Here is a 144,179-nt window from a genome sequence, read left to right as displayed (position 1 = left end):
TATGAATATAAATTATATATCTAAGGTATGTTTGGCAAAAATAGTTGTAGCTTGTATTTATAATTTTTATTTTAGCTTTAAGTTGTAGCTTTTAAGCAAAGTTGTTAGCCATAAACTTTATTTTTTAGAGGTCTTTGGTACGATAGTTTTAGCTGCAACTTTAAGAGGTATATATGTGGTTTTAATAATTAAACACTTCATCTAAACTATAAACTTCTTTACCATTACTTCAAATGTCGTTTCATTTTGGAGTTTTTTCTTTAAAATAAAAACTAAAGTTGGTTGTATCTAAACAAAACTTTTAGCATAAGTAGAGTTATATAAACATATAATTAATAATTAATAATTAATCTTTATACTAAATAAAAGATAATTATTTTTCAAAAGTATTTTTAAAAAAATTGTGATGTGTAGTCTACATTTTTTCTCAAAAGCTCTTTATTTTAATTATGATGTCATAAATAATTTACAATATTCTTAATTAAAAATAACTCACTAAATACTTATTTAAAGTTACTACCGTGGAATCCGCGGTCACACATAAGTATCTTTTATTACAAACAAAGAAATTTTTTTAATAATTATTATATTATTCAATTCATCATCTCCATATAGATTTATAACTAATAACAAAAATTACATGCATATTTTATAGTTTTATAATTTATTAAAACGCCTGGATTAAACCCGGATAAATTCGCTAGTTACATTATAGAAAACAATCCTATAGTTGCGCTTTTTTTATGAATTATAAAAATATTATATTAAGTTCAGTCTAACTTTATCTCTCTCTCCTGAAAAAGATGTTGTAATCTCACCCGGAAAAACAAGTCAAATGAGTTGCTGGAAACGAAGTCGTGGTCGGAAAAGCTGCTGTATATATATATGTTTGTGTAAGTATATATATATATACACTAGGTATTTAACCCGCACGATGTGCGGTAATTTTAAAATTGATTTATTAATTTGAATGGTGTAACTCTGCGATAAATATATTTTTTATTCTTTAAAAAAAGTTTTGAATTACTCGCGAATGCAGGTAAGTCTATCATAAGTTATCTTAACTCAATTCACGTTAAAGAGTCTTCACAAAATAGATTCCCCATTAAACTCTTTGATGAAAAACCCTCTATAATGTGCAATTATATTGACTAAAAATAATGACAATAAATTTAAATACTTATAAGATAATATATATATATATATATCGGTTTTAAAAAAGAAAGAAAATAGCAAAAATAAAATACATTATAAATAAATATTTAAGAAGCTTTGATATTTTAAATTCAAAACATAAATTCGAGGTGATCTCAAATCAGGTACTTAATATTGTTTCTATATTTGATGCATATAATTTTAGTAATGTATACGACATTTCAATTCAATTTTGGTATTATTATTATTTTTTTATTTTATTATTCAGATACATATATAAATATCAGATATAAATATTATATAAAAAGTTTAGAGATGACACATAAGATTGAGTCCTATGTGGCAATTTTATAAAATAACTTTAAATTTTTAGAAGCCTTATCATCGTTCGGATTCCTACTGTTTTAATAATTATATAGATATATTAATGTTTTTTTTTTGTTTACCTCGAAAATAACCCACCCAACGTTCACTTGCATCGGCCCAATGTGGCCGATTGAATGTGCCGATGAGCCAAGCCAATAGTTGCCGATACATATACTATAGTTTTGCCGATGAGCCGATTGTTGCCGATGGACTTGCCGATGCTTTTTGCCGACTACACCCTTGCCCTTTATATACCACCTAAGCACTAGAAAATAGAGATTTATATATATAAAGAGATATCTTAGGTTTATATCCATGTATAAAGGTAAAAGAAACTAACATACTATACTAAATAAATTGAATAATTATATATCTACTAATATCTAACTTTCACAAACAACATTGAGTAATCATTTAAACCGATACGCTTTGTGCGGGTAAAATATCTAGTATATATATATATCTACTAATATCTAACTTTCACAAACAACATTGAGTAATCATTTAAATCGATACGCTTCGTGCGGGTAAAATATCTAGTATATATATATATATGAGTGAGTTATTTTGAGAACTTAACAAAAAAAACTCAAGAACCATTCTGGACCACACATTTTTTCTCTATTTCTCTCTTTTCAATTAAATATGAAAATTCATCCAAATCATTCAAAATGTTTTACCTCACAAACCGATAATCGTTAGACGAAACAAAAAGCATGGGTAGTCTTAAAATTTCGTCATCTTTCATTAGAGATCTAACTCGATAAACTTTGGACGACTTTTTAATTTTCGTTTTTTTTACTTACACATAACTAACACATGTGTAGGTTGAACAAGAATTATGATTCGGAAGGGGCTTCGTCCTTAAGGATATTCATAAACCAAATCTGGTGGGGATGATAAGTCATTGAGGGTGATAGGTCATAGAGGGTGATAGGTCATTGGGGGTGACCGGTGATAGGTGATCTACCTAAAGGGCTCCGCCTTTAGCCGCTATGGCTCCACCATGGACTGACGGGATCCGCCCTTGTCCACCATGGCTGCACCATGGATTAACGGGTTCCGCCCTTAACCTTCATTGTTGTGTACATATGTTCATTTACTAATTTACATGTGAAAACAATGATCCTACACTAATTTACATGTGAAAACAATGATCCTACACATGTGTAGGTACACAAGTACAAGGGGAAAAAAACGAAAATTAAAAAGTCGTCAAAAGTATATCAAATTGGATCTCTAATGAAAGAGGACGAAATTTTAAGACTACCCATACTTTTTGTTTCGTCTAACGATTTACGGTTTTTGAGATAATACATTTTGAATGATTTGGATAAATTTTATTATTTAATTAAAGAGAGAGAAAGATAAGAGAAATATGTGGTCCAGAATGGTTCTTGAGTTTTTTTATCTCAAAAACCGTATATCGATAAATTATAAAAGTTGTATGGTTGTTCTTAGAATTTTAATGCTCTTTGAGATGTCATTCGATATACTTTTGACGAATTTTTTAATGTAAAGACGGAACCTGTACGACTAAGACATTTGGTTATATATTAAAATCCATTTAATCTTTGAGTAGAAATTTCTGACGTAAGGAACAAAATAGACTACTTAAAATAGTAAAACAAAGATGAGCATCTCATCACTTAAAAATAGCAAAGAATATCAGACGAGTATCCAACAAAGGAAATTTTGGCAGCATTTAGTCCTTAGAAATCACAAAGAATATATTAAACAAAGTATCCAACCAGGGAATAATTGGTGTTAATATATAAAAGAATCCATAATTGTAATTACAAAAATATTTAGAAGACTTTTATCCTATTTCCAGTCAAGTCAACTTTTTTTTTTTATTATCTTTTACTAACCATGACAGAAGTTAATTGATGGCTTATCTTTTCCATGTATACATACAGTCATACACATTAAGTATAGCATAGACACAACAAACTTTACATGCATGATGCATGACACAAATAACTTACTCGAACATTCAAAACTAACCTGTCAATTCTCGGACCAAATCGACTTTCAATCCCGAAAATAGTAGGCCGGACAAACCTCGATAAAGAACAATAAGAATGTGGTACTTTAATGATCTCATACAACAATCTAAAGAACCATAATGATCGATAGTCTATATCAGCAGACAAAGACACAACCAACAAACGGTAGCAGCAAAACGCACCAACAAGCACGACTGATAGGATGAAATATCATGAAATAATTGGAAAGATTACAACAGCATATAACCAGCAACCTTCGGTATAACATGTACCAGGCCCTGAATGAACTCAGTGACATGAAAAAATATATCAAACACAATATATCACCTTTGTTCTTTTTAGTACATATGACCCATATCCGCAACAACATAATTAACCGACAAATGAGAATCACCATTTAATTTGAAGCAACTTGACACAAACATTTCCTTTAACATTATATTAATTTTTTCTATTTTATTTTAATAAGTATATATGATTTATTATTTACTTTATGTAATATTGACATGAAAAACAACGTACTGTTATTTAAAAAATTAACGATAAATTGTTTAACAAAAAATTGTTTTTTACAATAAAAAGAATAATAACTCCTTAATTGTGTGGAAATGTTGAAATTTATGTAATATTTTCACCTGCATTATAACCCTCTTAACATTAATAATTAAACTACACCATTAATCATTTATCATTCAAAATATCTCAAGTAATCATTTCTATTAATTACTTTTTCATAAATAAGTTACACCACTCGACACCAACAGTCGCCCCCACTACAACATTTTCGCCGCGACGACCACCGTCACATTGCGTGGGGACCGTGCTAATATATATATATATATATGATATGGAAAAATATAAATTAGGACCATCAAGACTAAATCTCAACCATTCATTTTTCTCACCATCACCATCTCCGGCCACCACCATCACCATATCTGACCACCACCACCACCATCACCACCACCACCACCATCATCTCCGACCACCTCCATGATCCTCCGGCGACGGAGACCACCACCATCACGACCATCGTATCTGTTGTCTCTCTCTTCTCTTCTGGCCATGGCCACGGCACCGGCAACGGCAAGGGCGGAGCCCGTACAGTATCCAACCACCACCGTCTCTTGGATCGCCGCCCATCAAATCTATACGATTCCCATATGCGTCCAGTGACAACCCCTTTAGAACGGATAAAGGCAACACCCATAACGTATTCACCGGAAAGGGAAACTGATTCTCGCCGGAAATGTCGCAGGAGATGTCGCCACCATAGCAGGAGATGTCGCCGGATTATGGAAAACGGAATTTGAGATTTGGTCCTAATGGACCTAGTTTAAGAGATGGTCCTAAATTAACCCACCCCTGATATATGTGTGTGTGTGTGTGTGTGTGTGTGTGGTGGTTTTCCAGTAATAACACCCTTAAAATGATAATACAGTGAGAACACTTAAAAACATTCTTTTGATGCATTAAAAGTTCATAAAACCAAAATAATGTATAACTAATTATCATTATTTAAGTGTTTAACAACGCATAGATACATCAAAATCGAAAAAATCATGTTTTTTTGTTTTGTGCATCTATTTTTATGAATATGCATTCAAGATGGATGCACAAAACCAAAAACATGATTTTCTCGATTTTAACATATTAATGTGTTGTTAAATATTTAAATTATGATAATTAGCTATATACTATATTAATTTTTTGTACTTTTAATGAATCAAAATGAAAATGAAATTTTTAAGTGTTATAATTATGTTTTCATTTTAAGGGTGTTTATTTATGTTTAAGACTTTAAATAGTAAAACAAAAATGAGCATATCAACATCACTTGTCCAATTGGCACTTATATAAATTCAAGCATCCAACTTTCATATTTCACCGAGTCATATTTTCAGTATATCATCTAGCAAATACTCCTAGCTAGGCATGGCTGATTCCCAAACCTACTTCCTGCTCTTTATAGTATGGCTGATATCCATCATTTTGATCAGGTTTTTCTTTAAATCTAGTCATGTTAAAAAATCTAGTCATGCTAAATCTCCTCTCCCACCAAGCCCATTTGCTCTTCCCATCATTGGCCATCTCCACCTTATTGGTTCAATCCCTCATCAAACTTTTCAAAAGCTTTCCCTCCGATATGGACCGGTGTTTCGCCTGTTACTAGGTTCTGAGTCATGTATCGTCGTCAGTTCACCAGAAACCGCGAAAGAATTCCTTAAAACCCATGAAAATTTCTATGTAGATCGCCCGCAAAACACAGCTATAACTTACTTTAGTTATGGACTTCAAGACTTTTCGTTTGCCCCTTATGGACCGTATTGGAAGTTCATGAAGAAAGTAATCATGTCCGAGCTCTTAAACGTCGCAAAAGTAGACATGCGACGTAAAGTAAGGCAAAATGAGATTAATCAGTTTATGAATAATATTTCTCAACATGCGAAAGACGGGAAGGCGATGCAGTTGGATGTCGAGTTCACAAAGGTTGTTTACAACGTGATCGCGGATACTATTATGAGCAAAAGATGTTGGGAGGAGGCCGAGGCGAGGGAAATTAAGAATTTGCTTGCTGATATAACCGAGATAATTGGCAACTTCAACGTCTCAGACTACATATCGTTCTTTAAAAATGTTGACTTGCAAGGGTTCGGGAAAAGATTAAAGGATATTCGTAATAGATATGATATATTGGTCGAGAACATCTTGAAAGAGCATGAAGAGGAGAGAAAGATGAACACAAAGCTGGAAGTGAAAGACTTGCTCCATATATTACTCGACACGGCTGAAGATAAAAGCCAGAAGATACAGTTGACAAGAGAGAACATTAAAGCCTTCATTTTTGTAAGAATTATATATAACATGGCATTTCCTCCTTTGTATTAATTATTGGCTATATATGTGAAATAACTAATTTATCTATGTTGTGATTTCAGAATATAATAGCAGCAGGAATAGACACTACATCACTCACCACAGAATGGGCACTTTCAGAACTTATCAATCATCCAAAAGTATTGAAAAAAGCGAGAGAAGAAATCGATAGAGTTGTTGGCAAAGACAGACTTCTTCAAGAGTCGGACCTACCAAACCTTCCGTATCTCCAAGCAATTGCTAAGGAATCTTTACGGCTTCATCCAGGTGCAGCGATAATTCCAAGAAGAGCTACAGAAGATAGTACAGTGACAGGTTACCATATTCCAGCAAATTCTACTATTTTTGTCAACGCTTGGGCACTTGGTCGAGACCCAGAGTATTGGGACAACCCTCTTGAATTCATACCTGAGAGATTTGACGACAGCCAGGTGGACTTGAGAGGACAACATTTTGGCCTCTTGCCATTTGGGACCGGTAAAAGGATGTGTCCCGGGATGTCATTAGCATTGCAGTTGCTACCTGCAATGCTCGGTTCCATGATTCAATGTTTTGAGTGGAAGGCCGGGAAAGATGGAAATCTTACTAGTGTTGATATGGAAGAGGCTTCCGGAATCACACTTCCTAAAGCAAACCCGTTGGTTTGTGTACCAGTGGCTCGATTTGATCCTCTACCGTTTTAAATTTGCCTCGACACTCTGGGAGCTCCATGTGCCGACTATATGAATAAATAAAGAGTTTTGAAATTACGTTTATGTGTGAATTCTGTAGCATCAATGTACTAATATGTATGAATGTTTTAACTTCAAATTCTTCCCCAAAGTTATGCAGCAGAACTAAAGGCCCAATGTAACGCTATCTTTTGTGCAACCTGTGTTATTTTTACTTCTACTTCTACATGCAAATTTGCAAGAATTTGATAATTTTTAGATTATACAAAATATGAACAGGATCAAATCCACATATTGAATACTCTAAAGCCGGAATGGAGACATGCCAAGTAGAAGATAATTATATAATTTGATGTGACTCGAGAACATGGATCAAAATACAATAATAATACCGAACGTACAGTAGCAATTTAGAAATCAATGGATTAGAATATTTGTATTAACTAGAAGATGAATATTTAGAAGATACAATGCCAGTTGCATACATGATATATGGTACTCTAGCCAGTTTCAAGCGCAATCTCAAAGAAAATCTATACTAGTACTCTCGCCTGAAAATCCAAACCAAAACTAACTTTCACAGATTTACAGCAGGAAATTTTCCTGGATCTTTACCTACAACATGCTTCTTGTTACACAGCCTATACGGTTTTAACAACCCAATCATACGAAAAATCATTGTAGCTAGTGTGTTAACGAGCTTTGGCGAGGGTTCGACTAGACACACCATGCAACAACTTGACAAACCCAAGAAAACTGAGCTTTCCATCAGTGTGCCTTATCCAGTCATGCAATACAGAATGAACAGGAATCGACGGGCCAAGGCCAAGTTCCTACAAAAATAACAAAAGTGATTGGTAAACATTTATGAAAATAGAACCTCGATTTTGGATTATGAACTCTAGATTTTTTCAATGTTTGTAACTTGTAAGATGGTTCTTGAATAGGAAGTGAGGAGAATGAATATTTCACAGTTCACACACACACACACAAAAATTAGATCTACGTTCGGAAGAAGCAATTATAATTTGTCAAGAATACTTAACAGGGGCATTCTCAAGTTGGTCAAATTGAGTAGCATTCTAAAAGTAACTGCATTTAAATAAAACCAACTTTCATGTAATTTCTTTTCTTGTTACCAACACAAAACCATCAAAGGTACCCAACTTACAGAAGCCAGTTCTTCGATCATGATAGCCCTATTTCCGTCTTTGTCAAATATTTCATATGCACAACGTGCATGTTGTTCCCATCTATCAAGAGCCTCGAGCTGATGAACACTTATGGCAGCTGCACAAAACTCATCAAACTCCATTCTTCTGTATTGAAGTGCATTAAGCTGCATAGCGATGACGTTGTAATTACCCAAAAGTCCCAAGATGGTATATGTAATTATATAATGAATCTCCAGCAAGTTTATTAAAAATCATACCGATGTTAAAAAATCTTGGACACGCGACTCCTTCATTGCATCCGTGGCATGCTTCATCAAGGCCTGACCAAATTTTAAGAAGTCAAGATCGACAATAAAACAAAAAAGACTAGTTGTATTGTTAGTTACCAACCACTTTGATATTATCTATGCTTATGGATCCATTTTTGCTCGGTTCTAACAAAGAAAACTGCTCCTTCAAATAAACTAATTCATCTGCAGTCAACGTCTTCACTAAAGCCTGCAAATTAGAGTAGAAAAGAAAATGCATTTAAGTTACATTGTTAAAAACTTGAAATAAGTATCCGACGCTGTTGGAAATCATTGTGATAAATATCTTCTGCTCTCTTGTAAAATTAGCCAGCTTTTCTGTAAAATTATCCATTTATTGTTCTTCATCAATGAAACTAATGGTAGCTGCCATTTATATATGTCACAGTATTCTTCTACTATGTTTATTACCGAGATCCATTTTTGACATTCAACATAAACATTTTCATTTATAATATGCGTATATATAAGGCGAAGAAAGAAACCAGAAGATTTACAAACCTCAACAAACTCATCACCACTGATAGTACAAATATAGTGCTATTTTGTCTATTGGCGGTTTCGACCCGCTTACAAATGGGTCGATTTGGTTCTTTTTGATCTCATGCAGCCACGGCCCACGGGTTAAAACATTCATCAAAAAAGGAAATGGGTCAAATGGCCTGAACGGGCTTTAGACTCATTCTTTATGAAAACAAGCTTCTAGATCACTATATTTACATAATCACGGATGTAGATCATTAAAGAAAGAGACCAACACAATAACAATACTAAAAGCGGATCCATCTCAACCCAAACCTATTTTGATCCGTTAGTGTTACCCTATCCGCCTGACCCATATAGCATGTCACCTATAGCTTATGTCCCTTCATAATTTGAAACAAACAAACAAAATAAAAGATACGGAATACAGCAACGTATAAAGAACATACCCGTATAGCAGCTTTACGAAGAGCAGATGAACGCATATAACCCTTCATGTGTCTCAATATCGAGACATCAAGCGGTAGTTTCACGTCATTAGTACTTCTAATCCATGGATGACCTGAAAGATTACATTATAATCAATTCGATGATCAAAATTATCAATATGGGCTTCTAAGTAAATAAATAGGTAACCAAATTTAGTCCGAGTGCTGTTTTCAGCAACCAACTTGTTAAAGGCCAGAAAAACCATCCAAGTTTCATAACTTTTCATGAAAGAAAAGTATTTAAAAAATGGTTTCTCCGGTGCCACTGGATTGTATAAAAGAGTCAACATAGTCAAAAGTCATCAAAATCTGAGCCACCACATCACCATTAGACTGTTACCGGATAAGACTATCTTCTATTGAAGTTTTAAAAATTTTATTTTTTCAAAAGTTAGATCACTTTTCCAGCCTAAAAAAGTTGCTTAATTTTAGATCACTTTTCTGGCACTGTCAAATTTATAATAGTAATTACAACTCAGGGCTATACAATAAGCAGCGAGACACGTACTCAAAGCTTGAGCAGCTGTCATTCTTTTCCTGGGGTCCTTGTTCAATAAGCGTTTAACAAAATCTTTGGCCTCGGGAGATAGTGTCGGCCAAGGTACTTCTTCAAAACTTGGATGAGCTTTCAGAACTGCTCGAAAAATCCCAGATTCGGTCCGTGCCCAAAAGGGCCGACTACCACATAAAAGAATATAAGCTATTACACCAATACTCCACACATCCGCCTCTGTGCTATATGATCGATGGAGAACTTCAGGCGCCACATAGTATGCACTTCCAACTATGTCATTAAGCCTTTCGTCTACAATATAATTAACTTATGACGTTAAAAAAATGGAGATAATAGGAGGAATAAACTGTATATATATACACATACATAGTACTTATACATATATATATATACAAAGTACCTGGCTTTACGAAATCCGACAAGCCAAAATCTATGGCTTTTAGTTGTGAGTTTTCGTCTTTGGATTTAAATAAGAAATTCTGATTCATCAATGGGAATATGTAAAATGGTGATTTAGTAAAAGCACAATTATTTGATAACTTCTGCAACATGTATCAAAAATGTGACAAAGGCAGAGGCAGAGGATCTACAAGAATGAGTGAAATTGGAAAAAAGGATTAAAAGTTTCTTTATGGAAGAGCAAGATCTACTCTCTTTTTTTTTTCATATTGATATTAAAACATGTAAACACAACTACTAAGTGTAAAAATTTTACTAGGTGACCGCAACTGCTAGCCCCTTTAATGGACCATCACTGTGTTTTTTTGGTCAAAAAAGAAAAAATAATTTCAATGAAACAAATGTTGGCATCTATGTGACACATTTGACCAAGGGTCTAGATACACAGAACTTGCTAACTGAGATAAATACTCTAGCATGCACTTAACCATAGAGGACCAAAATCAATACAGATCAATTTATCTATAGCGATAATAATGAGCAAAACAACCACATACAACGCTTTAACTTATTTGATTATCTACCATAATCTTTTATTCTATTGTAAAGTTACCATGTGCCTGTTAATTATTTAGTTATTTTACTTTATAACATCGTTAAAAATTATAACAATCTTAATTTGGATTGACAATATTTACTCACCTCTGGTTTCAAGTCGCGATGCACCACACCTTGAAGATGACAAAATGCAACAACATTTAATATTTGTATCAAGACAAACTTAGCATCGTCTTCTGAGTATTTCCCGCCCCTTGAAAAACAAAATACCATTATAGCAATGTTATAAATCCTTGTAAATCATTTACATGGGAAAAATGTTATCAAAATAATACACATGATACCTTGAAAGTATTCTGTCCAAGAGCTCCCCTCCTTCACATAGCCTGTTAAATGTGTCACAACTTAATTATATTCACAAGAACAAAAAATAACCTATAATTAATCTTTAAGTTTACCACTTACTCCATTACAACATAGACGTTATCATGGTCTTCATATGAATCGTAAAACTTCACCAAGTTTTCATGTCCTGACAAACCTTTTAATATCTTTACCTCCCTTCTTACATCCTCAATTGCGATTGTTGTTGTCATCTGCGTGAAAAAGTTTTACCTTAGAATTGAGTCCTTAAAGAAGGTAATAGCATTTACAACTTATAACGAGACGTTGATAAGATCTATAAGAATCATGCAGCAAATCCAACTATGCAAGTTCGGGCTATCCATTCAATGTAGTCCATGAAAATGACAAGATTTCCTTTTCCAGGCCAAATTACCTATTCTTCAGTATCATTACTACAGCATTTAAAAGGTTCTTATGTCTCTTTCATTAGAAGGTGTTTCATCTTGTCATATTCGTAACAACTTCCTTCAAACTATTAGTCAAATCAAATATTAAAATCTTCACCAGACAAATGGGATGTATTTTCCTTATAAAAAACCAGACATTTAATTATGCAGCACTTAGTAATATGCTTTCTGGATTTCCTTTCAATAATGTTGTGACGTGACGAGTAACAACTATTTCTGATCTTCATTAGCCCTCCGTTATGGATTGGTTAAGTTTTAAACAAGGACATTTTCCACACTAATATTTGTTAAAAAGTTTTTGAAAATTCATATTTTTCTAAATCAGGGTGTTAACTTAAATGATGGTAGCTTGATAGCGTTTTCTATGCAGCGAGTTCTTTAACGTCAATACCACGAATAACATCATTCCAAATAGAAAGTGATAAGTACACAGCACAATTGTGTCATACACAAAAATATCAAACTTTACCTAGATGAACAGTATGCAAGTTACTGCATGTACATATTGCATATTGACAAATTTTGTTATGTATATGTCACCTTCCATTTCCAATATATCATCCAATTAATCCAAACTAAGCACCAATAATTCAATATGCATAATTACATATCAATCATACAAAACAATATCAGTACAAAAAAATAATAAAAATCAAACCTTTGACTTTGGAATAACTTTAACAGCAACATGTTGACCTTTAAATTCCCCTTTTTTAAACTTAGCTTTACAAGTATGCCCAAAATGCCCTCTTCCCACTTCTTCACCAATTTCATATTTACTCCCAAAATTCTTCAAAAAACCAAAACTTTTATCCAAACCCATATTGGTATTATTTCTTTCCCCCTCCTGTATCGCAGAACCCGCATTCGGCTTAACCGCCCCATTCCGCCTTGCCAAAGCCTTAATGTGCTTTGCAGGCGATGGTGGGCGTTTAAAAAACCTTCTGGGTGTTGCTGAATTTGACCCCCCAGGTGATGATTTCTTTGAAAAAAGATTGTGTGCTGGACTTGGACTGTAAAAAGTAAAAAAAGGTGATTTTTTTACTGTTTCATCTTTTTTAACAATATTTTCATCTGGGTCTGTTTCATTACTATTTTTGGCCGGAATATTTGACCTCCGGTGACCGGAAAGTTTGTTTTTTGAAGTGGGTTTGGAGCTACACACTCCCATTTAAAGTAGGTCAATTTGGAATTTGCAAAATTTTTATTAAAAATTGAAGCTTTTTATGAAAATCTTGATTCAAGAATTTGTGAAATTGTGTTGGAGATAGAGATATAAGGAGGATATAGTGGGGCGTGAGATCTCTAGATGGTATGATGATGATAAAAGGAATATGGTTTTGTGAGTTTAATATGAATTGACCAATGAGAAAGTAGAATTTAATAGGAATTTATTGATAGTTCTTTAGAGTTTGAACAACAATTTGGTCCAAACATGGATTAAGTTAGTATATTATTTTGAGTTTGAAAAAATAAAAAATAAAGAAAAAATGATGATGCTATTTATGAATGCGTACATAAGGCAATGGACAAAGAGAAGTGGAAAACAATTGCCTTTGCTTAACTTGATGTTTACTTGGAAAGTGAAATTACTTTTAGTATTATTGTTTTCTTTTTGAATTTATATGTTGAGTTGATACTCACTACTTAGCTTAGTATACATGGTAAATATCAATATATCATTTTAAACTACTGCATATAAATATATTAGACTGAACGGAGTGGAAATCAAAAGAAGCGAACACATACCATTCTATTATACCCTAGTTCACCCTTAACATCGTCCAGGCGAACTTGGTACCCACCAGTTCACTCCATTTTGTTTGACTAACTTACATTTTGTTTTGGAATGATATTAGTTTCTATGTTTTGGATGATAATTTTATGTAATGCATTTTACTTTTAGTTTATCTATTTATGGAAGTATTTAAATGGTAGAAAATAAAAGGGTACAACATACTAATTTATTAGATTTATATCTGTGTCAAATACACAAGTTGTTTATAACATTTTTAAATAAGTAAATTTAGATGTAAAAAATGTAAATAAAATCAAATTAAAAAAAAATATAATTATTGCATATATATTGTATTTTGAGAAATATTTATTCGAAAATTAAAAATTACTGAAAACTAAGAAACTAACCAAAATATTTGTGATCTGGGTCTAACACAATGTTTTTCTAAAACACATCGTGTTAAGTTTCAAATCACAGTGACACACACTGTGATTTGAACCTAACACAATGTGTTATTGTGTTAAGTTTCAAATCATAGTGTGCTTTGGTCAGTTTTCTGGTTTCACGCGCTATCAAAAACACACTGTGATTTGAAACTTAACACGATGTGTTTTAGAAAAACATTGTGTTAGGTTCAGATCATAATATGTTTTGGTTAGTTTTCTAGTTTTCATTAAATTTTAGTTTTAAAATAATTTTTCTCAAAATACTAAAACTAAAATTTAATGAAAACTATAAACTAACCAAAACATACTGTTATCTGAACCTAACACAATGTTTTTCTAAAACACATTGTATTAAGTTTCAAATCACAGTGTGCTTTTGATAGCGCGTGAAAACCTGAAAACTGACCAAAACACACTATGACTTGAAACTTAACACAATAACATTGTGTTAGGTTCAAATCACAGTGTGTGCCACTGTGATTTGAAACTTAACACGATGTGTTTTAGAAAAACATTGTATTAGGTTCAGATCACAGTATGTTTTGGTTAGTTTTCTAATTTTCATTAAATTTTAGTTTCAAATAAATATTTCTCAAAATACTATATATGCAATAATTATATTTTTTTAATTTGATTTTACTTAAATTTTTTACATATAAATATACATACTTAAAAATGTTATAAATAACTCTGACACGGATATAAATGTAATAGATTAGTATGTTGTACCCTTTCTAGTTTCTACCATTTAAATACTTTCATAAATAGATAATCTAAAAGTAAAACGCATTACATAAAGTTATCATCCAAAACATAGAAATTAACATCATTCCAAAACAATTTGTGATTTAGTCAAACAAACTGGAGTGAACCGGTGGGTTTGCTAGGTACCAAGTTCGTCTGGACGATGTTAAGGACGAACTAGAGCAGAATTGAATGGAATTCGTTTCTTTTTTTTCCCACTCCGCTCAGTAAAATATATATATTTATGTACGGTAGTTTTAAAATAATATATTGATATTAACTTATCCTTTTGAAAACCATAAACTTTGTCAATACCATATATACTAACCTAAGTAGGAGTATCAACTCAAACATATGCCCTCTTCTTCATCGACGTTTGAATGCCACAAGCCTCTTCCTCCTCGTCGATTTTCACTCTGTTCCTAGTTAAGAAGTGCATCAATGCCATATTTGATCCCTGTACTTTCAAGTTTTTCTTTTATTGTTTTAATATGTAATCAAACAACTTTCAAGTTCTTTATGTTTGGTCCTTACAACTTTCCACTTTCAAAAATTGTTATTTTTTATTTTTTTTATTTTAAATTGTGAAATTTTTTAAAACTAGTTATTTTAGAAAAACTGGTTTTGTTGTTATTGTAACATTTTCCTTTTATAAAAATAATATATTTGTTTTAAATAAAATTTTATTAATATTTGGGTTAAAATAAAATAGATTAAAAAAAAGTTTAGAAAGAGATGAGAAAGAGGTTTTAATGCTTGGGATAGTTCTTAGATTGACAAAAGCTGACATGGTGAGGAAAAGATTTAAAAACAAACCTGAGTAAGAGAGACCTAATAATAGAAGTTTATGAATTAAATATTTCACATGTCAATAGGATTTTAATTTGCTATCTCATCAACAAACGGAACTAGATCAATACCCGGTCGTTGACCGGGTCAACGCACTAACCCATATGACCTGAAGCCAACCCGCTAATCTACCAATTCATCAACTCATATGACGTGAAATCAATTAACCTATTCATTTAACCTGTGAACCCAATTTTTTTAGGTTGGCGGTTGGGTTGGGTTTGGGTTTACGGATTGACAGATTTAAATTGAGATTTCAAACTCGATATTGATATGAGGTTGGGTTCGTGTTGGATTTTATCAATTCGTTAACCGAACTCGTCAATCCCAATTAATTATTTTATAATTATACTTATACTTGTCTTAATTACTATTTTATATAAAGTTATTTACTCGTGCATTCAAATTTTAAATTGACGGTTGATAAAGTTAACCATCATCACCCTCATCCGTTTTCCCAAGTAAAAACTTATGAGCATCATTTTTAAATCTAAATTTAAATTTTTTCGTTATTTATCATTTTACGCATTGCACGGATACTATTCTAGTTTTTGAATAAAATCTTATAAATAACCCATTAAACACTTATTTTAAATTTCTAATTTTGATTGGAAATGTTCTATTATGTTTTATTAATGCAATAAGTATTTATATATAAATATTATATTAGTCAGTTTAATATTTTCAAACCAAGTTATAATGTATTAAATAACAAAAATTACATATATTTTTCTTTACATTTTGTTTTTATTTAAAATGTCCGGGTTAAACCCGGGTTGATTAGCTAGTATATTATTATATTAATATTTATATTATTTTGTAGAAAAAGTCTCATAATGTACACTTTTTTGTTTTCCATCAATAATTTACATTTTTAACCCTAAATACTTGATTTATATTAATTTTTAACCATCAACTTGAGATTTTTTTTTAAAATTTATAATCATTTAATTAGTTAAAAAAAATTCAACATATTAAATATTGTCTATAAAAAATTATTTCAAAACCTAATGACTTAGTAACAAATATTAAATTAGATTTTTATAAATAATAAATATTCATATTTAGTTTAATATTTAATATAAATACAATTTGAACTCTAAATACATATCACAAACATAATAGCAGATGACGATATACAACATCCTTATCCTAAACACAATAGGAATCACTGAACATGAGACGATCACAGAACAAAGCACGATTTATGACAGAGGGTTACTTGAATATTAAATCCAAATCAATATAAACCATTCAAGATTTATTAAATATCTTAATCAAAAAGGTACATCACTTTCTCCTTTTTTATATATTAGGTTTTAATTAGAATCAAATTTTCAATATGTTTTAATTGGATCTTATATAAACTCTTTTTTTCTTTTGGATACTTGAATATTAAATCCAAATCAATATAAACCCATTCAAGATTTATTATATATCTTAATTAAGGTACATCACTTTCTCCTTTTTTATATATTAGGTTTTAATTCGAATCAAATTTTCAATATGTTTTAATTTGATCTTATACAAACTATTTTTTTTTCTTTTGGATAACATAAATCTATCATGGAGATGCAATTTTTTTTGAACGCCAACTTGATGCACCTTTATTATCTATATTATATTTATTTATTTATAACTAATAATTGGTTTTTTAATTATGGATTAATGCATTATTGCCATAGGTAATCATCAAAGTTGACTTTTAGTTTTAATGGTAGAGGCTAACTTATTGGTTTATTTTTAATGGTCTAGATTAAAACATTATTTATTTTTTTCTCTTTGTAATGGTAGCCATATATATATATAATGTTAATGAATATTTTAGTTCATATATATATATATATGATGTATATAATAATATCCTTGAGTGAGTCTTGTCTTACTTTTAATTAATAGTTTATTATTGATATATTTGATGTGTTCACCTTGTTGATTTTAAAGATAAAAATATTTAAAATTTTGAACAATTTTATTAGTAAAGTTAAATGATTTTAATCATTAACTTAAAATCAAAAAGTTGAGATTTAAACATTATTTCTAAATCTGTTTTTTAATTCAAGGAACTTTACCTGTTAAAAATAATTTCTAACTCTAAAAGATATCACTTCTCATAATGGGTTGGCCTTTTTCCTTCACCATAACATCTTTATTCATTCATATTTTTTTCATCATATTTTTTGTGACTCTCGGTATCACTTCTACACCTTCTGACCTTCATCTTCAAAGTTAATCTCCTATTATAATCCACAATATTACGCTTTATACGTATACAGATTCTAACTTGAAAAACAACTTGACATTCAAGTTGTATTTTGTGACATAATGAAACCTAGTTATATAAATAATTGTCTACTCGTAAATTTTGACTCGACCTGAAAATATAATTTTTTGACTCGTGACTTAAAACTTGGACTTGACTCGTAAGAGTCGTAATATTTTTATATAAATATTATAATTAAACATCATTAAACATCATTGTCGTTGTTGACAATGCATTTTTTGAATCGAACTCCGGATTAGCCGAAACTTCACTACCTACCTTTCACAAATAGACATTGTTAGAGACAACACTCGATGAAATCCATGCAATTTTCTTCCTAAAATTTTCCCAAAAGCCGTATGAGAACCTTTAAATAAAACACAATTATATATTCTTCATATATATATGCATGATACAAAAGATTCAAGGAAGTCACAAAAAATATGGACCCAGAAATAATGAGTTCTCATGATCAAGATTACAAAAGAACAACAGCCAAAGCTAGAGAACTTTACGTACTTTCAGACAAGATAGAAGAGCTTCATAGAACTAAAGAAGAACTCAAACAAGCTAAGGATGAGGCCATGCAATCATGGTTGGATTCTCGGCCTTTAATTGATGAGCTCGAGAAGCTACAATCTGAGCTAGCCAATGCAAAACAACAATCCGAGAACATGGTACTTGTTACAAAGCTAGAATCCGAGCTCATGGCGCTTAATATGAGTATTAGAGTGAAGAAAGAAGAAGATCTCAAAGCAAGAACTAAAATCAATGAAATGACTCAAGTTTCGGAAAGTATAAGGGAAGAAATGGAAAAAACTAAACTTGAAGTAAATGAAGGGAAGAGAGCTAGATTGAAGATGAAAATGGAGATCAAGATGAGACGCCAAACCCTACGGACACTCAAGCTCACTCTACGAGCGGTTAGGTTAGAAGCCGAGGCCTATGGTGCATCTCTTGAAGTGGCACAAGAGCAAATTAAACGTGCCCAGATGGCGGACCATGGTGCAACTATTGAACTAACTCAAGAAGACTACTTTGCTTTAACTCGACGAGCCAAAGAAGAAGCGTCTTTGGCTGATTGGCGGGTGGTTGTAGCAACTGAACAAAGACTTGGAGCTGAGGAAAGCCGTGATATGGCTTTAAGAAAATTGAGTGATGCCACCCTAAATGAGAGGCCGGATAAAATCCAAAGGGATGAAGGCGATGTGCCTGGGATAGGAGTCCAGAGCTTCAGATCAAAAGCGCAGACTCCTTTCCCAAAATCTCGGGCCAAAGATATGGCTAAAAGAGAGCTAAAAGGTGATACAAATCAGAGACAAGTTGGTCAAAAGAAACGATCGATCTTTAAGGGAATAAAATCTTTCTTTGCTCGAAAGATGAAGTACTTGTTAGGATGAACACTGAATGTATGTATCGATATGCAATAATTTCTACCAGTATGATGGCGAGTATAGTAGCTCTATTGTTAATATCGGGTAAGGCATCTTTGCCACAAATGTTAATGGGTGGTTCAAGCCAAGACACCCCATATAGCCACAACTGTTGAGTGAGTCAGGTATGCCATACATTATGAATAGACAACGAATTGTGGGTGGTTTGGTTTGCCACTTATCAACTTTTTCCATAAATAAGGAATAACTTATAAATTTTCGACGTGTTCACTAGGAAATGTTGGATGTTTTGCTGAGTGTGTTATAAGAAAATGTTGCTCTAAATTGATCGAGATACTTACTATATATATATATATGTATGTATGTATATCAAGCATTCCTTCGGAATTTTTTTATTCTTCTTGATAAACAGATGAACATGTTTCATATTGAAAGTCCAAACTACTAAAAGTTACCCAGTTTCTAGTTTACAACATTGCATTTGTTTCTAACTTGGCCATTTTGCCCGGTAATTACACCCACGGTGCTTAACTTTATCATCGATGCACCAAAATCTTTAGCAAACAAGTAAGGAAACTTGCTATAGTTTATAACCATGGACGCGGTTCTGTTATCACTCATGAGAGCTTGATCCGAACCCAAAATCCCTGAATTGTTTACAAGCCTCTTGAAATAGATGTTGTCAAACTTTGTAGTTGTAACTGAATCCAGAGGGACCAGATTGGTATCAGAACTATCTTGATTTGGACACGCAGTTTGCAAACTGGCTGCAAGTGATGTGTCGAGCTGTGGATCAGGAGCCGCCGAACCATTGAAGTTAAATAGTCTTGGTTTGAACGTAAAGCATTGTGCAAAACCTATCGTGTGCGCACCTTTACATGAAAGAAAGTAAGAAACATACAAGTTTAGTAACTCATACATCAACGTTCGGTAGAAAGAAAAAAGTAGTCGAGAAATATAAATTTGACTACACAATTAAAATGTAGGATTAGCTTGTGATGATGAATATCTGCATGCAATTGTTTTCTTAGCGGCTTAGTGCAAAGAATCGTACGCCTTTAATATGCTTTAGTCCCATATTTGACTTGAACCCACGAACTTTTGGTTGTTGGGCCACCTTTCTACCGTTAGGTTGATGGCCCGTTGGGTTTTATCTGGAACTAAAATGATTACACTTTTCTTAATGTTCTGTAATTTGTTATTTACCTGATAGTGAAACTACATCTTTCAGATCCAGGCCTTTTGTAGTAAATTTTGAAATGATGTTCTCTAGAGATTCAAAAGGAGATGGGATATCTGTGTTTGCCGTAGTTATGTTTGCTGTTAGGCCATCACGACGTCCCATGGCTAGAGCGTAATAAGGTCCTCCTGCCTACAATAAATTAAGTACACGGCAAATTAGATAAGTTGAAATGACAAAGATTCTACGACACAGACTTATTAGCAGCGGTTTTTCTCTTTTGTGGTGGAATATATTGTTATGTGCTAACTTTAGTTTTTTGACTCCTAGCACATAAAACAAAGATCATACAAGGAAAACCGATTCTCTTGCTGCAAGTGTCAATATATCAGTACAAGAAACTGTTCCAGGACAGGCTTTCTCTAAGTTTGCCTTGATAGTGTCGATAACTTCAAACCCTCTTGCTGAATTTCTATTAGGGAATGCGTCCTTCTCGCTCCTAAAACTGCTACTCTCATCAAGTAACACCGACCCTTCACACCCCTATGCGCATAAGAAGAAGTTATTAAGTTTAAAATGCAACATTTTAGAAAACCATTGTCAAAAAACACACAAAACAAAGTTTATTACATTAGAAATGCAGTCATGAAAATGCAAGCGAAGAAGTGATGCACCAATTCTGGTATCATTGGCCATAGCAGACCAGATACCAAACCGAACGATTTTTGTCAAGTTAGGACAAGTGGAATCATAGAATTTGTAATCAAGTTGACCATATACGAATGGTTGAAAAACCAAGAAGCAAAACACAAAGATAGTATAATATTGCATCTCTGTAATGGTGCAAGAACTCGTTAGACTTAGTATTTTGATAGTAGCAGGATGAGTTTAAATAGATGGTTTTGGTCTAGTGGGTGTGCCACTATGAAAGAGTTTGGAACTAGTCGACATCAAGCTGAAATTTATCGCACTTTTTTGTTTGAAAACTGGGTTTAAGTTGCTAAGTGGAGTTAGTGCTCATTAAGTATGCAAAAAGAAGTTTGAAGTTCAAACCACTAGGATTACACTTGAAAGTGATATGGTTCTTATAGTGTAGGCATCTCCAATTCAATGAACTCGGGTATTATAATAAGAATGTTGTATCAAGTTGATAGAAGTTCCAGTAAGACGAACCAGGTCCCGATGGCTGCTCAAAGTTTCCATTATCGTATATGCAACTATGCATATAAATCATATATTCTATAAGAATTCATAGTATTATTTTATCAATGAGATAGAAGGACTTCAGTCAAGTAATTTTAGAAGAACTTTCGAGCTTCCAGGAACGTATTCATATAAGTACTCAAATCTAATGGTTGCCCAGTTAACTAAACGATATCCTTAATTTTATTTATTTAACTTTGCCAACAAAGTAGTTCAAATGATGCTACAAACAGCAGAAAAGCCACATCACCTCACCTCTCACATTTTTATAGGATTCTGGATGAAAATTTCCGAGCACCCCAATATGATAAAACTTGGGTGTCAATAAGGGCTGAAAACGACATATGTATCTTAATTTTCTTTTGTCTGAGCTTGTAACGTGTTAAAAGAGATACCCTTAAAATGAAGTGAATATCGACAATTAAGGTTACTGTGATCTTGAATGTTCTCATCGATTTTGTACCCAAACTAACAAAACGTTTAATCTCTGAATAATGTTGCAGTAACAAAAAAACACTGAACATGGAACTTAAAAAGACCATCAAGAACTTATGTTCAAGTAACATGTCAGCCGTTGGCCTTTCTGCAGGATTACTTACAACAAAAAAACCTAAAAAATCTTTGCCGTCTAGTGACATTGCTTCAGGTATTGAAGGAACCTCTTTCATGACCTTGAACATCGCCGCAGGCTACAGTACAAAGATTTTGAAATAGGAATCATGAATTTTGTAAGAGGTGGCAAGATGGGCAACTTGGATAATTTGGGTTGTAACAGGACATTTATTGTACAATACAGGCTGGATTGACCCACAAACACCCTTTTTTTTTCTTCCTGTTTTCAAAACATTGTTCGAAGCTACTGTGTTACTTAAACTGAGATTTAGAAGCTTTGATCCATTTGGGCCGTTCAACCCATTTGGCCTTTTGCAATGTTGGGCTTTTGCTTAATTTATATTTGATTCATTTGAGACGGTTATGACCCAAATCTAGCCCACATATAACTAATTAATAACGTGGTCAAAAAGGTAGTTTAGAAGTTTTATGTCAAACGTGTTAGTAACTCAAAAATTGATACTACTATACTATCTCAAATGTTCCAATTAAATAAACATATCAATAATCAATAATATCAAATATAAAAGTACTAAAATGAAACAAAGTATACCTTCTTTTTATCAAAAATGTAATACATATAATAATTCTACAACAAATCAAGAAGAAAAATATGAATAAGAAACACAAAATTTATGATGTAAGCAAAAAATATTATAAAATAACTATATTAGACGATACATTGAACATTTCTCGGAACAAATAAAAGAAAAACATGTAATATATAACGTAAATGTTATAGACATATAGTGATGCAGTTTCTCACAAAATAAAATGGCTCAAACACTAAAGATTAAATCAAAGATCATAATTGAGCTCAAAAGTTTTAAAAACACAAGTTCTTCGATAAAATATCAAAACTAAAAACTGCATCATATAGTACATACACGTCAAACACTATAAATAAAGTTATGTCAAATTGTGGATCATCGGACATGACTAAACATATACGAAATAAATAAATATTTTTATTTTGATTATCTTGGTAGTTGAAAGTTAACATGTAACGTTTATTAGTTTAATTTACGAGGAGATTTAGCATGTAAATATTAATTTAAGTCTTGATGATAGACTATTTTCGCTTGGTCAAATGTATGCACATGTGAGTGTGTGTGTCTTTCTTATTTATTTTTTATTTTATTTTATGGGGTTATTATTTATTGTCACCTCCAATCCATACTAATTAAATACACTCACATTGAGCATACGCTAATTATACTTTAATAGTCATATGTTTGCGCGATGCGGTGGTGATAGCAATAACGATGGGTGATAGTGGTGGTGGCGACGGGGGGTGGAGGTGGCGGTAGGGGTGATATAAAAAATGTATTGTAGTTGTTTTAAGAGTTAAAGGATATATATTGTAAATAATTCTATTAAATGTATTATAAGTATATCAGATGAAAATATTTAAATTAATGAATAAATGAGATGGATAATGTGAGTAAATCAATTTAAAAAAAAAAAATATAGGAGGGTCAAGTCAGTTAAAGATTAAGATATCAAGAAGGTGATATACTTTTAAATATTCTTTTATATTTTTTATTAACAGTAATTAGATAGCTTACCGATCATCTATACTCCCGACAAAAGGTAACCCACGATAGATAGAAAAAGCAAATGGTTCAACATATATAAAACCTTAAGTTTTTGTCACATATGGACTTCAACTCATAACATCTTCATTATTAAACTCATTTGGATCGAGAATCATTAATTATTTCTAAATATTAAGAGAACATTTTTGCCTTCAAATGCTCCCCAAAATTGTTCAACTTATTGTGCGCGACATATAGCATCCATCGTAACCGGCGTAGAGCATAGAGAAAACACCATTATATATGATATTTTGGTTATAGCCCAAAAAGTTAGGAGGTTGTCCCCAAACTATGTTTTGGATTACTTGAAACTAAGAGGAAAGAAAATTGTCATCTTGACTTTCTTAAAGATTAGTCAATATATTTTGTTTATAGCCCAAAAAGTTAGAAGAAAAACGTTTCGCTCTAATTGAAGGGTATATATTCGGGGAAATAAGGATGAAAATAACACCACCAAAAATATTAGTCAATTACGTACTACCCTGATATCTTGGCTTCTTCATTATTGAAGATGGAATTCATTTTTATACCTTCAAATCATGCTCATTGGATTAATATCACAGCAAAAGGTACAAGTTCAAGTATATGTCTATATACTCATTTATATACATTTTACAGTAATGCCCTCATGCATTGGCAAATGTTGGCAGTGTATTATTGGTGAGAAATGGTGACAGTTTAGAACCCCGCGGTTTCACGCGACATCTAATCTATATTTGCTTGCCGTGTAGATGTGAAAAGGGTTATCGCTTGCCTTATAGCTCACTAGTTTGTACTTTGTAATTTTGTATTTTATCTAACTTTTAGATTAATCAAGTTTTCAATTAGTATGATTTCAATTCCATCTACAGAGTATTCTAAATTATTTGTTTACTACTCTGTATAACTTAACTGACAAATATTATCAATAAAAAACGTAATAATGTATTATTTTTTAATCTTAAATCATAAAACGTGATTCATATTATTGTGATTCATATTATCATGCAGTACTACATTGAAAACACATCTCATCTGATGATATACGATCAAAATAATATATAAACATAGCACAAATAATCACTCGTACCAAAATTAAAGCACAAATAATCACTTATACCAAAATTTAAGCTTGTTTTCATGTGTTGTGCCTTATCAAAAAGGGCTTGCAACTGTTTTTATGCTATATGTATATAAAGGATGTTTGAAATTACGTTTTGAGGTTATTATTGAATTATTGCATTTGTAAAATACAAATAATCTAAAGAAATGTTTTGATAAAAAAGTGATTATTCAACAATGACAACGCAGTTTTGGAAAACATGTACTTACATGCTTTTTAAAAACGTTGTTTTGAAAACACATTTTTAATTAGGTATATTACAACCTAGCTGAAGGAACTTTTTATGTGAAATTTGGATTTGGGAAAACTTAGGTTCGACTTTAGGGGGCAAAGTCTTCATTTATATGTTGTTGTGCCTTTATGCGGACTATTAAAGGTTTTTTCTCTTACTTAGTATTGATTGAGGGGTCTTTTTAGCGTAGATACAAAACCCAATTAAGACAACATAATCTAGATTCTCCATTGTGATATTTAATTTGTACCTATTAAATAAATTTAAACTTCACAACGTAACTCACAAGTTATCAATCATATAGATTTTCCAATTTAGCTATTACGAGTAAAACTTTAAGGTAATTCAAATTTGAAATATCCACTTTAGTACTGTATTATCTGTGAGAGGCTAAGAGCTATAAGTAACTATTAAAGGAAAGAAGAATCCTCTTTAATGACGGATCAAAAGATAATTGTCGGGTACTTATTCTCATTAATTATAGCTCAATGGTTGAGTACCAGTTTTACATGTTGAAAGTTTCGAGTTCAAGACATGGGAAGGACATTTGAAGGAATTTCACAATAAAGTTTTCCAGTGAAGTAAGTTTTGGACTACCACTTTCAGCTTTACATGCACGTATCGTTAACCATCACTTTCAACTTTGTTCCCTAACTTTTAATATCTAACTTTAGGCCAAATTAGTAAAACTAAATCTAAAAACCCAAAATCTTATCAACATATATTAAATTATAAGTACTTGATGACATTATACGAGTACTATAAGTACTTGATGAAATTATACGGGTACTATAAGTACTTGATGATATTATACGGGTACTATATGTACTTGATGACATTTGAATGACATGAGAACATTTGAAGGACATTGATGGGCATGTTTGACATTAAAAAAACTTGCACGATACCTATTAATATCGTTATTACTTGTTCTTGTTTATTATGTTTATTCGAACTATATTGAGTAGTTCATTATGTGAATACAGGTGTTAAGGACATTGATATGATGGACTTAGTTAACATGGTGACATTATTGAGCTTGTATGATACTTTTGTTATCGTTTTTGTTGTTCTTGTTTATAACGTGTATTCTAACTATCTTTTGTAAGTTCATTACGTGATTACATGGTGTGATAAGGTTGTGCTATAAGCAAACCTCTAATGCATGCATTGTGCCTTTTAAGGGCTTATTGTAAGTGTTTTACTTTCCCTTTTTATCCTTAATCATATTGCTGATAGCTTGACATTAGATCCTTGTCGTTCATTCTTACGAATTCACTAACCTAGTGTTGACCTTGTTTAGTACACTTTTCAGGTAATCAAGTGATTCCAAGACGTAATAATTGATTGATGCTTGTGCTAGGACTTGGGCTTGGACTTACATGGATCCGGGATTCATTTTCCCCTTATTTTGCATTATGCATTTTGTTTCTGATTGTTGACGTTGGATTCACCGAATCCCTTTTATTCATATAGTTCATCTTTTTCGTAATATTCTTTGCCTAGCTTGAGGTATTACATTTTTGGACTAAAACTATAATACCTGAGCCCATAGGTTAGGAAGGAATCAATCCAAAGTCTCGTTGCCAATTAGAGTAGAGCCAAAGGCAGCTATCGCGATGAATTGTTATCAAACTTAGAGATGAAAGCTACAAGGGGAGGTCCACAATAGAAACGATTTCTGTAATTAACTCTTTAGTTTATGTTGACCAGCTGCTTGATAAAATATTACATTACATTACAATATCATTAAGTCTCATTGTTATGAACAGTGCCGCAGCAGTGCCACTACCACAGGGACTGTTCAGTTGGTTGATATTGCATCTATTATCACTATTCGGATTTTGTCATATCGGATATCATTTAAGGTGTTTTTTTCTGGTTTTCTTGGTTGTTTTTACAATTTTTTTGTTTTATGTTTTCAACTAATATTAGGCGTTGACACTCCGTCACGTGGCACTGCTGTGGTGGTTGATATTACATCCCGCATCACTATTCGAGTTCTGTCATATCGGATCTCATTAGGGTTTTTTCTCCTTCGGTTTTTAATGATTTTTTTCACATATTTTATGCTTTGTGTTCTCAAATTGAGTGCTAACACTGTTCTACTCGTAAATCTTATTTCTAATACATAAATAACCTCCATTTATAAACATTTCATATTGTCTTTAATAATAGTACGTTGAACCCATAATAACTTCTAGAGTTCAATAAATCAATCATCTATATATTATATACACTTATAGTATTTGCTAGTAATATTTTTTTTCTTCCGAAAGACTGTTTTAATCTCCACCATTTATTGGCAACGGTTGTGAGAATGATGCAATTTTAATATATTAAAACAAATTTCATTAAAAATGTGACTTGTATGTTTTAATCATATAGCTTTAGAAGTTATACTGTTTTCGACATAAATTAATTAATTAAAGTTGTGAAGGCATATTTATTCTTTTAAAAGTTTTTAAAGATTTATAGAAGATTATGAAAGTATAAATTTAAATGCTTTATAAAAGGTTTTTAGATATTGATATATATCCTCCCTAGACTAAAAATTTTAATTATTAAAGCAAGTGCATGTCTTTTAAAAAACTTATAATATAGACTGATTAAGAGGTGGAGCAACTTTGCAAGCAATGGTGAGAATTGAAGATCGAAGACATTACAAAAACATTTCCTACTTAACCGTTTTATTGAATATCCGATAAAAATTACAAATAGTCAAATGTTATGGCTTTAGTAATATACAAAGAAAGGTGCTTTTCATACACGCTAGATGCATGCACGTGTGATATGGCGGTGTGATGACCACGGCAACGACGAGTGGAGGATGGTGGTACCGACGGTGGGTAATGGCAGCAACGGTATTACCAGTATGATTATCTACAATCCCTTTTAAAGAATATAACACTATCTCTCTTAAATGTTGAAAATTATACACATGGCAAAATTACGCTTATACTCTCCTAATTCTCTATCCCATGAGCACACACAACCCACCACCTATAAACGAAAACACATTCAAAACACATAGTATTGTTTTCTACACACACAAAAAAAAAAAAAAACACAACGCATAGTACTGTTGATGGTAACTATCATGACGTGGTGTCAATTGTATCTGTCGCAACGTGCGGGTACCATATTATTAGTTTAAAAATAAATGATATTAAATGATTAATGTAGTTATTTTGAAGGTTGAAAAATATAAGTTATAAATAGATTTCTATATTGGTATATCTACCAATAAACGAAAACAAGATTGCATATCTCTTAAAATGGCATGTGGCACAATGTTTTAACGGCACGTGTCATATTGGACTTAAATTAATAAACCTCTAAATTTAATAGATCATAATAAAAATTATCCATGTCATACGTGATGTAAATTATTTATCATAATTATAATTATCTAACAATATTATCCTCCTCATACAATGATATCTAAATATTAGATATTTTCTAATATTAACACAACTCTACTTCTATTCCATTAAACGTCTACAACCCACCTAAACCTTATATGTAGATCTATTTAATTATTTATTTGTTATAGGTTTCTAACAATGTTTTCATCGAATGTCAATTCGACATTTGAAGTTTAATTCGAGATATTTTAGTTATTATGATTAATTCTAATGTTTATAGTTTTGTTGCTATAATACAATTCTCAAATTTCAAAATTGCAGTATATTAGTTATTGGTGTTTTGGTTTATATTAGCTATCAACAATTATTGTGGTTGATTGTTTATCTATTCAACAATAAACTAAAACAAGATTGAGATGTTGTTGAAACGACACTTGATGTAATCTTTAATCGACAGGTGTCCTTTTAATTTATTTAGTTTATTATTTAATTAGTTTTTTTTATTGTATATAGATTTAATTTCCTTATTAGACTTAAAATTAAGCTTTAACTCTTAGCTTATAGATACAAAACACATTATAACCTTATTTGATCGATTGTTTTCTCATTAATAAAATTGTTTTTTTTTTCCGCAATTCTTCAACTCCTATTACTTATAATAACTTAATAACATGAAGACTTGAAAATATTAAGTTTACGATCCGAAATTACAAGGTTATTTTTCGTCACCCTCTATGCTTACAAGTTTTGATTTTGATGTGATTTTAAAAGTTTAAGTTAAATCTAAAACTTTAACAAAACATATATTATATTTATCATTATTGTTTATTATAACCTAACTTAACCACAATTTATTTCATGCTTATAAATCATGTATGAGGCATATTCGAATTTCTTTATAATACAATCTATTTTAGCTGGCGTACATCGTACGGGTATTAAGACTAGTTATATGTATAATAATAGATAGAGATATTTAAATTGTTTAATTAATAAATATAATAATAGAGTTAGTTTAAGTAGTTTAGTAGGTGTATGAGGAAAAAAAAAATTGTTCGGATATAGATATAAGGGTTGTTAATTGTAGAATAAATAACACAAGATCTTGACCCTTAGATCATGGTAAAATTGATGTATGAAAATTCACATAACAATTATATACGGATGTACGATGATTTTCATGATGCACGATAGTTTTCGGTGAAAAAACTATTGTTTTATTTGTTTACATAAAACCTATACATATGTATATATGTATGTATATGGGTGTGTTAGATTAGGGACTCCTTATTTTAGGGACTGTTAGGGACTCGATCTAGACCGTCCATTTTCATCAAATCTAATCACCACTGATCATCTCCGGCGACATCTCCGGCGAGACTTACACATGTATAAGGTGTAAGTTGAATAAAAATTATGATTCGGAGCGGGCTTCGCCCTTAAGGATATTCATAAACCAAAGCTGGTGGGGGTGATAGGTCATTGAGGGTGATAGGTCATAGTGTGATAGGTCATAGAGGGTGATAGGTCATAGGGGTGACCGGTGATGGGTGATCTACCAAAAAAAAATTATACTTAAAACTTGTGTAAGTTACTTACACATGTGTAAGTCTCGCCGGAGATGGTCGCCGGAGGATCATGGTGGTGGTCGGAGATGATCATGGTGGTAATGGTAGTGGTCAGAGATAATGATGGTGGTGGCCGGAGAAGGAGGTAAAAAAAATTCCTAACAGTCCCTAAAATAAGGAGTCCTTAATTTAACTTTTCGTATATTCTTAATATATAAAAATTAGATAAAATCGTTAATAGATACACTTTATCTATTATAGTAGACACATAAAAGATAAAGAACAAAACGTTGAAAATGTATACAAAGTCAGGGACAAACAGGTAACTCAGATTGCATTTATATCATCGTTGAGAAACCTCATCCGATCTCTTCTTTCTCTCTCTCCCTCTCTCATATTCTAACAATCTTTCCTATCGGACGGTGTAGAATTTATATATATTCTGCACACACACACTCTCATACACATATACGTACATATACACACACACATAAACATTAGCATTAATACCTATTTGCATAATTATTATACGTACACATATCTGATATATGACGATATAGTATGTACAAATATACACGCACACAGATATGAATAACGTTGTGATCAATATTCTGGTAATGGTTTACACTTTTTTTATAATGGCTCTGTACGTACATATTCCCTTAATTATTATCTTTTGTTATCTTAGTTATTCAATTCAGTATAATTAATAAATAAATAAAGTTGAATCTCATCTCATTTATATATATCTTTTTGTTTTTGTCATTCATATTATTTGTGATTTTTCAAATATGATGAAAGATCGGAATAAGAATATATAGCTTTATGCGCCCAACTTGAATATCTCATATTACATATATAAATTGATCACATATGATTATTTCCTTAACTATATAATATTCTTTTGTTTTTGCAGCTGATAACGTTTTTTATTTTGAACAAGAAAGGAAATTAATACTACTTATACATATCAAATCGTAAGTGTAAATTTATTTTTGTGTTCTATCTCCCTTTTTTGTTTCAAATATTTGTTTGATTCTTATGATCTAGTTTCCTTTTTTCCCATTGGATCTATAATATGATGAACAAAATATTTGTATTTTTAAATTTGATTATGAAGTGTTATATTCATTTTCATATACAGAAGTAGTTTAACTAGATGTGATCGTGTGTCTTCATCATACTTTTTTATCATTGTGGAAATATATAGTTGTTTTGTCATTTTGTGATCTTGCATATATAAAGGTAACATCATTAACGAATTTCCACTATATGCTTATAGATTTGAATACAAATTTTATATATTTATAATTTGACTATGAATTGTGTATTTCGATACACGAAAATAAAAAGGCTTTAATTGTCACCACCTGCTTCTCTTAAATCGGTAAACGAACCTTCGCTGAATGCGATGTTGTACTTATATATTCATTCATTCATTCATTTATACACATCTTGAATTCATTGTTATTATTAATTTTGTAGCACTTAATTATATCTCCATAATTGTCAACATGATCACATGCTTCATTCATTAATCAATCTCTAATTTATCTAGCTAGCTAGCTTTTGTGAATTTCATGAAAAAAAATTTCATAGTTTATAAATTTTTTATTTTTTTAACTGAAATCTTGTGAGTGAAATGTATGCAGCCGTGAAGGCAAACGAGAAGATGTCGTCTTCAAACTCACCTTGTGCAGCGTGCAAGTTTTTACGCCGAAAATGCACTCAAGAATGTGTATTTGCACCATACTTCCCACCAGACCAGCCTCAAAAATTTGCGAATGTACACAAAGTATTTGGGGCAAGCAACGTGGCAAAAATCCTAAACGAAATCAACACGGCTCAACGAGAAGACGCGGTAAACTCTTTAGCCTATGAAGCCGAGGCAAGGCTGAAGGATCCGGTTTATGGATGTGTAGGACTAATCTCTCTCCTTCAACATAAGTTAAAGCAAGTACAAAGTGATTTACATAATGCCAAATTAGAATTGGCTAATTACATTGGTCCTTCAGCAATGTTGCCTCTATTAAATCCTGCAGGGTTAATTATCCCCCAAATCCAAAATATTAATATCCCATCATCATCAATGCAAGTTTTGCCTAATTATAATATGCAACCTATTTTGGGCATCCCTTCTCAAAACCACCCACAAATAATTGAGACTACTCAACAACATCAACAATTAGTAGCCGTTGCGAATTCTAGAGAACAACAAGAAATGCTGATTAGAAACTTTGAGCAACAACAACAGCAGCCGCATCCTAGTGATTTGGTACGGTTTAGTGGCTCCTTTGATCCGGCCGGTGGAGGATCTGGACAAGTGGATAATGGTGGTGCATTTGTTAGCCCTATGACCGATCCGGCTTCAGTGTCCCCGTCTCTAGAGTTAGGTAGTACTTTTCATGTTAATAATAATATGTATCAGATGCAGCCTCAAGAACAGCCACATCAGCTTTTGCTTCAGCAAGAAACTCAGCAGCCGTTGACGGTGTTGAGAGCTGCCGGCAACGAAGAAGATAGGAGTGTTGCTCCTTGATCATGCTGCCATATATCTTCGTGTCGATTTTGATCAGCTATTAATTCTTCATTATATATATATAAAGTTTTCATTCCTGGTAACATACCCTTTTTTTCCCTAGATCTTTACATAATTATTTTATTTAATCTTTTTATCAAGCCAATTCCTTTGTGTTAGTTGATCTTCATTAATTATAGGGTTTTTCTTTATTTTCATGTTCTTGAAGAGATTTATAAATTAATTATACATATTTATGTAGGATCAATCAACAATTCGACTTCTTTGAGAATTACTAATTAAGTTCATTAGTGTGAACATATTTTATAAATTCATTGAAGTAGCTAAAACTCATTGCTCCTACAATAATAAAAAACAGCAGATGGACTCTTATGCTTTATAAATATTAACTTTGCTTATTAATTACTTATTACATTTTTTTGGAATGGCAACTTTCGAATAGAACACCCCATCATCCAAATGTGTGTAATCACAGTAAACCAGGAATAGTCGGTTGTTTTAACTGGGCCGGCCGCTACACTCCTGCCACGTAGGCATCCCAAAGAAAAACCCCACATACGCAAATATGATGTGCTCAACAACAATTAATCCCTCTGAATAAAACCCCAATGACAAAAGCAGTTGATCTGGTATTATGGTGTAATTGGTCATCATAGATTAGTTTGGCCTATACTTGAGACATTTTAATGATTTAGCTAGTACATAATTTTTATTCATCCAGTTTGCTATCTTGAATGAGACATGTAAAATCATATTGGTTTTTTCATGAGGTTTTTGGTAACAGTTGGATAGGAGCTTATAGAACAAGCCAAACCAAGTATTTATTGCAAAGGATAAGTATATATATTGTACAGAAAGTGGTTAAAAAGACTTGAAGGAATTATTGTCATTTTCTCTGCACAGATGCGTCACAGTCACTAATCATAACTTGTACTCCTTCAGCTTTTAATATGTTTAGTATTGCTGGCTTGCTGCTTCTATTTCTGTTCATTTTTTGGAAGTTGGGAATGTAAAGAAAAGTTAGCATCTTACCTTCTTTGACTACTTGTAATCGAAGAGAGGATAATTAAGGGGTAGTTAATTTCATTTTTTGTTTTAAGTATATTATCGATCAATTAAATATCAAATATATCTTGTCTTATTCAGTTTAGTATTTTAACAGGATCACTACTCAAAAAAAAATTAAAAAAAAGCCTATTGACAATATTTCATTATTTCTATCTGATTGTATTTAAATTTTGTGTTTTAGTACATAGGATAGTTATGTAGATAAGTGATGAGTTATATAGTTCTGTGTAATTGAATGACATATATGTAGGCTACCAATTCTCTTCTGTTTTTGTTATATTACTATGATGATTATGTCTATGATCTATGTTTTATACCAAATGAAATAACTAACATTAACTAAATTATTAAACACATTGAGTATAGTAAGTAACCAATATCGTCTTATACAAGTTATGTGGGGAGGTTAAAATTTAGATGGTTTTGTCCCATTTAAGATAAAAAGACTGTTTACAGATTTTACCCTATAACCTCCAACAGTTATGCAAGCAGTAAGATGGAACCTTGAACTCTGTTTACAGAAACCAATATCATTACAAGAAAATCCACTTTTAGTGAGGACTTTTGTCCTCACTGCACTGGACATGTCCTCACAAAGCTTCCCTCCCATTTGCCCCTGACATAATGTATTTAGCGGGGATTATTTCGATTTAATGCGAGGACATCTCATTTAGATAAAAAAGAAAAAAAATCTGAATGTACATACCCAAATATATTATTTAAAGATCTTAAAGCTAGCAAATGCATATTTGCCACAATATATATCATCAGTATTTAATAACTCATTTTAACTGATTTATTAAGTTATCTATCTATAAGACTCAAAGACGCCAAACGAAAGGCCATTTTTGATGATATCGTTCTCTTTTCTTATAATCGGGTATGTAATAAGAGTAAGAATTGTAAGTTCAATGGAGTTAACTAGTGAATTGACCCCATCTTAGTTATGTTATGTATAAACCCAGGGCCGTCTTCGAAGATTTATGGGTCTTGGCCGAGAGAAAAAAAAAAAGGCTCATCGGCTAAACGCAACAAATATTATATATATATATATATATATATATCAAGATAGGAAGTTTACATTATATGAGCTAAACGTTATATCAATAAACATAACAAAAAAGTTATTCTTAAAGAAACTAAAAAAAACAAAATCATACTAATAAATTAACATACTACAAATAATAAACAAGAAAGATAAATATAGATAGAGTTTGCAATTAGTTTTTATCTACACAAAATGATAGAAAGAATTATAGAAGATCATCACCTGCAAAATAAATGAAAGGTGGGGATAATTGACAAATTGAAATTGTGTAAACTTTGATAGCATCGCTTAGACTTCGAAGAAGCAGACAAGTGATAATCCATTTCTTATTTTCCTTTATAATCCGCATATAAGTTTTAATTTTATATAATATAACAATAAAAAATAAAAAATCGGACCTCAGCCCGTCGTCCACTTTACCCACTCTTTACACCGCCCCTGTATAAACCTTTTATTGTTCTAATAACTTAATTATGTATAAATTTTTTAATGTTCAAACATTTTGGTGGTTGTCGTTTATAATATATACAATTTCTTGATTAGAAGAAAAAGAAAAGAAAACTATCCATGACACTTTCATTTAACACATCATTTAAGTATTTAACTTCTCGTGTTAATTAGAATAGAATTGACAATACTGTCACAATCAGGATATGCTTTTGCTTTACTTTCACATAATAAGGTAATAATTGTTAGGTGAGATATGAATAATACTGGATATATATACCTTGCAAGAAATCCTCTTCAGTCACCTTCAACACTCTTTATTCCATTCTTTTCCTTTGACTTATTAATTCACATTTTGCAATTTTTCCTTTTTATTCTCTTTAAAAAAAACAATATTTTTAACAATTTTATTGTTGTTTCTAGGGTGTTTGGAATTGCTTTCTGAATAGATTATCTAATTAATGCATTTACAAAACACAAATAATCAAAATTATTTGGTTGAAAAAATGATTTATTTGCATTTAGTTAGAGAAAAACGAAGTTTTGAAAAAACACATAAAGACATGTTGTTTGAATTTGTATATGACCTCAAAAACCATGTATATATATTTCTCCAGCATGGTTGGATGAAAAAAAACAACGATTTATCATGATATTTATCCTTTCTTTCAAACTCAAACTCAAAGTAGCTAGTGAGCTTAAAAATGTATGTATAGTATATGTAGATATAAGGAATGCTTGGAATTCTTTTTATTTAAATGGGTTTATATTATGCCAATTCAACCTTATCGATCTACATATATTTGTATAAAAGTATAGTGTTTATACTTATAAAATAAGCAATAAAAAAAATGTTCATTGTTGCTATTTCGTGATATTTACAAAAAGATACCTAAATGGCTAAATCCCATACACCCCAATACCCCATGATGGTTTAGAATGATAGTCCATTGGGCTAAATTAAGCCCATATCCTTGTACTTCAGTCACATATTTAATCCATAAATAAGATTAGGTACGAAACAATCCAGGTTTGTATTAACGAATAAGAATCCAAACTGATCATTTATTGCTACACTTCAAAGTTGCAAGAGAGATCTTTCGTATTAGCAAATTTTGAGTGACATTTTAAACATCTTAAATAAACTTGTGGCAAGGTAATTGTTCTTGACATGGTGATTCATACAACTATGGTTTATTAATTTGGAGACCGTCTTAGCGAGAAATATTTTCGAGACTGGGATTAAATTATTGTCATTTGTTTGGAATATGATTGGCGTAAAAAAATTACTCATTTGATATGCAGTTAGATTGGACTTGTTCATCAATTTGGACGCCTAATTTCAATTTACACATAAACACCTAACAGATTTATCTTGGTTTAATTTTTTAAATTTGCATTATATATGCACCTAGCATAGAGGATCAACTAGGTCTTACCCAAGAGACAATGTGATTTTCCCATAAATGCTTTCTCAAAAAAAGATGTAACACTGATAAAACAACTGGGTTTTTATTGAAGAGAGAGAATCAGATAACTGGGTTTTTTGGGTTTTTATTGAAGAGAGAGAATCAGATTTGAAGATATGTAGATGAGAGAGAACCAGATTTGAATATAATAGTCAACCATGTACAAATTTTATAAGTTTGTGGGTAATATATACCAATAAAAAAAGTATAATGGGCAACCATGTACAAACCGAAAAGTACGTTAGGTATCCCGTGATTAATCCTTTGAAAATAATACTATATATAGATACTTATTATTGAATTATTGTATCCGATTTGCATAAGTCAATCACACTATAAAATACTTGATGATTTATGCCTCCTTGTAGAAAACAGATATTAACCAACTTGAATAATTAAAGGCGAGATTTGCAAGTTTGCAACATGTCACCAACCGTAATTTACTATTTTAATATACATTTTGGGTTTCTCGAATGTCTTTTTCTGTCACACAATGTAGGTTAATGAATTTTCTTTCCACTTAGAATAAAAAATTCTTTTTTTTTTTCGTTCACATTATTATATGGTCAAATTGTTATAGTTTATCACCAATTGAAATTAGTTATATCAAACACTATCGTTATGTTTACAATTAAAAGTTTCTAATGACCAAAAGTGGGAGAATCCTTAAGCACAAGTGCACAACTACATATTTATAGTTTTTACAATAAGAATTTCACATATTCATATTTTTAATGAATATGTACATATTCATGAATATGTTTAGATTGATAAATGTGTATAAATTACATACATTTTAAATCTGTAAAATATATTTATTTTTTATTTATATGCATTATAAATATAAATAGACATATTTCAAATAAAAAGTATGAATAAAGTAACAAATTAATACGCAATTTTTATTAGTGCATAACAAAATATGTATAAATCAAATATATGTCGTAGTTAATTTACTGTTTTTCATTCTTTTTCTTTTCATTTACAGCAGATATTTTATTTTACTTTTTTAAGAATAATTCACTACCACCTATGACGCATACCATTACTTATTCATGTGTATGTTTGGTCTAAATTAATATTTAAGATCATGGGTTTAGGTATTAAGTATTAACCACTTGTATTTGGAATCGGATTAAATTCAAAACAGGCCGCCTGTTTCGCCAAAAGTAGTACGAGTATAATTTTATATCTATGTTAAGATAATTTGGACCAAATTGGCAAATAGTTTAATGTCGACATGTAGTTTGCTATTTCTGGTGCCGACGAATTTTTGTGCTTACTCAAATGGAAATTTAGTTATTTGTTCAACAATGATCCGATATTCCGATCCAAAGAAGGTGGCTTTGCAACTAAGAATATGCTCGCAAGAGGGCAGCAAATAAAAACGAAATTTTTTTATTTGTTATTTGTAGTTAACATTATAGATATATAAAAAAAAAAAACCAACTTTTTTTTCATTCGCTCCTTAAAAACCTTCTTTCAAGATCCGTATATAGTAACACTTCAGTAAAACATCCTTAAAATGAGAACACGATGAGAATACTTAAAAATATTATTTTGATGCATTAAAAGTCCATAAAACTAACATAATTATTATTATTCAAGTGTTTAACAACACATTGATCCGTCAAAATCGAAAAAATCACGTTTTTTGTTAGATGCATTCATTTTGATAAATGTGCGCCCAAGATAGATGCACAAAACAAAAAACATGATTTCTTCGATTTTGACAGATCAATTTGTTGTTAAACACTTAAATAATGATGATTCGTTATACATTATGTTAGTTTATAGTCTTTTAATGCATCAAAATGAAGTCTTTAAGTGTTTTCACTGTGTTTTTATTTTAAAGGTGTTCTTATTTTATTGACCCTATAGAAAGTATGTACAAATTATGGTCAGCCTAGCTGGTAGTAGGCACTCCCGAATTTACTCAATGTATTGAGTTTTCAGGTTTTTTTCTACGAATACTTGTAACGGCCCATAATTAACATCTTGTTTATTTATGGTGAGGTTTCCTGATTTTGTATGCTAAGTAAATGTTTGGGAAAAAAATGAGGTTTCCTGATGTTGTATGCTAAGTAAATGTTTGGAAAAACAATAGTACATGTCATAACATGTAAATTTGGATTATTAATTTGTCATAACATGACGTTTCTTTTAAAATCTATATTGGTCCTTTTTTTATTCCATGAGTAATAAAGAAAAGTTATTAATTGATATATATATATATATATATATATAGGTTTTAGGTAAAATAAAACAAGTATTAAAGTAAAATAAATAAAATAATAGGTTCTCTTCAGTAAAAATCATTGTGCATCATGAAAATTATCGTGCATCAATTGCTTCGTGAATATTCGTGCATCAATTTGACCATGATCCAAGGGTCAAGATCTTCTCCTTTTTGTTTTACTTTAATACGTGTTTTACAATACTCAACCCCTATACATATATATATATATATATATAATAGAGATCCAGAGAGAAAGTAACTTAAAGAAAATAAGGGAAAGAAAGTTTATTAATGATTTTTTTCTTCTTGTTTTTGTATTTTTAATTTTTTAAACATAAACGCATTCCAAAAAACAATCAAAATAAAATATATCTACACATGTGTAGACATGTGTAAGGTATAAAAACTTATACGTGTAAGGAATTTTTTTAAATTTTTTTACTTTTCTAAAAATATATTTTGTAATGGGGTTTCACAAAAAAAATAAAATAAAATAAAATAAAGAAAACAAATAAATATATCAATTTTATCTCCCTTATATCCTTAAGCAATCTTCTCATTTGATCTCTTATATATATATATATATATATACTAGAAGGGTGCCCACGCGTTGAAGCGGAACGGTTTATAATGCGTGAGATGTCGTAACGGTTATATAGGTTGCTAAAGATAGTTTCATTACATACGACGATGAGGCATCTAACCGTGGTTATCATTTTAAATATAAGTCAAGGATTAAATGCAAAAACTAGTAAGTGCAAAAACTAACAATTTTAAATATAATTGTTAGGGTTACTTAGGGGTAGTTTGAGAATATTCAAAAAATAAAGTGCTGAATTTCTTAAAATAGAGAGTCAATTTGTTTTATAAGGGATTGTATACATGCATATATATATATATATTATACTAGGTATTTTACCTCGCACGATGTGCGGTTATCTAATGTTTTTGCTTTCAATACGCAATTATACAATCAAAATAGAAGATTGCGAAAAGGCTAAACAAAAAACTGGTGGAAAAATGTTTGTGATTCATATTTCATGCTGTCTTTTCATTATATATTGAGTCTAACGAAACTAAAAAAAACTAAAATATATTTGTATGACTTTTTTCTTAATCTTATATTATACTGTACTTCATGCAATACTAATTAACATAAAATTAAGTTAAAATATAAATGTAATGTAAAATCATAAAGATATGTTATTTTTTGCAAAGTGATAGATGATTTATTAGAATTTCATCATACTCATTCAAATGAAATAGTTTCATAAAACTTGCTTCATCAAATATTAAAATTCATAAAAACCGAAAACCTTTAAATATAGTTAGAAACCAAAATAAAATTACAGTAGATTACAAAGAACAAACTAATGCTTCAAAAACGTAAATCACTACCAAGAAAATGATATTAAAAAAAAAAAAAAACTAAATCACAATATGATATACTCTATTGGTTATTGGTTATAGTGGATAAAAGAATACGATATAAATATTTTGAAAACTAAATATTTTCTAATTTTGTACATAGATTTTCAGTTCATGCGGTTTCTATCATAATGTAGGATTTGATCTTTCACTTTTGCTTTTTTAAAAATTTGTGTATATATAGATTTTATTTTTATTTAAATAAATATATTTAGATAGTATAACTTTGTGGATTTATATATTGTAAAAAAATTTAAAGATGCCACATAGGATAAAGACCTATGTGGCAATTTTTAAAAATAGCTTTAAATTGAAAAATTTACCCGCACGATGTGCGTCTGCTTTGACAAAAAATGTGCTAAATAAAGTGAGATTTGAGTTAAACTTGCTTAAAAAAACATTTAATGAAACACTTAATATGTGAACAAATGAGTTAATGAAATGGATCAATAATGATCGAAAAAAAAACATATGGACGAACAATGTATTTAGTTTCACTTAATTATATTAGCAATAATGTATTCATTATCCAATCATTAAACTAATTGTTATATACACTTGTTTTGAACTAACTCTTCATCTACCATGATAATATTTTTCTCATCATCACAATGAAAATTGTATTGTTAAAAAACAAAAGAAAAAACAGATTATATTAACCATTATCATAAAATTCAAAAAAAGATAATAGAATTAAACCAAAAATTGTACATAATTTTCATGGTGATATGAACGAAAGAATTAACATAACTATTTCAGAAAGTTATGATATTATATAAAGCTCTTAACTCATATAAGATGAATATAATTTAGTGGTGATAAAAAAACTTATAAACTTTAAATATTGCCACTAATGATTAATGCGATGAGAGTTCCAACTAACCAACGGCCTGAGCAAACTTTTATATAATCACCATAAAAAAAACGAAAGGAACCTCATATAAATGTTAAATAAAAAAGATAATGAAATATCATTAGGTATAGACGTGATTTTTTAAACTAAAGAGAAGTTATCATTTTATCTAATGAGAAGATCTTAGATTCTTACAATGTATATATTTATTTATTTTAACATATATAGGTTCATTTGTTTTCTAAATATATAGTTTATTTAAAGAAAAATATGGAGTTGACACATAGGATAAAATCTTATGTGGCAATTTTTCAAATTAGTTTTAGATTGCAAGAGGGCTTTAAAATGCTTGGTTAACTATTCTTTTATAAGAGTTATAGATAATTGAAACTCTTATATTAAACTTATTCTCTATTATTATCACTTTAGATTATTATCAATATGAAAAATAATTTTAGATTATCTGTACAATATATGTTGATGTCAAATAAATATAAAATTGCCACGAGTAATTTTTATTTGTTTATGAAATATCAAATGCGGATATGAGCAAACCCCAATTGCCTTTTTATACACACATTTTTGGGGTGTAACTGAAATATCTTTTGAATTTAAACAAGTTGTTTTAGGATAATACTAAAAGAAGTCAAGTTGCATGTATATATTTTCCATTATGTTCCGTAGGTCACCACAAGTTACTTGAAGATTTCAATAATCCTTATTACTAGGAAAATGATAATGACAGCATATGGGGTCACTAACAACATATTACATGTTTAAAAACTTGTACATTATATATTAAAAATCATTTCCTGATTTTTCTAACAGCAAGGTATAAATTTTGATGCACCCAATTATTTTTACTGACAACCCTAAAAACTGTCACTAGCAAAACCCTTACTACTAATATAAAAACTAATCCAATCTCTATTATAGGCAAGTTTTCATACACGGAGGTGATTGAAAATACCTCGTTCAAAAAAATCTCCATAATAGGTAGTGATGCAGGCTATGGCCGGAGTCATTCTTGGTTTTACCCCAGGTTATGGGTTTGACTCTCTAGAGTCATATATTCTGGGTTTTTTTTTTCTTGAATCACCTCTAACGGTTTATGGTCCAAATCTCGTAATCTAAAGTACGTGCAGGACTTTTCCATTATACGTTGCGGTATCCCCTGATGTTGAATATCGACTGACTGTTAAAAAAAAAAGGTTGTGATGAATGAGTTTTCTATTGAAGCTGAAATTTAAATCAAATTTATATATTCGGTACATGAAACAAAAAGTAATACACTATTTGTAGATTTATATAAAAAAAAATTCAGAATTTATTCTAACAAAATTCACTATAAAAAAGATAAATGAATGAGAACCCTCTTCTCTCATCTCATGTATCATTTGATACTCAAAGTTACATCGCATAGAAATAGAACTCATGACCAGACCCGAATAGATAATCATAAAGCAATTACACGAATTATTATTCTGCAATACTAGAGGTGGCAAAGGGCCGGATATGGGCCGAGTTTAGATAATCTTGGACCCAGACCCGACTAAAAATTCTTGTCCCGTCCCCGTTTATTTATTAACTGTTAGGTAATGGGTTTTCCCACAAGTAATAAGGGATCCGCAAATTTATTGTATTGTTTTTGAATTCCATTTCAAGCAATATCAAAATATCAATGTACTACATAATCTTAAATTCATTCTCAGATAACAATGTATTAAAAATTTAGAACTCTAACTAAATAAAGCTGCTTTTCCATTAACGATAAACTAAAAAGAATAAAGATTTAATATATCTCATACAGTCATGCTACATATAGATTTTGTGATTAGTGAATATGTTAACTCAGATTCAAGCCTTAGATAACTATTGTAAATCGAAACATTAATATTATGTAATGTGACGTGACATGATATATGGGTTGGGTATACAAATTCTAGGCAGGTTTCAGGTATACGAAACGAATATGCGGGTTTCAGGTGTATCAAAAGTCCACCTTAAATTTTATGATAATTTACAACTATTTAATGAAAATGAATGGTAACCCATAGGGCTTTTTTGGTCCAAAAAAAGAGACTTAAAAAAAAAATATATTATTTTGACCTCTAATGGCAAAAGGCGAAGAGTGTTTATATTAGGAGGAGATTCCTTTAAGTTATTTTCTCAGTTTGAGTCAAGTTGGAGAAATCTAGACCCTTAAATAAAACTCAAGGGTTAAGATTCAAAAGTCATTTTTGAATCTTGGCCCTTGATTTTCATCTAAAGGTCAAAATTATCCTGGTAACTTGAGGGAATCACCTCCCCACCTCCCCTTTATATTAGTCCGTATAGATGATGGAACTAGATCAGTGATCTACTTGCATTTAAAATTTGTCAGTTAAATATATATTGTATGGGTACTACAAAAAATGTTACAGATATCCACACTTTTAGTTAGTGTGAATAAATTATAAACATTTGTCACTTTTATATGTGTCAAACTATATATTGAACTATAGGTGGTGTGTACAAATTACTAACACTAAATGAGTAAATGGTATAGTGGTTTAAAAATCCACAATTATGGATGTGAAGTTTCATATGTAATTTGTCACGTCATTTTTCTTCACACTAATTATTATAGTTAGCATGGATAGACTTTTACAAATTTTTAGTTTAATATAGTTTTATACATATAAAAAAATGATAAATTTTAAAATTTGTTCATATGTGTAGATAATTATTAGCGTGGATATATAGACTTTTATAAACTTTTAGTTTAATGTAGTTTTATACAAATAAAAAAATGATAAACTTTTATAATTTGTTCTGTATAGATAATTTGTGACGGGGTATCATTAAAGTTGAAAAGAAATTATATGGGCATCATTAACAACAAAATGGAGCATTTTTATCATGTAAAAACTCGAAAAACCATCAAAATTAAACATATAGTAGTGTAGTGTTTTAATAAATGACATGGGCCGCTCAGCCAGCCGATTCAGACAAAGTCGTCCACTTGGATAAAAGAACAACAAAGATTCATAAAAACCGATAGGATATCTTGTCATCTAGTCACCAAACTTTAGCCCAATTGCCGTCGTATTCTACGTCCAAAATTGTCGTTTTGCCCCTGTCTTTCTTTTTACCACCCTTCCAACCTCTCTACACTTTCTTATACGAACAGACTCATTAACCAATCACCCCCCACCTTCACATTCTCTTACATTTTCTCTACTATACATAAGTCTCTTCCTCAAAAGCAGCAGCCATCTTTTGACACCCTCTTTTATTCTTTAGTTCCTATTTTTGGTATGCATGAAATGTTACTTAAATAAAAGTATAAAACTGATTAGTATATTTTGGTGAGTGTTTTATTTTTTTTTGGGTTGGTTATAAGTGGCCGGTTGGGAAAATAAATGAATATGGAACGGGTGGTGAATCCGGTGATGGAGATGCCGATCATGCATGACAGTGATCGGTATGACTTCATTCGCGATATTGGGTCGGGTAATTTTGGGGTGGCAAGGCTTATGAGAGATAAACATACTAAAGAGCTTGTTGCAGTCAAGTATATTGAGAGAGGTGAAAAGGTTGGTTATTTCTATTTTTGTTATATCTTTCAATTAAGTACTGTTTTTTTCTCTTTTTTGTTTCTGTTTTGCAGTGTTACAAGAAATTAATTACTCTATTTGAACTTCCATTAAATTAAATTTAGTCAAGTCTTTCTAGTTTTAATTTAGTGGAAATTATGACTATTTTCTTAACAAAAAATCTTAAAACTATGAAACTAGACCTTTGAACACACTTTTGATCATGGATACTCTTGGCCGGTCTAGTGATCGAAGGAGGCTTTTGCGTTTAAGTACAAAATTGGGTTAAACTAATTAATTAACCGCTAACAACTAACATTCCCTGTTCAAAAAAAGAATTATCTAAAGGGTTGTTGGAACTAGCTGATGGCTATTTAGTCAATATATATAATACAGTTAATTGCTGGATATATAAGTAAGAAATTTGGATTTGTGAATTTGTTGATTATATTGGATTGGATTAATATAAAATGTAAATGCTTGTTTTTTTTTCAGATAGATGAAAATGTTCAAAGAGAGATTATAAATCACAGACCTTTGAGACATCCTAATATAGTCCGGTTTAAAGAGGTTTGAGCGCGCTTTAAGCTTTTCTTGTTCTGATATAACTATATCTTAAATCATAATTTAAATGATGCTTATTAGTTTCTTATGTTGGTGTTCTGTTATTTTGAAGATCATATTGACACCGACCCATCTAGCCATTGTTATGGAGTATGTGGCCGGAGGGGAGCTTTTCGATAGAATTTGTAATGCAGGGCGCTTCAATGAAGATGAGGTTTGTTTTTCTAATGAATTTTGTCCTTTGGGTGACTACTGCTAATTGTAATTTTGAATGCTATTGAAAAAAAAAAAGAAAAAGAAAAGAAAAAAAAGATGAGGTTTGTTTTTCTAATGAATTCATGTTTGAAACATATATATCTGAAATGGTCTTCTTTAACTAGCCCGGTACCCGCGCAATGCGGCGGTGGTCGTGGCGATGATGGTGTGGTTGTGGAGGCAACGTCGAGTGATGTAAATTATTGATGTAAATGTAATTGACGTAAAAGGTTAATTAAGATATTTTAAAAGATAAATAATTTTGATAGTGTAATTTATGCATTATTGTTAAGCTAGGGTCCAAAAAAAAAGAGAGTTATTGGATATAAAAATGACTAAATTACTTAAATTTCTTAAAATAGAATAAGCCACTTTGTTTTATAAGATGTTATAGAAATAAGAAATATATATATTTCAATTAATATTATATATGTTAAACATCTCAATCAAAATTAGTTATTCTTGACAACAAATAAGAAAGATACATTAAAAAGTTTAAAAGAATTGGTAACTAATTTGAATGTTTGGCTTTTGAGACTCGTTCTTAGCTATATGTATTTTGCAGGCCCGATACTTCTTTCAACAATTGATATCCGGGGTCAGCTACTGTCATGCCATGGTGTGTATTGTATGATCTCTGTAGGTGTAGGCAAATCATATATTGTGCAGTTCCTGCTATTACTATTGTGTGGCGTATGTCAGTTCAACAGTTCTTGATCTTTGAAACATAAAAGATAAACGAATTGTTTGAGTTTTCTGTTTGGTTTGTGTTGATGCAGCAAGTTTGTCATCGTGACTTGAAGCTAGAAAACACATTGATAGATGGAAGCCCTGCTCCTCGATTAAAAATATGCGATTTTGGGTACTCAAAGGTTGTATTGGGTCATATTATCTCATGTCTATATAGCATTGTACCGTAGGTGTGGCATAATAATCCGATTTGGTTTCTTTGTTGTACTGCAGTCCTCCGTTTTGCATTCACAGCCAAAGTCAACTGTTGGAACACCGGCTTACATTGCTCCAGAAGTATTAGCCAGGCAAGAATATGACGGGAAGGTAAAAGTTAATACGGAAAAAATTCATTTAGAAACATTTAGATCTTATTATCAGTACAAAAATCATGAATCTTAGCAGAGTGCATATTTCAGATCGCGGATGTTTGGTCCTGTGGGGTGACATTATACGTCATGCTCTTTGGTGGCTATCCATTCGAGGACCCAAATGAACCAAGAAACTTCAGAAAGACAATCCATGTATGTTAAATTACTTAGCTATAATTTTGTTATCGTATCAATCAAAAGGTTTGTTTCACGGAAACTCTAACACTTTTGCGCTCAACAGAGAATTCTTGAAGTTCAGTATTCGATTCCAGAAAATATTGTGATATCGCCTGAATGTCGCCATCTCCTTTCAAGAATCTTTGTTGGTGACCCTGCACAGGTTGAGTATGCGTTTTAGTTATCAATTCAGCAAGTCATTTCAGTTTGTGACTCGTTTTGCGTTTGCAAAGAGCCTCATTAAGCTTTTCAGTTATTAATTATGCAAGTCATTTCAGTTTGTGACTGCTTTTGCAAATAGCCTCATTATGCGTTTTAGTTACTAATTATGCAAGTCATTTCAGTTTGTGACTGCTTTTGCTTTCGCAAATAGCCTCATTTTTGTAGTTGATATTGCTTTTGCTAATCACCGGTGGGTATGCTAACAGAGAATCACAATGGCGGAGATAAAGACACATGAATGGTTTCTAAAAAACCTGACTGCCGATCTGATGGATGAAGAGAGGATGATAAGCAACCAGTTTGAAGAGACTGCTCAACCTATGCAGAGTGTGGATGCGATTATGCACATAATATCTGAAGCCACCATTCCGCCTGTTGGTCTTTACAATCTCGATTCCATGGAAGATGATCTTGACCTTGACATGGATCTAGATGACTTTGACTCTGATCGTGAAGAACTTGATATAGACAGCAGTGGTGAGGTCGTGTTTGCCTTGTAATCACACGTATACATATTGATAGTCGTTTGATATCACAAAATTGGAGCCGAAAATGCATATGCACATGAATTGTAGATATCACACTTCAAAGATTTGCAGTTGCCACATATCAATGTACAGTTTGTGATCGTTATAGCATTTATGTAGAATTCATTTATCAGACGACATGACTTGAATGCATGTTTTCAGTATATCGGAAACAGCAAATTCTGATTACAAATCTTTCACTATTAGTTGAGATATGATGCATCTTATAGATTCAGATGATGAAATACATAATCAAAGCTAGAATATCTAAACAAAGACAGAGGACTCACTGAAAACGAATTTCAGTACACTGATCAGTACAAACCCAAGACACACACTCATCGATTTTAACCGAAACGAACAACTACTAGAATATCCCAATTGAACCACATTTTATTTCTAAAAACGAACAACTACTAGAATATCCCAACATCATTTCTAAAACAATTTCTAAAATCATTTCTAAAGATGAACAGCTCGACTATGCAATTAGGCTAAGTTGACTATCATTGACCAAGTGGTAATTTGAACGACAGTTGACTAGCATTGACTACAGGCCTTGATGCTCTGCCCTCATAACCACTGGTTTAACAACATCACAACTTCCAGCAGCTTCATCTGTAGCCGTACACTTTCCCGAGCCATTCACTTTCACTTTCACCTGATCCTTATCCATATTCTTCAGCTCAAAATGTGGAACACCTGCAGAAGTATCTTCCTCATATGTAACAGCAGATGGATGAAGGTGAGGAAACGGCAAGTAGATACTATGAACAACAATCTTCAGGTTCCTCATGACGTCAGGGACCTTAATTCTGACGTAATTGATTCTCATCGGTGTAAATCCTCCTGAAGTCGTAGTAACCATTAGTGACTGTCCTGATTCAAGCGTCGGTAACAGCGTTCCGGATTTGATCTTCTCTAAATCAGATATCGCTAACAGCATGTTAGGAACGATATGAAACCTGACATTATTGACGTAGTTATGCGAACCAGTGAATATCGACACGTCATCAAGTGCAAAAACAGTCATATTGTGTAAACTCATCAGCTCAACTGATTTCATCTTCATCGCAAGAGCGAGAATACTGTAACCGCTATTACGTAACCTCAACATCGCGTCACGAAGCATAAGCCGCATTATATAGATCGGATGATGTAGCGACTGCTGAACGACAGCGTTTTGACGGTTATTAGTTTCATCATTATTATTATGATTATCTGTTTGCACAGGGAAAGAGAGTGACGTCATGCGTTCAACATTACATGAAAACGGAGATAACGGAGCAACGTATCCTTGAAGTCCGTGAACAACGATTAAACCGTTATTAAAAAGATCTGGACGAGTAATTTCAACACCTCCGATATATATCTTCGTGTAATTATCATTATTAGCATCAGTTGATGACGTCACTGTGATACAACGTCCTGGATCCATAGTTTCAATCTTCGTACCAAACGCCAGTTTCCGAAGATATTCATGAGAGAATAAACCTGGAACGATATGTTCACGGAGAAGATGAACAACAGAGCATGAACCACAGCTTTTAAGTGACGCGTCCGTCGGAGCGAAGATCGTCGTCGGACCGTTCCAGGTAGTGAACGCTGAGTCATCGGAAAGTGAAGGAACCGCCATGGAGAGTTCCTGAAACCCTAGGTTTGACAAAATCGGCTCGAAAATTGACGTCGGAGCGAAGGAATCATGGATATCGTATGGTGATGACGTGGCGGTCGGAGTAGGTGAAGAAGCGGTGAAATCTGGAACGGATTCATCGGGAAAGTCGACGGCGGTGGCGGTCGGAAACCAGAAAGATGATAACAGGACTGCTATTATGATGATTGTGAGTTGCAGAGAAGCCATTTGTAGTTGGTGAAAAAAGTGTGTGGAATGTGAAGCGGTTACAACGAATTTCAGATATTTATAGGACGTTGGGGAGGAAGCAATTGTCTGTGACGCGTGCAGGGTAAGTTTGTGGATTCGTGTTTAGATTGTGACACGTGAGAAAGGAATGGTTTGGATTTAACCAAATATTTGAATTGTAGCGAGATGATCCTCTATGCATCCTACGTGTCATTTTAAATATCTGCAATTCTATTCTTTTTCAAACAACAAAATATTTAGACTTGATTTTTTTATATTGACAGTGAGAACTTTTAATAAAAGGATAAATAGCTACGAACTAAATGAGAACTTTTAATAAAAGAGGGATAAATGTTTTCATTTTGTTTTAAGTTCAAAACGAACGTTTGAGAAAGGAAAGTGATTTGTATGGCAACGGCTTTCGCAATACACTATTAAATATGTTTTATTGGATTTCGCAATACACTATTAAATATGTTTTATTGGGTTATACAATAGAACATTATAAAATATATTTAGTAATGTATTGCTAATAATTGGTGTTGTACAAATAGTTTCTCTTTAAGAAACTAATAAACTAGTATTTGACTATTTGGTTAAGTTGCTAACTAATGTTAATTTTACGTGGCAAACGAATAATTAAGTGATATACATAGCAAATGCACTTATTTTTTCAAATAATTATATGAAAATATCTTATTTTCTGGAAATTTATTATAATAAATAAGTTATTTTGTGGAGTTTTTCTTTGTATCCGTTTAAATTGTTCACGTACAACGATATGATGAAGTTTTCTTAAAACAAATATAATATCACGATCCCAATTAAACACAGTTATTTTCAATTGTTTAATTTTAATACAAATGACTTATGGTGGTTTCAGCAATTTTGTGGAGTTATAAACATGAATGATGAACGTTGATTTTGATAAACGCTTCGCAATATAAAACATTTATTATAATTTTATGCCCATCCCATGTTATTCTCCCACGCAAACGTCTTTTTAAAAAAAGTAACATATTCTAAAGAATTACATTATAAGATAGCTCAAAATAATTTTAATTATAAGATAGTATAGATATAATTACATAGATAATGTTTTCATGGGTAGAGATCCAGAGAGAAAGTTTTTAAAGAGAGAATGAAGAGAATGTTCGTTTTTTATTTTTTTAAACTTGTTTTTTTTATTTTTTTTCACTTTTTTCATTCTTTTTTCAATTAATTCAATCCATCAAAAAATTATAAAAAATAAATAAAAATAAAAAATTTCTAAACCGAGTTAGTGAGTTATACATGTAAGGTATGGTACGGGCTTCACCCTTAAGGATATTAATAAGGGGTAGCTGGTAGGAGTGATAGGTCATAGATGGTGATAGGTCATGGGGGTAATCGGTGATGGGTGATCTACCTAACGGGCTTCACCCTTAGCTATTATGGCTCCGCCATATACTGAGAGGCTTCGCCTACAGCTTACGGCCAACGCCCTTTGAAAAAAAAAAAATTTTTAAACTTTTTATATGGAATAAGTTAATTAAAGAGAGAATGAAAAAGATGAAAAAAAGTTAAAAAAAAAAAAAACAAGTTAAAAAAAATAAAAAACGAACCTTCTCACCCTTTTCTCCTTAAGTTACTTTCTCATTTGATCTCTATCCATGTTTTCATAACAGATTTTCGACAATTCTAGTAGTTAGGTTCTATCTTTTTCTCCATTTTTTCAGTCCTTAAATTTATCGTAGAGGAAAGAAAACCGACTATGAAAAAGAGCCATGATTTTCAGGAGGTATGGTATTTGCTATATTTGCATAGTATCTGATTTTAGTTCTATGATTTCAAAGTTACAAATAACTTGCTCTGCAAATTCTTGAAGCTTTTTTCCAATAAATTAAAAAAGCTTATCTATAAACTATAAGTTATATCCACAAACGTGAAATAAAAAAGTTCATAACTAGAGTGTACGTACTTTCAACTTACGAAATAAATTACTAAACATAGAAATTGAGGAGATAATTAATAAAGAATAAAAATACTTCAAGGAATAGAAAACAGGAATTGCAGGAAAAAAATATGGGAATTGAACCCGACGTGAATCGAACACGCAACCTTCTGATCTGGAGTCAGACGCGCTACCATTGCGCCACGGATCCGAAGATGTTATTTGTATTTAACATCAGTAGAAAACTATCATTTGACAATTGGAAGTTTAAACCGTCATTACTGGATTTATTTTAACTTACATGAAAGTATAGCATCTGGTCTAATGTTACCATGAAGATAAGAACTAAATAGTATAATGTTTATATAATGTTTGGTTAGATATAAAAAAAATTTGGGTCATGTTTTTACTTAATGTTTACTTTCATTTGTCTTTTATTTTGTACATTTAAATATATCTAACTTTGTCAATCATGTTAGTTTTAGCTTTTTTTTCAGTCATGTTATTTTTCATTTGCTTTTTGCTATGTACTGTTAAGTATATCTTACTTCTATTAAGTTAGTTTATCTTTTAAATATAGCCTATTTCATACATATTTATCTTATATGATATCATCTTTTTTAGGATTAAATTATATGATTATTTATATAGTCTCTGATACTTATTATGTGATTTTACTCAATTACAGGTCTTTATAATAAATCATGATGAGTATGGATTAAACTGTTAAAGCTAGCAAAAAGTGGATCTTTATATTTTGAATTCTTGAATTAAAATGGTCATGGTGGAGATTTGGATCAACATGATACGTGATCAACAAGTTTTAATTTTGCAAGTCATTTTGCAAGTCATTTTGCCTTCATATTGAGAGTTTGAGACGACTTTTAAACCGTATTCACTCGGGTGACAAGTTGGTAGTGACTAGTGAATCTACTGGTGGGCTGAACGCTGAAATGCTGGATGGAAATCCAAGTATTGAGATATTGATTTTCTGGTTGGGCTGGCAGAAAAGCATAAAAAAGAAGAGAATAAAAAGTAAGCCCAAAGCTAGGGTCGTTTGAAAGAATTGAGGTCACAGTGTTGTAGGACGATAAGTGGTCAGCCGCAAAAAGCCAATTTTTTAGTTTATGTTCGTTTGTAAGAGGAGAGCAGCACAAGTCTTACTTAAAAAGTTCCAGCTTTCAGCTTCCAACTAACAGCTATCAGTTTTCAGCTACAGCTACCAACTAGTTTTGCCAAATATACCAAGAGTTTTTGTCAATATTCAGATTTAATTCTTGTTTTTCGGTAATCTCATGAATTTTTTAATATTTTTGTTTGGTCATTAATATTAAGGGTTAAGTACACGGAAATATAATCAACTAAGGCCGAAAAGTTATTGTGTACATGAACTTACAAAAGGTTTATTGTATACATGAACCCTGCTAATTTTCTATTGTATACCGAAACCGACTAATGGCTTGATGTGGACCGGTTAAGTGCATGAAAATGTAATAAACTATACCCAGAAAGTTATTGTGTGCATGAACTTACAATAAATATTTATTGTATCAAGATTTTTACAATTTCCACTATTTTCTTTTTTTCATCTCCCACATATAGATAAAATAAATAAAATCAAAGAAAAGAAGAAAAAGCAAAAGACAGTAACAATGGACGACCAACATTTCCCACAACATCTCTCGGCAGCGGGGTGTAAAAGGAATTACTTGTTTGTCGGTTTCATGATGAAATACAGAAAAAGGGACATCGTTTTTCATTAGTGACTGTGTTTGTTATTCATTTATTTGACATCATCATCATTAAGATATAAGATCCGATTTTTTTAATAAATTCTTATGGTTCTAAATTCTGATGAATGTGTGTAGTTAGAATTAGTTTTTTGACCCCGGAGGGACGTTGTCCGGAATCGACACTGCATCATGCAAGCATTTATACATACAACAGTATCTAAAAGTTTGGACACTTAAAATTTACTATAGTTTAGTTAGAAACCTTAAAATAAGAGATAAAAAAAAGAAAAAAAAAAGATTTGATGATTAAAGTTAGAAACTCAAAGTTAATTGATAAAAATTAAAAACTATAAAACTAAACTATAATTAAGTTTGTACACAAAAAGTTAGACTAAAGTTAAAAAACTAATAAGTTAAGTGGTACAAATCTATACTATATTATAAAGCAGATCTCCCCTGTCTACATTTTAAGTTTCAACATTTACTTTCCCAAAATGCATATGTATCAATTCTATATTTACCTAACACCGTTTCTCTCTCCTCAAATATCAACCAATCATTTTTTTTCTTTCTCCTCCATAAATCATTTCTTCCTCTAATTCATTCAAAATCTTTTATGTCAAAAATCGTACATAGATAAATTATAAAAATTATATGGGTGTTCTTAAAATTTAATGCTCTTTCATTAGAGATGTCATTCGATATATTTTCGACGAATTTTTAAATCCGAGGGCGGAGTCCGTACGGTTAAAGCATTTGGCTATCACACTCTATGACCTATCTCACCGCCGCAACGCGCGGGTACTTGCTATCGTAAGTTAAAAGCGTTAAAATAAAAGATAGAAAGTAGAAAAAAAAATTTAAAAATGATGATTAATGTTAAAATCCAAAGTTAATTGATAAAAATTAAAAACTTTAAAAGTAAATTATACTTGTATATAAAAAGTTAAACTAAAGTGATAAAACCTAAAAGTTAAGTAGTAAATATAAGAAACTATAGAAATATACAATCGTAAAAATAAAAAAAAAAAGTAGAAAATTTTTTTTTATCCCTAATTAACCGTATGGGGTCTGCCCCCGAATTTAAAATTTAATCGAAATTATATCGAATGACATCTCTAATTAAAGACCATGAAATTTTAAGAACACCCGTATAATTTTTATAATATATCGATGTACAGTTTTTGAAATAAAAGATTTTAAATAAATTGAAGGAATAAATGATTTATTGGGGAGAAAGAAAAAAAAATATTTCGTTGGGATTTAAGAAAAGAGAAAGAGTATTATAGTTATTTTAGGTAAATATATAATAGATTAGGTCATTTTAGAAAAAATAAATGTTGAAACTTAAAATTTAGACAAGGAGAATTTGCTTTATAATAAAGTATATATAAGTAAACAGGTTTTGACGGTGATTTTTTATTATTTATTATTGAATCCTTATTATTATTAAATTGCTGGTCATGTGCATGCTTTTAATGGTATTATTTGTGTGTTTATATGATTTCAATTGTCTTGACTTTGTATCAACTAAGAAGAGAATAATTCAATAGTAATAAGCAAAGGCAGTATCACAATTGGGGAAAGAGGGCCAATGCCTCATTCGAAATTTAGGTTTTGTCATATATTTCAATTTTTTCATGGATTTTTAAAATTTTGTTATAGGTTTTTAACATTTTGTTCTTTTTAAATTTATTTTTAATATGAATTTTTTAATTTTGCCCTTTTTAAGATTTTTTTTTTTTTTTTTTTGTAGTGACTCTGGTAATAAGGATTAAACTAGTTAATTAGGTGATTTAAGTAGAGGATACGAATTTGTTAGTAGACAGGATGGTACATACGTGACCAAGTCTAGAGATTTATTAAAGTCGTGTTGGTTTCAAAATAGAATTTTGGTTTAATTTATGTGCAATCAAAACTTGTGGTGGAAAGGATTAGAACCAGATGACCTTGTAATTAATTGTTTACACCAAACTCTTTTGAAATTGATTCTATGGAATCGTTGCTACCTTTTCTGTGAAATTTAGTTGTTACTTTTAAAATTTGATTTCAAAGTGACACTACATCATAAAACCAATCCTTATAAATACGTTGAACTCATTTAGTTTTAAACAATAGTTCTTGTGATCGATCATATACTTTTTGATAGCTAAACTATACACCCTAAGGTACACTAACCGTGTGTAGAAGTCTAGTTTTTTATTTTTTAATAGTTAGTTGGTATTCGACATCAGGAAACACCTATAATGATGAAGTCCTGCACGTATTCTAGACTACGAGGTGTAGACTATAAACCATTATAGGTGATTTAGGGAAAAAACTACAAACTTGTCACTTCTAAGAGTCGAACTCAAGACCTGTGGAAAAAATCAAAATGCATCTACCAGTTGAGCTATAAATTTAAGACTAGATTTTTTACCTCATTTTCTTGGGGTCATGCTTTTGGAATGAGATTCCCTCAAGTTTTCCCAACTTGACTAATCAAGTTGGGAAGTTTTCCCAACTTGACTAATCAAGTTGATTAGTCAAGTTGGGAAAACTTGAGGGAATCCTCTTCCCTTTTTTCTAAAGTTTACTTCTTATTTGTGTTTTACAACTAACTATAATCTTACTTTTACGAAACTAATGTTTATTTTCATTTGTTTTTGACTTTCTTTTCTACACTTATTATATATACCTTTGTGTTCTAACTTTTTGTTTTTGGATTTTTCTTTTTCAGTCATATTATTAACTAATGTTTACTCTTCACTTAAAGTACACCTAACGTAAATTTTCCCAAAATTCAGCTTTACCACTACAAAATGTTTTTTTAAACGGTAGACTAATTATTAAATGATATGTTGTTATTTCACACATTGTAAGATATATTATACGTGTATAAAACTACAAAAGTATCATTGTTTAGTTAATGTAATAACTGTATTACCATTATCAAAGTGTTGCTATCTGCATTAATAAAAGTATTATCACATATTTTGTTCGTACATAACATTTTCATTTAGCATTTTCCTAGCTTGTTAATACAAAGAAATATAACCACAAGTAACGCACCTTAACGATCTTTTCATTTTAAAACAAAAGCAAACCGTTTAAAGTTGTGTTGTCAATTTAAAGATATTTCGATATCAATAGGAGACCCTATTCAAAAATTGCAACAAAGTCAAAGATGCAATCTCATATGACTTTTTTAATTATAACCATGCCATCAATCTCCATTTATGTATTTATGTGAGACCCCAATTGCTTTTTATTAATTTACTTTATTTTTTCTAACATATTTGTGCTTTTGATTAAGTCGTGCATGTGTATAATGTTGGAATAAACATGATTCGATTCGAGTGATAAAACATCCTGGATCGTCCTGTGGAACCTGTAAAAGCATTAAAGCATAATTGCTATTGATTTCGGGTTCCATAATAAGATGATTGAGTAATAATAGGATGATGAATTCTGCTGTAACATGATGCACGAATTCTAATAGAAAATCACACGAAAATTAGGGTTTAATATGAGTTGGAATTAACCTTAACTTAGGGTTAATTACTCTCTATTTATAAGGAGAATATTTACACATTCAACCCCTTTGGTGTTTAATGTGTGCACCATTAGTCCTCTTAATTTACAATTACCTAATGGGAAACCTTATACTACGTCTCTAAGAGTAAATAAGCCCATTATATATTTACTAGACATAGGGATTTCAATTATCGTCAATTATCATGTCAGAAATGATAGATGATCAGTGATGGTCACACTAACGTGGTTCCAACATATAAGACTACCATTTTTTATAGAACCAACACACAAGCCTAGACTTAAATAACATCAATGGATTGGTTATTGTTGGTTTATTTGTATCTTATTTTCTTATCCAAGCCACTTTATCCGTATTTGGGTTTGGCAAACCCAAAAACTTACCACTAGGCCCGACCCGATTGCCTATCATTGGAAACCTTGACTTCCTTGGTGACCAACCACATTAATCCCTAACCAAACTAGCCAAAATCCATGTCCCGGTAATGTCCTTAAAACTTGGTCATAATACCACAGTAGTCATTTCCTCGGCTGTAGCTGCTAAAGAAGTACTCCAAAAATAGGACCTTGATTTCTCTAGTCGTCACATCCCTGATGCCCTAAATGCCCATAACCACTGCAAATATTCCGTTGCGTAGTTCCCTGTTGGTACCCAATGGCGTACCGTACGTAAAATCCTTAGCACCAACATTTTCACCACTAACTCCCTTAATTCTAACCAACACTTAAGGAGCCAAAAAGTGCATGATCTCATAGCATACTGCAAGAAAGCTAGCCAAGCTAATGAGTCGGTAGATATTGGTCGAGCAGCTTTTAGAACCACTATGAATCTCTTATTTCACACATTTTCTCTAGAGACTTAACAGACCCATATGAGGATTCAGGTAAGGAATTTAAAAAAGTGGTTGGAAATATCATGGTGGAAGCAGCTAAACCAAATCTAGTAGATTATTTTCCGATTTTTAAAAAGCTTGACCCGCAAAGGATTAGGACAAGATTGAGTCATCATTTTGGAAAACTTGTTGACATATTTGAGAACTTAATTAATGAGAGATTGGGAATGGGTGGATCAAACCAAAAGGATCTATTGAATGTGTGTCTCAAAATAAGTCAAGAGAACCCAGTTGAGTTTAATCAGGCACACATCAAGAGCTTGTTTCTAGTGAGTAAAATTCTTTTTTCTAGACGCATATATTTTTATATAATGCATATCACTTTGATTTACACATGTAATTCAAGGTTGCTTAAAATCCACTACATATATATTCTTTTCCAATCAAAACCTTCATTTTTAAACTTAAGCATATCTTGAAAAATCATTAGGTATTAATCGGTAAAGTACTTATGATAATGTAAGATTTGTTTGCAGCTGGCACCGATACAACATCAAACACATTAGAATGGGCAATGACAAAATTACTTCGCAACCCACTAGTTATGGAAAAGGCAAAATTGGAGGTTGCATAAGTCATTGGTAAAGGTAAAATCGTAAAAGAGGATGATATCTTGAACCTACCTTATTTATCCTGCATTGTGAAGGAGACCTTACGAATGCATCCTCTGGTACCTCTCTTGCTTCCTCGAAAAGTTGAGAATGAAGTAAATCTCAATGGATACACCATTTCCAAAGGCACACAAGTGCTTGTAAATGCATATGCCATAGGACGAGACCCAACCATTTGGGAAGACTCGCTAGAGTTCAACCCAGAAAGATTTATGACATCTAAACTTGATATCCGAGGTCAAGATTTTGAGTTGATCCCATTTGGTGCTGGAAGAAGAGTATGTCATGGTTTGTCACTTGCAATGCGTATGTTACATGTCATGTTAGGCTCATTACTAAATAACTTCGATTGGTATATAGATACGAAAACTAGATCTAAGGAGCTGGATATGACCGAGAAGTTTGGACTCACGTTACAAAAGTCAATCTCTTTTTGTGTTATTTCTGTATCACTAAATTAGCATATGAAGTCTTTATTTCCAGTATGATTATTGAAAATATTTCCAAAATATTTTGTGATGATATAAAAAAGAGTTATTGTTGTCGTCATGGTCTTAATTCGTCGTTGCTTTTATTGTATTGAACTACTAATTGTTTTGGTCAAAAATGACCTAAGATAATCTACGTCGAAGACTTCGATTAATTAAGTAACCAAACTTTCGTTCGTGAGGTTGTGTGCTTGTAAAATGTGTTGAGTTGCAAAGATTCGTTGTTAAGAAAGACTTTTGACAAGAGATTATGTCGACTAAACAATAAAGAAGGTTAAGATAATCGCAAACTAATGTAAATGATGCAAAGTATGTTAAGGTAAACAAGATATCAAGCAAGAATCAAATAAGTAATGCGTAAAATAAGGAGTAAAGAGCAATAACACCGGTATTTGTTGACGAGGAAAAACCCTTAATCCTTAGAGGATCGCCGACATAAAAACCCCGGGAGGAAACAATCGTTCCTGCCTTGTTCTTTATTGATTTGTATTGAAATGATTACAAAGGGTGGAAGTTGGTTGATCGATCTTTCTAAGTGTATAAGCAGCGAAGAAAGTAATATGCAGTGTGTGTGAGTACAAGTGAATTATAGCAGATGATCGTAAGTGCCTAGGATCGATCAACCTCCTTCTATTTATAGTGCGAGTGCTAAACTAACTATCCGATATTGTAGGAATCTTCCATATCTTCAGTTCTTGAACGTTGGTGAAGATCTTTCCTGGTCAAGTGACCGTTACTGTATTTATCCTCAAGCAGAATTCTACTTGAAGTCCGATTATGTTGGAGGACTAAGTCTTCTTTGCATGTTGAAGAGATTTTTTGCGTGTATGCTTGATTTTGTACCGTTAGAGGTATTTCCCATGTGTGATATTGATTATCATTGATCTTGCATGTTTGACTCAAGAGGAAATAATAATAACATGTGTAACAATACGTTAGTATATCTTCCGAATGTTCCGCTGTGTCAAGATCCTGAGATGTCAAGATCTTGGGCTTTCAAGATATTGGTACTTGAAATTTCAGGCATAATACTAATATTGTGTATATATTAGATTATGACAATGATTTTTTCTTTACATTGTGACAAGTTTGGTTACCTAACTCAATGTATCACGGTAAGTTACAATATTTTTCTAATAATGTAATTAAGTTTTCAACATGATTCTAATGTTTATGTGCGCGCTTTGCTACAAGTAATTAAAAAATTTTTTTTACCCAAAAGGTGCAATTGTATTAATTATCAAAATTTACATGAATCAATTTAAATCAACGTGGATAACCCCAAGTGCTACATCAACATTCGTACCCACTACAAAATATACAAAGAAAAAACTAAACCGCCAGATCCTCTTTGATCTTCGGCTCTCAAAATCTTTCACATTCCAGAAATTACATCGAAATACTTCAAAGCAAAAGCATTAGTTACATCCAACCCACAATCTTAGTAGTTAGTAGTGTTGTAACACCCCACCATTGTCGGAAACATGAGGTGTCATGAAAAGTACAGCACGACATGGATTACATAGATACTGCTAAATGAAATAGAATATAATAAATATATTCCAAAATACATGAGTTCAAAGTCATAACAGTGCTAAAATAGCTTATTACAACCAAGTCCATAAAGAAATAATCCAAGGCATGTAGCCTTAAAGTCTGAAAATAAATAAAGGAGCACTAATCTCCGAAGTCCAGCCCTAGCATGTAAGTCCTTATCCCTGAATAGCCCGAGTACCTGAAAAGTATACTAAAACTTTTCAACACAAAGGTTGGTGAGTTCGTAGGTTTTAGTCAAAAAGTCTAGTCAAAGAAATAAGTCTTTTGTCGATTCTTTAAAGTCTAAACAAGTATTAGTTCAATACATAATGAGCAGAGTTACGCCATAATATGTCCAAAGTCTCAAGTATCATGCCTCATGTCTCAAAGTCTCGATGTCTCAAAGACTCAATGTCTCGAAGACTCAATGTCTCAAAATCTCAATGTCTCAAAGTCCGGCCTTACGGTACTTGCCTTAGTCTAAGTCTCAAGTCTCATGTCCAAGTCTCTAACTCATACAATAAGCACGTCCAAACCATAAATCACAACAATAAACACATAAATGACACACATATAAACAAAATCAAGCACGTCAAATGGCACAAGTAACTCTATACGCACAGGCTCCATATTGAACATAAACAGGAATCGACAAAACTATTTAAAAAATAAGTATACTTTCCACCCCAAAACTTGTAAAAAGATAGGCTACGAAGCTTACCTTAAAAGTGTTATGAAAGTATAACGGACGAGCACGACAAACACAATCAAAGTCCATGACAATCAACACCTACCAATAATACATGACAAGTCACAATGAAAGTCTTTGGTCTTAAGTCTTAGTCTATTAGAAACGCCTTTAAGTGCACATGTCTTTATTTAACTTCTTAAACGACGTTTGACAAAATTCGAATAAATCGAACAAGAGTCAGGATTTGACAACAAAGTCCTTTATTAAGTTCAAACACATTATTATATCAATACAACTTTATTTGAAATCATTTTATAGTTCAAAATAAGTTTTACTCGAATTTACTGAAAACTAGACAAAACCGGAGATTTTAACCGAAATGCTTACGAAACCGAAATGAATAAAGGTTGAGTTCATCCTGGTTGAACTCGGTCAACTAGAGCCCAAAAATGTTATTTCAAAACCATTTGATCATACGTTAACCCATTGGACCAAAACTACACTTTTTGAGAGACTAGTCAAGATTAAGAACCGATTAAGCGTGTATGGACACGAAAGGCCAAAGAAATCGATTATATGAGTAGGGAAGTAGTTGAACTCGACCATGACAGGTGTAGTTTGACCTGGACAGAGGTCAAAATGAGTTTACTCCAAGTCTTAAAGGTCCGAGAGTTAAAACAAGCCATTTCGGGACAAACTAGGAACCTTACGAGCCGTTTAAGCGACAAAAGTCAACAGAGGGTCAACCTAGACCACCAGAGGTCGAGCTTGACTAGGTAGAGGTCGAGCTAGACCTGCCTAGGTCGATCTAGACTTTTCCAGGTTCGGATTCATACGCGATTTGAGCAAAACGAACGATTTTGACGCAATTTTGTTAAAATAACGAGATCCAAGGCTAGCCAATTCATACCCATGAGTCTTTTAGCCAAGGAAATGATATCTTCAATTCTTGTAGTTGCACAAAATCCAAATTACATGAGTGCATAATGTATCAAATCAAAACCTTAATCAAGGTTCAATTCGTTTCTTACACACAATTGTAACCGAAATTGCACAATCAACAATCAAAAACATGATTCGCTTAGCTTTTGATAAGAACCGAAAGGGTAAACATATATATACATATAAAAACGAATTAGAGAGATTAAGAACAGAACTTACACAAGTTTTTGATGAAGAGAATGATAATATTCACTTGTTTCTTGATCAAAGATTGAAGTCTTGATTGATTGAAAGCGTTTAGATCCGAAATCGAGAGAATGATTTAAGAGAGGATTTGAAAGACAAACTCTTTTCACTTCTTGTCTATGAAATCTGAATTTTTTTGTGAAGAAAGAGTGTTTTTCAAAGAAAACCTCAGAGAGAAATCTTATGTGTGTAAAACCTTTTTGATGGAATGAAAGAACAAACTATATATAGGCATGAATATGGTGGAATTCAACCATGGTCGAACTCAACCAGTTCTAACTCGACCAAGTCGACCTCAACCAGGTCGAGCTCGACCCATATCTGTAAACTAGACTCTTTTAGGAAATTGTGGCCGCTTGAATCGTCAAAAACGGAGTTACGGTTTGAAAGTTATGACCAAAACAAAATCAATACGTTTTTCTGTTGTCGACTCGTTTAATTAATTAAAATGACACCATATACGGCAAAGGTAAATTATATCCGTTGATTCGCTTAATGTTCATTTTAACTTTATTTGGCATTTCTATGAGGCAACTAGTCTTCCTCAATCATTTGCTCCAAGTCTTAAAAAGTTAAAGGCACTAGTACTCAATAAACATGTCTTGTCTTATTCATACTCTAATCCATATAGCCACACGTCTAAAGACTTAAATTGATAGTTAATGACCTTCTACAAACGGAAAAGTATAGTCAGACGAACGCTCAGGTGACGGTTGTCACAAGTGTTAAAAAGGACCAATTAGTAGCCTCATCTTTCACAACTCACTATTCCTATTCGCACACACTACAAAGCTCATAAAACAAAATTTGGTTTGATATTAGCCGTTAGAGGTAGCAGCGGCCGGTTTCACTGACCACTGAATCGGCTGAACATAGTTTCCTCCACTGTGATTTCGCTTACTTACTATGGAGCCTCATCCATTCGTGGTGCAAACTTCCCGCAACAAAACCCACCATCATCAAAGACTTGCTCGATTTCCATAAAAACCCACTTTTCGGCAGAAGCAGGAGCAAATATATAAGTTTGATTATTCTTAGTTATATTTGGATGATATGGAAGACCAGAAACGAAAGTGTGTTCTCAAACAAAAGACCCACAATCCGATTCGCCTTCACTGAAGTTAAGTCCATTAGCTTCTTGTGGATTGTTAACAGATTACCCAAACCCGGTATAGAGTGGTCAAAATGGTGTAATTTAATGTATAATTAGGATTGTTCGCGTGTACTTTATTCCATGGATGTACTCTAGCTTCTCGTTAGTCCTCTATTCCATGAATAAAAATTTCAAGTTGAATGTTCACAAAAAATACAAGTATTATATTATGATATTGTCATTTATGCTAGAAATACAACGAGTAACGAACCTTAACGATCTTTTCGTTTTTAAACAAAATCGAACCGTTTATAGTTATGGTGATATATGAAAATACAAGGGTAAGACTAGGAAAGAGATCATTAAGTAAAATCCACTTGTCACATTTATATATTTTAAAATAATATTTAAGCTAAAGTTTAAAAAGATATATTATTTTCTTTGTTCAAAAATAGCAACAAAGGATGCAATCCCATATGACAATTTTTAATTATAACTATACCATCAATCTGCAATTATGTGAGACCCATTTGCTTTATTATTTACTTCATATTTTCAACATATTTGTGCTTTTGATTAAAAGTTGTGCATGTGTATAAAACTAGCATCCTTGATACAATACCACCAACACACAAACCCAAACTTATTAGCATCAATGGATTTTATGGTTATTCTTGGTTTATTTGTATCTTACTTATTATTCCAAGCCACTTTATCAGTATTTGGGTATGGCAAACCCAAAACCTTACCACCAGGCCCGACCCGACTACCTATCATTGGAAACCTTCACTTGCTTGGTGACCAACCACATCAATCCCTAACCAAACTAGCCAAAATTCATGGCCCGATAATGTCCTTAAAACTTGGTCATATCACCACAGTAGTTATTTCCTCGGCTGTAGCCGCCAAAGAAGTACTACAAAAGCGAGACCTTGATTTCTCTAGTCGTCATATCCCAGATGCCTTAAATGCCCATAACCACTCCAAATACTCCGTAGCGTGGCTCCCTGTTGGTACCCAATGGCGAACCTTACGTAAAATTCTTAGCACCAACATTTTCACCACTAACTCCCTTAATTCTAACCAACATTTAAGGCGCCAAAAAGTGAATGATCTCATAGCATACTGCAAGAAAGCTAGCCAAGCTAATGAGTCGGTAGATATTGGCCGAGCAGCTTTTAGAACCACTATGAATCTCTTATTTCACACAATTTTCTCTAGAGACTTAACAAACCCATATGAGGATTCAGGTAAGGAATTTAAAGAAGTGGTTGGAAATATCATGGTGGAAGCAGGTAAACCAAATCTAGTAGATTATTTTCCGATTTTTAAAAAGCTTGACCCGCAAAGGATTAGAACAAGATTGAGTCATCATTTTGGAAAACTTGTTGACATATTTGAGAACTTAATTAATGAGAGATTGGGAATGGGTGGATCAAACCAAAACGATGTATTGAATATGTGTCTCAAAATAAGTCAAGAGAACCCAGTTGAGTTTAATCAGGCACACATCAAGAGCTTGTTTCTGGTGAGTAAAATTCTTTTTCTAGACGCATATATCTTATATAATGCATATCACTTTGATTTACACATGTAATTCAAGTTTGCTTAAAATCCACTACATATATATATTCTTTTCCAATCAAAACTTTCATTTTTAAACTTAAGCATATCTTGATAAATCATTAGGTATTAATCGGTAAAGTACTTATGATAATGTAGGATTTGTTCGCAGCTGGCACCGATACAACTTCAAACACGTTAGAATGGGCAATGACAGAATTACTTCGCAACCCACTAGTTATGGAAAAGGCTAAATTGGAGGTTGCAGAAGTCGTTGGTAAAGGTAAAATCGTAAAAGAGGATGATATCTTGAACCTACCTTATTTATCCTGCATTGTGAAAGAGACCTTACGAGTGCATCCTCCGGTACCCCTCTTGCTTCCTCGAAAAGTTGAGAATGAAGTAAATCTCAATGGATACATCATTCCAAAAGGCACACAAGTGCTTGTGAATGCATATGCCATAGGAAGAGACCCAACCATTTGGGAAGACTCACTAGAGTTTAACCCAGAAAGATTTATGACATCTAAACTTGATATCCGAGGTCAAGATTTTGAGTTAATCCCATTTGGTGCTGGAAGAAGAATATGTCCTGGTTTGCCACTTGCAATGCGTATGTTACATGTCATGTTAGGCTCATTACTAAATAACTTCGATTGGTATATAGATACGAAAACTAAATCTAAGGAACTGGATATGACCGAGAAGTTTGGACTCACGTTACAAAAGTCAATCTCTCTTTGTGTTATTCCTGTATCACTAAATTAGCATATGAAGTATTTCTTTCCAGTAAGATTATTGAAAATATTTCCAATATATTTTGTGATGATGTAAAAAAGAGTTATTGTTGTCGTCCCGATCTTAATTCGCCGTTGCTCTTGTTGTATTGAACTACTAATATTGTGTATATATTAGATTATGACAATGATTTTTTCTTTACATTGTGACAAGTTTGGTTACCTAACTCAGTGTATCACGGTAAGTTACAATATTTTTCTAATAATGTTATTAAGTTTTCCAACATGATTCTAATGTTTATGCGTGCTTTGCTGCAAGTAATTAAACTTTTTTTTTTTACCCAAAGGTGAAATTGTATTAATTAGCAAAATTTACATGAATCAAATTAAATCAACGTGGATAACCCCAAGTGCTACATCAACATTCGTACCCACTACAAAATATACAAAGAAAAAACTAAACTGCCAGATCCTCTTTGATCTTCAGCTCTCAAAATCTTTCACATTCTAGGAATTACATCCAAATACTTCAAAGCAAAACCATCAGTTACATCCAACCCACAATCTTAGTAGTTAGTAGTGTTAAAAAAGACCAATTAGTAGCCTCATCTTTCACAGCTCACTATTTTTATTTGCACACACTACAAAGCTTATAAAACAAAATTTGGTTTGACATTAGCCGTTAGAGGTGGCACCAGCCGGTTTCACTGACCACCGAATTAGAATTATGATAGGCGATGGTCGTGTAATATGTATGTGTATCTATTTGTGGTGGCTCTCAAAGCAAATATTGATCTTAAATTTAAGAGAATGATCAAAATTTTTATAAACTAGTAAAGGATATATCATGTATTTTTTAAATTTTCAATCAACAAGAGTTATTTACATTTTATCTAATTTTAAAATTTTCATGATTCTATTAAACTTCCAAATATATGGTATTCATTATAGATTCAATAGTTTGTGTATAATAAATAGAGAGAGTATAAAAATAAATTTGTAGTAACAACAATCGGGCAATACCAAAATAGATGATTAGTTGTTTTCGCATCGTTAGAACACAATGGGCAAATGATGGAGGGGAGATCCTGAGAAGAACTGGAAATTTACAGATTAAAGTTACTAAAATTAGAGATGGCAAATCTGTTGGAACCACGTTAGTGTGACCGTCACTGATCATGTATCATTCCTGATATGGTAATTGACGATAACTGAAATCCCTATGTCTAAGTAAATATATGATGGGCGTATTTACTCTTAGAGACGTAGTACGTAGTATAGGGTTTCCCATTAGGTAATTGTAACTAAGAGGACTACTGGTACACACATTAAACACCAGAAGGGTTGAATATGTAAATATTAAAGGGTTGAATGTGTAATTACTCTCATTATAAATAGAGGGTAATTAACCCTAAGTTGAAGTTAATCCCTACACACATAATACCCTAATTTTCGTGTGTGTATTCCTCTCTAATTCGTGCATCATGTTCCAGCCGAATTTATCATCCCATTATTACTCAATCACCTTGTTATGGGAACCCGAAATCAATAGCAATTATGCTTTATGCTTTTACAGGTTCTATAGGACGATTGGGGATGTTTTATCACTCGAATCGAATCATGTTTATTCCAACAAAATCTCTAAATACAAGAACAAATCAGAGAATTAATATCTTGATAAAATTTCAAAAAAAAAAAAACACACATTTGTAATACTAAAATTAGTGGAGCAGTTATATGTAGCGGGCCAGTTATGGTCCATTTTCGAAATTAAATTCCTTCCCTCCACCCTTTAATTCTTCATTAAGCTGCTGACCCGGCCCAATTTGACCCAACATTGGATCGATATTTGTGTCAGGTCCACACTCTTATTAGACAAATTCCAACGTGTGGGGAGTCGTTCTAATTGCAATCTCCATACATAGAATATTAATCTAACAAGGTGCAAAATCACTCCATTAAGTTTAGTAAAGTGAAAATGTAAAAAATACATGTTAAAACATTAAATTGTAAAGTGATATTTGAGAATGTGTAATCAAATCGGTTGAGAACATATAGATAAACTAAAAGGAAAAAACTTAGTAATAAAAAAAAAAAAAAGAAAGAAAAAGATTTACATAAGGGAAAAATCAATAAAAAAGTAATATATTTTCTCAAAATTCCTAATAAGGGAACCTATTTAATTTTTATATATTAAAAGAATTTTATTTTTAAAAATTTCTCAATAAAAGTAATATCGTTAAAAATTAAAGTTAGACCTTTGTTAAGTAACTTGCCACCTCAAAAAAACTACCGAGCAATTTATCTGTATAGATCCCTTTTTTTTTCTCTCTTCCAAGTTTCACACACACACACATTCCTTCTTAAGAAATGCGGTTGGCCACCAGAAAAATTACCAAAGCCTCGCCGCAACTGTTAGTACATCACCGACGAGCCGAAGAGCTACCACTGCGCCACCACCGCCGCTGCTAGTTTTCCTTTGTCTTCACTATCATTTGGGGCGTCTTTAAACGAGATCTATGTTATACCATAAATCTATTTAAAATACAAACCGATTATGTATATGTTTCGTTTCATCAAGTCTTTGAAAACTTCATCTGTTGTTCCTCACGTGGTTGTGGCGGCGGCTGCTCTAGACTTCTGGTGGTCGAAGATTTGCAAGAAAGTAGAAGAAGGTGATGTTCGCAGAAAGAAAAATAAAGGATGAAGAAGAGGAAGAGGGTGGTGCTCGCCGACAAGGAGATCTTACTTCCCACCAGATTCCGGCTAATCTAGCCGCCGTATATCTCTTTCAATCACCTGATTTGCCTCTTTTTTTAGTGAATTAGGTGATGAGTCTCGTCAATATAATGCATCTATTGAACAATCGAGTTATAATTTATGAAAGAATTATGTACAACTCAAAATAGAAGATATGGATGGTATTGGTAGGTGATAGAAACTTAATTTCTTTTGCCATCATTCAATGTATATGAATTCAGACGTACAATATGTATATGTCAACTGTTCCACGTTAGTTTTTTTAAAGACATGACAAGCCTATGTGGCATTTAACGGATGTATATTGTTAAAAACTAACGATATTATTTTTATTGAGAAATTTTTAAAAATGAAATCCTTTTAATAGACAAAAACTAAATAGGTTTCTTTAGTAAGAACTTTAAGAAAATATATTACTTTTTTATGACTTTTTCCCTTTTCATAAATATCTTGTTTTTTAGACATAGTTATATATTTACCCAAAATAAAAATTTTAATGCATAAATACAATGCTTCTGAAGCATGGTTTGGATAGATATGTAATTATGCCTCTAGGATATATAGGATATATATGTAAATCTTAAAAAACAAATAAAAATCTTGTAACTATGCATGTACTATGAATAATTAGGGGTTGACTATTGTAAAACAAGTATTAAAGTAAAACAAATAAGACAATATCTTGACATTTAGATCATGGTTAAATTGATGCATAAAGATTCACGAAGCAATTGATGCACGATGATTTTCATGATGCACGATGATCTACAGTGAAGAGAAACCTATTGTTTTATTTATTTTACTTTAATACTTATTTTATTTTACCTAAAACCTGAATAATTATATTATGGATGTCCATATCTATTAAATATCTATACTATCTATATAAACAAACTACCCCTAAAAATTTAACACTCTACCTTTAAAATCTCTAATTTACCCTTTTAATTTATACTATCATCAAACACTTTACCTTAAAATTCCAAAACTATCCTTAAAAAAAAAACCTTACACGTGTCCCTTTCTTTCCCTAAAGTTGCTCACATGATATACCAAAATAACACACATAAGTTACTGAATTTAATAATCAATTAACATAAAAAGCGCTCACTCCAAAACGATAACGGTGGTTTGCACTTTCAGCCGGACTAAGAAACACTTGAGATGAATCATACATTTATGTAATAACACGGTACGGCTACTTAACCAGCATTTTTTTCCAAGGTCCCGCGGCATCACGCGGGTACAAGGCTAGTCAATTATATATATGAGTTTACTTCCAATTTTGGGCCAGTCTGAGTTATTATTCCAAGTTGTGTTTGTTTATATTTTTAGATCTGCATAAAAACAAGGCAAACAATAAGTATAATAAGAATAAAACCGAAGTTGTTTTGTTGAGATATACATTAATAAAACTTTCTAGAGGTATTTGTGAGTTTTGAAATAGATTTCCATGGATATTTGATAGATAAAATAAGACGCATTGTATATGATAGTGATATTGCAAATTTAGTTTGTACTCTTTGTCTACGTGATTTGTTTGTAATATGACAAGTTATATGATACTGAGTAGGTTACGATCTATGTCAAAATACTTTGTTAACTTATCCATTACGAAATCTGTACAATGAGAAATTTCGTAAGATTTTGTTGCTCGCAAAATAATTTCTCACTTACTGTTATATCCTGATGTGAATAGTGTATTTTAAAAGCTCTAGAAAAGCTAATATAATTACTAGAAGCAAAAGGAGAAAGTGTGATGATACACTAATATCTCATGCAAAATGTACTTTGTATTAAAGCATACGTAGTCATAAACGAGAAGTTTAGACTTATATTATTTGATTGATTAATTGACATGACCGGTTGGACCATCCTGGATCAATGACGATGCGAAAATGTAAAAGAACAACGAGGTTCTTCAATCGATTATTTGGATTGTACTTATTTCTTTTATAGTTATGGAAGTAGTCTCTCTACCTTTAGATAGATGTAAGATTGTCTATAGCTCATCTCCCCTGTACCCAGCTCAGGGATTGGCTTTTTGTTGTTGTTGTTGTTGTTGTTACTTATTTGCTCTATAACAAAATATATGTCAAGTACAATAAGAACTGAATTTCTTAAATTAATGGAACATATGCAAAGGAGATGTATGCATCGTCTATATTGACCATTTAGTCTTTTAAAATCGATTCATCGTATAAATGGGTCACCAAAGTCGCAACATTATGTTTGCGTAATTAATTGCTCATCTTGTAAGATTGGAAGCATGTTCCATATTGTATTGGCGATAATAATTATTGTGAGCAAATGAATGACTATAGATTGGGGCCATGTTATTATTTAACATACAATAATTTGAATTCGCATCATGCCAAGAATTTATTGTGTTTCCTCCCCATTAAAATTGGTTTATGGTCAGAAAACACATATGTCTTATAAGAGTTTTTGAATGTGCAATATATGATTAAGTTGTTCCACTACAATGCACAAAGATGAGACTTCAAAGAATGTTGGAAATAATATTGGGAAAATAGATGTGCCTTGGAAGTATGTAGGCTCATGCTTTGATTCAGTTCGAAACTGTCTGATTAAACTAGACATTATTATGACTGTTTTGGGTATGAGTTAAAACATGAAAGAGGTGTACGTATAAATAAAGGCATCATTGGAAGATTCGTCTATGGCTTAAGTTTATCATGTCATTGACATGATTTAATTTTCTCAACATTAGGATGAGATGTTCCCAACATTAGGGAAAGTGGAAAGTGTTGAGTCTTGGATTCGCTGATTAGACTTACTCGCTGACATGTATAGTCAGCAAGTCTTCAGCGAGTCCAGTGACTCTCTTCAGCGGGATGCATGCTGACCAAATGTTTGTCATGGCGGGAAGTATTCAAACCATATGAAGACAAGAGTCACATGGTGATTCTTCCAACTGTAACATACCTTACTTGGAAAAGGTACATGTTGGGACCAAAACTTGGGTCTTCTCTCATACCCATTTTGGTAAAGAAGACAAAGGCTCTTGCTTGGAAGTACAATGAGCCAATGGAATGTCGACAACCACCATCTATCACTATCAAAGGAAGGCTGTGTTGCCCTAATTCTTCCTCTATATAAAGTAACACAACCGCATTGTATCAAGTGTGTTTGTCACCTTGAAAGTGTGTGTCACTTGTAATTGTTCAAGTTTTTAGTGTGTCTAGACTTAGCAATTACCTTTGTTCTTTTGTATTCTTGTAAGTCAAGTGTGTAAGATCAACCATGTATTCATCGTTTAATCAATGATACATATGATTATCCTTGCATTGATTTATTACAATTGAACTTGTTATTGTTCTTGTTATTAATCTTCTTATTTACTTTCTTGTCTAATTTAACTATAACATAAGTAGTGCATTCGTGGACCATCAGAAAGCAGCTAAAGAAGTAAGAATGAATTATCAAAGATGCTCATACCAATGAATATAAGCTTAAAGTTTGTGGGATAATTCATTCAGAATATTTAGTAATTGCTAGCAATCTTAACTGACCAAAAAGCTGCTTACGCTCCGGTTGATAATGAGTGATAGAAAAGTCGATTCAAAAATAAAAGCCTCGAATAAAAGGAGCATAAAATTTAGATGGTCAAAGTCAAGGTACAAAGACCCCAAAAGAGATTGATGATGAGAAACTAGACATGGAGGTTTTTGAGAAACTCCGGGTACCTAGAAATAATGAGATCTCATCAGTTTTGACATGTCTAGAGACTTAAGGAATCGAAAATAAAAATCACGTCGAGACTGACTGAATATGATAACGCTAAGAGTATGTATAATGGCGAGGATCTTAAAAAGCATGCATGCACATAATTTGATATGATATGGTTGATGCCAACAAAAAAGGACGCTAGTAGTTTGGGACATGAAGTCCAAGCACTTGAAAGTGTATAAATTATATGGTGAAAGCAATTAAATTAAAAGTCTGGCAAAGTGAAAAAGTATTGTTTTGCGTCTAGAGTATAAAAATAGAGCTTGAAGTTGAGATTCCACGAGAGATATAAAATGCATGAAGCATGTCTCGTGAATTAAAATGCTTGAAACACATGTGAAAAGTTCTCGAGAGTATTATCTGTTATAGAAATTGTTTTGGTTTAAGACTTATATAAAGTTTCAAGAAGTTTGATTAATTGAATATTAATGAACTCCGAGGGAGTGTCAATGATTATTGAATTGATGAACGAAAGATAAAAGACAAAATCTATCTTGATTTTTGAATTTAACATCTTGAGAATGAATCAATGTGCATCATGAAAGCTAAGAGAGAAAGATGTAAAATATAATTGGTATTGATATATAAATGATGCTCATGGTTATGAGCTCACATGATGCTAACAATTTCCCTTTTGACTTCTAAAGATAATGATCATAATGTTGGGTTTTGAAGTATCATTAAAACGCTTATAGCTCTCGTAGTCTAAACATCGAAGAATACATCATTTACTTGAATTTATTGAAAATATGGAATCTGTGAAGTACGACGATGTTTTAATTGAGATACATAATGTGTGATTAATCCTCAAACATGATATATGAATTTTATGTGAAGAGAATATTATTTGAGGATTTTGATCACTACTACAAAATGAAGCCAATGCAACACTTTATAAGCAACACTTTTAAAAAGTGTTGCATTTTATACAACATAACTTATAACGCAAAACTTTAATAATAACTGTTGCATTGTATATGTGTAATACAACACTTTTTTGGAAATGTTGCATATTATATGTATAATGCAACACTTTTCTAAAAGTGTTGCATAAGCTGGGGACACTTTTTAAAAGTGTTGCATATATTGGAAGTTAGTTAAAAACAATACCTACAACGTTTGTTGTGGCTTTACCACGTCGGGGATTTCAAGATTGATAACTCATGCCAAGCCCTTATAAAGGAATTTAATTCCTATGTCTTCCCCAACCATTGAGCTAAAACTCAAGGACGACAAACTTAATTATATGCAAACTTTAACTAATATCATATGTTCCTTCATAAGTTAAAATTTAACATTATTAAAATTTAATCTTTAAGATAAGAAACAAACTTCATTTACAAAAGGTTTTACTGGTAGTAATTAACGGAGTATGCAAGTTTTGACTTTTAATGAGTCAAAGAAGAAAATGAAATGAGGTTATGGTCGAGATTCCCAAAATTTTGTATCTCAGAATTTTTGAACTTCTTTCCAAAATAACTAGATGCCGCCCCAAATTTCCCAATTTTCAAAACTTTAAAATTTATATCGATTAGATTAGATTCAAAAATAAAGATAAAAGTAGTTTTTGATGTATTCGATTTAAGTGGTTATTCATTTTACATTCTCTTCATTATCGCTCGCTACGTAGGTCTGGTGCCCTACTTTCCTCCTTATTCAATTTATATGTAATTATATACCAGATTGACCATATAATGTAGAAGAACATTTCTTCTAGCTTTTGGGTATTGTGGATAGAGAGGATTTAACAAGGTTTGCGGCTGCTTTCAATTTAAGTTTTTACGAATATTTTAAGAAAATTACTCTGCTATTTATGTTCATGAGTATGCTGCCTAGTATAAAACTTTGATTTACCTTGCTCTTGTTGGTTCTATGTTGCAGACGTTGCCCTTCACCCATAGCAGTTAAGGTTCATGTTCAAATGCAACCTAGATTCGCTAGGGATTTGTGGCCTTGTTGGATGGACTTTTTAAGGTTATCAACGATGAAGGTATTGCAGGGTATATGACCACTTATCTACTACTTTTAAAGATTTGTTTTCCTTATTTTTTATAAAACTTTCAGTCACTTGGGAAGCCCAGTAATGTATATCTTGTCGTGTGTAAGAACTTTAATCAAGGGTGACGTTAGGAAACCAATTGAAATCTGCCAAAGGTCGGGTTTCACAAAGCGTCGAAATTATATGTACTGCCAGAGCGCCTCTTAATTTGTCTTGGAAAAGTTATAAATGTATGTACATCTCATAATAAACTTTATGCTAAATGATGTGTTCACTATTTTTTATGGTAAAGTTGACTACGTTCACTATACGTGGAGTTGTTATCCGTTTAACTTGGAAGAGTAACCTTAATGGAAACTTTTTAAAGTTAATCTCAACTTTCTTGAGAGTGCAAACAATGTTGTTTAATATCCAAAATATAGACAGACCAACTCATTTAGGAGCATCTTATACATATAGTATGCTTACGAGAGAAAAAAGCCTATTTGCTTTAGTAAGAGCCTTCTTCTAGTTATAACCTTTTGAGATTCGTTCACTTACATAGTATTTTTGTAAAGGTTTTAACTTGATACGTTTCAAGTTTCGGATTTCTTAGCTAAGTTGATACAAAGAGTCTCACCAAAGAGTTATTAGCCCGCTTTTGCTGAACTTTTTATTACTGCAAGGTTTCTAGAGAACTTTTCCGGTGATCAGGTACTTTTGCAGTTATATATTGTTACAGCAAGACCTCGGTCATGAGTACACTGAGTAACCTTGTTGGTATGAGAAATCTTTAATGTATTATTATTGATTACTTATTTCTAGCCCTGCGAACACATCCTGTCATCTGATCTTATTCATTCATTTGGCTAATGTGGTTGTGCTTGCAACATGCAAAAAGAAGTAGTGCTGCAGTGGATTTCATCAACAGTATCACTGGTACGTGTATTATTTCATAGCAATAAAGTTGGTTTTTCATGTGCTTTGATCATATCCTAGTACGTGTATAATTTCTATCTTTTTAAATCACAAAGCATTCACATAACTCTTATGAACTTAAAATTTAAAACTAGTAGAAATGGTTTTGATGATTCATGGAACATATCTAATATTTACATACACCTGAAAGTAGATGGTATCGGCTCATCGAACTACTTAAGTACTAGTATCCTGTAAAATTCAAGTATTGGCTGAGTTGGTATTCTAGGTTGTAAAACTTATAATAATGCGTGACTGCAATTTCAGTTCGACCCAACATAAGAATCTCGCCCTGTTGATACCCATTGGCCATTTATTTGGTCTGCTGGTCTCGTTATGTTCATATGGATCGTGTTATTACTATTTATTAGTATACAGTATTAAACTTATCATGATATCTGGCATCTACATTTAGTTTCTATTGTTACATGTCAAATGTAATATTCATCTTATCTAATGTCAGGTATATAATAACTTTGCTATAAGTATTTCTGACCACAACAAAATGTTGGATGTAAAAAAGTCAAAGAGGTGGTAGTGTCTATGAATCGGCCAATTTATGACCACTGAATGGTGAACAAGTACAAATTGTGGGAGATGATCTTTTCGTCACCAACCCCTCGGTTAGATTCTACCTCCTTATTTTTTAGCATGCTATCTGCTGCTGCTAATAAGACATGGTTTTATCTTTAATCAATACTTGGCCTGTAGGTAGAGTTAGATGCTTAGGAAGAACTTACCGATTACAAATAGATGTTGTGTACATATTGTGTCGTTCTCTACTTAATTATAGCTAGTTGATAGTAATATATCAAGAAAGATAACAAGTTAGTTTACAAAAGAATTATTGATACTCATATGGCGTGGTTACCATCAGAATGAATTTATGCTACTTCTTTGACCCATCTTGATTATCTTTTAATTAACTCATGATTGAACCCCAAATATTATTGAAAGTCCGGGAACATGGCTTACTAGATCAAGTAACCCTATCCAAAATTGTTTTGCCATTGCCCGCTAAGTTATGCATCTTCTTTATTGTAATTTCATTTAGTGTGTTATGTATAATGTTATTATTAAGTTTAAGATTTATATGGTACTTGATGACTTTATTCACTTAATGCTCACAAGTGTACTAACTATATTGTTTGCTCCCTTTATATGTAACAGGCAAACATTGTTTCGGGATATACTAACCTCAAGTGGTGATTTACAAGGAGGATTTTAGTATATGTAGAATTATAGTTAAAATAAGTTATATGTTACATAATAGTTTTCTTTGACGTTGAACATTTTTTTTTAATTATGTATTGTATTACAGTATTGTTTTGATCAAAAAATTGTACTTAGATGTTGTGAATAATAAAAGTCTTACATATTGACATTTTACATTGATGTAATAATGCTTATAAGTGTTGTCTTTTAATTCCAAAAGTGTTGCATTGTGGCCTATAGAAATGATATCAAAAGTGTTGCAATAGGCTATATTATTTGTTGCATTTGATATCAAAAGTGTTGTAAAAGGGTATATTAAGTGTTGCATTTGATATAAAAAGTGTTGGATCAGGAAGTGTTGCATTTAGCAATTACTTGCAACACTTTTGAAAAGTGTTTGCTTTTTCCAAATAAAAGTGTTGTTATAGACCTAAGGCGACGTTAGCTAATGGAGCACTTCTTAAAGTGTTGCATTAGATCTATTGCAAGATTTTTATGGCCTAATGTGACACTTTATGAGTGTTGCAATAGCTTAATTTTGTAGTAGTGGATAGTGCGAGAAGCAAAGAAATTTAAGCTATTAAGACACTTAATATGTCAGACATTGAATATGTTTGGTCATGATAAGAATTTTAAGTGATGTGATTATGAGGGAGAGAAGATACGCGTTGCACTCTTTTTTCCTTGAGCAAGGTTTTGTACAACTGGGTTTTGATGTCAAGGTTTTTAATGAGACAACATCCCTAAGCATATCAAAAGAATTATGTACTCTTTTCCTTCACTAGAATTTTGTCTCATTGGGTTTTTATCTAGTAAGGTTTTAACGAGGTATAATGTATTTAATCAATGAATATCTAAGGGGGAGTATTATGAATAATTAAAGTATGGATGTCCATATCTATTGGAGATCTTATAATTATATTAGCAGATTGTGTTGGTGAGTACTCCAATATTGTATATGTATAAATAGTTGTTCATGAGATTAATAAGACACAATTCTCCTTTATTTCTATTTTCTTGTTCTTCTTTCTTCTTTGTTATTTATCGTTTTACAACGGCATGTTTGAATTAAAGATTGTCATAGTCATATAATTCATGGTGCGTCTTTAGTTTTTTATTATTGTCCGGTGAAGATAGTATATAGCGCTATCAACAGGCATATTTAATCTTAATCTTAATTTAATTTTAATCTTATTAATATTAAAATTAATATATAAAAAAAACCCTCAATTTAATAAGAAAATGACTCTGCACACAACCATTCTTTACCAAAATGATTTTCTACATATGCTAAAGAAGGTAGCCAAAATATAATTGCCAATACACATCATCATAAAATACTTTGACAAACCTCTATCTGCACACAACCATTATTTACCAAAATAATTTTCTACATGCTAAAGAAGGTAGCCATAATATAATTGCCAATACACATCATCATAAAATACATTGACAAACCTCTATCTATCACTAAACTGCATATTTCTATCAACCAAACATGTGTAAAGACCATTCCCAATAATATACAACCTTCCAAAAAAAAATCTAATACTATTAAAGAGGGACGTAGTCAAGCAGGGTTGGCGACAACGGTATGCGTGTGTTAATATGCGTTCAATGTTCTAGAAGTATATTCTTTTAAATTTGTTTTTACTTACAATTTTTATATTTAAAGTTATATGTTGAATAAATTATTTTATCTTTAAAATGTTATAAACAATCTGTGTATTTGACACGAGCATAAATCTAACATATAGTATAAGATAACTGACTTAACCACTTATTCACCAATCACACTTCCCTTCTCATCAAAATTGAAAATGGATGATGTTATTATTAATTTAATTCTAAAAATGTTTAAACTATACAATGAATGGATTTTTTATAAAAAAAAAATGTAAGTAATTAACCACATACTAACACCATTTACCACAAGGTTAAACCATTTGGTAGAATATTTATGTAACTTTGTCTTCTCCAAAATGTAAAATAACAATTAAGAAATCACTAAATAAAACTCACTTCACATATATCAAAACCCCCACCAAACACCTCTCGCTACAAATATTCATCTCCAATTTCCAAGAGACAAAGACATAAAATATATTCAAAATCTATAAATATATTTTTTCTTTTCATTTCTTTTAATTATCAAAGTATCATATCAAATCATATATTCTGTATATACTTTAAAAACTCGTTTATATGGAAGAAAACAATATGCAGCTTGTTTTGAACACCTAAACAAAAACCAATAACATAATTTGAGAAAAGTCATTGGCCCCAAACTAAAAGAAAATAAAATAAAAGAGAAATGAAATCACCTACCAAATTTCACCTTTCCATTTCACCGATATATAGCACCTTCTAGGTGACATCTTTCACCGAGCTTAATAAGCGAACGTGACAAATGGTCTAATATTAAACAAATCGTCATATTTGCCAACTTGGTCAAACGAGATATAGAAAATAGCAAAAAAATCATGAATGCAATCTCAAATGACAATTTTTAATTATAATCATGTCATCAATCTCCAATTATGACAGATGCCTTTGCTTTTATTCGTCTCTATAATAATGTACAAATATTATTTTCGTAAGTCTCATCTAAGAATATTTTATATTGTTTTACTTTATTTTTGCAACTTATTAAACTAGCATGCTTGCATGATACAACACTAGCACACTAGCCTAAACTTATTTACATCAATGGATTATCTTGTTATTCTTGGTTTATTTCTATCTTACTTTCTTATCCAACCCATATTATTGGTTTTTGGGTTTGGCAAACCCAAAAACTTACCACCAGGCCCGACCCGATTACCTATCATTGGAAACCTTCACTTGCTTGGTGACAAACCACACCAATCCCTAACCAAACTAGCCAAAATCCATGGCCCTATAATGTCCTTAAAACTTGGTCACATCACTACGGTAGTCATATCATCGGCTGCAGCAGCTAAAGAAGTCCTCCAAAAGCAAGATTTTGATTTCTCTAGTCGTTATATCCCCGATGCCCTAAATGCGCGTAACCACTCTGACTACTCTGTTTCTTGGCTCCCTGTTGGTACCCAGTGGCGAACCTTACGTAAAATCCTTAGCACCAACATTTTTGCCAATAATTCCCTTTATTCTAACCAGCACTTAAGGAGCCAAAAAGTGCATGAGCTCATGGCATATTGCAAGAAAGCTAGCCAAGCTAATGAGTCAGTTGATATTGGTCGAGCTGCTTTTAGAACCACTATGAATCTCTTATCCAACACAGTTTTCTCCAAAGATCTAACAGACCCGTATGAGGATTCGGGTAAAGAATTTAAAGAAGTCGTTGGAAACATCATGGTGGAAGCAGGTAAACCAAATCTAGTTGATTTTTTTCCAGTATTAAAAAAGATTGACCCGCAAAAGATTAGGACAAGAATGAGTCATCATTTTGGGAAAGTTCTTGAGATGTTTGAGCACTTGATTAATGAGAGATTAGGAATGGGTGAATCAAACCAAAAGGATGTATTGGATGTATGTCTGAAAATAAATCAAGAAAACCCAGATGAGATTAATCATGCACACATCAAGAGCTTGTTTTTGGTGAGTAAATCGATTTTTCCTTAAGGCATATATATTTTGCACTTTGATTTACATATGTAATTCAACTTAACTTAGAATTGTGAATTATCTGTTAAAAAAAATTAAACAAAAGAATTATTAATTTAGAGATTATAAAACTTTGTAAAAATCGTCGTTGACTTTTACTAATCATATTAAATATTGGGTCAAAGATAAGAATCATTTAATAAAATCAACGATTTTGATTAGTTAATAAGTCGTTAAAGTAGATTTTTTAATATACAAAAGATTAAATACAATAAATGCGCTTATTGATTTAGAACTGTATCATTTTAATTAGATTTTAGGTTGTTTTGCAATAATATCATTAATCTTCCCCATTTGAACACATAGTTTTTGGCTTTGGATAGACTTACGAAAACTAAATGCTTTTAGGAGAGAATAATGCAAAGTATGAAGTGAATGATGGATTCCTCATATATATAGACCCTCATCAGGAACCAAACAAATTCTATGACCCCCAACTCAATAAATTCTCATTAACCATCTATCTATTTATCACAAACCTCACGTTTACATATATACATACATTTACATATACATATACATTACTTGGTCTCTTTCACATTCCACCATTTAACAATTCATATTATTCAAAAAAGGTCATAAACATACATGATACCAACATAAGTTTGCATTTTTTTTGTTTTCCATTACCAATTTAAATCTTTTTGTTTTTCAAATTTAAACTTTTTTATAGTTCATCACTAATTTACACTTTTAATCACTAATAATTAATTTAGAACAGATATATTTTGACTAATTATCTAAAGTGTGATTTAATAATGTCAATAAGTGTCTATAAATCAAAGTTAAAAATCATCAAACGATTCTTATTTCTTTAAATATGATTCAAAGACTTATATAGATATTATATAGATAGATAATGTGTTTTTTAAAGCTTTTGTGAAAATGTATATGCAAAGGTCATATTTGTAATACAAATAAATTCAAAGTTGAGAATATGTTGAAAATGAAAAGTTTTACCATCGGCCCTTAATGACGTGGCATGCCAACTGCTCAATTGGTGTAGTAACTTGTTGAGGGGAAAAAGCCAGAGGTACTACCTTGGAGTTTTGCAGGCTTTATATCTCCGCAACAGTCTCATGTAAAGATAATAACTGAGCAAGTCTTAAGTTTTTTTTTTTTTTCTAATTTAGTTTTATTATCATTGATAAAAATCCTAAAAAGACCAGAGGTACTACCTTCGAGATTTTCTACTTCAACAAACGACCATGAGGCATGCAAGTCCTCAAAGGCCGGAAGTAGAACATGAGGCTTTTAACACATGTCAAATGGTGTCCTTTTCACATCCGCCTTTACTTGTTATACACTTTTACCTTTTAACCCCCATTTTTACTAAACTCTTGAAAAACATACAATTTATCCAAAATTTTTTGTAAAATCTACACTTATACGAAATCTTCCCTATTTTTTCAATTATAACTTTCAGATTTATTTATTATATTTAAACTGTACATTAAACATGTTTTGATAAATAATTCGATATTAATTGGTAAAAATACGTAGGATTTGTTTGCCGCCGGTACCGATACAACTTCAAACACGTTAGAATGGGCAATGACAGAATTACTATGCAACCCACTAGTTATGGAGAAGGCCAAATTGGAGATTGCAGAAGTTATCGGTAAAGGTAAAATCGTAAAAGAGGATGATGTCTTGAGCCTACCTTATTTATCATGCATTGTGAAGGAGACCTTACGAATGCATCCTCCGGTACCTCTCTTGCTTCCTCGAAAAGTTGAGAATGAAGTAAATCTCAGTGGATACACCATTCCAAAAGGCACACAAGTGCTTGTGAATGCATATGCCATAGGAAGAGACCCAACCATTTGGGAAGACTCACTAGAGTTCAATCCAGAAAGATTCATGGTATCTAAACTTGATATCCGAGGTCAAGATTTTGAGCTAATCCCGTTTGGTGCTGGAAGAAGAATATGCCCTGGTTTGCCACTTGCAATGCGTATGCTACCTGTCATGTTAGGCTCGTTATTGAATAACTTTGATTGGTATATAGATACGAAAACTATATGTAAGGAACTGGATATGACCGAGAAGTTTGGAATCACCATACAAAAGTCAATCCCTCTTTGTGTTGTTCCTGTACCACTAGATTGGTAGTTGAAGTCAACATTTCTAGTCATTTCGATTCCAAGTGATTACTGAAAATACTTCAATTTATTATGTGATAATATAAAACGAATCCTTAAATTTTGTTGTTATTGTTGCTTTCATTGTCTTCATTCTTCTTATTGTTGTGTTATACTATTAATAATGTGTATGTGATGAAATTTATTTTTTCCTTATTTTGTGACAAGTTTGGTTTCCTAACTCGAGATATTATTTTAGTTGACAAAGTTTCTCTCTCTATGATATATTGATATTCATGCGCTTTGCTGATCTAGGATTTTTGAGTAGTCGACTAAGAGCCTAAGGGTATCATGAAAATTACGAGGTGCCCAAACATACCGTTGAAACAAAAAAAATATATAGGATTTCAACTTAATTAGGAAGAGAGGTTATTGTAAAAGAGTGATAAGATATTAATCAATGAATCATAATCAAAATAAATATGCTTACTTTATATATTTTACTTTAATAATTCTATTATTTTAAATTTTCGTTTATTTGAACCAAATTTTTATAATGATCATTGAAAGCTGAATACGATAGATTAATTGTGAAAATAAAAAAAGGAATGAGTGGATTTGGGTCGTGTCGAATGACAACATAAAAACCCATAATCGTAACTAAAAATAATGCCATTAAATTTAAAGTAAAAACAAGAAACATTATTTTTCTCTGTTACTGTGTTACATGGAATTTTAATTCTAATACGATCCAGAAGCCCAGGTCCAAAAGCCCATCCAATCATGCCCGAATGAGTACAATTTCCGAGAAATTCCTTTGTTTTACATGTTTTCCACTTCTCCATATTCTTTCACATGTCTATGCATTTAGTTAGGATTATTAAAACAAAAAATCTTGGTTTCCTTTGTCTTAATACTGGAACGTTTTGTAGGATTTTCTTTGTAATACATGTCACTTTGTGCTTTCATTGAAACTTTAGCTTTCATGGCTTCGGAAGAACCCGAGGCCACCATATATCTATCTCGCTTCACCGGTTCCAATCCTACTTAGTGGCTTTGTGAAGCTGAACGGTACTTTTAATTTCATTTCATCCAATTTACGTGGAAGAACGATTTCCATCTTGGTATGGTGGTCCTCAATGAGTCACATCGAAGTTTTCACTACCGCAATGCTAACAACCTTCTCTCCATACCAAAACAGCCCCAACATCCGCATTGCCCCCAAATTCCTTGTTTCCATCCCAGCGGGTGGACTGAATACGTACACCCGAAAAACCCTTCCACCTATAATACATTTTGTTGTCATCAAACCAAAAGGGGTGATTCTTAGCATAGTTGAGTTTACTATCCCGCATCCAATGTTGAAGAGTGGAAACCTGAATACCACTGAACGACGAGAATGGCGATTACCATAACGAAATCGACCCGTCCTTGAGGATCAGGACATTTTTTGGGCATGGGTATTAATAAGATTCAGAAGCCCATGTCCAAAAGCCCATGAGTGGAGGCCCGAATGCTTACAACATTCTGGCATCTTTATGATTGAGTCTTTCCCCACTTGAAGTAGTTACTAGCAATTCCTTTGTTTTAGGCCCACTTTTCATGTTTTGCATTTATTCACACGTTTATGCATTTTTAGTTAATATTTTGGATTAGTTCCATTTTTGTTTTGTGTATTTAAGCGTGCTTATTATGGAATAAAGTAGAACAGAAATATTAAGTAAAAAATCTTGGTTCCTTTGTCTTAGTTCTTAAAAGTTTTGTAAATCTTATTTGTCAAACCTATCAAACTCTGTTTCTAAAAACACTTAATGATGATATTCAAATTAATTAAAAAGAAAAAAACACATCTCTCTCTTTCCTTCATGACCTACTATTCTCTTTTTCTGGTCACACAAACACACTATTGGCCAAAAAGCAAACTTTCACACTAATGACCAAACACACACTTTCACACAATTGGTTTAGGTTCCAGCATTCTCTAGTTCTTCGAGAGTGATCCTATTAATTTTTGAAGGAGGGTCCTCTAAAAATTAAAATTGGAATAGGACAATCTTTTAGAAACCGATATAAATTGTGGGGTCCCAAGGTTGAATAAGATGAACAGATGGTTCAACCGGTTGACTTATTAGTTAGTATTTTCTTTAAAAAGCTTAAAATTGTCTCAATATATAACTACCATTTGGAAATAATACTAAAAATTCGTTACAATCACATTAAATTCGAAGTTTAAAACTTCATAAACATTTACAAGCATAGTGCTCGCGCGTTGCAGCGGCTAGAAAGTGAGGAAGGCAGGCGGTGGTGGAGATTGCGGGAGGCGGTGGAGAAGGGGGCGACAACGGAGGATGATAGAAGCTAGGTCGATAAGAGTGTGTAATGATTAGAGGGAATTGGAGAAAGGGAAATATATAAGAGTTTTATGTTTTATGTAGGGGTATTTTGGGAAGAAATTTTTTGCTTAATTTCTTAATCCCAATCCTCTTTATAAGGGATTATAAATAATAATAATATACCACGTTATACAGATAAACAATACAAATAATATTATATTTTAATGTACTAAAACAATAAACATGTTTACCTTTGAGTTTTGATTCATATTATGTAATTAATGTAGTTGTTCAATAAAAACTATGTAACTAATCTAGGGTCAACTCACTTGTCAAATATATATATATATATATATAGTAACATTTCGGTGAGAACACTTTTAAAATAAAACGGTGATAACATTTAGAAACATCATTTTGATGCATTAAAAGTCCATAAAACTAACATGGTGCATAACTAATTATCATTATTTAAGTGTTTAACAACACATTGATCCTTTAAAATCGAAAAAATCACGATTTTTGTTTTGTGCATCCATCTTGGATGCATATTATCAAAATGATGCATCCAACAAACAAAGAGATTTTTTTTTTATTTTGACAGATCCATGTGTTGTTAAACACTTAAATAATGATAATTAGTTATGCACTATGTCAGTTTTATGGACTTTTAATGCATCAAACTGTAGTTTTTAAGTGTCTCATTTTAAGCTGGTTCTCATTTGATTGTCACCCTATATATATATATATATTTTATTAATAATAACAAACTACTAGCAAGGTGCTATAAATTACAATACAAAGTCTAAAAATACAACAAAATTACACATTCTAAAGTCTTCTGTGTAACTTTAACGGCTAAGGTCACAAAATGGTTGAAAAAAACTATTTTGTGACATCATCTCAGTAGCTCACTTGATTTTGTTTTTTGCAGAGAAGAGTGAAGTTTAAAATTTGACATAAAGAAATCTTGTTATATTTGATGCATTTAGCTGTTATAAAATATAGGGTGAGGTTCATGTGTGAATTATTCACATATGAACATACGTATATTAAGTACAATTTCATCTGTTCAAATGTGAATGAATTTGTTTACACATACAATTCACATGACATCACATTATATATATATATATATATATATATAGTTAGCTAAACCATAAAATTAGCACTAGACTAGCAACTTATCAGTGCAATGCGGTGACCGGTGGTGAGAGCGAAAACGGAGTGAAGGTCGCAACCGGTGGTGGTGGTGGTGGTGAAGGCGCGACAAGAGGTAGGCATTATTAAACAATTTCTTTCATTAAAAGATCAAACTTTTCAAAAATAGTTGATACGGGATAGTATTTCCATATAGAGTTACTAGCCTTGTACTCGCGCGATGTAGCGGGGCATAGAAAAAAAACGCTGGTTAAGTAGCTGTACCGTGTTATTACATGAATGTATGATTTAACTCAAGTGTTTCTTACCGTCGTTGTTTTAGAGTGAGCGTTTTTTATGTTGATTGATTATTAAAATCGGTAACGCATGTGTGTGTTTTTGGTATACTATGTGAGCAACTTAAGGGAAGGGAAGGGACACGCGTAAAAATTTTTTAAGGGTAATTTTGGAATCCAGGAATAAAGTGTTTGATGGTAATATAGATTAAAATGGTAAATTGGAGATTTTAAAGTAGAGTGTTAAATTTTAGGGAGAGTAGTAGTTTGTTTATCTATACTGCTTATTAAATAAAATACCCCCTATGTTGAAAGTTACTTGGGGGAAAAGTCTAAAATGTCCTTCCATATAATATTTTCATCTACCACCTTTAAAATATGTAATATTTTTACTTAGCACTAAAATATTTTTACTTATACTACCCCTTAACATTAATGATTATGTTATGCTATCAATCCTTTATTTTTTAAAATATTCACATTAATAATATACATCAATCGACGTTCCATCTACCACAAATAGTCGCATCTACCACCACATCATCGCCGTCACGACTACCGCCGCATTGCACAGATAACGTGCTAGTATAGATAATATAGATTAGTTAGGTTAGAAAGGACACGCCTTAAAAAATGTAAAAGACACGGTTCATGAAGCAATATAAATAAATAGTCGATTATTTCCATATCTCAATTTGATGACACTTAATTTGTTTAAAAAAAAGAAGATGTTCTTAACTTTTTTTTTATGATGGAAGTGTTTCCATAAAAAAAGTTTTATTTTTTTTTCCAAAAAGACACTGTTACTAATTATAAAAATAAATAAACAAATAAATGATATGAAAGTATAACTATCATGCACCAAAACTGCAAATAGGTAGGCGTATCCGTTTCAGAAATTTCATCGGTACGGAAACGTGTCCGAACTCGTAGGAAATGTTTCTTTAATGTTTCCATATATACATAAACGTTTCTTTAAAGTTTTTATACCATTTCTAAATTAATATTAGGATCTTAATAGGCTTTTCCAATTCCAAAACCTACTACCATCTTGCGACTGTATATATATATATCCCAACCCAAACCGACTATATTATACAATTTGGTCACCATGAGGTTTTTTCCATTCCATAACGGATTAGTAAACATTTGATCACTCATCACCATCAAGCATATATTATACAATTATATACATAATTTGTCAATTTTCAAGTCTCTCTGTATCGATATAGTTTTTATTATTTATACTTTGGGATAAATATTTTGTAATGTAACAAACTTTGAACGAATGTCTATAGTAGGAAATAACTAAAGTTGTGTGTATTGTATGTAAACAACTTCAAAAATAATGTTTATTGAATGTAAGAAAATGTATTCAACCAATTAAATTCAGACAAGTGACACCTCTATATGGTTGCCACGTATGTTTTCTTACATACAATAAACTTTTTTCAAAGTTGTTTAAATACAATACACAAAACTTTAGTTATTTCCTAATATAGACATTCGTCCAAAGTTTGTTACATTTCAGGATACTTATCCCTTATACTTTTTATTGTCGTATCTTTGCGTACCCGTATCTTAGATTTTTAAGTTTTGCCATTCTCCGTTCCCGCATTGTTCCTGTACCCCTTTGTCGTACACATTTCGGTGCTACACAGAAGTATAAGGGTGGTCGGAGTTGTGTTCAGGTAAAAGTTGGGTTGTGAAGTACCCGGGAGGCTACACCACCACCGCTTGAGTACTCGAATGAAAGTGAAGAGGTGATTGACTTATTACTAACGAGACAAGCGTTTGATAACGACTTGAAAATGGTTATAACTTAGAACTATGGTTTTGAAGATAGTTTGACATGACTAAATTTTATTAGTAGGTGGTGAAAGTAGTGCGGTAATGAACGTTCCACTCCTTCCACCCCAATATTCTATCTTAAACATCTGAAAACGTATCCATTATGAATACAAATTATATATATATCCCTTAGGCCGTTCATTAGCTCATCGAATTGTCTTTGATGGATACCATAGGGAGGAGATCTGCCTGGTAGGGTCGTTATATTGTGATGTTATTTTTCGGAAATGGATGATGGGGAAATGTGAGTCTATGTGTGTATGATTTTATTTAAATATTTATTTGGTGATTAAGAGGAAGCTGAGTGCATGTGTGTGAGGATATGATAGAGAGAAGGTAGTTAGTTATTTATGTCTTGAAGAAAGAAAATTGATGTGAAAATCAAAAGGAGGTGATGACAACGTTATGAGAAAAAGAGGCATCATAACTACAATTACATACATTTATTCTATTAATTTAAATTTAAATATGCATTTATTATGAATATGACATGACATTTGACTTTTAGTTTGAAGGATTGTGTGGTGGTTGTCATCTTCATTATTTGGTGAAGACCATGGATTGTTAGAGAAAGAAGATGTGGTGAAATAGGGGTGGACGCGAGATAAGGTGATAAGCTTTATGGATGATTGGATGAAATTAGTTTACTAATATATTGGTTTGTTTCCTCACAGTTGCACACTCCATAATGTGAGACACAATGTATCATATTTCTAACAACAAGAATTACTGTACTCAATTCCTAAGTGGAGTATAGGGGAGGTGTGTTGTAATACAATTTTAATTCTATCCAAAGGTAGAGAGACTGTTTCCATAAGAACTTCCGGTCACGAAGATTTAAAAGCCATAAAAAGGTAAAGTGAATATACCTGTCTGTCGAGAATATGATAAGACGATATACCTGTTCAATGGGTCCGCTGGGTATGGCCACCTTAAGAGTAGAGAAGGGTAACAACCATACGGCCTAACAAATACGTTAGCACAATACATAAACTCTAGCAACCATAGAACGTATATAACAACATAAAATGTAGGAACATAATAAACAATGTATAAAGCAAAGTACCTTAGGCCGTCAAGCTATACTAATCCTAGTCTACTCTCAAAAAAAAAAAAACTACTCTCACAAAACGACAAAGGTAACCTATACACTTAGTCCTCTAGAAGTTTCAGCGTAAAGCCCATGCCTACCTACATATAAAGAATTAACAAAGAAATCCTAGTTGCCCGGAGGGTCCAAGGAAAAAAAACCAGGTGGTGCACACCCTATGAAACACACTAACTTAGCCGCCTAGCTAAACTAATTCTAGTCCACTCCCAAGCTCCCAAACCACTAAACTAGTTCTAGTCCTCTAATAAACTTTCATCGGTCATGTCCTCCGAAACAGGTAGAGTATTTAGGGGCAACCAAGAGTACCCCCCCCCCCCCCCCCCAATTCGATTTTGGCCTTCCTTTACTCAGGCAGAAACCACTACGGAGGTTTCTTTCATATTTCATATTTCTTAAATTGGTTTTTTTCCTCGTAGCCTCACACTCCATAATATGAAACACAGTGTATCTTATTTCATAATTTTTTAATTTGGGACTTTAGTTATCAGCAATTTTATTAGTAAAATTAAAAGTTTTAACTGTTAAGTTCAAATTAATGATCAATATTCAAAGATAATTTTTAAATTTTGTTCTCTCAAATTATTTCAAAGGTTAAAAAGATTTCAACTTTATTAATAAAGTTAAAAACAACTTCAAAAGACCTTAATATCAGTTATTTGGATTTTAATAGTTTATGTGATAATATAAATATAATTTTATCTTTTATATCAAAAATTTACCTTTAAATTTTATCAATATAGCTATTTTATGAATCTGAAGGAATATATTATGAGTTATTATTAGCCAAACCCGGATACAAATTGGATTTTTTGAATAATATCAAAACAAACACAACAAAATTCTTTAGTTTGTATAAAACATAAATTGTTGATTTTTTAATTTTTGCGGATCAATATGTTATTCTAACACTTAAACAATAATTATTACTCACATATTATGTTACCTTTATAGCGTTATAATGCATTAAATTGGAATTTTTGAATATTCTCACTATTCATGCTTTAATGGTGGTTTAACTAAAAGACCATCCTAGATATATAAAAAGTCTCACATCGCGCGTTAATACCACTGCTGATAGTGTGGGGTATAGCATGGTGAAGGAAATAGGGTAAACTTTACAGTGTTTTATATGGTGAGGTTCGAGGTGATTAGAGCCGTTGGAAGGCCTCACTGCCTTGACGCCTTTGACGATCCTTAATTTATCTAAGCACTTTTCTTCTACCATTTTAAACAACTCCCACAATCTTTTCATTTCAATTTTTAACTTTAAAAAAAAAAAAAAGGGAAAAACCAAAATTGCTCCTTCTTGATGGACATTATGATAAATAGAAGAATTAGGACTATCGGGGAGGAAAAAAATACTAGTCTTGAAATACTTTAAATGAACAATATAATTGGCAATGTTTAGGATATGATGTCCGCTTCTTGTTGCGAGACATCTTTTAATTATCACGCTTTTTATCACGCCTTGTAGTGAAATATACGAGTGAGAGATGGTTACAAACAAAATAATAAAATGTGATATAAGAAAAATAAAAAATGAGATGACATAATTGATAATTGATTGTGAAAGATGCCAACTCGCCAAATTCTGTGACATGTATTTCGCCTAGAAATCCCGATCTGTTGGGCTAATCCATATCCATTTTGAATATTGTGCGATATTTTTGCTTTAGAAGATCATTTTTACGTAAACACTTTTTAGCCATACAAAACAAATAAAAACATTATATAATTGTAATATACAATTGTATAATATATAGATACAGTGTTATGTATGGTTAAAATATGCTGTATAAGTATATTTTATAATTGCAACTACAAAATTAAACATTTAAACTTTTAGCTTCAATTTAAATGATACTGTATTTATTATAACTATGATATTTATTTTACCAGCAACATTGGACGTTTTAATTTAGGGAAATGATCCCTAAATAACACAATTTTACCATACACAACAATATATACATTAAAAGGTTGTACAGTACAACTGTCTGATGCATGTATTATTATATATGGCAAAATTGTGTTGTGTATGGATCACCTCCCTTTAATTTATCCATAGATCAAATCAAATTATTGGAGGGTCTAGATGTTTCTTACAATCGTTACACGTATATGATTTCTCACTTGAACCATATTCAAGTAGTAAGTACTAGATATACATATTTTATTTTTGACAACCATTACTCCGACAATATATATATATATATCTATGTAAATGAACCTTTAAAAAAAAAAAAAATCACATTACGAATATCACTTCCCTTAAACAAAAGTTAAATCTTTCCATTTACCTTGTTATCTAGCCAAATTTCCTAACGAGATATGGGGGAACTACTACCTAGCCTCCTGCCTATAAAACAACAAATTCAATACAATTTAATGATCAACATGGAAGGCACCAATAATAATATTGATGAACGAAAAAAACATATTGTTCTAGTACATGGTGCATGCCATGGAGCTTGGTGTTGGTTTAAGCTCAAACCACTTCTTGAGGCTGCTGGCCACCGTGTTTCGGCCTTTGATCTCTCTGCTTCCGGGACCAACTCCAAAGTAATACAACAAGTCATCACATTTGCCGACTATACTGCCCCGTTGCTTGAATTTTTGGCCGCCATTCCCCCGGAAGACAAGGTCGTGCTGGTTGGCCATAGCAATGGGGGTCTTTGCATTGCTCTTGCAATGGAAAAGTATCCCGAAAAGATCTCTCTCGCTGTTTTCCTTACTGCCTTCATGCCTGATACCGTACATAAGCCTTCTTATGTTTTCGACAAGGTTAGTATAATCAATTCATTCTTATAAATATTTATTGGGTAAAACCATTTACCATTATATATCAAATACTATATATATGTGCACTACAACTAAACATGAAATGAACTCGATCTTAACTACTCTAGCATATATATAACAAAAATATGGTAATCCTGTGTACAACTAAACTTCCAATATATATATATGTACAAGTATGGTACCATTGATCGACTTGCGAATTTATATATACCTTCTTCTTTTTTTTATCCTTTCTTTCCGTATTTGTTAGCAAGCTTCAACAAATTTGATGTTTACAAATGGTGGAAAAGGCGTATATATATAAATGAATGATCGAGGCGAGTAATAATGATTATAACAATATAGTTCATTAGTTTGTATCCAAAAAAATATGGAAAGAAAGTTGTGAAGATGGTGGGATAATAAAGTTAGAAAAAACTTTGGCGGGAAAAGATTAAAATTTGTTACTAGAAAAACGAAATTTTGTCTCAAATAAGTTGGAATTCAATTAAAATATTACTCCGTAATATAATTTGAAAGTTCATGGAATATGCAGATCAATTAAAAAAAAAAAAAGTCCACGGTGCATGGTCTTTTAACTCTTTTATATATCTATATAATATAATATAAAGTGTACGCATAGAAATATTATCTTTGTTAATTAAGATAAGCCACGGGAAATTACACCCATTAATCCGATCGATAATCTCGGGTTAGATATCGACCATAAGCACCACGTATCTCCATGTTACCTAATCATGTACAGTAGATACGACATTTAGAATGATCCATGTCCACCCACATATAGATAACCATTTAAATACGTAACTAGCTAGCCACCAATTTCAAATCAACGTTCACTTCATGACAACGAGCGCTACCGAAACGTTATCTGTTTTTGTAAATTTGTGATTAAATTTAACACTTTAAATATCCATACATGTTCGAGGTAAGGTTTGTTTTTCAAACATTACGACTACCATTTTATTGTTTGGAAAATGTGTACTTTCAAACGTTAGCCTAGTGCCTAGTGGGGTAAGGGGCTGTTTATTTATGGGATGAAGATTCCCTAAAGGTATAAGGGGGAGGGAGTGGTCGTGGTGAAGGAGGTGCGGGGAAGCGGGGCGCGCAGGCACACCGCTGCCGGCGGTTCACCGCAGGAGAGAGAGGAAGAAAAACAGGAAAGAACCCCGATGGGGGGAAGGAAGGAGAGAGAAAGGAGAAGAGAGAAAAGGGATCTGATTGGCTAGTTTTTTTTTCCCTTTTATTTTTTGATTGAAAATGATGGAAAAGATATATATATATATCTATACATTTGATGAAGAAGATAGAAACACACAGAGCCTGATCTCGATTTGTTCTATTTTTTATTATTTTTATTTATTATTATTTATATTTTAGTCTATGTAACTATTCATCTATTTACATATCAATCCTTGTATTTTGTGTTTTTTATATTATTGATTATATATATATGTTTTATGTTATTTATTTATATAGTTTGAAAAATTTTATTAAAAATAAATGAAAAAGAAATGATGAGGTGAAGATGGGGGAAAGTGTTGCCAGTGATTTGGGAAAGATGGGGGAAGAATGGAGTAAAATGAGTTGGCAAAATTTTATTGGTTAGTGGTGGGGGAAGAATGGTAACCACTCCCCCCCCCCCCCCCCCCCCCCCAAATAATTTTAGGGGTAAAATTAAAAGAATTTTGACCTTTTGATTGAAATCAAAGGTCAAGATTTAAAGATCATCTTTGAATCTTGACCCTTGATTTTAATTCAATGGTTATAATTAACAACTTTACCCTTAAAATTATAAATAACTATAAATTTAGGGAATTCTCATCCTTATTTATGGTTGAGACTTGAGAGGATCCCGAGTTCAAAGCTTTGCTCAAATGTCTTTACTGTATTATATTTACAGGGACATTTTAGGTGTTGAGAGAACATAAAATACTTAATAAGTACTAATAGTTATTGATAATATTTAATACTTCATCCTTCTCACTAAATATGTCATATTTTGAATTTTTAAAGTCTTCTTTTATAAACTTTAACTTTAAATATTTTGATGTGTTATATAAAATTTAATGAAAGTTATATGAATTGATTGAGTTTTAAATGCATATTTTATTCGTATAACTTTTATCAAATATTATATAACACAAATTAAAATATTTAAGGTCAAATTTTATAAAAGAAGACTTAATTTAAAAATTCAAACTAAGACACATTTAGGTTATATTATAATAGGACCCTAGTGTTCAAGTGTCTTATTATATTATCACATAAAATGACACTACCAACTAAATGTGTTATAAAGTAATTTATTAGGATTCATATTTCAAGTGACCTATTAAGTTATATGATAATAGGACACCAAAAAGTCATTCATCCTATTGAATAGCTTCCAAGACACGTTTTAAGTAGCATATGATACATAAAGACCTTAAACGGTCATCCTTCTTATTGTATAGTTTTTCAGGACACTATTTTCATAGCGTTCTACACAAAGAGTTTTATAAAGTCCTTTTTGTTGTAGTGTCATCAGATTAAATCATAACGTACAAAACACATAATCATAACTTGGATAATGACATTAAAGTAGAAACTAGAAACATAGAAACATTATTTTTTTATTCTCCATTACGTGTGAAACTTTGTTACCCGCACTTTACACTGTTAATTAAGTTCGAGCACCCTCTAGTTCTTCAAGTGGTCTTGTTAATTCTTGAAGAAAGGTCCTCTAAAAAATTAGTATAGGACAATTTTCTACTTTAAAAACCCGTATATAATGGTGGGGTGCCAAAGTTCAATAAGTTAATTTGAATAATGACGATGATTTACATTTAAAAGGTATTGGTGGTAGTGACGACGACTGTCGATGGTGGCGGTGATTTTGTTGGTATAGACTTTTGGTATAAAAGCAACTAATATTAAATAATTAATTTAGATATTTTAAGAAATAAAAATTATACAATAATGTATGGTAGCCGTACAATACGACGACAGTGTAATAACAGGGACGGATAGTGATGGGGTAGCAACGTCAAATGATGTAGGTAATTGATGTAAACGTGTCTGATTTAAAGGGATAGTAGAGATATCTTACTAATATAAGAGAAAGATGGTTTAACTTGATATTAAAGATTGATGGTGATTTAATTCATTAACGGTATCGTTTTAAAAGAAAAAAAATCATTAATAATAGTTTGGTTAATCCCGTGTGCTTCATATTTTTTTTTTAACTTTGAACATGAGATTATAATTTTTATATAATGATATAAATAAATATTTTCTATATCTCCTTTATAACTTTTCAATAGAGATATGAGATTATTATATGGTAAATGATATATAATTTCTTATCCTAAAATTCTAAAGCATATAATTTGGGACAAAAAAAAAGTATCCATTATTATCTACTGATACTTTCACCTTTATAACTGCAACTACAAAATTCCAAAATTATACTTTTAGTTTTGATTAATTCTGCATTTATTATGAATATGACATGACATGGGGTAGTTGCCGTCTTCATCTTTTATGGTTAAGAACTTGAGATCATGAATTGTTAGAGAGGAGATCGAAAGTGGGGTAGAGGTGAGATAAGGTGATAAGCTTTTCGGATGATTGGATGCAATTAATTTACTAGTGTTTGGTGTATTTGGGTACATGTAGTCATTTAGATAAATTGGTATAAATTATTACTTTTTTTAATTTTTTCATTTATATACATAAGTTTATACTTTATGTTATATGATGTTATCATGTTTTTAACTTCGTTGGTGTAATGGTTTAGAGTTCTATTTGTGACCTATAGGTCCGAGGTTTGAATATCCATCCAATCAACTTTGAGATATAAGTAGTCTTTTTATAAGGATTTGATTTGGGTGTACCTAATTTTAAGTCAAATGGGGGCGAGTTTACTCCTATTAATCGTCGTGCTTTCAGCCGGATTAGTTAGAGGTTTTCCTCCATTAGGTATTTGAAATAGGCATTATTACTTCGAGAGATCTCTCTAGAGGACCTGATTAAAACAATGTATGCTAAACCTCTCGCCGTCGAATCAACAAAATTCACCTTAAAAAAAAAAGCTTAAGTTTAATACCGTATTTATCATGACTATGACATATATCTATATTACTGCAGCATTGAACGTTTTATCCATAGATCTGGTCAATTTATTGGGTATGGGCCTATGGGGGTGTACATATTCAAGTAGTACTATACATAGTTTACTTTTGACAACCATATTTCTGTCGATATTTATGTACCCTTATAAGTTTCCCATTTTTAATAAAACACAAACTCCCAATTCAATACTAATTGATCCAAATGGAAGGCATCAGTACTGACGAACAAAAAAAGCATATTGTTCTAGTACATGGTGCATGCCATGGAGCTTGGTGCTGGTTTAAGCTCAAACCACTTATTGAGGCTGCTGGCCACCGTGTTTCGGCCTTTGATCTCTCTGCCGCCGGCACCAACACCAAAGAAATACAACAAGTCATCACATTTGCTGACTATACAGCCCCATTGCTTGAATTTATGGCCGCCATTCCCCCCGAAGAGAAGGTAGTGTTGGTTGGCCATAGCGTTGGCGGTCTTTGCATTGCTCTTGCAATGGAAAAGTACCCGAAAAAGATCTCTCTTGCTGTATTCCTTACAGCCTTCATGCCAGATACCGCAAATAGGCCTTCTTATGTTTTCGACCAGGTTACTATAAATCTTCTTCTTAATTAGCATTAGTAGTATATATATACACATTAAAAAAGTGTTGTCAAGAATTTAGTTTTATTACTCGTAATAGATATCTCCGATTATCTTTAGATTTATTAGTTCATGAATTAATTAAGTTTATATAATATATATAACGGATACCCTCGCAATGCGGAGACGATGGTGATAGTGACGACCAAGGTGGTAGCAATGGTGTGGTGGCTCGGCAACGGGTGGATTGATATATGTAACGGTTAACAATGTAAAATGGGTGTAGTGGTGTGATTACTATACGAGTTCTAGGATATATGTTGTAGATTAAGTTTATTATCGATATTAAAGATATAATAGGTGTAGATGTTTGAAAGACAATTTGGGTATATCAATTTATTTCTAGAAAAATGGGGTGAGATAATATAGTTTAATATATAAGTTTATATATAGGGATGACAACGGATTGGGTAAGGATCTAGTTGAAGGGTATTATATTACATCCCTATACTTATCTCTATCGGATATCGGGAATTTTCATCGGGTAATGGGTGGTATCTTGTAAGAAATATAAACTCATTGAAGTAAATGATAGCTTGAGGTAATATGTATTTAGACGTTTTTTTTATAAAGTATGAATATAATTATGTATACAAACTAATATCTATGTTACTTATATAGTATATAAAGTGTGACACATTAAAAGTTTTAAACAAATTAGTTTTAAAAGCTAAACTTAAAATGATTCTTATAAATAAGAAATACTTTATACGATTCTATTAATGGAACTCGGGAATTTATGGTTTTCTATACTCGTCCCCATCCTGATCCCTATCGGAGACCAAAATAATATCTCTATAACCGTCGCCATCCCCGGTCAACTCGGATATTCCCCGGTACGATCAAACCGGGTTCGGGTATCGATATGAAATATAAAGCATATGAATGTCAAACAAATATATTTAACACGGGTACGTACAGATTTAGTAATTAACTACACCTTAGAAGGAGTTTTGAAATTTAGTTAAGGTTTGTTTTTCGATGAGTAGGACTACGACTACTATTTATAAAAGCTTTAAAAAGCTCATTGTCATAGCCTAAGTAACAACCCATTTTGTTTTAAAGTTAATAGATTTGAAAGCTTTGGTATATTTATAACTCAGATATCCAAATCGTTGGTTGACAAGTTGGTGTGGTGTGGATAGAAGACAATGGGATAAATAATTTATTTTTACTATCACTCATATATTTCTTACTCGTGCTAAACTATGTTCGTTGCAATTTTAAATTATCGAGTTCGTCACTGATCTAACCCTTATACACTTGATTAATCGAATATATAGTAAAGTCAGACATATGACAAATTGACAATTACAATAACAAAAACAAAAGAAATTCAAATTACCAAAGACGTACATTTTGCTATATACCAAATTAATATTTTTCTTAAAGTAGTAGTTGTATAAAATTTGAAAGTCAATATTTAAAAAAAAAAAAATAGTATAAAACCAAAAAGAAATTTACAAATAAAACTTTACAAACAAATGAGTTGCAAGCTATGATCAGTTGCCCATAAGCTAAAAAAAACAACAAACACAAACAAGGCGAGACTACACTATTAATACCACCAAACTAAAAAGACCACCAATTAAAACCTTAATTCGTACACTACAGCTAACACGTAAAAAATTACCAAAATCTAAATAAAACTAAGTTTACAGTAGACTCACAACATCAATCTTGCATCCTTCAAGACCTAATGCACCATTTAATCCATTTAGGTTTTGTTGGTGTTTCATTTTATCAAATATCCTAAAATGGAAATCACTTAGAAGTTCATCAGAGACTTTATGCAAATTCTCATTGTTATCTTTAATAACCTTTTTGTTTTAAGCTATCGAGATAGTATATAACATTGACCAAACTATTGCATTTTAAACCATTATTTGTTTATCATTAAGTCCAATTGCACCATTATATTTGAGTAATTCATCTACCAAAAAAATATTGAAGTCACCGTCCTCCACCATTTGTAAGTATTTGTCCACACTTTCTCTTTCATAAGTGACGAAACTATGGTCGATTGTTTTAATTACATCGTCACAGCAACAAGGACAAATTGTAAAGTGAAGGTCCCTACTCCCTTCCTTTTTCCAATTCTCTCTACCGATACGCTTTTTGATTTTTTCACCTTATTACACTGACTTTTCGGTAGAAAATGTAGTAACTAGAGTACCCTTTTTCTTCCATAGAGGTTTTTTTTTGTTGTAAAGTTTCCATAGAGTTTTCTTTCCAATATGTATACAATTGATTTACATTTCTACATTTTAACTACATACTATTAGCATTTTGCAAAGTATAGTGTTTTTTTTAACTATATATAATATATATTTCCATTTTGAAGTTTTATGAAAGTATTCCGAAAGAAGATTGGCTGGACACAAGTTTCCTCCCTTATACGAACGACCAAAACGAATCCGACATCAAGTTGCTTTTCGGGCAAAAGTTTTTGTCCTTAAATATGTATCAGCTTTGCTCCGATGAGGTAATCCTTATTACACTAATACTCTCTCTATATTATAATATTACGTTATTGTTAATGATTAATAATTTATTTCATCATGTAGGATCGTGAATTAGTGAAAATATTGGCTAGGCCAATACCATTGTTTCTAAATGACCTACCTAAGGCACAACCATACACAGAAGAAGCATACGGTTCTGTGAAGCGGGCTTACATCCTTTGTGACGAAGATAAAACCATCAAAGAAGAATTCCAACGATGGATGATCAAGAATAATCCAGTGGTCGAGATGAAAGAGTTAAAAGGTGTGGATCATATGCCCATGATAAGCGACCCAAAACAGCTCAGTACTTGTCTCCTTGACCTAGCCCGTGGATATGATTAGTTGACACATCTCAATGTCATATTCAAAGATATTATTATGGTGGTATATTGCATTGGTAACTAACTAGTTATTGATACAAATACTCCTCTGTAATTCAAGTTTGACTCTTATATAAATTTTTTGTGAAATCTGTCACAAAGAATATCAACTTATTCACGAGGCATACATATTTACAAACCAACTTAATCGAAACAAACTTAACCACAAAATCATTAAATGGGCCAATGACCCGTATGACTAAAATAAACTTTTTAACAACATCATATCAAATATGCACATTGTAAGTAAGGGATGGACCAATTTCTGGACCCATAATACTTTTTATTTAACATCGAGTTAGTAGATAGTAATCAGCATTCATCACACCATAGTAACATCCAATTGGTCAGTATGTGGAACTCGAACCACGCATACTTGAGTTGAAACTCAGGACTTTCGAAAACCCACCCTAATAATTCTTTCTTAAGAATGTAGGAAGTGAGATTTGAACCCTAGTGCCATACTTGACTAGTTTCATGGTGAATTTTATCACCAGTTGTAGATGATAATAAGTTGATAACAGTTACATAGAGGGATTATGAGAACAACAATACACTTTTATTTAAAGAGAGTTGATGGGAACAACTGATACATTGTTTGACACAATTTCTACATATATATATACTATGGGAAACAATGCCTCTAGTGGTGGTTATGACTGTTTGATATGAACCGGTATAAGTGTTTAACGGAGAAACGGTGGCAACGCTTCAAACCAAAAGTCACAGGGCCCTTTATTTACTCTATTTACAATGGGTTTGTTGGCCTGTGGCCCAAACCGAATAGCTCATCTATTAAACCAAACTTTAAGCTTAAGTCTCTGACCCACTATATAAATACACTGACTTTATTGACTTCAAAATTCTACCAACACACCCTAGCACAAAAGTACAGATATAATAATAGAACTAACTAAAAAGTAAGCGAGAATACCTAGCGAGTACAATTAACATGCACATATATTCTTGACTCATAACGAAATAGCTATGGATCCAAAACTTCTCACATTACCCTTTAAAGAATTGAGTGCGCCTAGCTTCTCAATCCCTTGAATTATATCATACATTAATGCAACAAAATTCATCATAAAGAGCATAAAGTGTGTTTTTGTCAACCACGAGTCCACGACAAAGAATAATATCATTCTTTGTTGTCCTTCACGAAAATATACATATATGTAAATTATACTCACCTTAATTAGCCTCAACAACTAAAAGTTCTCAACCAAAGTTTTCTTACGATACACATCTCAAAATTGATTATCGTCTCATAAGGTTACTAGCTTAATTTATTTGAACTGGGTTCTAATGATACAAACTTTGGGGGTAAATGCCTTTTGTCATAGTTTGGTTCAAAAGTAGAGTAATTGCTATATACTCATGAGAGACAAATAATCTGGTTTGAATTAAAAGATTGCACAAAGAAGAACAAAGCCACAGGGTTAAACAGAGTTTAATCATATTGCGCTGCAGTTAGAATATGAAGACCGTTTATCTCAAAAGACCATGTACAGAAACTTTGTCATGTTTGTATCTAAACTTTTTTGTGAAAGAAACATGTTCCGTGACAATGGGAGGATATAGATACTAGTTTACTCTAATTAATAGTTTGCTGTTACATATATTTTAGGTTAGCACTAGATAAATGATATCTTCTATACTAATTTAAATGTTTAAATTTGACTTTTTAAGTCCTTCTTTTATAACTTTGACCGTAAATATTTTGATTTGTGTTATATAAAACTTGATATATAATATATGAATGAATTAAGTTTTAAATGTATTTGTCATTGATATAACTTTCATCAAGTGTCATATAACAAAAGTGAAGATATCTACGGTCAAAAATGTTAAAAGATGACTTTCAAAGTCAAAATAAGACATTTAAGTCGGGATGGATAAAGTATATATTTTTCTTTTGAAAGACCAACAAATGTCAAAGCCCAAAACTGCATTCGAGGTGACCCAATGGCAAAAGGCCACCACATAGCTTGCCCAACCTAGTCGCATAGAGCCTAGACCTGTTTACAACAATTCCAGAAAAAACCCCACCGAAACCAAGTCAAGGTTCAAACTTTCCCCTCGTGGGTAAAATCTGAGTGACTCACCACGGGTAACATGAACTAGTGGTAGATAAGCAGTTGACATTGAAGTATATAATTTAAAAGTATAGTTTCTAATATAATGATATAAACGTATAATTTCAAAATATATAATTAGTAGTTTGCTGTTATGCCAGATCAAAATATATAACTAATACTTTGCTGAATTGTTAGACAACAGGACGTGCATGAAGCTGCGATATATCAACCAAATTAATCATGTTACCCATTCTCCCTATACTACTTACCCTGCCTATATATATAATTAACCAATTCAATACAAATTGATCAACATGGAAGGCATCAGTACTACTACTGACGAACGAAAAAAGCATTTTGTTCTAGTACATGGTGCATGCCATGGAGCCTGGTGCTGGTATAAGCTCATTCCCCTTCTTGAGGCTTCTGGCCACCGTGTTTCGGCCTTTGATCTCTCTGCTGCCGGCACCAACACCAAAGAAATACAACAAGTCATCACATTTGCTGACTATACTGCCCCGTTGCTTGAATTTATGGCCGCCATTCCCCCAGAAGAGAAGGTCGTGCTGGTGGGCCATAGCGTTGGTGGTTTGAGCATTGCTATTGCCATGGAAATGTTCCCAACAAAGATCTCTCTCGCTGTATTCGTCACTGCCTTCATGCCAGATACCGTAAATAGGCCTTCTTACGTTTTCGACCAGGTAATTACACTATAATCTTTTTTCTAATAATACCATTAATTATCAACACCATATATGTGCACACGTACCTAAAAATAAAAATGAACTCTGAATAGATATATATGATCCTTGTTAAGATAACCTTATGGGAAATTACACACACTACGTTTTAATTTGTAGTTAGTTTTCTCCGAGTTAATAATTAAAGCAAAGCCTACCGCCTCCACGACCACTAAACAAAATGGATACTCAATTGAATCATGATCACAAAACTTATAATTAACTACACGTTGAAATGAGTTCTGAAATATTGATCCATGTCAACCCACATTTGGATAATTAGTAGCTACCATGTCAGAGCAACGACACTTAACCGAACGATGCTAATTTTTTTAAATTTATGACCAATTTAACACTTGAAAAACCTTAAATGTCCCAGCCAAGGTTTGTTACTATGAATACCATATTTATAGTTTGCCAAATGGAGGGTATTATTATTTTAGTTATATGATAAAATCCTAAGTTTAATCATACACATGCATTTGGGATAGTTTAGGAGTAATAATGGAATTGTTCGATGTTCAAAAATATATAACATTTAAGGATATGCACAATATGGAAAAATACATGCCAAAATTTCTAAGCTTTTCAAAACCTCAATAAGCTAACAAGCAACTTTTAATTAGTTAGATTAAACTTATATTATATTTATTGGACCGAGTCACGAGTCGTAAATTTATAAAATTTTTATTATATTTATGACTTGAAGATCGCAAGTTGACTTGATTAATATTTATGCTTGTCATCGTGTATATTAAGTATGTTCAAAGCAAAACGACTTTGAATGAAGCAAATCTTTTGAAAATACTCTCCAAGTTGTAGATAATCACGTTCTTGCTAGAATTCTGGTGGGAATATAAAATAGACTTAAAACTAGTATTATCCATAGTTTCGACTCGTAATTTCTTACTCCACTCGAAAACATAAATTTTTAATTCGTGACACTAAACATGACTCGACTCATAAAAATCTAAACATTTTTAAATATCACATAATAGCATAATCATATATATGCGACATTTTTATAAACAAAATATAAGCTCTTTATCTTAACAGATTTACCATTCAATAGATTTGAGTCATATACTTATAATTAATCTCCATATATATATTCGCAATAAAAGGATCAAAACTACGTAGATAACACACAAAATGATGTACCAATAAATATTAGATACGAGTATAACCATACTACCAACCACAATAATTATAAGTTTGCAACTCCTGACTCGGTCCAAGTTCACACTGTTAATCGCGAGAGTCTAGAAAAAAATGAGTCACCCAGCGAGTCGACTCGTTATGGAGTAAATTGACTCGACTTTTAAGAGTCGACTCGTGACTCGTAAGAGTTTAACAACTGTACTCTTATCCTCTTTTTACTAATTTAAAATCTTCCACCTAATACACTAATAATATCTTTATGTAATTAATAAATATATATAAACATACATTCGTTAACCCTTAAAGTAACTACACTATTTCCATTTATATCAATTATTTTTACATTAATAATCAGACCATCACCGCCACCTCCACTGTCACCGTCATCATTGCTGCTCTATTGTACGGATAGCCGTTTAGTATTTTGTTTATATGGGCAATTGAATCAAAATAACATAGATTTCGTTTTCCATATTTGGAAAGTATCATTCATTATATACATAGCCATTTATTTAATATTTAGTATTCTTTGGAATTGAATATCCCTATCAATCGAAATGTTTTGTTTGTATGTATATTTAGAATTTCAGGATAATGAATTTCTTCAGAAAAGGTTTTCTTTTTAACAACGAGTGCAGTTAGTAGTTAGCATTCGAGATACCACAGTGACATCCAATTATGCGGAGCTCGAACCTCGTATGTCTGAGATGAAACTCGGAACTCTCGAAACCCCCCCTTCTCCCACCCCCAATAATTTACTTCTACAAATCTAGGAAGTACGATTTTAGCCCTGGTGAATTTTCCTCAATACTCAATCAACTGCATAAAAATTAGAAAAGTTTCATTATTTTTAATTAGATGCTTTTAATATTTGATTATATATTTCATGTATATGTATATATGATATGATTTGAAGATTGCAAGTTGACTTAATAAGTTAATATGTATTCTTATGCTTGTCACCGTATTAAGTACGTTGATCGAGAGCAAAACGAGTTTGAATAAAGCAACACTTTCGGATATACTTTATACACAAAATGGTCCTCTTAAAGAACATTAGGACAAGGGTAGCAACTAGCTAGCAACCATCAGTATTGTGTTGTGGCTTATATAATTTTGTTAATAATAGCGATATAAATTTTGAAGACTATTTATCATATGTGAGTTTGTTCACAATAATATTCGAAACTCATTACTGATGACCAGCACTTATCTCTGGTCACAGAGATTAATTATAGACCTTACGGAACGTGTAAAATAATGCAATAATGGTCAATGGGCCAGATTGAGGCTAGAACTTTCAACTGCAAATTGAAAAGATTGTCATATGGAAGGCGCGGGGTCACGCGTTTGGCCGTTTGGGTAAAGCTTTTTATATACAATCCTCTAGTATGTATTTTTATACTACATTAATGCCCGCACGATGCGGCTGCAATAGTGATAGTGACGACAGTGTGGTGACGGCTTGGCGGCATGGCGGTGGAGGTAGTGGCGGCATGGCGGTGGTGGCAGTGACGATAGTGACGGCATCATAGTGAATGTAAATTAATTGAGTTAATATGGTTATTTAAAGGTTGAAAGATCGATGTTGTAAGTTTATCATTAAAGGTATTATAGGTATATAGGTGAAAATGTTTAAAATAGAGAATAAATAAGAAGGGTAATATGGTCATTTTAAAATCTTAGTTATTTAAGTGGGAAGAGGTAATTTGCTTTATATAGTATTATAGATATAATCATCTAAAACGACGAATTGATTATATATACAAAGAGGTTGATGAAACCAACGCATACATTTTGTAAGAACTAAGTAGGTAACATCGAATGCCATTTTATATGGGTTTATGGTCTCAATACCATCATTAACTATGTATGAGGGAGGTAAAAATGTAGATAGTCTTACCTAAATCTAAGGTATTGACTGTTTTCAAATTATACCAATGGGGTAGAGTAAGACCCCCAGCCTTGTTAACATCCGAATCAAACATTAATTTGATCTCTGTCTCCCGGAACAATAGCTCCAACCATTTGATCTAACTCAATTTATACATAAAATTTGGCATATATCAAATTATATTAACTTACTTTTCTACATTTTAACTACATGTTTATGTTATTTTCTATTAGGTCAATAATAATGAATGTATTTGCTAACAATTAGTGTTCTTCTAACTATATATATATTCGTTTTGAAGTGGTATGCAAGTATCCCTAAAGAAGATTGGCTGGATACAAGTTTCCTCCCTTATACGAACGACCAAAACGAATCCGACATCAAGTTGCTTTTCGGGCAAAAGTTCTTCTTAAATATGTATCAACTTGGCTCTGATCAGGTTCTCCTAATTACGCTAATACTCTCACAAAGATATAATACACTACTGTATGTACGTCATTGTTAAAAATTAATAATTTATTTTCATCATGTAGGATCGTGAATTAGTAAAAATATTGGCTAGGCCAATACCATTGTTTCTAAATGACCTGCCTAAGGCGCAACCATTCACAGAAGAAGCATACGGTTCTGTGAAGCGGGCTTTCATCATTTGTGACGAAGATAAAACCATTAAAGAAGAATTCCAAAGATGGATGATCAAGAATAATCCAGTGACCGAGATGAAAGAGTTGAAAGGTGTGGATCATATGCCCATGATAAGTGACCCAAAGGAGCTTAGTACTTCTCTCATTAACATAGCCCGTGGATATGATTAGTCGACAATAATACATCTTGATGTTATATTTCAAATATAATAAATAGTTGTATGTTGCATTGGTAACTAACCTGTTATTCATACAAATACTCCTCTGTAATTCAATCTTTTGTAATTCAAGTTTGACTTTCATATAAAATGTTTGTGAGAAATATCACAAGGAATATTAACTTATTCACAAACATAGTTATTCAAAAACCAACTTCATTTGAAACAAATTTAGCCAGAAAAAAAAATTTAATCACAAACGAACTTGACTAAAAACAAATTTATTTGTACGGTTATTGACCCATGAATTTAAGGCCCAAACGAGCATCACAAGTTTGTTCTTCTCTAACTTAAGACTATAACCGAAAAATGTATACACAAGTTTGTGACTCACGAACCTAAATGAACATATTGTGCAAGTGAACTTATTTGATAAATCTAATAACTCGTGAATTTGATGACGAGACGCAATTATGTGCATAAGTTCGTTGGCTCACAAATTTGCTTATGTTTGTTGTCCTCTAGCAAAGTCATTTGACATACAAACTTATAAAATTTATTCCCTTAACTCATCTAGCTTAGTGAGACGTACATACGAAAGGGCAGTTTGGTCCTTTTTTTTTACTTAATAAAATTAATAGTTAAAAATTTAATTATTCAGTCAGATTTCATGTTTCTTTGTTCACTTAATAAACAAAAATAACCGTCAATTACTTATATTTTAGTTAATACACACAAACATTCTTAATATATTTTTAATGAGTCATTGACCCATATGACAAAAATAACCACCTTTAACATTATATAAATCAAACATATACATTAATATTAGATTTTAGACTCGTGTCCAACACTGGACACGAGACTTACGACATTATTAATATTAGATATTAATACATGTAAGTCATAAAAGCTTATAAGTTCAAAGTTGAAAATATATGTAGATATTATGTGTTTAATTTAAATGCCAAGAATGTTAAACTAATAGAAAGAAAACAAATGTAATAAAAAAAAAGCATTAGAAGCATATACCCTCCTTCATCAGTTGATAGACTTTTTTATAGACGAAATTTGTTGTAATGTCTTTTGTCTTCTCATCTTTGTCACATATTAATACCTTAAAGCACCTTCTCGACTTAACTCGAGATACTGTGATGTACAATTGTTCTTGTGTGAAAGCCAGATTTTATAAACAGATACCAAATTTAATAACATTGTAAAAATAATTATTTTATTTATTTGTTTTTTATTAATTAAATAGTTATGTAAAAAAACTAAATGGTGACATCATCAGGAATCAATTTAATGAAATCGAACGATATAACTGGTTAATAAGTTATAAGTTCAACTGTCTCTATTAATATTAAAATAGTACAATTACTATTAAAATCTTGATATTTACATTTAATTTAATTTATTGTTAATTAATTAATTAATTAATTATATATATATATGATAGAACATATTATAGGATATATATTAGCTATTATTATTTATTTATTATATTGAAAGTATTGGATAAAAAGTGTAAACTTATGATGGAAAACAAAAAAGTGTAAATTAAAGTTTAAATTGAAACAAAAGTCAACATTAAAAAATCGAGAGCTATGATTAGTCGATAAATTATTAGAGCAACTGTGTTTTAGTATAATAAAAGATACTCCATAGCACCACAATACAAAAGCAGAATTAAGCATCTACAACTTAGTTATACAATTTGTCCAAAGGATTACATACATCGATTCCAATCAAAACAACTCTTTTTGACCACAAAACGGGTAAACACACGTTCTTAGGAACGCTGACCTATCAACAATTATAACAAAATCATATCTACCTCAAAGTTTTCACTTCACTCTGCATCTTATCTTCAATATGAAATTGGTCCTCCTAAATAAGAAAGTAAACACCAAAAAAGTAAGCGAGAATACCTAGTGAATACAATTGACATTCACATATATATATATTCTCGACTGATGACAACATAGCTATGGATCCATAACTTCTAAGTAGTTACCCTTCAAAGAATTGAGGGAGCCTTCTCGATCTCTTGAATTATATCATACATTAATATAACATAATTTAACATAAAAAGCATAAGTGTCTTTTCATCAACCACGACAAAGAATAATGATACTTTTATATCATTTTTTGTTGTCTTTCACCAAATATACACATATGTAACTTGTACTCAACTTAGCTTCGACAACTATAAAGTTCTCAACAAAAGTTCTCTTATGATACACTAATCAAAATTTACCATCATCTCATAAAGTTATTAACTTAACTTCAACATCCAACTAGTTTAATTCATAACTAAAACTCGACATGGTGTTAGGCTAATCTTACAATTATTTTAATTAACATATCCTTATATCATCTATCTTTTCGTCACATTATTACATCATTTATATTTATTTATTTATTGATGAGCGTATTATTTGAGACTTTTTTCTTCATCTCATTTAAGCATTTTATATGTAAAATAATAATATTTTATAGAACTTTATGCTTAATTCGTGAGAAGAACGGGCTAAGCAGAGATCATATACAAACAAATAAAGATTGAAGCCGAAAAAATGAACAATATGACTGACTCATACTATTCATGTGTCTACATATTGGACTAAGCATTATATTAGAAAGACTATGAGCTAACTAATAAATATATTATCGTGGTGGTGTTCGTTGGTTACTAACCGCAAGAAAGAAAGAAAAATGGGCTTCTGTCCATGTCTACATGAAGTAGTCCAAAAGAAGAAATGGGCTACAGCCCATTGTCTCATGAACCCAGCATAAAGAAAGAGAATTGGGCTTGGCCCTTTGTGTGGTTCGAGCGGCAGAAAAGAAAGAAGAAAAAGAAAAGACGGTGCAACACACGACTTGTTAAATACTTACGACTCCAGTCTAACTCTTACGAGTCGAGTTGAATCACACCCAAAACGAATCAACTCGTTAGGTGATACTTTCTGTCCATACTCTTACGAGTCGCTGTATCAACTTTGACCGAATCAATGCGGTCATAAAATTATAATTATTTTAGTTTGATATTGTGATTATATATTATATATTGTATTATATTTATTACTACATTTTTCACGTATTATTAATGTATTGTCGATCATTTTAGTGTGAATTTGTAGATAAATTGAATGTTTAAGACTCAAAACTATCGAATATGTAACATTTTGGTAAAATTTTGAAGATACTCAACTTATTTTGTTGTTAATAAAAACTTCATATCTATAACTATACTATATTACGTAATACTAGAAATGTCCAGAATCATAAGAGTCGAGTTATTTGTCAAAAAATTATGTCTTCAAGTCAAGTCAACAGTTATACATATAATATATATATATATATATACATATAATATATATATATATATTATATGTATATATATATATATATCGTCAATTTTTGTTTGAACTTTGATCTTTATTTTTCTCATTGTTATTAGGTTACTTTATTACAATATCTGTTTATCATATTATTTGTTAACATGGATTTATTTATATTAATGATTGTTAATATATTATTTATTTTGTCATGAGTAGCTAAACAATTATGTATCTACTTGGATATGTGATCATGTCGTGCTACTGTTTAGCTATAATTGTTGAACGTGATTTTATGTTTGATCGCAAATCCATAATTATTTGAGTCGAAATAGAGTGACTCAAATGAATGTTTTTGTTTTAATATATTGTTTTAGTCTCGTTCATGATAGTCGAAGGATAACTTGGTCAAACAGAACAGTTATGATCAAGATAGTCGAAGGATAACCTGGTCAAATATATTTTTAGATTAAATCATAATTACATACTAGTATTTTTATATTATTCGGAATACGCTAAGGCTAATCCTTACTATTTATGTCGGGTTAGATGTGAAGGCTACTTTCGATTTTGAAAGAGTTGTTCAATAATTACTAGTAATCCGGTAAATGGTCATATGACATATGAACTAATCTAAGTAAGTGTAGCTTTTAATTATTACTGTCCTTTATTTTCTTTTTTGTGTTCCCCTCGTATACCAATGGTTGGGACACTTCTCATTAGTTAATTAATTATTATTTATTTTAATTGTGACCCCCCCCCCCCCCAACAATCTTAGTATTACATTACCTTACTTGGTTCTTAAACATAGTCCCAACGAATGACATGATCTTACCACTTAGCTATAGTGGTACCTGAAGATTTGAGACTCCAAGGTTTTGGATACAAATTTAAGTGTGAGCAAAATGCTCATAGAGCTAGAGATGGAGGATTTTTGTAAGTGCATGTTTTAGTACATAATTTATGGTCGTTGCTATATGAATTCTGTTAGGGCAGGTTACGACCTCAATGTAATTGAGATGCAAAATACGACCTGCACAAGATTTGCGAGTTCATAAGTGCATGAAGCCCATATTATGAAGAAGTCCAACCCGTATAGATTAGGGTTTGTGTCATGTCATTACAAATACATGTAAGGGTCTCAGGGTTTAGACGATGACGAACATATAATCGTTTTGTAGGTCGTCCGGAGAATCATGAGGTTCTGCCTCATGATTCTGAATCTGTATAATTATTTGATGTTGTAATCAGTTATATTATCTCAATTCTGTAATATTATGTGTGTATATTACTACCTCTATATCAATGGATTTGTGTGGATTCCGTACACATGAATTCATAGAGATCTCGTCGGTTATGATCCCGCTAAGAACTTACAATTTTCCAGAGATAACCAGTCTTTTCCTCGAATTAAAGTTAGGTTTTACTTTTTTAATTTATATTCTCTAGCCATTAAGGTTTTAACTATATAGTATCCTTTCTTTTATTACTTAATATATTATATGTGATTATTCCAAATATACTCTCACTTGGTTGATATGACATAGTAACAATACACCACTATTCGAATAGCCAACATCCTCATTAGTCACAGTTATGTTGGTAACGGTTGGTAACCTTTTTGTGGTCCAGAATGCCACTTTCTAGGCAACCACTCAGAGCTTAGTAGTCACAGCTATGTTGGTTAAAAATAACATTTCTTTTCGTTTGCCAAGACACCACTTCAGATGTTGGAACTTCGAAAGGTAAGAGTCACTATGATACAACTAATACAAACTCACTTTAAATAGGCTCGCATCCTTGATCCAAATATTAGCACAATATCAAAAACGGATTTAGGGCCGAGTTAAGCTTTGCTAGGTTTGCTATTGTGTGTATCAAACTTTAAAATCATCTATCATCAATATTCAAACTCTTGTTTTATCATAACTGATGCATCCAACTTGTAACTTTCGTTTAATGTATGTATAAACTCTATTGTTTGTTTTGTTATTGTATGTATTCAATGTTTGCCCATATTTCTATTGTGTGTATCTAACTTAGTCATTTATAAATATTGCGTGTATCAAACTTTAGTTCTTTCTGTTATTATGTATATCCTTCTTAACCTAGATGACATGTTACTAATTTGAAAAAAACAAGTAAAACTTATCACATTGGGTTTGCAAACTGACAACATGACATTGGACGTGACAGCTTATATGGTAACCAAGATTTGAAAATATATTATATACAATGAACATTCAAGTAGTTCATTACACAACATACACAATCGTGTATAATTAATTAGATTTCAAGACGTAAAATCTACAATACCACAAAATAGCTCTTACCAAGTGACCCAAACGGAATTTGAAATCAACAATCAAATATGTTGATTCAAAGAATACTAGGAACAGTTCTTCAAATTATCGTTTTATTCACAATGAATAATGATAACTGACGATTTCTCACACTAGACACACACTCATGAATAAGGATAAATGATTTTTATATCTTACAAAGATACTAGTGCAAATTTCAGATGCTAAAATTACAGATAGGTCGAAAGTTATTATAAAGTGAAAGTTTTAAAACACCGAAATGATGGATAAGAAGTCCAATAACTCATAGAAAATGACGTTTTTGGGCTCGGAGGTTGACCGAAACCGCATTTGGCTATTTAAAAAATTGCACTCATCGTTCTAACGGTCGTTTTGACTGATCATACACGAAGCTTTGTAGCAAAAGTTATGCTCATCTATGTAGCACTGAAACGGGTACGTCAAAGGGGTACGGGAACGGGGAACGGCAAACTTAAAAATTTTGGATACGGGTACGGCAATACAAAAATATAGAAATATAAATTATATCGATTTTTTATAGAGAGAGACTTGAGAATTGAGAGATAATGTGTAATTGTATATGTATAACTGTATAATATATGTTTGATTAGTGATTACGCATTGAATGTTTAGTGTTTAATAATTGGTTTTGGAATAGAAGAAATTTAATGTTAATCAAATTGTATATAATTATATAAGATAGCCTGTTTGGGTTTGGGGAATATAAAAAGCCCATTAAAACCTTGATATTAATTAGAAACAGTATGGAAACTTCAAAGAAACGTTTTGGTATCTATGGAAAATTCAAGGAGACGTTTCATACGTGTTTCGTATTCGAAAACGTTTCCATGGAGTTTTGAAAACGGGTACACCTACCTGTTTGGAGTTTCGGTGTATCATAGATGCTCATTTTAATAAAGTCTCTTTTTATAACTTTATCTTTACCGTCCAAATATATATGTGCATGGGCGGTACTAGGGGGGGGGGGGGGGGCAAGGGGGTCCAATGCCCCCCTCCAAATTTAATTTTGTCATGTATTTTTAAATTTTTCATAAAATTTTAAATATTTTCTATAGATTTTTAACATTTTGCCCCCTTTTTATATTTATTTTTCATAAATTTTCTAAATTTGCCCCTTTTAAAATTTTTTCCTAATACCGCCTCTGTATATGTGCTTGTTCTTTTATACTTGGGCCCATCACCGATTCATTAGTTAGTTATATAATTCTGAGTTGTATGTTTCTCTCATTTGCTTATTTAAGGAAACAACTGGTTCTTTGTCTATCTTAAACAGAAGCAACCGTGTAACAGTTATATACAAATTGGTATACTTCAACCATTTACTAATATTGATTATCTTTTTAATTAATAAAAGTAAGGGCTTTACGTTTGCGTGATGAAGTGTTTCCCAATTGAATACCAGCTGATAGTTAAAAATATTCAAGATGATGGACGGGTTTTGAGTGATAACTTCCAACAAAAAGTACCGTCATCAACTCATGGCAATACATTCAACTCTATGTGCACAAGTGACACGCCATATCACATTCTCTTATGGAAGACCAAGTATATTAAGCAAGTACAATTTTATAAGATAAGCTATCTTCTTTACATATATTTCAAGTTGCTCAATAAAATATAAACACGCATATAGTCATGTTCATTATAATACTTTTAAATTGTATAAATAATATGACATTGCTTATTTATCATTGCATTTGCATAGATACACACAATTGTGAAAGTCAATGACCATTATTTATATCTTTAATAAAGAAGTCCTCAGCCATTATTAGAAAAAAAATCATACATAGCACATGTTGAATAATTTTATTAGCCAATTCTTGTTAAAAGAATTATTATAGTGAAGTCATAAATAAATACTACTCTCCAATCTCCATCCTTTTTTCCTTTCCACCCTATCGGCCTCTTTTGTTCTTTATCTGTTTTAAATTTCGTTCATCAATGAATAGAGTTAATTTTGACATTTTTATTAACCACGCACTAATATCAGCGAATTGAAGGAGATAATCATGGATTCATGATTGAACTGAATTCAAGAACTTCTTATACAATGAAAGAATCGAGATTCAAATATACAAGGAGGCTATGTTTTTTTCATAACTACGTATCCTTCGTCCTATTGTTTTGCACTTTTGCATACCTTATTAAGGTCATCTCCAATGACTTTTATAAAATGTTCAAACATTATTCAGCATTATTGACCCAACACACTGAATTCATTGGGTCTCTAAATCAAAATACTGAAACGTAATTGTCAGGTGGCATCATCAACCATATTAAACTAAAAAACACATTATATTAACAACAAAAAATATATATTAAATTTATAAAACAATATATCAAAGAAGTTACCAATACAGAAATTTCGTATTGCTAGAAAAATATCATATCATATCAAAATTTAATAATTTATTCAGAATTTTTATAATTTTTTTTTATTTTGAAGAAAATTTTGCAAAAAAATCATTGTTGACAAAATGAAGTTGATAAAAAGCAAAAATTAAATAATCGTTGGCTTTGCTTTTGTTGAACCGTCAAAACATTTGGAAGAAAACAATATTTAAATATATTGGCCATGGAAACTTCGTTTCGCAATTCGACAGCGGAAGGTTTAACGTATGTTGTCTTAACTGGGTCCGCGCTAGAGAGCTCATTCGAAGTAGAAATGCATATTTCAAATATCCGATAGGAGAAAAACCTCTACCAATCCGCCCGAAACCGTGACACTTCAGACTTGAACCTAAGTATATCCAAGTCAAACTTTCATAAAGGTGACACTTAATTTGGCGGGTCAATATTCATACTAACATGGTGTTTTTCATTGGAGATAGCCAACTTTTTTTAAAAAATGACATTTTAATCTACTCATACTCTTAAATTATACATACGTCTGGGATGAAACCTAGGGCTCTCAAAAAATTCATATTAATCCAACCATACAAATGTGGGAACCGGGACTCGATCCCAGTTGGATCGTTCCAAAATCAAAAACCTTACCAATGAGCCACTAATCTCATTGGCTGGAGATGGCCAACTAAAACTATGTCTTGCGCGCTATGGTGGACATGCATATGCACGTCATATACGTCATTCATCAAAGGCTCTATAACACATTATTCATACCCAAAGTTACATCATGATACTTATATCCAATCTCGACACAACTATACCGACTCATTAAGTCGTTCTATATACTCTGATCACTAACAAATACAATATAAAAAAAGGGACTTATAAAGGCTTTCACTTTATAAATTTGTTAAAATGTGCAATTATAAATGTCACTCTGTTCCTTAAAATCATAAGTGTATTTGCAATTGTAAATCCCATACTAATTTGTATTCCAATAAAAAGTTTTATTCGAAAAAGTGTTGACTTTTTAATCAAAATTATTGACTTTTGGAAAAAAAAAAAAGTGTACAAAGCTCAAAAGTCAATGATCAAAACCATAAATTCAAAAAAATATGGATGAAATGCGCAATTTTAACAAACTACATGGACAATTTTTGAAATTAACTTTAAGTTTATTAAAATAATGCGTGGATCACATTATAAGATTCATAACCCTAAAAGGTAAACTATTCATTTATCCTATCCTTTTTTATTAGATCATCGATAATATTTATAAGACAAATGATATTTTCACAATAACTTTGTACACAAAAAATTCACACATTTCTCTACACAATGTATAATTTTATAAAGACTAGTTTTAGTCTAAAAGTGTTGATTTTATAACCAAAGGTATTGACTTTTTTATCAAAATTATTGACTTTTGAAACAAAAATATAGACGGGCCTCAAAATTGAAATATTAGAACCATAAAATCAAAAATAATATGGATGAAATGTGTAATTTTAACAAACTACAAGCACAATTTTTGAAATTAACTTTAAGTTTAATAAATCATGCGTGGATCACATTTTAAGATTCCTAGCCCTAAAAAGTAAACTATTCAATTATTCTATTTTTATGTGTACCTACACAATTATATAAAATATAAATATAAATTGTTTTGGATGAATAAAAATTGGTATTGTATGGATATTACTCTCCTATTTATAATAGCAAACCATAAAACTTATTCATTTTCGAACACACACTAGATTATATATATATATATATAAATCATGTACAACAGAGGCGAGAAACATGAGAACCACTATAAAAAACAAATTTTAAGGACGGAGCCATTAGAATTAAGAGCTATGATTGTACCGTATATAACCATCACCCTCTATTGGATCGATGCTTATCAAATCCATATCATTCTCATATACGTCTGGTGACAACCTCTTTAAAACGGATACGAACAACGCTCGTACCATATCCATCCAATTTCAACATATAATTTTTTTTTTAAAAATTATTCTTTTTTGGAATAGTTTTTGTTAAAAAACAATCAAAAAAATAGAAGTTAAAATAAAATTTTTTTAAAAAAACAAAAAGGAAAAAGAGGAAAGGGAATGGTAGTTCTCATAGTTCTCACGCTTGTTTTGGTTTTCATGTTAACCCTATATATATATATATATATATATTAAGTATGGGTGGTTTTTCAGTGAGAACAACCTTAAAATGAGATCAAACACAGTGTAAACACTTAAGAACATCATTTTGATGCATTAAAAATTCATAAAACCAATATAGTATATAACTAATTATAACTATTTAAGTCTTTAACAACATATTGATCCGTCAAGATCGAAAAAATCACTTTTTTTATGTATCATTTTTTATGAATATGCATTTAAGATGGATGCACAACAAAAAATATGATTATTCTCGATTTTAACATATCAATGTGTTGTTAAACACTTAAATAATAATAATTAGTTATACACTATGTTAGTTTTATAAACTTTTAATGCATCAAAATAAAGTTTTTAAATGTCCACACCGTGTTCTCATTTTAAGGGTGTTCTCATTTGATTTGCCCCTTATATATTATACCTATATATTATATCTACGGATTTCTTCGATGAATAGATAAGTTGTTCTAGTTTTTGTTCTTTGATGCTAATACTGGGTGTGTGGTAAACACATATCCGTGGATCGATGCTATTAAAATGTTTATTCAACAAATTATAAGTTATTTTTATATATGAAAAAGATAATTCTTTCTAGTAAAATCTCTTAAAAATTGTCCTAACTACAAAATCATGACATTAGGCAAAATCAAAAGTTGAGATTAAAAAAAAGAGTTAGTAAAATCCACTTGTCATGATTTGAAGGTTTTAGAAGGATTAATCATTTTTCTTTTACATATATATGATGATTATTTTTATTTTATTAATATACTAGTGGGTTTGACCCCGCATCCGGAGACTTCATTTATTGTATTGATACAGTTTCGTTATGTTAATGCACTTGCGTTGAAATTTTAAATGTACATATATCTAACTAAAAATCACTTTGTCATTGATAGTTTTTTTTCCAAAAGTTTCTCATATAAAATATATATCTATTTCAGAACAATATCACATTAGGTGTTGCCTAGGTGTTGTATGATATTAATTATTACAGACAAGTTTTGTTATTGATGTTTTGTCTGTATATATGTTTGTTAAAAACTTTGGCTCTAAAGCTTCCAGTATGAAAAATTTATAATGAAAAATCAAAAAAGGAGAAACAACAAAGAGAAAGAAAACCGTGCAGAAAACGAAAAGCCAAACTACAAACAACAAAAAACAAAAATGAGATGTGACATGATGAAATCTGAACCAAAACAGGCTAACGACGACTTGAAATGTGAACGGAAAACCGAAATACTACGTGGAGGCTATTGATTGATGATATATATATATATAATATATATAATGAATAATTGGCTATCAAATGGAGTAATTAACTAGCTGATGTTTGTGAAATATGATGTTTGTGAAATATGAAAGGAGATAGAAATTTAAGTTTCAGGCAATGGATATTTTGGATGACCATAAGGATAAAGAAATTAGGTACTATTATAAGTTAACTTTCACACTTTTAAGTGTGAAAAATTTTGACACTTGCTCACAATTTTAAGTATGAATATTTTGTTAATACATTTATAAATGTATAGAAATAATGATTTTTGAAAAATCTTCACACTTCTAAATATGAACTCTTATACACAATTTATAATATTAATAAATTGCTAAATTTTTTATGCGCGACATTTTTGTTGTAATGGATAGAATATAACCGAAGTGAAATACTATATAATCAAAGGCATTTTATGACATTTTAATCTGACACAATAATGGAATAACACCAACCTTTCATTTATGATGAAAAAAAAAAGAAAAACAAAAAGAAAAGAGATGGTCAAGTCAAAAAGTCTTCTCAAGACTAAGAATTTGGTACAAAGAATTCCCAGAGAATTAAGGATAAACAAACAAAAGGATTCTATATCTATATAATACAATTTAGTTGATTCATTATCCATCTGTCAAACTCTTGTGTTAGCCACGACAGCATTTACCTTAATTTTTCTATGTATTTATCGGGAAAAAAAATAAATTCTAAACTCTTTATATTGAACCTGTGTTGATTATAAGCAAAAGAGGAAAGATGGTAGCTAGATAGATTTAGGATCGGTTCAGTTACATTGTGTGCCTTTTTTTGTTATCCATTACATACAATAAATTTCTATGGTTTATATATGCTGTTGAATTATAAATGTGTCTGTTACGCATACACCTTTGTTGTCATGTTTCTACATATGACACTTACATCACAATTGCTATAATTATAATAAATTAATTATCCAGGGTGTTTAGAGCTAGTTGTGAATATATACACAATTATATAAGTCGGTTGACATGCATCGGCGGCTTTCGTCAACTGTAAACGCTATACAGATAATTAAGAAACAACAACTGTTTATGTTTATCTATTAATTAAGCAAAATAATTACTTTCTATAATGCAAAAAATCTAATCACAAAGCTTGTCTAACACTTTTTGAAACCGGTCCAATAATGCAATGGATTGGCTGACAAATATGAAGATAGTCTATCTTTGTTTCGGGGTGATGACCAAAAATACATGAAGATACAGTTATCGTAGAACCATGAGATCGCCATATCCGGAATCTTATATTCGAATCAATTAGCTCATTACATTCAGGTTGAGATGTGTAACAAGAGATCATCAGTCTTCCATAAAAGATTTGATAAACTTAACCATTACCCTAATACATAAAAAAACGACAGGGATGGGAGTTGATAAGAAAAAAAGAAGAAGGATTAATTCTCAAATTTTGCAAAGCGCACAAATGGGTAATGATATTTACTCTAGTAGTTTGTTGGATCTTGTTTTAGTATAGGACTAGATAGATGGTGTGTGTATATATATATATATATATATCTACATTGAACACGACCAACAACTACTAAAGCCCAAAAATTCCTCTAATGTTGGAGATTATAGTAAAACACGAACGGAACCGGATATGTTATTAATCTATGAAGGATACACTTATCGAATCAATTCGGTAGTTTACTTCAAATTATTCAATCAATTCAAAGCAGCATGGTTCATTACAAATAATGTTGCATTTGTTTACACTTTTAATTAGCGTGAACAAATTAAAAATTTTGTCACGCTTTTATGTGTGTAAAAGTATATACAACTAAAAGTGTGTATAATTTTCTCCACACTAAAAAGTGTGTAGAATTAAAAGTTCACACTTTTTAGTGTGGACTTTCATAATTATTTTGTAACATCTTATTTGTTCACGCTACCTTTTTAGTTAGCGTGGACAAATGGAGTGTTATAAAATAATTATAAAAGTTCACACTAAAAAGTGTGAACTTTTAATTCTACACACTTTTTAGTGTGAGGAAATTTTTACACAACTTTAATTCTATATATTTTTACACAAATAAAAGCGTGAAAAAAATTTTAATTTGTTCACACTAACTAAAAGTGTGAACAAATACAACATTATTTGTAATGGTTGGATCAGTGGTAAACACCCTTGCCTCTGGAGACAGAGGTCATGGGTTTGATCCTCATCCCATGCAAAGGTTGGAGGGTTTTTTCTACCATTTAGGTAGAATCTGGAAGCAGCCTCTCTACTTAGGTAGAGGTAAGGTCTGCCTACACCTTAACCTCCCTCATACATCGTCGAGGTATTGAGGCTCAAAACCAGCGGAAGGCAGCACTGAGCAGTTACTTACTTACTTACTTTACTTCAAATTATTCAATCGGATACAGTTAGAGATTCAAAGTATTTTGTATGTGCACATTTTGAGATGTGGAACTAGAGATAATGACCAAAAAATTGTTATGAACGGGATTAATGTTTCAGATCCTTTTACTGCCTTTAGACTGTTAATTTCGTGCCCCTTCAACCTCGCAGGCGCATCCCTTAGGTCTCATTATAAATTCACATATGTGTGTGTTTTGCACCAACATACTTATATAATGTCGTATTATGACTATATTGGTTAATATCCATCATTTAAGGTGACCCAATGGTGAAAAGACATCACATACAGGGTCTAGACCCATGACGCCAAGTCCGATAAAAACCTCACAGAGGTCAAACAGAAATTTAAACCTCCGTGGATAAAACCCGGATGCCTTAACACGCTTAACATGGGTGGCGGATAAATGATATTAAAGTATAATTCAAAGATATAGTTTGCGGATTTAGTGATATTAATTAAGTATAATCTCAAAATATAATATTAGTACTGATGAGGTAATGTCGAATAAAAATATACATATAATAATAACTAAAATTAAGTTTCCTGAATTGTCATATAACAAGACGTGCGCTAAGCTGCAAGCCAACCCTGCCTATATAAACGATCAATTCGATACAAATTGATCATCAATATAAGCAATCAATTCGATACAAATTAATCAATACAAACAATCAATTCCATACAATTAAGTTGGTAAACATTATGGAAAACATAACTAACGAACCAAAAGTGCATTTTGTTCTAGTACATGGTGCATGCCATGGAGCCTGGTGTTGGTATAAGCTCATTCCCCTTCTTAAAGCCGCTGGCCACCGTGTTTCGGCCTTAGATCTCTCTGCTGCTGGCACCAACACCAAAGAAATACAAGAAGTCATCACATTTGCCGACTATACTGCCCCGTTGCTTGAATTTATGGCAGCCCTTCCCCCGGAAGAGCAGGTTGTGCTTGTTGGCCATAGCGTTGGTGGTTTAAGCATTGCTCTTGCCATGCAAACGTTCCCGACTAAGATCTCTCTCGCTATCTTTGTCACTGCCTTAATGCCGGATACCACAAATAGGCCTTCTTACGTTTTCGACCAGGTTACTATCATCTTTTTTATAAAATTTTATTAGGTCACACCATTATCAACTATTCAAACACCATATGTGCACAACCAAAAATGAAATGATTTTCATAAACCGAATAAAGCAAGATATAAGCCATGAGAAATTACACACTCAAATTTTATTTTATTTTTAAAATTAAATGTTAGTTGTTGGTAATCACTTTAATTTCTCGGAGTTATAATTAAATTGCAATTAATGTCCGAATTTGAACCCGGGACTTATTGAACCACTAGATTAAGAGGTCGTACGTAAACAAAATAGAATACTCAATTGAATCATGTTTGAGAGTACTCACAACACGTATAATTAACGACACGGTGAAAGGAGTTTAATTTGAAGTCTTAATTGATCCTTGTCAAATTACTTTTGGATAACCATTTAAATACGTAAACTACCATGCATGAGAGAGCAACACACTTTTTAAACAATCTAACACTTTAACTAACCATAAATGTCCCAGGTAATTAAGGTCTCTTTTTCACTGATTACGACTATAAATAGCATTTTTATAGTTAGCGATACGTTAGAACTTACTCCATCACATTTGTTGGGTAAAGCAGAGGGAGAGTATTTGAGGTATATTTTGGAAAGGGAAATGCTAGGGCTGTACGTATTTAACGTGCATAAAACAACTTGTATCTTCCATATTAAAAGCCCGTCCCCTAATTTTTATGGTAAATGTACAAACAATTTATGTACCTTAAACACAGCCCTAAAGGCTGTATTTAGCAAACCCCTTTCGGAAACTATGGGTTTAATCATCCCATGCATTATGTGTATTTTAATTAGGAGTATAATTAAGATACTTTTAAAGTTCAAATTTTTTTTCCCAAAAGACAATTTTTCTTATAACTTATCGAGCAATCACAGTTTTTTTTACATCTTACATGTCAAAATAACTTGAATGGAATAGTAACCTAAAAACAAAGTAACTTTCAATACAGTGTTCTTTAATGAACTATGGGTCGCAACCGTTTTCCATGGTGTTCTTCTATGGACTATGGGTCTCAAATGTTTTTTATGGTGATACATTCATAAGTTTAGCAAAATACTTTTTTACAACCTAAATTGTTATTATTTTTTGCTTAAAAAACAAAATTCACATATTGATTTTGACATACTTTTAATATTTTGGGATGTGAAAACATTTTTTCACCCAACTTAAATATATGTCTAACAACACATCCTCACTTCCCATATTAATACGCATACAACACAATCTTTATACATTTGTTTGTTCACAACAAGATTCAAAAAACAGATATTTAATTCATCCTATGATGACTTCAATTTGGAGGTGAATTTTCCCTTTCAGTTACTGGTTGATAGGTTTCTCATCAAAATGTTTAAATAGAGATTCGAAACACATTAATGGCTAGTAGTTATTAGGTCACATATATTAATATTGCCAAATTGGAAATTTTGCATCAAAAATATGTTTGGCAAAACTAGCTAATAACTGATAATTATTGGTCGTTGATACTGCTAGCTAAAGTTTTTTAGATTTATTTAGGTGTTTGGTAAAAAGGCTAAAGTTATTAATAAATTATTTCAAATGACAAAAATTAATAATTAATAATGGATAGTTATTAGAATTAATGTTAATGTAATCTGATTGTCCAAATTAAAGCTTCAAAATTTAAAAACTTGTTAATTTATGCAGCTTTTAGATTATGAGTTTTTTTTTTTCTTTTTGGAAGGTGAAATTTTGATTTATTTTTCTTAAAAAAATTTTACCAAACTAGATTTTATATTTAATAAGACATTTTTCTTACAAGCTACAAGCTTATTGTCAAAAATAAGCGAAAACATTTTTTGTTTCAAAATTTATAGATTTAATAACTTCGATCGGTACATTTCTTGTTTTGCATTGAATTGACTTAATTAAGATGAAAGTCTTACGGAAGAGTTTGGTATATTTTAGAGGACAATGGGATAAATTATTTATCTTTATTATTATTATTATCATTATTATTATTATTATTATTATTATTTCGTACTCGTAATTAAGAATATGTTCGCTGTGATTTAAACATATTGAAATTGGTCGGGCACTGATCATTTGAGCCTTGTAGACTTGATTATTGAATACGGTAAATTAAGCCAGACATATGACAATAACACTAGCAAAAACAAAAGATCATGAAACTACGCGTAAAGTTGTTATATATATATATTACGATCGAGTAAATGGAAATTTTGATTAGGTCAGTTATACTAGCTATGATTTTGCTAACCATATTGTTTTTTAAATATGTATGTATCCATTTTGAAGTGGAACGCAAGTATTCCGCCAGCAGATTGGCTTGACACAACTTTCACTCCTTATACGAACGACGCAGGCCAATCCGACATCATGATGCTTTTCGGGGAACAATTCTTGACCTTGAATATGTATCAACTTAGCCCTAAACAGGTTATCCTTATTACACTAATATATATATATAGGATAATGATAAATCAACCTATTTAATGTGCCTAAAGATGTGCCTAATTGTAAGATGATGACTTGTGAAAAAATCAGGAGGCAAGATTAGAAAAGAGAATTAGTGGAATCCACATGTCAAATTCTTAAGGTTTTAGGCATATCTTTAGGCACACAAATTAGGTTGATTAATCATTTTCCATATATATATACTCTCTCAAATATATACAGTAATTTATTTATTTATTTATTTATTTTTACGTCATTGTTAATGCTTATTAGTTTCTTTACATTATATGTAGGATCTTGAATTAGTGAAAATATTGGAAAGGCCAATACCATTGTTTGTAAATGACCTACCTACGGCACAACCATACACAGAAGAAGCGTACGGTTCTGTGAAGCGCGCTTTCGTCCTTTGTGACGACGATAGAACCATCAAACTAGAGTTCCAAAAATGGATGATCGAGAATTATCCGGTGGCGGTGAAGAGAGAGTTGAAACATGTGGATCATATGCCTATGATAGGCGACCCAAAGCAGCTCAGTGCCTGCCTCCTTGACATAATTTCCTGCGATTAGTCGATCCATCTCGATATTGTTATATTCAACAATAATAAACAGTCTCATCACCTATATTATGTTATTTCAATTATATGTATGTGCGTGTATTTGAAGTGTGTGAAGGCGTTGTAAAAATAATGATTTGTAAATGTTTGAATAAATAATAATTAAGTACTATCAAAGATTTCGATTTTATATAAAGCTTCAAGTTAACGACATAAATCGTCCTCGTGTTAACCCAAAAATCAAGTTTCTTCCTTATCATCTTATCTATTAAAACCCTTATGTACGTGCAAATCATGTGAGGATATTTTCGTAATTTGAATAATAACTCAAACTCCAAGATTCCAAATGACGTTTATCATTAAAATAAAATACACATATATTAATTAGAGGTCATGGTTATGAACCGTAACCATGACTTTTAATATTCTGAGACGTGACATCATATATCACTTTACACTTCACATCTTGATACGTATCAGGTCTCGGGTTTAAGTTTTAGTTTAAGGTATCACTTTCAATTTTAATTTTGTTCTTTTTTTCTCTTAATTTCAATACAAATAATATTTCATTTGTTCATACTTTTAGATGAGTGTGAACAAATTAAAATTTTGTCATGTTTTTTAGTGTGTAGAAATATATTAAATTAAAAGTATGTGCCGTGGACAAATGGGGTGTGACAAAATAATTATGAAAGTTCACACTAAAAAGTGTAAACTTTTGTTTCTACACACTTTTTATTGTGGAGAAAATTTCCACACAGTTTTAATTTAATATATTTCTACACACTAAAAAACGTGACAAAATTTTTAATTTGTTCACACTTACCTAAAAGCTTGAACAAAAGCAATATGATTTGTAATATTTAGATGTTTTTGTTTTTGATTTTTGACTTTATTGTACAAAACAAACTATATTTCAGGTTTTTTTTCTTTTGTATTTTAAATCGTAATTTTTTTGATGTAATTATGATATTACTCTTAAATATATTTCAGGTTTTTTGCTTTTTTTTTTCTCTTATCAACCAAAAATAAAAAAAGGTATAATACAACTTCAACATGGTAGAAAATATAATGAATTGTTGCTGACTTTTCTATGGGTGCATTCTGGTCCACGTCCTAGCTAGACCATCAAACCTTTCAAAGTTCACAGATACGTATAAACAATTAAACATGACTCAATATAATAAGAAACATAAATAGCATGGTTGGATCAGTGGTAAATACCTTTGTCTCTGAAGACAGAGGTTATGGGTTCAATCCTCATCCCATGCAAAGATTGGAGGGTCTTTTTTACCATTTAGGTAGAAACTGGAAGCAACCTCCCTACTTAGGTAAAGGTAAGGTCTGCCTATATCTTAACCTCCTCTATACACCGTCGAGGTATGTGGACTCAAAACCCACGAAAAACAGAAGGCGTCACTAAGCAGTTACTAAATTACTTTTCTTTTTCAATATAATAAGAAGCGGATGCTTAAATCAAAAAGGATAGCTATACAATATCTTTAAAAGTAATGAATTTGAATTCCGAAGGGGAGTAAAAATATTCTGTATACAAGATGGATCATGGAGGAAATTAAACACAACTTTTTTTCGTTTAACCCTTCGGTTGAAACACAAAGATATTAATTGAAACTGCTGGTACACTTTTGATATAACCCCATGTAACACTATGTGAATCTTATTTTTTAATAACTACTCTAGCTGCTTGCGAAACATCGCTTCTTTTTTCTTTTGTTTTTTTTTTTTTTCTTTTTTCCTTTTAAAGGATTTTATTGATAGGCAATATTATTCATGATCGAATATTCCAGTAGTTTAAGGTAGCTAACGCACGAGAAGAATGACAAAATTACACCTAAGTATCAGTTTTAGTGGCAAATAAACTTTTACCCTTAGTGTATCAATTGTAAAAACACTCATGTTTAGAATGGATGTGATGTTGCAAACATTGTTACAGAGTGCCAAAGAGCACTTTTTGGAAGGTTAAAAAAATTCCAAGAATTAATTAGTCTAATCGGATTGTAAAGGAAAAGATAAATATTATATTCTTCCCATTTTAATTGTCATAGTTTGACTTTTTAAATTTTTTTATTTAAATTTTGACTGAAAATATCTTTAGTTGTGTTAGATATTAGTTGATCAAATTTATATCAATGAAACATATGTTTAAAACTCAATCCATCCATATAGTTCATATCAAGTGTTAGCAAAAATAAACAAAAATGTTTGTGGTCAAAATTGATACTAGAAAACTTGACAAGTTAAATTTAAAACAATTAAAATGGGATAAGGTAACAAATTTCTAGATCTAAGATCTGAATTTACGGTTAGGGTTCTCTCTCTTCTCTCTCTCTAACCTCTCCCTCTCCCTAACGGTAACAAATTTCTAGATCTAAGATCTGAATTTGTGATCCGAAGAGTGGGATTGAGATTGAGATTGAGAGTTTGAGATCGAGATTATCCCTATCCAGTTAAGGCTTCCACTCCGGTGGATCTAACTCTATTGTTCACTTTTGGGTCAGAGGTCCCTTCCACTCCGGTGGATCTGAAAGCAGCCTCTCTACCTTTGAGTAGGGGTAAGGTCTGTCTACATCTACCTCCCCCATAACCCGGCTTATGTTGGGATTGGGTACCTTGTTGTTGTTGTAAAATGGGATGAAAGGGGTATAACACAGGAACTAAAAAAAGTTTCAATGCAGTTAAAAAACAAGGAGTTAAATTGGTAGCGGTGTACGTTTGCCTTGTGATTTCAAAATTAAAGGACAAGAACTAAGAATGATTGGAGTCAGGAAACATGGCATCGTGGAGGAGAAAAGATTAGAAGATGCCAAAAAGAAAAAGAAAAGAAGGATAAAAAAAACTACTGAGAACCAGTCCCACTAAATGTATAAGTACCACTCTAGAACATGTATTGGGTATTGTATGTTGTATTATTGTTTATTTCGGCTCACTAAATACTACTCTAGAACCTTGCTAAAACCAGTCCCACGATATTTGACCAACAGACCCCACCATATACATAACATTATATCTATAAAATTTACCCATTTTTTTTGCTTATATAAATAATCAAACCACCACTATTCTATACAAACAAACATGGGTGACACCAATAATGAAAATCAAAATCAAAAGCATTTTGTATTGGTACATGGTTCATGCCATGGAGCATGGTGCTGGTTCAAGCTCATACCCCTTCTTAAGGCTGCCGGACATCGTGTTTCGGCCTTAAATCTATCCGCAAGTGGCACCAATACTAAAGTAATACATGAAGTCACTACACTTCATGACTACACCTTGCCATTGTTAGAATTTATGGAAACCATTCCCCCTGAAGAGAAAGTTGTGCTAGTGGGTCATAGCTTTGGTGGTATGAGCATATCTCTTGCCATGGAAAGGTTCCCCGAAAAGATCTCTGTCGCGATCTTCCTTGCTGCCTTCATGCCTGATTCCGTACATAAATCTTCTTATGTTTTAGATCAGGTAATCTATTTTGCTCCTTTTTACCCATTTTAACAGTCATGGGATTATTAACGGGTCACTAGTCTACATGATAATTTTTACTCTTCATAGGAGAAAACATGTCATAGGTGACGACTTAACATAATTTTTTTTTCTTTTTTTTTTTTTCTTCACATGTGAGACTTGAACTCATGATATTTCTATATTAAATCAGTTTACATTAAATATAAAAAATTATAAGAAAATATGTTGCCACGCTATATGGCGGGGCACTGATATTATTTTCTTATTTTTTCCGTCGGTTATTAGAATTTCAATAGAAAGAAAAAACAAATTAGAACTTGAACAAATTGAGTTTATAATATACAGAGAACAAACTAGAGGTATGTACGAAGACCCACTTGTTGTTTAATCAAGAGTAGCTTTGTTTGGCGATTGGCACTAATTACCATACACAAATTATCCTGTTGCTCATTGAAAGGAACACGAACACTAAGTAACGATTTGATTGTTTGCTCGAAAAATGCATAATATATGGTAAATGTCAGATATTTTAGTTTAATTAGATAACTTGATTGGTCAATATTGTTATAATAAGATATCATATAGGTTTGCATGTACGAAGTGTATGTCTATATGAATTTATGATGACCTCGCCCCTAAGAGATAGGGGACTGGGGCAGCACTCCTCGTTGTAAGGGTGCCGCCCCTGCCATGGTCCAAGTGGCATAGTCCGTTAAAGTGTTATAATGAAAGTAATGAAAATTTATTCCAGAACTAAAAATTTGAAACACTTGACACTTTGAAAACCCGAATTTCCCCTCCAATTGCTCACACTCTCTTCAGCTTTGTTTCTCAAAAATATAACACACACATTTTGAATTTTTAAAATTGTATTCGATTGAATAGTTTGGTTACCATTAAAAAAAGACTTAGAAAATAAAAAACAAAACAATTCTAATAGACAAAGAGAATATGACTTTTTTGCTTGGAAACTAAGGTTACCTAAAAAACAATGTATGGATTTTTTTTCTAGTATGTTGAAAAGACTCCAGGAGAAGCTTGGATAGACACTCAAGTCTTGCCTTACAACAACAACGAAAGCGACGCTGATCTGACAAGCTTCCTTTTTGGTCCTAAATATTTGTCTTCAACGCTCTATCACCTCTGTTCCGCTGAGGTATTTCTTATAACACGTTACACGTACACTTTCAATGGTAATAGTATTGTTTTAATTGAATAATTAACTAACACATTACTCTCATAATATAGGATATTGAGTTAGGAAGAATACTGGTTAGGCCTGCATCGTTATTTCTGAACGACCTAGGAAGTGTCAAACAGTATACAGACGAAAGGTTTGGGTCCGTGAAGCGGGTTTATGTCGTTTGTGATGAAGATAGAACCATCAAAGAAGAATTTCAACGTTGGATGATCCATAATAATCAAACGGCCGAAACGAAAGAGTTGAAAGGTGTAGACCATATGCCAATGATATCTGACCCAAAGCAAGTCAGTCTTTGCATCCTTGAAATAGCCCTTGCATATAGTTAAATGGCAATGGTATAATGTTGCATGTTGGTGCATAATACAATATAAACAAAATAATTTTATATTTTCTTTCTTAATTAATAATGTTTGTTGCATTACATGGGTATCTTATATGTTGATGAAGGTATTCATTTTCATTTACAAGTATAATTTTACTTTCAATAATTAGTTTTCTGTGCAATTACAAATCATGTATCATAATATATTGATTTGGGACTATATTTATCATTCTTGTCGATGGTGGCGCCAATTCAAGACCTAGAATGCAATTAGTATCGTATGTCATTTTTGATCTATAATATTAATTCGGAACTATATTCAGCTTGTTGTGTACCTTCTATTTGTATGTATTGATTTGAGTATTTGACAATATATCTCTATACCAAAAAGTTGAGTAACTTTTGGTCAAATAGATTCTTAGACAGTTAGACATATATAATATATTGGATGTAATCGATTTATTCCATACATTCTTGCTTTGTATATTTTTGGCTCAGCATGCCGCCAAATCATCCATTGCAAAGAATTTTAGGACTATTGAAACATAGTACTAATATGGTTTTATTTTATTAAGAAATGAAGTTTCATGGGTACATCAAAGTATTGATATTACGAGATGGATACCCGCGCAATGCAGCGGCGGTGACGGCAACGGATGGTGCTAGTGGCGGTGGTGGTAATGATATGATGTGATTATTAATCTAAAATTAATTGACGTAAATGGTAGTTTAGTTATTTTATTGTTAAAGAATGTATCCTTTCTAAATAACTTTATTAAGAATAAAATAGGTAGAAATATTTAAATTAATTAATAAAGGATATAGATAATTTTGATAAAAATTAGTGTAAATATTTTGGGGATATATTTTAAGTTAGAAATGTGTTAAAAATTAAGGATATTTTGAGTATTTTAAAGGTAGAAACTTGAAAAGATGAGAGAGTAGTTTGTTTATTAATATAGTATAGATATAGATATAGATATAATTAATTTGTTAATTGAAATCCACATTGAATAAAAATAATAATAATCACAGAACCCAAACATATATAATAAACCAAAAACAAAAAACAAAATAATGTTTTATTTTAACCCACCTGATACAGGTCGCCAAAACAATGATCACATTAATTAATTGACCAATTATTGGGTTTGTAATCCAATGATGTGCTTTTATAAGGACTTAAATTCAAGAAGATTAGTTCTAAGGGCGTTGGCAACGCTGAGTGCTCGCGTTAATGAGACGTCCGACCACTCACTTGCACACCGCCGCCAACGCGGGATGACCCACGCGTGAAGCAAAGTGAGTGGTGCCGTGGTGGGAACACTCGTTTTGAAGAGTGAGTGGTTACGTTTTCGAGGCTTTTTTGACCATTCCAACGGCTATTTTTTTTCCAGTTTATATATATATATCAATACACATCTTCTTCCATACACACAAACAACACATATTCAAACATACACAAACAACACACTTTTCTTTCAAAAAAAAATACAAATCTTATCAAACAATTAATAATGGAAAAACGGATTGTACCTACCACTTTGCTAGATGAACCGTTCGAGTGGTCAGACGATAATAGTATAGAGGTGTTTGCAGCCTCGGTTTGTGAGAACGAAGCTGAAGTTCCAGGTCAAGGTGCAAAGTCGTCAACTGTGACTGTTGGGACGCTTCACAAAGGTTGCATCGCGACTACTTTTGTGAGGAACCGAAATACGATGGTGATTTTTTTGAAGATAGGTACCGCATGCCTAAACACTTGTTTTTAAAAATCGTTCGAGATCTTGAGGCGAGATACTCCTATTTCCAGGAGTCATACGATGCTCGCCTGAAAAAAAGTTTCACACCTATTCAAAAGTGTACATCTGCAATTAGGCAACTCGCAAACGGTAATACAGCAGATGAGTACAACGAGTACTTAGAGATGGCACAACGAACATCACGTGAATGCCTACAAATGTTTTGAAACGTTATTGTTCAGACTTATGATACAGAGTTTATGCGTAGACCTACAACCCATGATATACTACGGTTGTATGAAGCGCACGAAAAAGACATCACATCCCTGGGATGATCGCCAGTCTAGAATGTACACATTTTGCTTGGAAAATGTGTCCAAACGAGTTCAGGGGTCAATATAAGTAGGGTGATCATGAACACCCCACTATTATGATGGAGGCGACTGTGTCTCAAGATTTATGGATATGGCACGCATTCTTTGGCCCTCCAGGTTCGCTAAACGACATCAACGTTCTGCAACAATCTCCCTTGTTCCTTTCTGAGCGTATGGGCACTGTGCCTAACTGCCCATTCACTGTAAAAGGGCATAGGTACAAACGCGACTACTATCTAGTCAGATCGTAAGGATGTTGAACGGGATTCCGGTGTTCTGAAGCAAAAATGGGGTATCCTTGCTCGAGCATTTCGTCAATGTTCGATCAACAGAATTAGGAACTTGGTGTAGTGTGATAATGCACAACATGATTATCAAAGATAACGGTTGTGCGATTAGTCCAGTTCATATAGGAGATCCCGTAGTCCAGCCGAGTAGTCACCGGGATGCTTTACTGGAGATACAAGACGAGGAGACACACTTTCATCCCCGAAATGATCCGACAGAGCATATTGCGGCTCAAAACCTGGAACACCTTCAGCCGACCCAACACGACCTTGACATTGAGGAGAGAACTAGTATTTGGTTTATGTTTTTTTCGTATTTGTTTTATGTGTTTTAGAATTATTAATGTAATGTTTTTTATGTTTTTAGTAATATTATGTAATGTTTTTTAATAATGGATTTTTAGTTTTAAAAATAAAAATAAAATTGCAGTGAGTGATGAGTGAGTGGCGGCAATGCCATCAAAAATTGAGTGAGTGATGAGTGAGTGATGCGTTTGAGGTGGCATAATGTGAATGGTTGGAAGTGAGTGGTGAGTGAGAGGTGAGCCATTGGGTTGCCAACACCCTAAGATAAAATTTTCCTCTTTTTAGGTATTGGATGAGGGGCCTCTTTAGCATAGATCCGGTTAAAACAACATAGTCTATACTCTATATTATGATATTCGACTCGCACCTTTAATTAAAAATTGACCAACAAACCCACAGTATATACATAGCAGTATAGGTATGTATGTATATATAATGCATTTTCTTTTGAAAAGTGAAGTTCGCTTGAAACTTCGTGTCGCGATTCGACAGTGAGAAGTCTACCATATGTTATCTTAATGGGATCCGCGCTAGAATGTCTATTTCAAATATCCAATGGGGGAAAACCTCCTACTTATATATAAACTGTCCGAAAGTACGACAATTAATAAGGATAAACTTTGTCCCTCAGAGACTTAACCTGAGTATACCCAAGTCAAACCCTCATAGAATGATTACCTATTTCAAAGTTGGCTGAATAAAGATTCAAACATGGGACCTCTAATTCATTAGGGAAACTCCAAACCAGTACACCAACTATATATTATACACAAACAAACAAATTAAGAAAACAATTATTATATAACGTATATAATTACCCACCTTGCCTAGAAAGAAAACAATCCAACAACTGTATATTCTACACAAACAAACAAATTAAGAAACAAACATGGTCAACACCAATGATGAACAAAAAAAACATTTTGTTCTGGTACATGGTGCAGGTCATGGAGCATGGTGCTGGTTCAAACTCAAACCTCTTCTGGAAGCTGTCGGCCATCGTGTCTCCGCCTTAGATTTATCCGCCTGTGGTACCAATACTAAAGTAATATATCAAGTCACTTCACTGTATGACTACATCTTACCATTATTAGAATTCATGGCAACCATTCCTTGTGAAGAGAAAGTTGTGCTAGTAGGTCATAGCTTAGGTGGTATGTGCATAGCCCTTGCTATGGAAAGGTTCCCCGAAAAGGTCTCTGTCGCCGTCTTCCTTACTGCCATGATGCCGGATTCCGTACATAAGTCTTCTTATGTTTTAGATCAGGTATATTTTGATATTTTTACTACTTATATTAAAATCTTAATCTTAATCTTAATATATACTATAAGACAGTTGAATTAATGATTTATTAACCAATCAAATTGCTCAATTTCATTAAATTGACCATCGCTTATGTCATCATTTAGATTAGCTATAAATTAAAAACTCTAATAATCATTATCCAAATATATCATTATATTAGTATTTATATTAATTTGTAAAAAAAATCTCACTAATTTACATTTTTTTGTTTTCCATCAATAATTTACACTTTTTAGCCCTCAAAACTTAATTTATATTTACTTTTAGCATCAACTTGAGGAGATTTTTTTAAAAAGTTACAAAAGCTCTATATTTAATTTTTTTAAAGTTTCAATTGTCACTCAAAGAATCCTAATTCTTATCAAAGAGTATGAAAACAATCCTAATTGTTATTTAATTATCATAGGACATGTGATTGAAAGTAAACCTATTCGTGTTATGAGTCCGCATCATGATCAAATACATATATACTTGAATGTCAAGTATAGGATCACTAGTATGTTTATATTTTAATTCCTAATTATTTTTAATAATAATATCAAATTATGAGTACAACTGGTTTCAAAAATTCTATAATAGAGAAATTATTGTAGCATGTGCCTTGTGAAATGACTACGACAAACATTTCCATCAATATGTCTCAGCTAATAATGACAGTTACGAACATGTGATTATTGTACTACAACTTGCAAATTACTCCGTATAAAACTTAAAAAACTGTATACGTTCAAAATTATAAGCTTTTATGAATTAAATGTATGAACATCTAATATTGATAATATCGTAAATCCCGTGTCTAGTGTTGGACACGGGTCTAAAATCTAGTACAAATCTAAATTTATTTATTTTTTTGGAAAGGCAAATTTCATTAATCTAACAAAAATCAACATATGATGATACAAGTAAAAGCAGAGAAAAATTTCTAAAAAAAGCAATAGTTTTTCCATCTCTCCCATGATAGATTCGGCCTCAAAACTCTGTTTTTAACCCATAAAAAACCAAGACTTTGGATATCTTGCACCACCTCATAAGGAGAGACCAAGTTTCCTTTGAAAATTTTTTTGTTCCTCGCCTTCCATATCCTCCAACAGGTAATCATAAACACCGAATGCAACATACCTTTGGTTGTCGCCCCCACTTGAGAGAACGAATGTAGTTCGAGCAAGTCCTTTATGGAGAAAGCAAAGATTGGGGGTACCTTGCACCATTCTCTGATCCTATAAATACTGGCCGGTATTATCGGTATTACCGGTACCAGAGACTATGCCGGTATTTTAAGTCCGGTATTTTTTCGGTATTTTCACTATTCAATACCGGCCGGTATTTCCGGTATTTTCAAAAAATAAATTTTGATTTTTTTAAAATCTATTTTTATGATACTTTAATGTTATTTTTTGTTATTTGTGAACTTTAAAACCTATATTTTGTTATGAAATACATATTTGGTATTATTTTTGAGTAAATTATAATTGCATTTTGACTATTTTTGTTAAATTGTAACAAGTTTTGTAGGATTTTTACACAAAAAATATAATAAATTAAAAATAGTCGTACCGACCGGTATTTCCGGTATTACCGATAATACCGGTAATACCAGAAAATTTTTCCACGCCGATATAACTAAAATACCGGTTTGTAAAACATTGGTCAAAATACACTAGGTCATTAAATGATCAAGCGTTTCAGGGGCATTATTACACAAAAGACACAAATTACAAACTATTTGAACATTTCTATTCGCCACATTATCACGTGTAGGAAGTCTATTGAGTCCAGCCCTCCAACAAAACACATTTATTTTGATAGGAACCCATTTGTTCCAATTGAACTCATATAAGACATCTCCAGACGGCATGAATAAGAGTTGCTTACATGAAGAAACCGTGAAAGGCTGGTCACTTCCACCTGTGTCCCAAACCATACGGCTTTGATCACCATGACCAAGTAAGGGCACACGAACCATTAACTGTGATAGCTCAATATTATGACGTGAGAAAAGATGAGTTACTTGGCATACGTTACGCCAAAACCCCAAAGGCACGCTTATCACAAGGCACAATGTTATTGCCTAGATCACCAAAATCTAAATTTACTTGTCCATACAAAAAAAGTTGCTCTAGTTTTGGGTCAAAACCTGACAAACATATCTAATAAATGAGGGTCTATGGTCCCATATTTTATTTCATTTTTTGTCATTTAAGTGTATATAACTATATATAAATAATCTTTGTTAGTATCAAGTAAAGATTAAATAAGAATTTGAGGGTTATTTTTTTAATTAAGTAAAAAAAAGTTCTTAGTTATTAAATTTATTAAGATAAAAAAAAAACGAGACCTATGTTACTCTTATGACAGGATACCGGATTCCTCTTTGTTTTAGTCCACAAACTATTATGTTTACAATAATAATAATGATAATAATAATAATATAATTTATCAACAAACTCAATAAATTTAATTTATTTTAAACAAAAATCACTTGAACAATTATAATATAATACTAATTAACTAAAACAAACTGTAATCAACGCTAAATCATAAAATAGAATGAAAATTGATTTCACAAAACAAAAAAGTTCTATTTCATCTAGTGATTCAACATTAATAGGATTCTAATATGTTTTAGTTAATTAGTATTGTTATTTTAGGGTATATTGGTAACTTGGATGTACTTCTAGATTTAGTATATAAGAGTTGATGTTAAAAAAATCATTTGCATATGAATATATGTAAGTAGATTTTAAGTATTAGCTCAGTGGTTCAAAGGTCATCTTCTTATTCAAAAGGTCTTGTATTCAAGCTTTAGAAAAGACATTGGAAGAACCTTTATGAGCGCTTGGTTTGGGTATACCCAAATTTAAGTCTAATGGGGGCAGAGTTTACCCCTACTAATCGTCGTGCCTTCGGTCGGATTAATAGGGGGTCCCCATCGGGTATTTGAAATAGGTATTTCTACTGCGAGTTAGCTTTCTAGTGCGGACCCGATTAACACAATGTATGCTAGATCTCCCGCTGTCAAATCGCGACATAAAATTTCAAGCGAAATTTATTTAAAAAAAAAAAAAAGGGACATGTTGATTTGTTATATATGATTGAATTTTTTGATATACACTATCCACATATGAACATATCAAGTTATTAAATCATAATTTAAAACTTTTAGTCTTTCTAATCAAAGTGTAGTGATAAACTTACAACATGTTTTAGGCACACAACAAACATACATATTATACAACATAATGTACGACTGTGTATAACATTTACTGTTGTAATTTAATAATTAAGATTGTCGTAGATTTATCACAAAGCAAATCAAGTACATTTTACTTGATACAAATTAATCATATATGTTATAATTGAGTAAAGACTACAGATAAAGAAAAACAACTTTATAAAAGTTATGAAAAAAAAAAGTGAAACATAAGTGGAAAAGGTTAAAAAGAAAAAAGTAATATATTAATACATAAGTGGCATTTTTGTTAAGATTATCGTCGAAAATGCCTGATAAAAGCATTCTTGGTTAACAGTTTAGATATAGTATTTGCATAACTCTTAGTGGATGTTTTGGTAACTTCTCAACCCATTTTACATCTTGTAAATGGGTCATGTGGTAATGTATCTGCATTTTCCAAAAGAAGAAAAGATAATAATCGAATTCATTTCTTCATTAATATAACTTTTTGCTTGCAAACTAATGTATTAATATATACATGGATTTTCCAGTTTCATGAAAAGACTCTAGGAGAAGATAGGTTAGACAATCAAGTCTTGCCTTACAAGAATAATGAAAGTGACACTGAACTGACATCGGTACTATTTGGTCCTAATTTTATATCCTCGAAGCTCTATCACCTATGTTCCAACGAGGTTATTCTTATAATAACACATAACAAATACACTTTTAATGATAATATTGTTTTTAATTGATAATTAATACTAATACATTTTTGTCATAACATAGGATCGTGAATTGAGAAAAATATTGGTTAGGCCTGGACCGTTAATTCGAAAGAGTCTAAAAAGTGCTAAGTTGTTTACGGAAGAAAGGTATGGGTCTGTGAGGCGGGTTTATGTCATTTGTGATGAAGATAGTGTCATCAAAAAAGAATTTCAGCGTTGGATGATCGATAATAATCCAGTAATCGAAACGAAAGAGTTGAAAGGTGTGAACCATATGCCAATGATATGTGACCCAAAGCAAGTTAGCCTTTGCCTCCTTGATATAGCTCTTGCATATAGTTAAATGATAATGTTGCTGAAGAATACAATAAAAAGAAAACGATACGAAAGGTATTTTCTTAATTGATACTAAATATTTGTTGCATTTAATATTTACATGGGTATCTTAAATCTTGATGAAGGTATTCATTTTTCATTTACAAGTATAACTTTACTTTCAATTAGTGTTCTATGTAATTAGAATCATGTATCATAATTATTGATTTGGAACTATATTCCATTGTAATGTTCTTTTTTTCCAATTCAATTCGAGACCTAAAATCCAGTTGGTATCAATGTATATCATTTTTGATCTGAAATTGTATAACCCACCAATATTTATAATTTTCTTTTCATCTCTCCGAGAAAATCACTTACAATTTAACGGAATTTTTTAGATTTCAATTTCATTCTTTTATTTTTTTTACCAAACATGTGAAGGAATAGATATTAATATATTTAGTTCCAAAAAATTCCAAAGAATTTTGGTGAATAAAACACCCTTTAATAGTTTAATGTATTATTTTTCTTCTAATTTCATTCTTCTAACAGTTTTGTAATGGCCATACACATACATTTCTTCGTACGGACCATTAATATTCATATACATGTACATAAGATTTTTGATGGTAGTTGAGACACCTTGCTGCACGGGGCAGGTCATTTACCCTAATAACATACTGAAAACTAATTTGTTGAAAAAGTGTAACTCGTTGAAAAATATTGGTTGCCATTAGATCTGTCACTATAAAATCTCTTTTGCCTTTTCTCATTCAAATCTCTAGATTTGCCGCTATAAAAAACATGTAAAACTGGAATACAAACACCATATTTTACTCCATCACCTCACGAGTTTTCCATCTCAAAACACATTATATATTTTCAATTGTTCAAGCAATTGGCCGGGTTCAAGTTATTTCTTTGGTAGTTCCATTCCAGTATTAGACTGCGATACTGTTTTAAGGGAACCATATCCAACATGGACCTCAGCTTCTCTTTATGATCAAATATCCTATTGGTTACATTTCTATCTCTACTCTTTCCTTATCATTTTGTTTGATTTAATTACAAACTAATTATATGGTTAATTTCGATCCATTATTCATAGGACATATATCGGTATTGTAATTTGTGTCCTTCAATTAAAGAATTATTTCGGGTAGACATATTTCTCCTATTTCTAGTCGTTTAGGTGCATTTTTTAGTGACTAGACTTATTGGCAATCGTTTGGCTGTTTCGTGGCAACCAATGTTTTCGGCTACTTCCACTTCTTTTAACAAATGCTTTTACATTATGTTAATGCCTAATTAAACCCAGATTCAACCTGGACATATTAATAAAAGTTTTTAAAAAAAAAGTATCATCGTTATTAAAGTTGTGATAAAGTTATTAGAGTTTTTTTTTTAAAAAAAAACATTTGCTATACAAAAATTACATCATAAATAATAAAAATAAAAATAAAATGAATTTTAGAAAGAAAACTATCTATGACATCATAAATAAATTAAAACGAAAAAGAATTAAGTTTTAAGAAAAAATGTGGAAGGGACACATAAGCTATTTTTATAAAAAAAACTTATGTTATAACATTTTTTCTTGTATTATTCGAGAACAGTATCCACGCGTTGCGGTAGTGATGGAAGTGATCGATGATGGGGTGGTGATGTAATGGCGACGGCGACAGTGACGGTGATGTGGTGATCTACCTGACGGGCTCCGTCCTCGGATTCAAAATTTCGTTGAAAGTATATAAGATTTAAGGAGAGAAAAAGAGTATTATAGTTATTTTAGGTAAATATAGAATAGATGTGAGAAACATTTTGGGGATGTATTTAAAATCAATATTGAAAATTTAAGTTTAATGTTGAAAATCTTGAGCAAATCTGTTTTATAATACTAGCACGGTACCCACGCTATGCGGCGGTGCATGGTCGTGGCGGCGACGGTGTGATGGTTGGATGACTGTTGGTGGTGGAGCGGCGGTGAGTTGTGTATATAATTGATGTAAAAGGTTAATGGACATATTTTAAATGATAAAGGACTGGCAGTGTAATTTAATCATTAATGTTAAAAGGATAGTGTATATGAAAGTATTTTAAGGGGTGTTAAGTGAAAATATTACATATTTTCAACATTACCAAAAATAAAAAAGATTATTCTTTTTATAATATAGTATAAATAGTATAGATATAGATATAAAGATTAGGGTAAATGATCGACCACACTGCAACACTGACAACCACCATAAACACGAGCATAGATTGAGTAAAGAATTTACCTCTTGTCAGAGGCATCGCACGGATGATACGTCCGGCTACAACACCGATCGTTAGCCCATAATATCAAACCAAAAATGATTGCATAAATCAAGCCAACAAACCAAAAAAATAAAAAATAAAATAAGAAAGAAGAATTAAAAATAAACTAATAAAGATTAAAAGTTTAAAAAAGATACTGATATCATTGAAAGAATGAAAGGAGGGTACGGTAGTGGACTAGTGGGTGGTGTGGTGGTAACACTGTAAAAACTGAAAAAAGGATTTCTCATATGTGAATATGGACTAAACTCTCAAAAGCAATCTATTCTAGAATTAAAGCATTTTTTTCAAATTAAGCATGCCTTTCAAGATAGATTAATCATTTAATCATGTCTAGTATCATAAAGTTTCGGAATTATATATTTCTTTATTTCAAGGAATATGGTAACAATAACAAAAGTATTAAGAACTAAGAAGTTCTTGAATGGGCGGATCCACCAGCCAATCAGGCGGAAAAGGCCCACCTCCAAAGAAAGCCCAACATATTTTTTTCCTTCTATTTTTTTCTTCTTCGTCTTTTTAGTTTTTATAACATTTGTCCCCAACCAAAAATACATCAAGCCCTCAACAAAATCCAAAACAAAATATAAAAATAAATTAACAAAACTGGCATAGACGGACTTTTAGTCTTGTCATTAGGTTAAACATAGTTTTTAGGCACCTATCCTCTGTAAGTATAAAATCCGTCACTGCTTGAACCATATGTAAAAACTTAAAAGCGATTGACTTGGTATTTTGATTCATGATATGGCTTGATTGTCAAAATACTTCGTTAATAACATAATGAAACAATAAAGCATCCTTGGATGATTACGGAGACTGTAATCCCATTTTAGAAAATATCATATACGCTAATAGTTATCTATAGTTCTATACTGTATATTATATTATATTATATTATAAAGTATTCAACATGTCTTAAAATTTAATCTTACAAATATATTCAAATTTTACTTCTTTATAATACTCCAATCGACTTTAATAAAACTAACACGGTATCCGCTCAATGCGTCGGTGGTTGTGGCGTCAACAGTGTGGTGGTGGGGGCAACTGTTGATGGTGGAGGCGGCGGCGAGTGATGTAGATAATTGATGTAAATGTAATTGATAATGGAGATATTTTGGATAAATGAATAATATTGTAATTTAATCATTAATGGTATTTTAGATATTTCCTCTATAACTTTTAAAGAGAGGGTTATTTTATTTATTAAATAGTATAAAAGTATTGATTAGGTGTATAGCAGAATTAGGATTAATAAATAAGGGTATTCTTGATATAAAAAGTGTTGGATTTTCAAAAATATGAGAGATCAATATATTTTATAAGAAATTATAATCTTATAGATATAGACATAGATATCAATTTAGAATAATTTTTGTTTTGTCTTTTCGTTCATTTTTTTTTGTTTGTTTGTCTATTTATGTTTCGTAAACGCTATATAAAACATCGTTTATTTTGTTAATTATTTCTCGCTGCATTGCACGTATATATATATACTTCTCGTCTCAATTAAACTTCGTGTTTCATCAATTAATATATATAAGAAGAAAGTCCTTAGCATTAGCTCAATGGTTGAAAGGTCATCCCCCATACATGAGGTCTTGTGTTCAACCTTTGGGGAGGACATAAGGAAGTCTCTTTATGAGGACTTGACTTGGGTTTACCCAAGTTCAAGTCTGAAGAGGCAGAGTTTACTCCTATTAATCGTCGTACCTTCGGGCGGATTAGTAGGGGGTTTTCCCCCATCGGGTATTTGAAATAGGCATTTCTACTTCAAGAGAGCTCTCTAGCACGGATCCGATTAAGACAACGTATGTTAGACCTCTCGTTGTTGAATTACGACACGAGTTTTTCAGCGAAATTAACCTTAAAAAGAAAAAGAAAGAAATAAGAAAGAGAAAATGCAAAAAGAAAAATGAAATCAGTGCCCAATTATATGGCAATTAATACATTATTTAATTCTTGGTCAAATCGATCATCTATCTCCCAATAAATATATAACCAACCAAAGAAGTTGCCACACCAAAAAATAAAAAAGCTACCATATATGGGAGACACAAGTGATGAACAAAAGCATTTTGTGCTAGTACATGGTGCATGCCATGGAGCCTGGTCATGGTTCAAGCTTAAACCCCTTCTCGAGGCCGCTGGCCACCGCGTATCAGCCCTTGATCTCTCCGCTTCTGGCACCGATACAAAAATAATTCAGCAAGTCACCTCAATTTCTAACTATAGTATGCCATTGTTGGAACTCATGGCCACCATTCCTCCAGAAGAAAAAGTAGTGCTTGTTGGCCATAGCCTCGGCGGTATCAGCTTAGCTCTAGCCATGGAAAAGTTCCCCGAAAAGGTATCTGTCGCGGTTTTCCTCTCTGCCTTCATGCCTGATTACATACATAGGCCTTCTTATGTTCTAGACCAGGTAAAAACCTTTCTTTAAGTTTCTTTTTGAAATTTCAATTGCATAAAATAAAAAATAAAAGGAGAAAAAACTCAAGTTGTCAACTTATTATTTTAATTTGTTTATCATTGATTTTGAAGTATAATGAAAGGACCCCGGCAGAAGCTTGGCTGGACACAGAGTTCTTGCCTTATGACACCCAAAAGGAGTCCGAAAACTCAATGTTTTTCGGCCCCAAATTTATGTCGTTGAAGCTCTATAGCCTTTGCTCAAATGAGGTATGTGTGTGTGACGTAACTCATCGAACAAATTAAACAGATTAAAAGGTTGTGAGTCCAAGTCTCATAATAAATTTTCGTGTCGTATTTTATATTACTAAAAAATGATATTATTTTTTAATTTGTATAATAGGATCGTGAATTAGGAAACATATTGAAGAGGCCGAGTTCGTTATTTCTAAAAGATCTAACGACGTCAAAACCATTTACGAAAGAAGGATATGGTTCCGTGAAACGAGTATTTGTCATTTGCGACGAAGACAAAGGCATTCCAAAAGGAATTCAACAATGGATGATTGATAACAGTCCTGTTGATGAAGTCAAAGAATTGAATGGTGTAGACCATATGCCAATGTTATGTGATCCAAAGCAACTTTGTGTTTGCCTCGTTGACATAGCACTTCGATATGGTTAACTAGTCGTCGTATTGGTTATCTATTTATAATTTGCTTTCGAAAATAAAATATCCATATCGGATTTGTTTTTCTTTTCAACCGGCATATTTACTCTACTTCTAAACTATTATGTATTAGGGACTAGCGAGAGCTAGTTTTACTTGTAATTACTAGGTTATTATGACCAAGATGATTTACAGGATTGTATTAAAACTATATATATTTTGTATGTTGTGGATAAAGTTCATGTGAGAACCATATTAATTGGAAGAAACATGAGAACATTTTCATTATAACTTGATGTTCATAAGTACATTAGATATGTGAACATATTTGTTCACATATATATGAACAGATCAAATTATACTTAATACTACATATGTTCATATATGAACGATTTTTACATGAACTATACACCCTATATATTGTTTGCTCTTTGTTACTTATCAAAAGCTTTATTTTAGCAACATTGCAGTATGTCAAATTGGTAAAACAGAAATATAAAAAATTACGTAAAAAGAATAAAAAAGGGCTAAACGTGTGAACTAAAATATAGCAAAAAACACAAATTTTAATGTATATTTCAGGAAAAAAATCATTGAAGGTGTATTTTATGTATTACGGTGGTACGTGTGGAGAGTGCATAACCAAGTTATTTTCGGCAGATAAGCTCCTATAAAGGCAATTATGTTTGACAAGATTGTGTCTTTGTCGTATAATTGGTGTAATGCTAGAAGTAAAATGAATTGTAGTTGGATAGATCGGTTACGAAGTCCTATGCTTAGTACATTGTAATTATGTTGCTTGCGTCTTGCTAGATTAATTTTAAAAAAACTGTTGTTCAAAAAAAATATCTCTACTTTTTTTTTAAAGGCGAATTCATATCTCTACTACTACACACGTTTTTAATATTGAGTGGGTTTTCTTTGAAAAGGACAATTACACAATACAATTCAAATAAAATTGAATAACAGGTATAGGGCCCAATTTTTTAGTTATTAAGTACTGAGTGTATTAAGTGACTTAATGCATTAAAAATGTTTGTATATATTAAGTAAAATTAATATATGTAATTGCCGATCATTTTTATCTATTAGGTCAAAAAGAAACATGAAGTGCAATTGAATAATTAAGTTTTTAATTATCAAATTCATTAAGTAAAAAAAAACAGATTATTGTAGTTCATAGTTACTTATTCTTTTTTAAAAAGCTTGTTGAGGTGATATTGGAGAAATATTATTGTTTTGGCAAGTTATTTATAGACGATCATATGTCCATGCAGAAAATTGATCTCAGCATCGAGAGTCAATGGAGATAACTTTTCCCCAATATGTTGAAAATATCGACTTCAAACTTCGTAAAATTTACCATGGAATGTACAAATAAGAAATTATGTCGTAAACTATAGTTTAGTTCTTATATAGTTATATATACAACGATTGCATATAGACTTCAAATTATTGTTTATTAGCAAATACGGAATTTATCTATAATGGATTTTTTCTTGTGCCTTGTAGACATTTCTAAAAAGTATTAACTGATTTCAATATTCGTTTAAAACTCAAAAAAAATTATTTTGTTTTATTAATTTACTAGTTAATTATCCCGGGTTAAACCCGGGTATTTCTAAACAAGTTTTGTAAATACATGTTTATTATTATAATGAAACATAAAAAAAAACCGTAAGTAAAAATATCTATATTTTTAAAGGCAAGTAAGCAATGTTATTATATATTATGTTTATTTTACATTAAGCTTAAAAGATTTAAAAACTTTCAAATGAAAGGACTAAAATTTTAAATTCAAAA

General features: G+C 31.7%; 14 protein-coding genes, 1 long non-coding RNA gene, 1 other non-coding gene and 1 pseudogene across 18 annotated transcripts; 12 read left to right on the top strand and 5 right to left on the bottom strand.

Annotated features, from left to right (window-relative positions):
* The first annotated feature begins 5,465 nt into the window (after positions 1–5,465).
* On the top strand, positions 5,466–7,090 carry LOC122609844 (cytochrome P450 93A3-like). Its single transcript, XM_043782790.1, has 2 exons — positions 5,466–6,377; positions 6,470–7,090. The coding sequence occupies exons 1-2, from the start codon at positions 5,466–5,468 to the stop codon at positions 7,088–7,090; spliced, it is 1,533 nt and encodes a 510-aa protein (XP_043638725.1).
* Positions 7,091–7,487: 397 nt separating this feature from the next.
* LOC122611354 (CDPK-related protein kinase-like) lies at positions 7,488–13,244 on the bottom strand. The gene is made up of 11 exons (XM_043784374.1): positions 12,474–13,244; positions 11,469–11,599; positions 11,348–11,389; positions 11,148–11,256; positions 10,447–10,525; positions 10,041–10,337; positions 9,494–9,606; positions 8,644–8,751; positions 8,511–8,573; positions 8,250–8,417; positions 7,488–7,911 (listed from the first exon to the last, which is right to left on the bottom strand). Exons 1-11 carry the CDS (start codon positions 12,984–12,986, stop codon positions 7,771–7,773), a joined length of 1,764 nt encoding a protein of 587 aa, XP_043640309.1. The 5' UTR covers positions 12,987–13,244; the 3' UTR covers positions 7,488–7,770.
* Positions 13,245–19,654: 6,410 nt separating this feature from the next.
* On the bottom strand, positions 19,655–21,260 carry LOC122580383 (peroxidase 10-like). The gene is made up of 4 exons (XM_043752653.1): positions 21,060–21,260; positions 20,781–20,972; positions 20,456–20,621; positions 19,655–20,121 (listed from the first exon to the last, which is right to left on the bottom strand). The coding sequence occupies exons 1-4, from the start codon at positions 21,258–21,260 to the stop codon at positions 19,712–19,714; spliced, it is 969 nt and encodes a 322-aa protein (XP_043608588.1). The 3' UTR covers positions 19,655–19,711.
* A 9,340-nt stretch (positions 21,261–30,600) lies between these two features.
* LOC122579988 (LOB domain-containing protein 36-like) lies at positions 30,601–32,788 on the top strand. 2 transcript variants are annotated; one of them, XM_043752255.1, is made up of 3 exons: positions 30,601–30,726; positions 31,029–31,089; positions 31,765–32,788. In XM_043752255.1, the coding sequence occupies exon 3, from the start codon at positions 31,785–31,787 to the stop codon at positions 32,649–32,651; it is 867 nt and encodes a 288-aa protein (XP_043608190.1). In that variant the 5' UTR covers positions 30,601–30,726; positions 31,029–31,089; positions 31,765–31,784; the 3' UTR covers positions 32,652–32,788. The 2 variants fall into 2 exon arrangements, with proteins under 2 accessions (XP_043608190.1, XP_043608188.1); XM_043752253.1 differs by lacking the exons at positions 30,601–30,726; positions 31,029–31,089 and having other exon boundaries at positions 31,755–32,788.
* An 11,586-nt stretch (positions 32,789–44,374) lies between these two features.
* Positions 44,375–47,853, top strand: LOC122611039 (serine/threonine-protein kinase SRK2I-like). Its single transcript, XM_043783991.1, has 9 exons — positions 44,375–44,781; positions 45,277–45,351; positions 45,458–45,559; positions 46,166–46,219; positions 46,380–46,472; positions 46,564–46,656; positions 46,749–46,853; positions 46,942–47,040; positions 47,306–47,853. The coding sequence occupies exons 1-9, from the start codon at positions 44,608–44,610 to the stop codon at positions 47,597–47,599; spliced, it is 1,089 nt and encodes a 362-aa protein (XP_043639926.1). The 5' UTR covers positions 44,375–44,607; the 3' UTR covers positions 47,600–47,853.
* A 323-nt stretch (positions 47,854–48,176) lies between these two features.
* LOC122609842 (fasciclin-like arabinogalactan protein 21) lies at positions 48,177–49,500 on the bottom strand. The gene has a single exon (XM_043782789.1). The coding sequence runs from the start codon at positions 49,485–49,487 to the stop codon at positions 48,177–48,179; it is 1,311 nt and encodes a 436-aa protein (XP_043638724.1). The 5' UTR covers positions 49,488–49,500.
* A 2,059-nt stretch (positions 49,501–51,559) lies between these two features.
* On the bottom strand, positions 51,560–51,631 carry TRNAW-CCA. The gene has a single exon. It is a non-coding gene; the product is annotated as a tRNA-Trp (tRNA).
* A 742-nt stretch (positions 51,632–52,373) lies between these two features.
* On the top strand, positions 52,374–58,652 carry LOC122609840 (annotated as a pseudogene).
* A 5,177-nt stretch (positions 58,653–63,829) lies between these two features.
* Positions 63,830–65,688, top strand: LOC122578670 (7-ethoxycoumarin O-deethylase-like). The gene is made up of 2 exons (XM_043750687.1): positions 63,830–64,715; positions 64,910–65,688. Exons 1-2 carry the CDS (start codon positions 63,843–63,845, stop codon positions 65,516–65,518), a joined length of 1,482 nt encoding a protein of 493 aa, XP_043606622.1. The 5' UTR covers positions 63,830–63,842; the 3' UTR covers positions 65,519–65,688.
* Positions 65,689–67,086: 1,398 nt separating this feature from the next.
* LOC122580120 lies at positions 67,087–68,449 on the bottom strand. The gene is made up of 2 exons (XR_006320744.1): positions 67,746–68,449; positions 67,087–67,421 (listed from the first exon to the last, which is right to left on the bottom strand). It is a non-coding gene; the product is annotated as an uncharacterized LOC122580120 (long non-coding RNA).
* Positions 68,450–78,880: 10,431 nt separating this feature from the next.
* LOC122579749 (7-ethoxycoumarin O-deethylase-like) lies at positions 78,881–81,934 on the top strand. Its single transcript, XM_043751978.1, has 2 exons — positions 78,881–79,753; positions 81,323–81,934. Exons 1-2 carry the CDS (start codon positions 78,881–78,883, stop codon positions 81,932–81,934), a joined length of 1,485 nt encoding a protein of 494 aa, XP_043607913.1.
* Positions 81,935–90,888: 8,954 nt separating this feature from the next.
* Positions 90,889–99,165, top strand: LOC122580605 (salicylic acid-binding protein 2-like). Of its 2 annotated transcripts, none has more exons than XM_043752869.1 (3): positions 90,889–91,418; positions 98,533–98,673; positions 98,756–99,165. In XM_043752869.1, exons 1-3 carry the CDS (start codon positions 90,966–90,968, stop codon positions 99,035–99,037), a joined length of 876 nt encoding a protein of 291 aa, XP_043608804.1. In that variant the 5' UTR covers positions 90,889–90,965; the 3' UTR covers positions 99,038–99,165. The 2 variants fall into 2 exon arrangements, with proteins under 2 accessions (XP_043608804.1, XP_043608805.1); XM_043752870.1 differs by lacking the exon at positions 90,889–91,418 and adding an exon at positions 95,695–96,134.
* Positions 99,166–101,470: 2,305 nt separating this feature from the next.
* On the top strand, positions 101,471–105,766 carry LOC122609838 (salicylic acid-binding protein 2-like). Its single transcript, XM_043782788.1, has 3 exons — positions 101,471–101,857; positions 105,253–105,390; positions 105,485–105,766. Exons 1-3 carry the CDS (start codon positions 101,471–101,473, stop codon positions 105,764–105,766), a joined length of 807 nt encoding a protein of 268 aa, XP_043638723.1.
* Positions 105,767–120,338: 14,572 nt separating this feature from the next.
* Positions 120,339–123,749, top strand: LOC122609837 (methylesterase 1-like). The gene is made up of 3 exons (XM_043782787.1): positions 120,339–120,716; positions 123,019–123,159; positions 123,471–123,749. Exons 1-3 carry the CDS (start codon positions 120,339–120,341, stop codon positions 123,747–123,749), a joined length of 798 nt encoding a protein of 265 aa, XP_043638722.1.
* Positions 123,750–126,811: 3,062 nt separating this feature from the next.
* On the top strand, positions 126,812–128,914 carry LOC122579671 (salicylic acid-binding protein 2-like). Its single transcript, XM_043751890.1, has 3 exons — positions 126,812–127,216; positions 128,232–128,375; positions 128,468–128,914. Exons 1-3 carry the CDS (start codon positions 126,833–126,835, stop codon positions 128,747–128,749), a joined length of 810 nt encoding a protein of 269 aa, XP_043607825.1. The 5' UTR covers positions 126,812–126,832; the 3' UTR covers positions 128,750–128,914.
* Positions 128,915–132,340: 3,426 nt separating this feature from the next.
* On the top strand, positions 132,341–137,000 carry LOC122580671 (salicylic acid-binding protein 2-like). The gene is made up of 3 exons (XM_043752939.1): positions 132,341–132,718; positions 136,481–136,624; positions 136,719–137,000. The coding sequence occupies exons 1-3, from the start codon at positions 132,341–132,343 to the stop codon at positions 136,998–137,000; spliced, it is 804 nt and encodes a 267-aa protein (XP_043608874.1).
* A 4,304-nt stretch (positions 137,001–141,304) lies between these two features.
* Positions 141,305–142,538, top strand: LOC122579103 (salicylic acid-binding protein 2-like). The gene is made up of 3 exons (XM_043751203.1): positions 141,305–141,719; positions 141,839–141,976; positions 142,110–142,538. Exons 1-3 carry the CDS (start codon positions 141,345–141,347, stop codon positions 142,389–142,391), a joined length of 795 nt encoding a protein of 264 aa, XP_043607138.1. The 5' UTR covers positions 141,305–141,344; the 3' UTR covers positions 142,392–142,538.
* The last annotated feature ends 1,641 nt before the right edge of the window (positions 142,539–144,179 follow it).

The sequence above is a fragment of the Erigeron canadensis genome, chromosome 8 (genome assembly GCF_010389155.1).
Source record: "Erigeron canadensis isolate Cc75 chromosome 8, C_canadensis_v1, whole genome shotgun sequence".
Taxonomy (NCBI): Eukaryota; Viridiplantae; Streptophyta; class Magnoliopsida; order Asterales; family Asteraceae; genus Erigeron; species Erigeron canadensis.
The sequence above is the reverse complement of the archived record's forward strand: the minus strand, read 5'-3'. Positions and strand labels throughout refer to the sequence as shown.

Excerpts from the sequence above, each read along its gene's own strand:
- LOC122579103 (XM_043751203.1), top strand. The coding sequence starts at position 141,345 with ATGGGAGACACAAGTGATGAACAAAAGCATTTTGTGCTAGTACATGGT. Across the intron at positions 141,720-141,838 it reads CTTCTTATGTTCTAGACCAG|TATAATGAAAGGACCCCGGC; the intron begins GTAAAAACCTTT and ends TTGATTTTGAAG. Across the intron at positions 141,977-142,109 it reads ATAGCCTTTGCTCAAATGAG|GATCGTGAATTAGGAAACAT; the intron begins GTATGTGTGTGT and ends TTTGTATAATAG.
- LOC122579749 (XM_043751978.1), top strand. The coding sequence starts at position 78,881 with ATGGATTATCTTGTTATTCTTGGTTTATTTCTATCTTACTTTCTTATC. Across the intron at positions 79,754-81,322 it reads ACATCAAGAGCTTGTTTTTG|GATTTGTTTGCCGCCGGTAC; the intron begins GTGAGTAAATCG and ends AAAAATACGTAG.
- LOC122579988 (XM_043752253.1), top strand. The coding sequence starts at position 31,755 with ATGTATGCAGCCGTGAAGGCAAACGAGAAGATGTCGTCTTCAAACTCA.
- LOC122609844 (XM_043782790.1), top strand. The coding sequence starts at position 5,466 with ATGGCTGATTCCCAAACCTACTTCCTGCTCTTTATAGTATGGCTGATA. Across the intron at positions 6,378-6,469 it reads ACATTAAAGCCTTCATTTTT|AATATAATAGCAGCAGGAAT; the intron begins GTAAGAATTATA and ends TTGTGATTTCAG.
- LOC122580383 (XM_043752653.1), bottom strand. The coding sequence starts at position 21,260 with ATGCAATATTATACTATCTTTGTGTTTTGCTTCTTGGTTTTTCAACCA. Across the intron at positions 20,973-21,059 it reads TTCATGACTGCATTTCTAAT|GGGTGTGAAGGGTCGGTGTT; the intron begins GTAATAAACTTT and ends TTATGCGCATAG. Across the intron at positions 20,622-20,780 it reads CAAGAGAATCGGTTTTCCTT|GCAGGAGGACCTTATTACGC; the intron begins GTATGATCTTTG and ends AATTTATTGTAG.
- LOC122609842 (XM_043782789.1), bottom strand. The coding sequence starts at position 49,487 with ATGGCTTCTCTGCAACTCACAATCATCATAATAGCAGTCCTGTTATCA.
- LOC122580605 (XM_043752869.1), top strand. The coding sequence starts at position 90,966 with ATGGGGGAACTACTACCTAGCCTCCTGCCTATAAAACAACAAATTCAA. Across the intron at positions 91,419-98,532 it reads CTTCTTATGTTTTCGACAAG|TTTTATGAAAGTATTCCGAA; the intron begins GTTAGTATAATC and ends TCCATTTTGAAG. Across the intron at positions 98,674-98,755 it reads ATCAGCTTTGCTCCGATGAG|GATCGTGAATTAGTGAAAAT; the intron begins GTAATCCTTATT and ends TTCATCATGTAG.
- LOC122580671 (XM_043752939.1), top strand. The coding sequence starts at position 132,341 with ATGGTCAACACCAATGATGAACAAAAAAAACATTTTGTTCTGGTACAT. Across the intron at positions 132,719-136,480 it reads CTTCTTATGTTTTAGATCAG|TTTCATGAAAAGACTCTAGG; the intron begins GTATATTTTGAT and ends TGGATTTTCCAG. Across the intron at positions 136,625-136,718 it reads ATCACCTATGTTCCAACGAG|GATCGTGAATTGAGAAAAAT; the intron begins GTTATTCTTATA and ends GTCATAACATAG.
- LOC122611354 (XM_043784374.1), bottom strand. The coding sequence starts at position 12,986 with ATGGGAGTGTGTAGCTCCAAACCCACTTCAAAAAACAAACTTTCCGGT. Across the intron at positions 11,257-11,347 it reads TTGGACAGAATACTTTCAAG|GGGCGGGAAATACTCAGAAG; the intron begins GTATCATGTGTA and ends TTGTTTTTCAAG. Across the intron at positions 9,607-10,040 it reads GACAGCTGCTCAAGCTTTGA|GTCATCCATGGATTAGAAGT; the intron begins GTACGTGTCTCG and ends GTAATCTTTCAG.
- LOC122611039 (XM_043783991.1), top strand. The coding sequence starts at position 44,608 with ATGAATATGGAACGGGTGGTGAATCCGGTGATGGAGATGCCGATCATG. Across the intron at positions 45,352-45,457 it reads ATATAGTCCGGTTTAAAGAG|ATCATATTGACACCGACCCA; the intron begins GTTTGAGCGCGC and ends GTTATTTTGAAG. Across the intron at positions 46,220-46,379 it reads TCAGCTACTGTCATGCCATG|CAAGTTTGTCATCGTGACTT; the intron begins GTGTGTATTGTA and ends GTGTTGATGCAG.
- LOC122578670 (XM_043750687.1), top strand. The coding sequence starts at position 63,843 with ATGGATTTTATGGTTATTCTTGGTTTATTTGTATCTTACTTATTATTC. Across the intron at positions 64,716-64,909 it reads ACATCAAGAGCTTGTTTCTG|GATTTGTTCGCAGCTGGCAC; the intron begins GTGAGTAAAATT and ends ATGATAATGTAG.
- LOC122579671 (XM_043751890.1), top strand. The coding sequence starts at position 126,833 with ATGGGTGACACCAATAATGAAAATCAAAATCAAAAGCATTTTGTATTG. Across the intron at positions 127,217-128,231 it reads CTTCTTATGTTTTAGATCAG|TATGTTGAAAAGACTCCAGG; the intron begins GTAATCTATTTT and ends TTTTTTTTCTAG. Across the intron at positions 128,376-128,467 it reads ATCACCTCTGTTCCGCTGAG|GATATTGAGTTAGGAAGAAT; the intron begins GTATTTCTTATA and ends CTCATAATATAG.
- LOC122609837 (XM_043782787.1), top strand. The coding sequence starts at position 120,339 with ATGGAAAACATAACTAACGAACCAAAAGTGCATTTTGTTCTAGTACAT. Across the intron at positions 120,717-123,018 it reads CTTCTTACGTTTTCGACCAG|TGGAACGCAAGTATTCCGCC; the intron begins GTTACTATCATC and ends TCCATTTTGAAG. Across the intron at positions 123,160-123,470 it reads ATCAACTTAGCCCTAAACAG|GATCTTGAATTAGTGAAAAT; the intron begins GTTATCCTTATT and ends CATTATATGTAG.
- LOC122609838 (XM_043782788.1), top strand. The coding sequence starts at position 101,471 with ATGGAAGGCATCAGTACTACTACTGACGAACGAAAAAAGCATTTTGTT. Across the intron at positions 101,858-105,252 it reads CTTCTTACGTTTTCGACCAG|TGGTATGCAAGTATCCCTAA; the intron begins GTAATTACACTA and ends TTCGTTTTGAAG. Across the intron at positions 105,391-105,484 it reads ATCAACTTGGCTCTGATCAG|GATCGTGAATTAGTAAAAAT; the intron begins GTTCTCCTAATT and ends TTCATCATGTAG.